General features: G+C 46.3%; 1 protein-coding gene and 1 long non-coding RNA gene across 5 annotated transcripts; one reads left to right on the forward strand and one right to left on the reverse strand.

Moving 5' to 3' along the window:
* Positions 1 to 2,235: 2,235 nt before the first annotated feature.
* LOC121827955 (uncharacterized) lies at positions 2,236 to 17,237 on the reverse strand. The gene is made up of 3 exons (XR_006070304.2): positions 17,155 to 17,237; positions 2,973 to 3,207; positions 2,236 to 2,480 (listed from the first exon to the last, which is right to left on the reverse strand). It is a non-coding gene; the product is annotated as an uncharacterized LOC121827955 (long non-coding RNA).
* Positions 17,238 to 17,313: 76 nt separating this feature from the next.
* Actr3b (actin related protein 3B) lies at positions 17,314 to 113,966 on the forward strand. Of its 4 annotated transcripts, XM_042273264.2 has the most exons (12): positions 17,327 to 17,472; positions 55,262 to 55,317; positions 66,700 to 66,824; positions 67,959 to 68,069; positions 79,034 to 79,129; positions 81,297 to 81,404; positions 86,190 to 86,333; positions 88,274 to 88,447; positions 89,663 to 89,755; positions 111,340 to 111,465; positions 112,080 to 112,163; positions 113,065 to 113,966. In XM_042273264.2, exons 1-12 carry the CDS (start codon positions 17,429 to 17,431, stop codon positions 113,158 to 113,160), a joined length of 1,257 nt encoding a protein of 418 aa, XP_042129198.1. In that variant the 5' UTR covers positions 17,327 to 17,428; the 3' UTR covers positions 113,161 to 113,966. The 4 variants fall into 4 exon arrangements, with proteins under 4 accessions (XP_042129201.1, XP_042129198.1, XP_042129200.1 ...); XM_042273267.2 differs by lacking the exon at positions 55,262 to 55,317 and having other exon boundaries at positions 17,314 to 17,472; XM_076566704.1 differs by lacking the exons at positions 66,700 to 66,824; positions 67,959 to 68,069 and having other exon boundaries at positions 17,379 to 17,472.
* Positions 113,967 to 143,422: the final 29,456 nt, after the last annotated feature.

Consider the following 143,422-nt stretch of genomic DNA (forward strand, 5'->3'; position numbering starts at 1 on the left):
TGTCTGTAATCCTAGCATTCGGGAAAAGGAGACAGGAGGATAAGTTAAGGCCAACCTGGGCTATCTAGTGATTTACAGACCAGTTTGGGCTATTGTATAGAATTTTTTCTTCTGAAAAAAAAAAAAAAAAACCCCAAACAGAGGTTGTAGATAGAGTTCAGTTGGCAGAAAGCCTGTCCGCATGCTGGGGTCAGTCCTAGCACTGCATTAACTTGGGGTGGCTGTACATGCTTACAGTTTCTTCTTGGAAGACGGAGGCAGGAGAATCAGAAGTCCAAGGCCATCCTCAGCTATATTGTGAATCTGCAGAAAGCCTGGGCTCCACGAAACCCTGTCTCAAACAAACAAATGAACAAGCAAACAAACAAATGGGCAAACAAAAAAACCCACAAAGACACAAAAACCCCCACAAGAAACCCCAGCAAAACAAACCAACCAACCCGAAGTATGACAAAAATACAAAAACAAAATAATTAAAGAAAAAAAAACAGCAATAAAAACAATCCGGCCTGGCTGTGTGTCTTGGTGGTGCTCCTGATGCAGCTGTGTTGGTGACAATGTAGTAATTAGTCACCTCAGCTGTTTACTGAGCGCTTGTTTTCATTGTTCCCTGTGCTCAGTGCCAGCTTTGGAAGCTTCTACCCGACAAGTGCGTCATTGATTTCCAAAGCCTGCTTGTAATCATTTCTCCACTTAACCTCATGACCTCCAAGATACATTGATGGCAAAGGTACTGTTCCCTCTTTCTGGCATGTGATGAGGGGCAATCAGGACGAAAGGCCTTGGCTAATGCCCTTTTTCCAGTTAATAACCGAGCTATGCCGAGATGCAATCATTTCTGTCATCTTACACACACTGCCCAGGAAGGCTTTGTTATTGTTAGTTATAGAATCTTTGTATTGAGTACTGGGCCCCAAGAGTGTCAGGACTGGGGACATAGCTCAGTTGGCAGAGTGCTTACCTAGGGTGCATGAAGCTCTAAGATCAGTCACCAGCCACTGCGTACACTGGGTATGGTGGCACATGCCTGGGAGCCTGGTACTCAGAGGTGGAGGCAGGAGGATAATCCTTGGCTTCATAGAGAGTTAGAGGCCAACCTGGGATACATGAGACAGAGGGAGAGACAGAGAGAGAGAGAGAGAGAGAGAGAGAGAGAGAGAGAGAGAGAGAGAAAGTCTGAAAGGTAGTTTAAAAGTTTTGGTTAGGAGCTGGCAAGGTGACCCAGCGGGTTACGCCACCTGCTGCCAAGCCTGATGATCTGAATTTGATTCTAGGGACACCATCAAAGGAGAGAAGCAGCTTCTGAAAAGCTGACCTCCTCTGTGTGCCTCACTTTTTTTTTTTTTTTTAAGACAGGCTCTCATGTGTCCCAGGCTGGCCTATATAGCTCCCTATGTGGCTGAGGCTGAGTTTGAACTCTTGATCCTCCTGTCGCCACTTCTCAAGCGCTGGCTCATGAAACCATGCCCAGCATGAGGCATTATAATGAATTGTTATTAAAATTGTATCCTATTTATGTGTATGTGTGTGTTAGCATGGATGGGGAGGTCAGGTGACACTTGGTGGGAGTCAGTTCTCGCCTTCCTCTATGAGGGTTCCGGGGATGGAACTCAGACTTTTAGGCTGGATGGTAAGTGCTCTACTAAAATCATCATTCTTCTGCAAACACTCTTGGGGATGGATGGTGCGGCTTCCAGGAGGAAGTAACGCAAGATTAGTTGAATGTTATTTCTCTCCTGAAAGAGTTTCATTAATTAATCAAATCTTTGAGTTTTCCATTCGTCCACCTAAGACTCTGACTAATCCCACTTTAGCACAACGATTGACAGCTGTCAATCAAGCATCTGTCAGCACAGCTGTGAGGACAATGCTGTGAGTGGCTATTTTTAGCTTTTTTTTTCCAGTGGACTGACTGGATTGCTAGAGAGGGTAAAGGAAAAAGACATGTAATATTTTGATCTTAGTTGAGTATTTAAATTTCATATTTTGAATTTCACAAATGTTGTAGGAATTTAGCAGGGTATCTGGGGTTCATTAGAATGAACAGCTGTTTTCTAGAAGTGCTCTGACCTTGAAGAATCTTTGTGGAAAGCAGTGACTGTTTTCTGTGATCTGTAGAATTGTTTTACTGAAGGGGCATTGCAGCCATCCCAGGACACTGGTCACAAGATGCCTCAGGCACACCTGAGTCTCTTGCATTATTGTGTATTACAAAGCATACATACATAATAAAGGACTAGAGTCATGGAAGCAGGTGATGGTCTTCTTTAGTAAGACATGTAAATTAGATTAGGGACCTTGGTCTGAGGAAATGCTGTGTGTGACAATCAATAAACCTGCCTTTGTATGGCTGTTCTGGGTTCAGTCCATCGGAGAGGCTGGACCTTCCTGCTGCCACGCAGTCCTTAAAATTTCACCTTGGAGTGCCTTCTTTCTTCAACCAACGTGCGCTACACCGTGCACCTCAACAGTTTGGATTGCTAGAGAGAGTAAAGGAAAAAGACGTAATATTTTGATTTTAGTCGAGTATTTAAGTTTCATATTTTGAATTTCACAGCCTTCCACAGCTATTAATTTAAAAATAGTTTTCAATGATTAAGTGCCTTCAGGATGCCTCTCAATGTTCTCATAAAACAAAGAGGATCCATGGTCCCGTGACAGGTACATGTCTTGGTTCTGAGGCTGATTAAGTGGAGTGATGTCTGAAATCATTAGGAATTTCCCTTTAAGGTGAAGCTGAGACTGTGTAATAAAAGAAATGGGAAATTAACCTGGGGCCACAGCTCAGTGCTCAGGGCTTGCTTAGTGTGAGCAAGGCTCTGAGAACAAAGGGGGAAAACAGAAAGAAAATCCAATTCACTGGTGCTTTGTAATATCTCTCAAAGCAGGTTATTATAATAACGGTCAGTTAAGATAATGATTCCCCCCATGCAGGATAACGATTGACAGGAACTGGCAGGTTGTATACCTACCTGCCAGTCTTCCTTGCAGAAGAGATTGCTTGAGACCCGGGATGTGGCTCCATTGGTCTTGTGTTCACAGGGCATGCACAAAGCCTCAAGTTTGATCCCCAGTACTACATAAACCAAATGTGGCAGTACACACCTGTCACCTCAGTTCCCAGGTGGTGGAGGCAGGAGGACCAGAAGTTCAAGGTCATCCTTGGCTTCATGGTGAGATTGAGGTCAGCTGGGGTTACATGAAACCCTGTTTTAAAACCAAAGAAGAGGAGTTGGAGATTTAGCTCAGTGGTAGAGCTCTTGCCTAGCAAGCACAAGGCCCTAGGTTTGATCCTCAGCTAGGGAAGAGGGAGAGAGGGGGGAGAGAGGGACTCTAAATGTAACTGAATTACAGCAAAGAGCTGGTAATTTGTCTAATATCTTGTAAAAAAGTTCCTGAAGTTCAAGAGAAGCAGAAGGCATTACCCAACTCTACTGTTTTGGTGAGAACATACCTATTTGTGTATAGTAGGGTCTCATTCTGTAGCCCAGGCTGGCCTGGCACTTGTAGTCAGTCTCCTGCCTCAGCGCTGGGATTTCGGATGAGCACCACCACACCGGGGCCCATCCTCGTTGAGTTGTTTTTTGTTGTCAGCTATTTTGTGTCCCCATGTGGTCACTCCAGGGCTGAACTTCGGCTACCGTCACAGGGACAGACATGGAATGGCTGTTACATCATGCTGTCAAATGTCACACACCTTATGTCTGTCTGCTCAGTATTCCTGTGTGTCTACAAGGTCAGCAACCCATGACCCATGGTTTTTTTTTTTTTCCGAGACAGGGTTTCTCTGTGTAGCTTTGCACCTTTCCTGGAGCTCACTTGGTAGCCCAGGCTGGCCTCAAACTCACAGAGATCCGCCTGGCTCTGCCTCCCGAGTGCTGGGATTAAAGGCGTGCGCCACCAACGCCCGGCATGACCCATGGTTTTACAGATGAATGCAGCAGATAGCCAATAGAATGAGAATCGTGGCCAAAGGGGCGCAGCAGATAGGTGCATGGCCCGAACATGAATGTTGTCGTCTATTTGTCACGAGGTCCCTACTCAGCAGTATACCATCTCTCTTGGGGACATCCAGCATCACCTCGATCAGTGACAGCCTTTGCTTCTTTCTGGACTGAAAACAGGAGACCAGCCCTGAGCACTGTCAATCCTTATGGTGTCTTGGAAGCATGCGGTGTGTGTGGGTGGGTGGGGGGCTTGCTGGTATTTTTAAATCCTGAATCTCCAATGGGTTTTCTAAACCTGCCTTCTCTGTAAAACCAACTAACAGTGCCAGTCTCAGGGGGACTGCGGGACTAGATGAGGTCACCCGTGCAAAGCTCTGAGCGGAGCCATGAGTAAGTTTCAAACTGGCAGTGGTATAGCTCTTCTGTAGCCCCTGTAACACCACGTACGTATGCAGACCTGTGCAAAGACAGACAAGTTACCCCAGTCATTCTAAATATGGACTGAGTTCCAAAAGTTCCCCTTACACCCCAGCCTTAGAAGGTATCTACGTATACAAAGAATGGCACGGGCTGAGGATGTGCTGGCCTAGCATGCAGGAAGCACTGGGCTGACTATCATCAGCTCTGCATAACCAGGTATTTTGGCATCAGCCTTTGACCGGAGCACTAGGGAGGTGGAGGCAGGAGGCTCAGAGGTTCATACAGGGAGTCCGAGGCTAGCCTGGGCTACAGATTCTGTCTTAGACATCTGTCCTGCAGCTGTTTCCTCCATGTTGGGTGTACCATGGCTGTCTCGGAGCAGTTGTGTTCACATCCCTCATGGGGAGAGAATGGGGCTCACAGAACTCAGGAGGCTGCATGGATCCTCCTAGACTTCCCCTCCTGAGGTGATGTGAAAGGAAGAGTCAACCTGGGTGGGGCTCTTCAGTGGGGTATTTGCCCGTGAGTCCTTTGTGCACCCATAAGTAACCCCAGTAAACTCCTGGGCTCACTAAACTGGACCTGGATGGAATCCTTCCTTTGGTCTGTTGGCACCCTCTCCTTCAAGGGTGGGTAGTCTCCCCAGGAGAAGGCACACGGCAACATTCTACTACGTCCTCATGACCGTACTATTTTTTTAGGTAGATGCCAGGGATTGAACCCAGGACCTGATGCAGACTCAGCACGTGTTCTACCCCTGTGCCATGCCCTGGCCTATCTCTGACGACTATGCCAACAAGCCACAAGCACTGCCTAGCCTGCATCACAAGCCTGGCAGCCACAAGCTGGGTGGAGATGGGGAGGTGCCAGCCACCGTACCATAGAGCTTTCTCCCCAGGAGCCCCTGAGCTGCCTTCAACTTCTGGGCCATAGGTTTCCTGCTTCCAAAATTTAATTACTCTTCTGCGGCAGTAATTAAATTTTCAGCACCACTGGCAGTTGCCCAAACTTTAAAAAAAAATAAACACCCCCTTTCCCGTCTCCCTGCATCCTTACTTACTGGCTCAGGAAATAGCAATTAATTTACAATGTGGTGTGTAAGCCCTGCAGCCCCTGCCCTTCTCAGAGATGTTTATGATTTTAATGGGTGGAATCTAGAATTTCAACAATGACCTGGAGAGCAATTCCAAAACCCGTCTCAGGGGGATATTAATAATGACTCTCTCTCTCTCTCTCTCTCTCTCTCTCTCTCTCTCTCTCTCTCTCTCTTTTCTTTTTGAGACATAGTCTCACTATGTAGTTCTGGCTGTCTTGGAACTCACTATGTAGACTAGGCTGGTCTCAAATTCAGAGATTCGACTACCTATGATTCCCAAGTGCTGGGATTAAAGGCATGTGCCACTATGCCCAACAATCTTACAGTCTTATGGGAATGACTCACCAACCCCTCCCACCCCCCACTCCCCATTTCAGGCTGATGGACTTCGGGACTGACTACCCATATCTACAAGTTCAACGAGGCCATTTTCTTCATAGATTCTTTCATTTTTTTGATTGATTCTCTCTCTCTCTCTCTCTCTCTCTCTCTCTCTCTCTCTCTCTCTCTCTCTCTCTCTCTCTCTCTCTCTCTCCAGCATCTACTCTATAGCTCAGGCTAGCCTGGAAGTCATGCAATCCTCCTGCTTCAGCCTCCCAAGTACAGGGATTATAAGCACGCAGTACCATGCCTCCTTTGTGCGGTGCTGGGGAGGAACCAAGGGCTTCTTGCCAGCTAGGCAAGTGAGGTGGCTCACTGGGTCAGGGATACTGGCTGCTAAGCTGATGACCTGAGGTAGATCCCTGGAACTCACATGGTGGAAGGAGAGAGCCAAGTTTCAAAAGCTGTTCTTTCACTCTTTGATGGACACACACACACACACACACACACACACACACACACACACACACACACACATACACGGGAAAAAAAGGAAAAAAAAAAGTCCTGGAATTGTAAGACAGAGGGATTCTTTAAAAACACCAGGAGCTTGTGGAGCCTCCCATAGGTCACATGGTTGGGAGAACACATCAGGGTTGTCCCTGCATCTGTGGGAGAGGAAAAGGATGCTCAAGCCAGAGGCAAGAGGCAAGGCTCAGGACAGCTGATGGCCAAGGGACACAGACCATCCAAGCCCTAAACTGGGACACCAGTTCTGAAACGTACAAACAAATCTGGGGACAACGGAATGAATAATTAAATTGGGAGGTCTGCCAAGGTCTTGGAAGCTGGCAGAGCTCTGAGGAAGACGGGGAGAGGAAACTCAGGAGCTGAGAAAAGACAGTTGGCATTTCTGTATCTCTCCTGCCAGGCACTGACAGGGATGAATAACCTGCTGCTCGCCTCTCCCAGCTCAGGGAGGGTCAGGTAGGCTCTGGGGAACCAGCACAGTGAATAGTGTCTGCCTTCTGCTCAGCTTCAGATCCACAACCCCTCCATTCTGAGCATCTCTCTGCGGATGTCACCTCCGAGGCAAAGCCTCACTGTACCTAAGGCCATGTAATTTGTATTTGCTTTTCTCTCCTTTTCAATCCAGCAGCTTCAGAGATCTTTGTTTATAGCTGGGAGATGCCTTTGTGAATCCTATTGACACCATAATCATCTATCTATAACCCCACCCTGTGGCTCTCTAGTTAATGTCTGTAGCTACCCTCCGTACTCCTGTCCAGTAATACATGAACTGGATACACAGACCCATACAGAGACACAGAGGCATATTCAGATGTACAGATACATATACATAGGCAGATAGATACAGATACACATATAGATATACAGCCAGAAATGAGCACACACAAATGCATGGATAAATACAGGCACATGCACAAATGCACACACATGCATAGATGGACAAATACACAGACATATGCAAATAGACACAAGCATATATATGCTTACACAGAAACACACACACAATTTTACTTTTCGGGGGGAAAACACCTTTTTTTTCAGGAAAAAGAAAAAAAATCTAATTGCTGAGGCACAGCAATTAGATACCACAAGTTCAAGGTCAGACTGGTCTATCAGAGTGAGTTCTAGGCCAGTGTAGACTATAGACATCCTGTCTTAAAAATAAAACACTGCCTTTGGATGCTTCCTGTATAGCATAAAGTAGCAATGTTGTAGGACAGAACTGAAACCTTTTGATTTCAAACCTTTCTATAGCTCAGGCTAGCCTGGAAGTCATGCAATCCTCCTGCTTCAGCCTCCCAAGTACAGGGATTATAAGCACGCAGTACCACGCCTCCTTTGTGCGGTGCTGGGGAGGAACCAAGGGCTTCTTGCCAGCTAGGCAAACACTCGCATGCCTATGTCTGTCCCCTCCTCCAGCTCCTTCCCGAGTCACCCCTGGCCTCTGGCAATGCTCCTCTCCCTCGGCCACTCGGATTATTTGACCCTCTTGAAGTTGGTCCCTCTGTGGAACAGTACATCTAATCAGAGCTGGTCACCTTGCCTTGGGGATCCCTAGATACCCCACTGTCCCGTCCCTGAAGCCCTCCAGCCATCTTTCACGCCCCAGTCACTTAGTCCCCTGGCAGAGTGGACTTAATGACGACAAATGATGAAACACATAGGATTTTTTTTTCTGAGTACAGTTGCATTTTGGAACACCATATCTTCACTTTCTGTTTCTGCAACACACACACACACACACACACACACACACGTACACGTACACGTACACGTACACATATACATACATACACACATACATATATATGTACCTTATAACATATTCACTCCTCCGCTAAATAAAAAGCACAGAAGGCTATGGTTTTAGACTAGACTCCTGCCTTGTGGCCTAACAAACCAAACTTAAACTCTAAATGGAAGGCCAACAAGATGGCTAATTAGGTACTGGCGCTTGTCTCCAAACCGAACAACCTGTTGGATCTCTTGGCATCACGTGGTAAAAGGAGAGAACTTACTCCAGTACGTTGTCCTCTGACCTCCATATGGGTGCTGTGGCATGATTACACCCCCAACTCACTAATAGCTAAATAAATGTGCAGAAAAAAAGTCAAAACGGAGTTACTCATGCTAAAGCCACCAAGCAGAAACGAAACCATCAAGGGAGAATTCACTGGGCCAGTGAAGAGATATGACAGCAAGCATGGTCTTTGGGGGTGCTAAGGTTTGGATTTGGTTTGCTATCAAGAATTTATGTGTCAGCAGGGACAAATAGCCAAACGAGTGGAAACACATGAACTATGAACCAAAGGCTGAGGGGCCCCCAACTGCATCAGGCCCTCTGAATAGGTGAGACAGTTGATTGGCTTGATCTGTTTGGGAGGCATCTAGGCAGTGGTACCGAGTCCTGTGCTCATTGCATGAGTTGGCTGTTTGAAACCTGGAGCTTATGCAGGGATGCTTGGCTCAGACTGGGAGGAGGGGACTGGACCTGTCTGGACTGAGTCTACCAGGTTGATCTCAGTCCTCGGGGGAGACTTTGCCCTGGAGGAGGTGGGAATAGGGAGTGGGCTGGGGGGAAGGGGAGGGGGGTAGGAGGGGGGAGAACAAGGGAATCTGTGGTTGATATGTAGAACTGAATGGTATTGTAAAATAAAATAAAAGGAAAAAAATAATAAATTAAAAAAAAGAATTTACGTGTCAGAATCTTAGTCTCATGTGGTGTTGTGGACACTGTGGAACCTTTAAGATGTGAGGCGGTGAGGTCAGGGACATTGCTCTCCTGAGCGGACTGAAGTCTCACAGGACTACACTCTATTGAGAAGAGTTGTGCCCCCAGGAATCCCTCTCCACATGTAACACTCACTGCTTTCTTGTGGGCTTTCAATGCAGTGACACCATCTGCCTGCTACAAGGCTCTCAGAGGAGCCCAGGAGATGCTGGGACTATGCCCTCAAACCGGTGAGCTAAATCTGCTTCTCTTCTTTATGAAGGACCTAGTTCCAGTCCTTTTATTTTAGTAACAGAGATCAGACTAAGACAGAGGAGAAGGCACAGTCCCTGTCCTCATTTCTTGCAACCAAGGGGATGTGGGGAAAGGCCCGTTGTTCTATTGTGGGGGAGGTTAATGGAATGGTGCTCAAGTCAATCTCAAAATCCCTACCACCATACCTTCACATTCCACGCTTCCCTAAACAAGTGTGTGCGTGTGTGCGTGTGTGCATGTGTGTGTGTGTGTGTGTGTGTGTGTGTGTGTGTGTGTGTGTGTGTGTGTTCATGAGAGTGTGACTGTACCATAATAAATTCTACTTAGCTTCTACACTGAAAAAAAACAACAACAACAGTGGGTGTGTTGTCATATGTCTGTAGTCCAAGCACTTTTGAGGAAGAGGCAGGAGGATAGCTTTAAGTTTGAGTACCCTCCTGCTACATTACAAGTTCCAGGTTAGTTAGAACTATATGGTGAGAACAAACAAAACAGAAAAAAGAAAGAAAGAAAGAAAGAAAGAAAGAAAGAAAGAAAGAAGAAAAGGAAGGAAGGAAGGAAGGAAGGAAGGAAGGAAGGAAGGAAGGAAGGAAGAGATTGAGTCCTGAGATGCCTACTCATCCAAACCTGTTGCTTGTGTGACTGAGCAATGGCAAGAAACCCAGGCCCTCGCCTTTGGCAGCACACACTGTCCGAGTTGCTTGGAGCCCAATTACGGCCACTCAGCAGTTTCATTCCGTATTGGCAAAATAATTTTTCGGTTGGATACTACTTAGTGAAGAGCACACAGGGATCGCCTCGTGGGAATTCATAGGATTCGTTACTGGAAATAGAAACCATTAAAGAGCTCAGGAGCAGGAAAGTGCATCTGAAATCACCAAGGTGCTGGGGCTATACTGCAGGCTGAGAGTGCAGCTGAACTCATAAAGGGCTGGGGCTACATACACTGCAGGCTGAGAGTCTTCCTGGCCCTATCGTCCTTTATACCTGTGTCTACCAGATGCTGATTTTTGTAAAGATTCACTGCTTTCCTGTTTTCTCTAGGGAGCAGTTTGAAGGTGCTCAGAAGGAAATAAGATTTTAATCTATGCTAATTTCAAAACTATGTGCCTGGTATTCTTATTTGATTAAAAGGCTATTTGTAATTCGCATCTATTTGTAATGTATCTTGTGGGGATGTTCTAATGAGTCAAGGTGAAATGTACTGTAAATGAAGATATTGTAATACGACTCTCCTTATGAACCGGGTAGGGAACAGAAGCGCTGTTTGGTACTGCAGAGCATCTTATTGAGATGCAGACCTCCAACTTCACCTCTGGATGCTGAACACAGGCACAGGCTTAGTGACTATCACTGAGGAGAGGTATGAGGAAGCACTCAGAGTGTATTGTGGAATGAATACAGAGAAGTGAATTAAAATTGGAAGGGTGAGTGAGCTTTGAACAGAGTCTTGAAGGACAAAGAGGATGAGGTAGGTGAAGAAGGTTCTAGATGGGGGATGGGGTTGCATGACAATTCAGAGGGTCTGGAAAGCAGTGTGGCTTGGTCTGTACAGACATGTCCAGGGACATAATATGGGGTGAAAGTGGGGTGCTAACTCAGGAGCAGATCACAGGACCATGGATGCCACACTTTCTCTCTCTCTCTCTCTCTCTCTCTCTCTCTCTCTCTCTCTCTCTCTCTCTCTCTCTTGCTGTCAGGAGTGGAATGCCACACTTCTGGTTTGGACCAAATTCTATAATAATAATAGTGTATTGAGGAAGGTTGGGGGGAAACACTGACATGTCATGTGAACTTTCTATGTTTGGTAATGATGTCTGTCACCACAGCCCAGTCTATAAGAAAACGTCTTAGGGAGGCAAAAGCCTGGAGACAGCGAGAACGACAGTAGGAATAAAAGCAGGGACTAGGGCTGGGCCACAGCTCGGCTGGAGTTCTAGAGAGTTCTTGCCTGGCATGCAGAAGACCCTGGCTTGATACCTGGTGCTGCGTAAACCCCAGCACTTGGGATGTGGAGGCAGGAGGATAAGGAGCCCAAGGTCATCTTTTGACACATACTGGGCTCAATGCTAGCTAGCCTGGGTTACACGAGACCCTTCTTCATTGAAAGAAAAGGAGGAAGAGGAGAAGGAAACAACAGAGGCAGATGAAAAGGAAGTGGTGGGGGGCCTGGATAAGCCAGACTTTGCAGCTGGGTAGCTTAGGAAGAGAGGGTCAGAGGGGATATAGGGGACCAGGCTTCAGCCTGAGTAATTGCCCAGAATGGAGACAGAAACAAAGCAGAGCTGTGAACATGCTCAGATCTCTAGATTATTTCCTGAAGTCTTGCGGCTTTGCTCTGTTATCAACTTTCTAACACACTCTGAACACTTAGCCAATCGATTCCTGCTTGGATCCTTTTCTCCGGCTGTTGCCAGGACACCACGGAGGTCCATTGAGAGCAGTGACAGGCCCTTCCTCTTAAAGGAGAATGCCAGATACTTTGAAAGGAACTGAGTTCTAGTTTTTTGGTTCTCTTTTCTCTGTTTGAATCCTCATGGCAACAGAGAACACCCAGCTCGACCCTGCCTACAGCTCCGAGATTTAAGGTTTATAGAGCTGCTGGGTGGGCAGTTTTTGAAGAGAGCCTTTAGTTTTTGTGTTCTTTTTCTTTCTTGGCCCTGTACTACTAGTTAAATACAGGAAGTAAGATTGCGTTCCTCAGTTACTCATGGGCTAAGTTCCATGAATTAGACAATCTCTAAGACCCGATTATTTTATTCTGGCCATCTTCATATGCATATAAATATGCATCATTGAAAGATGTTTATAACAGTTCATTTGAGAGACTAGTGCTGGGCTGCTTCAGAGGTCAGGACGGTAGCTATGACATCTACCACAAGGCCATGCATCATTCTATATAGGAGCTCTCCTTTCAGTGCGAAGCCATTGCCAGGGAGAAGCGAAAATAGAGATGCCTTCCCTGCAAATGAAAGCTCCTTCAAACATTGCTCTCATTACCAGTTGAATTCAGGCTACAAATGAGAGAGGCAGGCCAGGCACTCACAGGGAAATACACCCTGGGTTAATATGCACTCAGTAGCCAGTTTTGCCGGTATTGGAGAGCACATACTTCGTTGTTAATACAATGATCAAAAATTGTGTTTTACTTTTTACAGAATGTGAGATTTGTACTTCTGTGGGTGTTTTGCCCTAGGCATGGTCAAAGCAGAGGCAATTGGTACCTGATTCATATGAGCTTCCAATCTTTTTTTTTTTTTTTTTTTTTTTTTTTTTTCAATAATTGAGTAAAACTGAAATTTATTATATGCCACAGTCGTCCTACGGACCTCCATGCTATATATATATAGCCTCTATGGTTCTATGGGTTGTGGTCTGATTGTTCATTTTATATCTAGAATCCACCAATGAGTGAGTACATACCATAACTGTCTTTCTGGGTTTGGGTTACCTCACTCAGGATGATATTTTCTAGTTCCATCCATTTGCCTGCAAATTTCATGCTTTCATTGTTTTTCTCTGCTGAGTAGTACTCCATTGTGTATATGTACCACATTTTTTTCATCCATTCTTCCGTTGATGGGCATCTAGGTTGTTTCCAGGTTCTGGCTATTACAAATAGTGCTGCTATGAACATAGCTGAGCATGTATCTTTATGGTATGTATCAGCATTCTTTGGGTATATGCCCAAGAGTGGGATGGCTGGGTCTTGAGGTAGTTTGATTCCTAATTTTCTGAGAAACCGCCATACTGATTTCCATAGTGGTTGTACAAGTTTACATTCCCACCAACAGTGGAGGAGTGTTCCCTTTGCTCCACATCCTCTCCAACATTGGTTGTCATTGGTGTTTTTGATCTTAGCCATTCTAACAGGTGTAAGGTGGTATCTCAGAGTCGTTTTGATTTGCATTTCTCTGATGATTAAGGATGTTGAGCATTTCTTTAAATGTCTTTCAGCCATTTGTAGTTCTTGTTTTGTGAATTCTCTGTTTAGCTCTTTAGCCCATTTTTTAATTGGACTGTTCAGAGCTTTGATGTCTAGTTTCTTGAGTTCTTTATATATTGTGGAGATCAATCCTCTGTCAGATGTGGGGTTGGTGAAGATCTTTTCCCAATCTGTTGGCTGTCTTTTTGTCTTATTGACTGTGTCTTTTGCCCTGCAAAAGATGAGCTTCCAATCTAAGGAAGACAGAAGGTGCTCTGAACACCATTTTAGTTTGCTCAGACTGTCATGACACACTGGCTTTCCCGTTGAGCACCAGAACTTTCTTTTACAGTCCTAAAGGGTGGAACTCTGAGATTGTGATGCTAGTGTGGTTGGGTCCTGATGGGGCCTCTTCTTCACTTGCAGGCAGCTTCCTTTGCACCCTGACAGAGTGTGTTTTATGAAATAGCAATCCCCCCTTCTTGTAAATCAATGCACGTGCAAGGCAGGTGTTGGACACCAAAGGCTTCAAAGGTCATGAGGCTGATCTCCAGACAGAGGGGTTATCTGTAACAGTCAACACAGCATTGATGACTACTTCTGGCATAGCGGGTGTTATGGGTTGATCGGCATCTCCTAAAAGGACATGTTGAAATCTTAACCTTGCATATCTGTAAATGTGATCTTTTTCGGAATGTATTTGCATAGGTGAGTAAATTAATTCAACATAACTGGCTTCCTTAGAAGGAGGGACCATTAGGGGCTGGGGGGGACCATTGGGGCTGGAGAGATGGCTAAGAGGGTAAAGCACTTGCTGTGGAAGCCCAAGGACTTGAGTTTGATTCTGAGAACCCATGAGGAAGATTCAAGGATGGTGTGCACTCATAATATCAGTGCTGGGAGGTGATGATAGGTAGATTCTTCGGGTTCACTGGCCAGTCAGCCTAGCCTACTTGAGGAATTCCAGGCCAGTGAGAGACCCTGCCTCAACAACAACAACAACAACAACAACAACAACAACAACAACAAAAGATGGATAGTGCCTTAGAAATGATACCTAAGGTTGATCCAGATCTGGCCTCTACATGCATGCACACACATGTGCATGAACATCTACACACACATATGCAGAGAGAGAGAGGGGGGGGGAGAGGGAGGGAGAGAAAGAGAAGAATCCCACAGAAACACAGAAAACATAAACACACATGATGCAGGCAGAGATGAGTGATACACGCACAAGCCAAGGAACCCACGAGTTGCCAGCAGCTCCTGGAAGTGGATAAAAGGCACAGAACAGAAGCTCCCTACAGCCTTTAGAGAATGTAGCCCCATCTACATCTTGATATTGGCCTGTAGGCCTCTTGAATGGTGAAAGCATACATATTAGGCCACTCCATTTGTGGTGATTTCTTGTGACCCACTAGAATCCTAGATTTCCACCAGGAAAGAGGCATTGGTTAGGGGAACAAAAGAGGAGGCAGAGGGGACAGTGCCTCTTCAGTTTCCTCCTCTCTCTCAGAGGGAGTTTATCATTATGGGTCTGCACATGGAACTACTGTAGCCATGTTGAAAGCGAAGAGGATGAGCACACACAGGCCAGTGTGCAGGGCCTGCTGGGACAGGATGTAGAGACTCCTGATGACACCATTGAATTGAACCGCTGAGCTGTCTGAGTTACAAAACGAGATAGCACAATTTGCTCATTCTAGGGAATCTAGTTACGTTTGTGTTCTACTGGCTGCCCACAACAATATCTTTTTTTTTTTTTTTTTATTTGTTTGGGACATGGCCTAACGCTGTATCCTAGGATGGCCTTGAATGTCCCACCCTCTCTCTTTAGCCTCCCAAGTGAGGGAAAAACAGGCATAACCCTGGCACAAAAACATCTTTGATAATCTTTAGGGCTAGTGGTGTCTAGAGGAAATTGCTGAAGTCAGAAATAGCTTTCTCCTCCCAGTGACTGAGTGGACGACCTAGTGGCCGTCCTTCCCAGTAAGTCCTATGCAGTGGGGACGATTCCAGGAAAGGCACACTCTTTGCTGCTGGCCAGGTCAAGTTTCTGTAACAGTTTCTTCCTGGTGAAGTAGACAGGGCAACAGCTGGGCTCTGGGGTTGTCCTGGCTTTGACAAGCTTCCTCTCCCAGAAGTACACACACATTCCGTATCCCCTCTACCTAGCTGCTCTCTCTACCTATACTCCACAGCTTCGGGAGAAGCCTACTTGGTCCAAAAGTCAGGGTGTGTGTGTGGGGGGCTAATGGCTTTCTGGGAACCTCGTACTTCCTGTATCTAGCATTTATATTATAATCTTTTGATCACAGGTGCTATCTCTCACCAGACTCTGGAGCCAGATACTGTAAGCGTCTTGTTTACTGTTTGTATTAGTTACTTTCTCTTGCTGTGACAGAATGCCTGACAAAGGCAGCATTAAGGACATTTTATTATCTCACAGTTTGAGCATGAAATCCTTGCCATGGCTACAGAAGGGTGAGGCATCTGGTCATACCGTGTCTGCAGCCGGGAAGCAAAGAGAGATGAATGCTAGTGCTCGGCTGGCCTTCTCCTTTTCCCTCATCCTGGGATCCCAACCACATTCAGGATGGGTCTTCCCACCTCAATCAACACAGTATAAAATCTTCCTCACAGGCATGCCGGGGGGGGGGGGGGGGGGGTTGTTCCTAGGTGTTCTAGGTCCTGTCAAGTTGTCAATCAACATTAACCATCAATCACCCTGTTAAAGCATGACCAATATAACAAATTTACATCAAGTAAACGACACTAAAATACATGCCAGTGCAACAACCTGTAGTAGGATTTTGCTGCTCTGGCCCAGGTTTCAAAAACAAACAAACAAACAAACAAACAAACAAACAGAGTTGGGCAGGGCATTGGTAACATGTACAGAAGGAGACAGTCTTGTCTCTGGTTCTGGGTCCCATTTGGGGTGTTCCATACTCTTCTTCTACTTCTCTCTCTAGTTCCCCTGAATATTTTCTAGGTCTAGGACTATTTGTTTATTATTTGTTCCCTTGAATGCAGAAAAGAAAAAAAAAAGATAATGAGTTACCTAATCTAATTCTTCTCCTGTGGAAAAAACACAATGCTTTAAGTCCCAATGAAGACCAAGAGAATTGAGTTCCTCGGGCATCACAGTCCAGAACTTTAGAGGGTAAGGAGTTGGGTGCAAATGGGACTGCTGGTACCTTTAGAACCAGCAGTCGGTAGGTGTTTTTCTTCTTTAGTCTCTGGTTTCTACAGTGATGCTGGATAACCATCCTATCTTTGATATTTGATTGATTATATCATGTTGGTATGGTGTTGACTAAGGCCATTTATTTCTTAAGTCTAACTATGTATCTGTTGATTTTCTCCCAGGATAAACTGGGCAATGCTCTATCAGGTAGACAGTTGAAAGTGTTTTTTCCTGTAGTGGAAGTTATTCATTCAACATTCAGGGGACTTCTAGCTGAGCACCAAACGTGTGAAGCATGAGCCCCCGTCCCAGGAGAACCTATAGTCCAGTAGAGGTGAACAACTACAAATAAATTAGTACCCAAACCAGCTTGAAGTGTTAGGAATAAAATCAAGGGATTGTTGGGGTAGAAAATGAAGTGAACGTCTGAAGTGAGAATTCAGAGATGAGAGAGGGGCTGGAGAGATGGCTCAGCCATTAAGAGCATTTGCGGCTTTTCCAGGGGAACCAAGTCCGGTTCCCAGTACCCACATCAAGAAGCTCACAGCTGTCTCTAATTCTAGCTCCAGGCAAGCCTATGTCTCTGGCCTCCAAGAGTACCTGTACTCACATACACATACCAACGTACACATACATACATACAGACAGACAGACATGCACACAATCAATCTTTAAAACAATTAAAAAAAGAGAGAAGAGAAAGAATTCAGGCCTCGTAAATAGGGTCATATTCACCTTATGCCAGTTAAAAATAAACTCCAATCGCTTCAAATGGATGGGTGCGTGGGCTAAAACGCCTCGCTGCCAGCACTACGGATGGCTGACAAGAGGGAGGAGCGTGAGCGTTCCCGATTGGCTAACTATAGAGTGACGTCATGCGACGGCGGCGCCTCTGGGCTCCCGGCGGATCCTAGGGAGGAGCGGTGCCGGCGGCGAACCGGCTTCGGGGCACTGGGCTCCGGGGCGCAGACTGGGGCGCAGGCGGGGACCGAGCGCCTCGCGGCCGAGCATGGCGGGCTCGCTGCCTCCCTGCGTGGTTGACTGCGGCACCGGGTAAGAGCCGCGCCCCATCTCGCCCACTCACGCTTCGCTGGGCGTCCCGAAGCCATTTATTTCCCCCGCGGGGTCAGACGGCGGGAGGAGCGCGGAGGGGTGGTGCGCTGAGGGATGGAGCTCAGTCTGAGGGGATGGGGAGTTGGAAGGATAGGGCTCCACCTGGGGGATGGGGAGCTGAGAGGTCGGGGCTCCATCCGAGGGCATAGGGAGCTGAGGGATGGGGCTCTGAGATGATGGGGTGCTGAGGGGATGGGACGGCGGGGTTCCTGGGCGGGCTGCACCTCACAGGGATGCTGCTGCAGATGCTTTCGCTGCAGGCCTTACACCTGAGAGCTCACGGTGTGTCCGTGTCGTCCCCTCCCCTCCCTTGGTGCTTGTCAGCGGTCCTCATCCAGTGCTCTCACCAGCGTGTCACCTTGCCCTGCTGATGTACCAACCACCTACTCGTGGAGATGTTTACACGTGCCCTGCCAACTTGACACCCTGTCCCCCTTGCCACTTTGGTCTCTTTTCACTCTGAAATGGCACAGCCAAGCGCAGCTACTGCTTTGGTTTGCATACACTCAGTCTTTGCTCTTAAAGCACACATACACACACCCGCACACGCACACCAATGCATTTAAAAAGACTTCCATTTTGAAAAAAAAAAAAGTCTAAAATTAGGAATTCTCCTCTCCTTTTTTTGGGGGGGGGGAGGGGCGGGGATAGTTCCTTTCTTTTTTTTGATGATGTTAATTTTTCGGAAAAGACCTTAGGAAATGTTTTGCCCTGTCAGTGGCCCAGGCTTAGCTGCTTTTAGGAAGGCGGCAGCAGCAGATCCTCCAACCTGGGAGTTTGGGAATACCTGCTGGCTTTGCCGACAAAGTACTTCCTAAATAGCTTGCAAATCGATTTAGCGTCTTAAAACGTTTTCCAAGGGATGGTAGTCCTTTGTCATCAAATATGCTGTGGCATGTTCACCTTACCTGCGATTCTTTTCTTTTCTTTTCTTTTTCTTTCTTTTTTTTTTTTTTTTGTAGAAAAATATACGTGGTTTGGTTTCCTTGACAACCTTGTGGGGGTGTCTTCTAATTTGCTACAGTCCATCTCCTACTGATAGTCTTTCCTTTTGTTGCTCAGAAACCAGCAGTGATTACAAGCTGGAAAACACTTTTTATTTGTGCTCATTCTTCTTTTGGAAAGACATCTTATGGAGAAGTTTTGTGGCTGTGTATTTGAGAAGTTGCTTGCTTCCCCAAATACAAGCTCAAATCAGTATTGCTATTACAGCCCCGCTCCCCATTCGCTGGCTCCCCTGGGCACAGTCTCACCCTGCCTCTGACACTCCCTTCAGCCTGGTAGTGTCAGGAAGGAAGGCGATGTGTAAAAGGCCCTCGTTTTAATGTCTGCATGTGGGATTTTTGTTTTTGTGCTGCCCAAACTGCTGAAATATAAAGCACTGCATAGTGGTAGCAGCAAAACAATGCTCCCTGAGTTAATCAGGGCTTTATTTTATATTAGTAAGCTGAGATCTTACTCATTGTTCTTGCTATAAATATCTAAAATGTGCTCAGTTTTGACCTTTGGAAGTGAGTGATGGATGTTTCTCTCACCTTCAGTAGACCATCGTGGCCCAAGGCTGTGCTGCAGGCTGTCACGGGCTTTGGACACAGTGACGGGGAAACCTGCAGGTTTCCCACGGGTGTTTTCTGCTGTCGAAGCCCCTGTGGTTATTGTGAGTCCCTAGTGCCCAGTGTGTGAGCAGGAGGAAGGCTGCATAGCCTGAATTTACCAGCTTCTGCATATTAGCGATGCTTGTATTTCTTAGAGAGCTCAATCATTTTGGACTGAGTTTTGCCTCAGAATAGAACAAGATATAAAATGCAGCTAAAGATGGCAGGGATTGAGGGATAGAGCAGACTTGAGAGATCACGGTGGGTGCTGCGGATGAAATGAACAGTGTGTGTGTGTGTGTGTGTGTGTAGTGGTGGAATTTGAACCCAGAGACTTTGGTAAGTGATGCCTCTACCAGTAATTGCACCCTAGGTCCCGGTCTTGTCTGTCTGTGTGTTCCCTCTCTGTCTTTCTCTCTGTCTCTCTGTTTCTGTTTTTCTCTCTCTGCCTCCCCGCCCCCATCCCCCAGTCTTCTCACCGTACAACCTAGGCTTGCCTGGGACTCCCTAGACTATACTGGACTTGGAGAAATCCTCCTGCCTCAGCCTCCTAAGTGTTAGGATTACAAGTGTGAGGCACTGTGCTCGTCTGGCTTGTGTTTTATAGTAAATACGTGTCTTCTGGTGACTGATGAACCCTCAGACCAGCTGAGTGTACACAAGGATGCTGGGGCCAAGACAGTAACAGACAAAGGGATCTATGAGATCCAAAAATCAAGTTTCAGCTATTTAAGGGATGACTAGGTTGCTGAGCTCTCAGAGAAAACTCCATAAATCCAGTCTGGTATCTCAACCAAATGCTTAAAGTAGTTTTCCATAGTTAAACCGATTTTGAAATAATTCCAAGTCTACTGAAAACTGGGAGAGAACAAAATCCAGTATGCACTCTTCTAGTTTCGCTTTTTTTTTTTTTTTTAAGACAGGGTTTCTCTGTGTAGTTTTGTTCCCTGTCCTGGATCTTGCTCTGTAGACCAGGCTGGCCTCGAACTCACGGAGATCGGCCTGGCTCTGTCTCCCCAGTGCTGGGATTAAAGGCGTGGGCCACTGACATCTGGCTGTATTGTTATTTTTAACATTTGTTGTATCATTCTTTATTCCTGATGTATTGTTACTTTTCTGAGCTGTTTAGAAGAAGGTTGCAGGCACCATCCTCTTAACACGTTTTAATGTCTACTTTCTGAGGGCAAGGCCTTATATAGTCATAGACCAGTTACTAAAGTCAAAAAAGTTAACTTTTATGTGGCAGTATTGTTTGTTCTATCTGCAAGCTGTACTTGTGGACACTTTCATTTCTTGTCTTTCTTGGAGTCTAACCCTGTCCTTTTGCCATTGTGCCGTACACTGCATTTGGTGGTCATCCTTATTTTATTTTATTTAATGTGCATTGATGTTTTGCCCATGTGTATGTCTGTATGAGGGTGTTGAAACCCCTGGAACTGGAGTTACAGTCTTGAGTTGCCATGTGAGTTCTGGGAATCGAACCCAGGTCCTCTGGAAGAGCAGCCACTGCTCTTACCAGCTGAGCCGTCTCTCCAACGTCTTTCCCATTTTTAAGGAGAAGGGGTGAAAGTCCTGTTATATAGCCCAGGCTGGCCTCGAACTCACAGAGATCCGCCTGACTCTGCCTCCCAAGTGCTGGGATTAAAGGCGTGTGCCACCGTTGCCCGGCTCCCCTCCTCCCCTTTTTAAGGAGAAAGGGTAAAGGTCCTGTTATGTAGCCCAGGCTGGTCTTAACTGGTGATCCTTCTACTTCAGCCTCCTGAGTGCTGGGATTATAGACGCAGACTGCCACACATGGCCATTACGTCATTCATGTCTCATGTTTTCAGGAATAGTTCCTTAGCCATCTTTTTTCAAGGTATTGTCAGTTTGATAGTGAGTCTTGTATAATGTCCCTCAATTTTGGCTGTCTGGTGTTTCTGGTAGATACAGGTTGTGCAGTTTTTAAGGGCTGCTATAGAATGCTGTTGGCTTTTTGTACCTCATTTTTTATAAAGTGTATTAGTGTATATTAATTATACATAATGATTGGTTTTATCGGTAATATTATGTTTTATTATGACATTTTCATACATGTACAAAGTGTATTTCAGGGCTGAAAAGTTGGCTTAGCCATTAAAAGCTAGGCTCACAATCAGAAAGACAAGAGTTCAGCTTCCAGAATGTGTTTGAATCATATTCAACTGCCCCGCACCCTTCTCTTGTTCCTTTCAAACTCCTTCCTGCTAATCCCCTTCCTCTTCCTAACTAGCACCCCCCCACCCCGCGCGCCTTTCATACTTTTTGCTTGCGGGGGTGGGGGTGGGGGGTGGGGCATAGTGAGTTTCATAAGGGTTATTTACAGAAGCACAGGCACCTTACTCGTGGCTACACTGCTAAAGAAAACGCTTCTCCCTCCCTCCCCCCATTAATTCTGTAGAAATCTTGAGAGAGGAGTGGGGCTCATGAGCCCCTCCCTTCCATGACAAGGCAACTGGTCCAGTTTTGTGTAGCTCTTGCGCAGGTAATCATGGGTCTGTGAGTTCAGGAGTGCCGCTGGAACTCAGCATTACACCCACCACCTCCTCCGGTTCTTGATGTGATTTCCACCTCTTTTTCTGAAATGTTCCCTGAGCCTTGGAGGGGGTCATTAGGTTTCCCACTGGTTGCCATTCAACAGATGTTTTTTTTTTCTAAGTCTCTGTAGCTACTGCTGACTGCTGACCACTGACCGTGGCGGTGGGGGTGGAGCAGGAGACGCTTTTCTGAGCAAAACCGAGAGCAGCATTACTGTATGGGCATAGACAAGGCACATGATGCCTCCAGCGACAGGGTCTCAGCTCTGGCGTGCAACCACAGTGGGGGCAATTGCTTATATAGTTTAGGGCCTTCCTTACCAACTCAGAGGGAGGTAGCTCACGCCTGGCACTGAGATTTTTGTTCAGTAACTTAGGGCTTCTGGGAGCAGCTTTATCTACTCATGTGGGTTAACTGCTTAAACTCTTTTTAAATTGTTTTTTAATTTTTAAAAAGATTGAGTTTTTTTTTATGGATATGAGTGCTTTGTCTGCATGTATGTATGTACACCACGTGCATGCCTGGTTGCCTGTGGAGATCAGAGGAGGGTGTTAGATTCCCTGGAACCAGTTACAGATGGTTGTTAGCATGTGGGTGCTGGGAATGGAACCTTGGTCCTCTGCAAGAGCAGCAAGTGCTCTTAACCCACGACCCATCTCTCCAGTCCCAAATTTTGTAGATGTTTGGAGACAGGGTCTCACTGTATAGATCTGGCTGGCCTGGGATTCACTATGTAGCCCAGTTTGCCCTCGAACTCATGAAGTTTCCCCTGCCACTGACTCCCAAGTGCTGGGGTATAAGTCGGGTGCCACCATGCCCAGTTCATTTTTTTTTAATTATTATTTTTTAAAAATTTGTCAGGTATTAGATTTTCTTAAGGTATCTAAACACTTCATTAGCTTTGGCTGACTCTCTTCCTGCCCTGTATCCCTGCCCGTCTTTCCTGATTAAACATTTAAGCATCTGGCATTCTCCTTTTGCTTGTGTGGCACATGAGTTCTGCTGCCCACCTCATCAAACTCTCTTTTCTCCCTTCTCATGGGTTCATTTCTAGTTTCCTGGGCTCTATGCATCCTCCCACGTATATGCATGTATAAAGCTTAGAAGCCAGGACCTGCATTTTAGAAACCATGTTGTCTTTGGCATTCTGTACCTGGACTATCTCATTTAATATCCTGTTTTTCAGTCCCATACATTTTAACGCAAATTTCATTTTTCTTTATGGTTGAATAGAATCTGTTGTTACAGGTGCCACCTTTCCCTTGTCCATTCATTAGCTGCCGGTCATCTCGGCTGTTTGTCTTAGCTGTTGTGACTACAGCAGCGGTAAACATAGATGGGCAATCGTCCCTGTGATAAGATTCAGAGTTCTTGGGGGTATATACCCAGGGGTGGTATAGCTAGGCCATGGAATTTCTGTTTTCAGTTTTGTGAGAAACCTCCACACTGATTTTTATAGTGGCTGTATAAGTAATGACGAGGGTTCTTTCCCCCTCATATCCTTGCTAGCATTTGTTTGTTATCATCTTTTTTGTTAATAATCATTCTAACTCAAGTGAGATGAAATCTCAAGTTAAAATTCTTTAGCCCTTTAACTTTTATGTATACGCATGTTTTGCCTGCCTGTATGTATGTGGACCACGTGTGTGAAGTGCCTGTGGAGGTCAGAAGAGGGCATTGAGCCGGGCGGTGGTGGCGCACGCCTTTAGTCCCAGCACTCGGGAGGCAGAGGCAGGCGGATCTCTGTGAGTTCGAGGCCAGCCTGGTCTACCAAGTGAGTTCCAGGAAAGGCGCAAAACTGCACAGAGAAACCCTGTCTCGAAAAACCAAAAAACAAAAACAAAAACAAAAACAAAAACAAAAAACAAAAAACAAAAAACAAAAAAAAAAAAAACCAGAAGAGGGCATTGGATCCCATGCAACTGGAGTTATGGATGATTGTGGGCCACCATATGGTTGCTGGGAACCAAACCTGGGTCTTCTGCAAGAGCAGCAGGTGCTCTTAACTGCAGAGCCATCTTTCCCTGCTTGTTCTGTGTGAATTTTAATATGGTGTTGGGATTCTGTTAGAGACTGCATTGAATTCGTAGATTGCTTTTGCTGTTCTTCCAGTGAGCATAGGAGGTCTTTCCATTTTCTATTGTCTTCCTCGGTTTTCTTCCCCACTTCTTCCAAGTTTTCATTGTACAGGTCTATCTCTTCTTTGGCGAAGTGTATTCCCAGGTATTTTGTTATTATTATTATTATTATCATTTTTTTGTGGCCATGGTATATGGAATTGCTTTCCTGATTTCATTCTCGGTATGTCTGTCATTGGTATGTAGGAAAGCTGTTGACCTTTGTATGTTAATTTTGTATTCTACTGCTTGGTTGAAAGTGTTTGTCACCTCTATGATGAAGTCTAGGGTCTCATGTGTAGATCCATCTCATCTGCAGTAAGGATTCTTTGACTTCTTTTCCTATCTGTGTACATTACTACTCTGCTAAGACATCAAGCGCTCTGTGGAGTAGGAGTGGACAGCGTGGACACCTTGTCTTGTTCCTGATCTCAGTGGAAATGATTTCATAAAGTTTTTCTCCGTTTGTCACAAATTGGCTCTAAGTTGTTTATATATAGCTTTTATTATGTTGGTAGATGGTCTATCTTTTTTTTTTTGTTTGTTTGTTTTTGTTTTTGTTTTCCGAGACAGGATTTCTCTGCTTAGTTTTTGGAGCCTGTCCTGGAACTCACTATGTAGACGAGGCTGGCCTCGAACTCACAGAGATCCACCTGCCTCTGCCTCCCAAGTGCTGGGATTAAAGGCGTGTGCCACCACTGCCCGGCCTATTTTTAGTATCTTTATGGTTTTAATTATGAAGGGATATTGTATTTAGTCCAAAGCCTTTCTGCCTCTCTTGAGGTGATAATGTGATATCTGTCTTTGAGTCCATTTGTGTGATATATTTCTTGATTTGCATGTATTGAACCATCCATGCTGTCTCCAGAATGGAGCCAACTTCATTGTGGTGAATGATTTGTTTTTAAATGTGATCTTGAATTTCTGTTTGCAAGTATTTTATTGATAATTTTTTTTTGTCTAAGTTCATCAGGAGGTTAGTCTGTAGAGTGTGTGTGTGTGTGTGTGTGTGTGTGTGTGTGTGTGTGTGTGTGTGTATCTGCATTTGGTATCTGCCTTCATAAAATGAATTTGGAAGTATTCCTTTTCTGTTTTATGGGATAATTTGAGAAAGGTTGATGTTAGTTTTCCTTAAAGGACTGGTAGAGTTAGTGTATTCCTTTAGGCCTAGCCTATTTTTTTCAACTTGGAGATTAAAAAAAATTATTTATTCTTCCCTCATACAATACATTCTGACTGCAGCTCCCCCCCCCCCCCCCGATTCCTCCTGGTGTCCCTCCCCATCTCCCCTCCTCCCCAGATCCATGCCTTCATCTCTCCCTAGAAATGAGCAGGCCTCCCGGGGACATCAACTGAGCATGTCACAGCAAGATACAATAAGACAAGGCACAGACCCTCACATCAGGGCTGGGCGAGGCAACCCAGTAGAAGGAAAAGGGTCCCGAAAGCAGGCAAAAGAGTCAGAGACACCCCCACTCCCACTGTCAGGAGTCTTCCCAAAACACCAAGCCAACAACCATAACATATGCAGGGGACCCAGGATTGCCGCTTCAGCTCTGTGAGCTCCCTTGAGCCCTGCTTAGTGGATTCCACTGGCCACGCTCTCCAGGTGTCTTCGACTCCTCTGGCTCCCACAATTCCTCCTCCCCCTCTTACTGGGAGATTTTTAATTACTGCTTTTATGTTACTGCTTATCATAGGTCTGTTTAAATTGTCTCATCTTGGTTTAACTTTTGATAGGTCATATGCACCAGAAGTTCATCTTTCTTTTAGATTTTCCACTTTAGTGGAGTATAAATTTTTTTATTAAATTTTTTTCCATTTTACATACCAACCACAGTTTCTCATCCCTCCCCTCCTCCTGCATGGAATGTAAGTTTTTAAAGTGTGTCCTTATGATTTTCTGAGTTTCATTGGTATCTGTTATAATATTTTCCATTTCATCTCTATTTTGATTAATTTGGATCTTTTCTCTTTTCGGTTTTTCTGGCTAAGGAGTTATTGATCTTTTTTATATTTTTAAAGAGCACCATTCCATCAATTCTTTGTATTTTTTTGTTTCTAGTTCATTAATTTTTGCCTTGGTATTTTTTAATATCTTAAAAGATTAAAATACCACATTTATTTATTGGGAGCTGTGTGATGTGTGGTGCACACATAGTCATGCATGTATGCCATGGCAGGCACACCACAGCACACATGTGGAGGTCAGAGGATAGATAGTTTGTGTGGTTCCTGGGGATCGAGCTCAGGCTGTCAGTCTTGGTGGCGAACACCTTTACCTGCTGAGCGGTCCCTCTACCCCCCTCTGCTCTGAACTATCTCTTTACATCTGCTGCTTGTGAGTTTGATTTATTCTTGTTTTCCAAGGCTATAAAGTACATACTTAAGCTATTTACTTGAGATTGCTCTGATTTTTTTTTAAAAAAAGATTTATTTATTATGTATACAGCGTTCTACCTGCATGCCAGAAGAGGGCACCAGATCTCATTACAGATGGTTGTGAGCCACCATGTGGTTGCTGGGAATTGAACTTAGGACCTCTTGAAGAGCAGCCAGTTCTCTTAACCTCTGACCTATCTCTCCAGCCTGAGATTGCTCTGATTTTTTAAGTCTAGGTCCTTATAGGTTTGGATTTTTCATTGAGGACTGGTTTCATTGTATTGTAGAGGGTTTTGGTATGTTGTGTTTTCATTTTCAATCAGTTCCAGAAATTTTAAATTTTTCTTCTTGATTTCCTTAGCAAACTGTTTATTATTAAATAGTGTATTGTTTAGTTTCTGAATTGTCTTTGGTTTCTCCTGCTGCTGACTTCTAGCTTTATTCACCTGTGGCCAGATGGGATACAGAAAGTTACTTTACTTTTCTTGTGTGTGTTGAGACTTGTTTTATGTCCTAATATATGATCTGCTGTAGGACATCCCATGGGCTGCCGAAGAGGATGTGTACTCTGCAGTGTTTGGATGAGCTCTTCTGTAGACGTCTGTTAGGTCCCTTTGACTTACGATGTCATCTAGCTCTGATGTTTACTATTTTTTGTTAGGATGACCTGTCTATCGATGAGAATGGAATATTGAAGTCACTCTTACTGTGTGGGGGTTAACTTCTGGCTTTATATCTAAGAGTATTTGTTCTATGGAATTGGGTGCTCCCATGTTCAATGAGCATGTTTAGAATTGTAATGTGCTCTTGATGGATGATTCCATTAGTGAGGATGAGTGACCGTCTTGAAAAATCTCCACTGATGGTGCTGGAGAGATAGCTCAGCATTTAAGAAGATGTATGTACTACTGTTCTGCAGAGTTCCGTTCCCAGCACCTGTGTTGGGTGGTTTACAATCTAGCTTTTTTGAGAATATGTCCTGGTCATTTTGCCTCAGTTTAATCTAAAGACTCATGCAATTAATTACTTTGAATGTTGTTGGCCTTACAGTATAAAGGTAACATGTTGAGTGCTCTTTCTCTCACTAGGAGAATGCCAATCAGACCTAAACTCAATGCTTTTCAGTAGCACTTAGTTACCTATAACTCAAGCTCCAGGCAATCTGTTGCCCTCTTCTGGCTCTGTTAGGTACTTCATTCACAAGAGCACCTCCCACTCGCATATATGTGAAAATAAAAATAAAAATAATAAAACCCTGGGCTGGAAAGGTGGCTCAGCAGTTAATAGCATGTACGGCTATTGCAGAGGACTGGAGTTTACCACCCCAACACCCACATGGTAGTTCACAACAGCCTGTAGCTGGGGGACTCTGATACCTTGGGCACCTAAAGACAGACACAGATACAGGCACAGACACAGACAGACAGACAGACAGACAGACACACACACACACACACACACAATTAAATCTTAAAAAAATCCCCACTGAGTAGTTTTGGTTTGAAGACCATTTTGCCAGTTGCTAAAACAACACAACTCCTTTATTTCCTGGCTCCATTTGTGTGGAATACCTTTTCCATCCTTGCCCCCTTAAGATAGTGTCCGTCTTTGATGGTGAGGTGTGTTTTGTGGAGGCAGGAAACAAATGGATCTTGTTTTAAAATCCAGTCTCCTAAGCTGGGCAGTGGTGGTGCACATCTTTAATCCAGTACTTGGGAGGCAGAGCCAGGCAGATCTCTGTGAGTTCAAGGCCAGCCTGGTCTACAGAGTGAGATCCAGGACAGGCACCAAAACTACACAGAGAAACTCTGTCTCGGAAAAACAAACAAACAAACATCCAGTCTCTTAGTCTGTGTCGTCTTTTGACTGAGAACGGAGACATTAGTATTCAGGATTATTATTGAAAAGTATGGATTAATTCTTAGCATTTTGCTGATTTTATAGTAGTTGGTGTTATCTTAATTCTCATTTGTTAAACTACTGTTCCAATATATTTAATTTTTTTTTCTGCTGTAGACACTTGGATGTGTGTATCATTCTCTCGGCCCAAGTAATTTCTTTTAGAATTCTCCATAGAGCCTGCTTAGTGAACACAAATCCTTTTAGTCTGCCTTTATTATAGAATGCTTTTCGTCTCAATTATGACAGTCTTATAGTGGTTAGTCACAATTTTATAGTAGTTAGTTGGGTTGGCAGCTGTGGCCTTTCAGAACTTGAAATACATTGTTCCATGACCTTTTGACTTTTTTTTTTTTTTTTTTTTTTTTTGGTTTTTCGAGACAGGGTTTCTCTGTGTAGTTTTGCGCCTTTCCTGGAGCTCACTTGGTAGCCCAGGCTGGCCTCGAACTCACAGCGATCCACCTGGCTCTGCCTCCCGAGTGCTGGGATTAAAGGCGTGCGCCACCACTGCCCGGCAACCTTTTGACTTTTAAGGTTTCTATTGAGAAATCAGCTGTTATTCTCATGGGTTTGTCTTGGTATATGACTTGGTGTTTCTCTCTTACAGCTTCTAATACTTATATTTTGTTCTGTATATTTGGTATTTTAACTCTGCTATGACATAGAGAGTTTCTTTTCTGGTCCTTTCTGTTTGGGGATGGTGTATGTGCTTCTGGTATTGGGATGGGCCTCTCTTTCCCTAGACTTGGGAATTTTTCTGCTATGATTGTATTGAAAGTATTTTCTACAACTTTGTCATGGAGTTCTTCTTTGCTCATAATTCATAGATTTAATTTTGTATGGTGTCCAAAAGACCTTGCATATACCATTTGTATATTTTTAAATATTTTTTTGAGAGAGAATATGGAAACATGCTTGCAGGTACCCATCGAGTCAGGAAGAGGGCATTAGAGGGCATTAACCTGGAGCTGGAGCTATGGGTGGTTGTGAGCCACTGTGTGGGTGCTGGGATTCAAATCCAGATCCTTTGTAAGAGCAGCCAGTGTTCTTAACCACTGAGCCCTTTCTTCAGCTATGGCTTCCCTGTTTGTGCTTTCTTGACATTTATTCAGAAGTTCACTCATGTCTTCATTTCTTTCCTTTTGCTTTAATAATTAAAAAATTTTATGTGCATAGGTGCTTAACATGTATGTATGTATGTATGTATGTATGTATGTATGTATGTATGTATGTATATCTAGACCACTTATGTGTTCGGTGTCCACAGGGTAGAAGAGGGCATCGGATGCCCTGGTTGTGAGCTGCCATGTGCGTGCTGGGAGTCAAACCTTCGAGGTCCTCTGGGAGAGCAACTGGAGAGCAACTAGTACTGCTAACCACGGAGCCGTCTCTTGATAGCTTAATTTATGTCTTAATTTCTTTGAACACCTTTGTCGTCATTATTTTGACTTCTCTGTCTAGAATGTCATGTGACTCACTCTTATTGGGTGAACATTACTTTTGGATTAGTAGATTTTAGAGGAGAGATTTTCTTTTCTTTTCTTTTCCATGTTGCTTGCATTTATTATTTTTTTAATTTAAATTTGTTTAATTGCCCTTCTTGTTTCAGTGGATGTGTGTGCAATGTTTTGGAGAGACCAAGTTCTAAGTAGGGTTGAGCTGCTGGTTTTTTATTTATTTATTTATTTTTTATTTTCTGTTAGACTGGTGTTCAGGACACCAGGCTCTATCCTCTGTAACAACAGTCACTACCCAGGGGTCGAATGAATCCTCTGAAATAGAGTCATAGTTAACTGTGGAACATTTACTTCCTCTGTGACAGTCATTTTAGGCAGTGAAGAGACATTGATTGTTCTGTGTTTACTAACATATTGGTTATTGTGGGACTAAATGGAAAGAAAAAGAAGACTCCAGAACGGTGACTAGTGTAAAAATGATAGAAAGTAGAAGAGAGAGGTAAATAGAAGGTAGAACTTAAGGGACAAGAAGAAAAAGTGGGGTGGAGGGTGGGGAGGTGGCTGGGCGATAGAGTGAGTGACTGGAAAGCATCAGGACCAGTCTGGATCCCAGCATCCAGGCGACAGTCATGGCAGCTGCTTGTAACCTCAGCACTCAGGACGCATAGACAAGGGATCCCTGGGCAAGCCAGTCACCTGGACTAGCTAGACTTGGCAAGCTCTGGGTTCAGTAGGAGACCTAGCCTCATTAAATAATGTGGAGATTGATTGAAGAAGACACCCAGCGTTCACTTTGAACCTTCCTGTGCACATGTTCATACATGCACAGATGCCTGTGCACCCGAGTACACAAGTATCCCCCCACCATCCACGCAGGCAAAAGCAAGTAGGGTGGGGGATGAAGGAATTACGGCTGAAGGTGGAGTGCAGAGGTAAAGAAAGAGGCACTGTGGTAACAGAACAGTTCCTGTCTCAGGAAGCTGAGGCCCGGGGACTCTGCAGACTAGGCCAGACCCTGCTCCTTGGGAGTGCAAAGAGCAGACCGAAAGAATGAGGAAAGGGGAAAGGCAATCTAGAGCAAGAGGAGAGTGGGTGGAGCTGCCTGCCCACGTGACACTGGGTGTGTGAGGGGAAAATAGAAGGGAGGTGTGTGTGTGTGTGTGTGTGTGTGTGTGTGTGTGTGTGTGTGTGTGTGTGTGTACACGTACTTTGTGTCTATGTGTTTCTGGAACAAGTTCCTAGGAGTGGGATCTCTGGGTGGAGGGCAGCTGGGTGTTCTCTGCAGTAGTGTGCAAGCTCTTGCCTTTGGCGAGCAGACCCCACCGTCACAGCATGTTGCCACAGCGTTTGATTTTTTTTTTTAACCAACCTGGAAGATGAGCAGGGCTAGCTCCTCGGTCTTGTTAGGTGGGGGCTAGATATCTTTCACGTGCTTAAAAGCCTTTTGTGTTTCCTTTTATCTCCATTTCTGTAACTGTTTTTCTCTGGGTGTTGGTTCTCTCTTTTTATTTTTAGAAGCTCTTCATATATTAGGATCCGTATGGGGGTGGGGTTCCACAGACACTCTCGGGTTCAGTGATTTGCTGGGAAGACTCGTTACAGGGGAGCGTGGGAAGGAATCTGGAGGGAACCCGGTGCAAACTGCTGAGGCCCCTCCTTCTGTGCATCCAGCGACAGGGGGGACCAGGGACAGGGGGGACCAGGGACAGGGGGGACCAGGGACAGGGTGGACCAGGGATAGGGTGGACCAGGGACAGGGTGGACCAGGGACAGGGTGGACCAGGGACAGGGGGGACCAGGGACAGGGGGCACCAGCGACAGGGTGGACCAGGGACAGGGTGGACCCACTTCTTCGTGGTGAACTGTGTGTGGCAACACACGGCAGTGTTGTTCCCAGGAGAACCAGCGGGACACCAAGTGCCCACGGCTGTCACTGGAGCTGCTCCTGTAGTCCCTTTCCGGGGGACCTGTGTTGATTCCCAGCATCCCCACGGTGGGTGACTCACACCTGTCTAACTCCAGTTCCAGGGGATCCAGCGGCCTCCGGGGGCACCAGGCTCACAGGTGGTGTGCAGACATATAGGCAGGCAAAACACCTGTGCACATAAAATAAAGATAAATGAAAATTAACAACAACAAAATTCCAAGTCACCGAAGGGCTCCTTGTACATTGAGTTGTTTGGGCCATGTAGCCAGTGAGCCATCATTATCGTTTTAGGGAATGGTAGGAATCTTCCTGAGCTGTCTCGTCAGTTCTTAGATGCCAGCCAAAGGCCACACTGGCAAACAGGCCTATCCAAGGAGTGGGCTCAGGCCTGTTCACTCCCACTTTTTTATTTTATTATTTTCACACCCCCCCTTTTTTTGTACATTTATGGTGTATGTATTCATTTTCCTTGTTTATTTTCTTTTACCATGCAAGATTTTAAGCAGTTACATTGGTCCATCTTTTCCTTCTTGATTTTGAGCCAAATAAATTTTTATTTTTTAATTGCCAGATCATTCTTTCTTAATTAATTAATATTTAGAGACAGGGTTTCTCTGCATAGCCCTGACTGTCCTAAAACTTACTCTGTAGACTAGGCTGGCCTGGAAATCAGAGATCCATCTTCCTCTGCCTCCTGAGTGCTAGGATTAAAGACGTGTGCCACCACGCCTGGCTTCCAGATCTTATTTTTAAAAATGTTATTTGGACCAGGAAGTAGCTCAGTTAGTAGCGTGTTTGCCCGGCATATGCGAGGCCTTGGTTTTGATTCCCAGTACGGCATAATCAGGCATGGCAACCATCCCAGCACTCAGAATGTAGACACAGGAGGATCAGAAGTTTAAGGTCATCCGTGGCCGCGGAGAGAGTTCAAGGGTGGCCTGGACTACATCAGACCTTGTATAATTGTTTTTCCTTTCATTTAAACCTCTAGTTCACATGGAGTTTATTCTGTAGGTTGGTATGCGGAGTAGACCCATTTGGGTAAGCTTCTTTTTCTCCTTTGGCTGTCCTGTGTGTCTCAACATTACTCATGAAACCAAACAAAAACCCGTGCCTGGACATGTTGCCTTTTCCCTGTGTTTGCAGCTGTTTATTCTGTATTTCACCTTGGTTGTATTGATCTGTTGGTCTACTCATACAGTAGGACCATGAGCCTTTGCAGCTGTTGAAGGTTTGACATCTGCTGACACAGCTTCTCTGCCCTACCAAGTGTTTCAGGGGTTTCCATTTTATTCTTGTTTGTTACTCCAAATGAATCTTACATTCAACCTCTCCAGGTCCAGGATAAGATGCTTGATGGAATTTGTTGAGATATTAGCTTTCCTTTAACGGCCGACCATTGTCTGATAAAGTTGTCTTCTTATCAAGAACATAGTTTTTCTTTCTATGCCAACTCTGTTTTGTTTTTTAGGAACGTTTTTTTTTTTTTTTTTTTTTTTCTCAGATGGATTCCCACTCTTCTAAACTGTGTAATCCAGCCTGGCTTCTAACTCAAGACGTTCTTGCCTTATCCTACTAAATGCTGGGATTATCGCCTGGCGTGAACGTGAGTTTGAGGCTAGTCTGGTCTACACAGCGGGAACCTGTTTCAGAGAAAATAAAAAATAAAAAAATCAGGTACTGGGATTATAGGTGTATACTATCACATGCCTGTTATTCCTTAAATTTACACTTGGGTATTTGGTCCTTCCCGCCCTCTGCCATGCTGGGGATTAAACCCAGGGCTTCATACATGGTGGGCAAGCTCTGTGCCACTAGCCACTCCTCATCTCTTTGATTGTCTTTTTTGTCTGTCATAAACAGTATTTTCTGTTTCATTTTCATCTTTTCCCCAGGGCCTGCTCATGTTAATTTTAGTCTGTGTACTGAGTTGGCCTTCTGGTTCCTTCTTTTCTTGACTATGTAAAGGCCAGTCTTGAATTCCTGATTCTCCTGCCTCAGTCTTTGAAGTTTTGGGATGTATGGTACCATGCTTGACTAGCAGCTGGTGTTTCTTTTCTTTCTGAGACAGGTCTCCCCATGTAGTCAGGCTGTCTTATCACTCTGTAGATTGCCTTGAATCACAGAGATCCCCCACCTCTGCCTCCTGAGTACTGGGATTAAAGGCGTGTGCCACTATGCCCGGCAGTAACTGGTGTTTCTAAAATAAGGAGGGTGCTTTGGGCTACTCTGTTTGCTTGTGTGTACATACATATATATGCCTATAAATACCTGTATTATACACACACACACACACACACACACACACACACAGGTGCACGCGCATGTATGTATATGTCATGTTGGGAAAGTATCTGTCAGTTTATATTTTTTATAACCTGAATGAGCATTAGATGTTAGATAACTTTGTCCTAAATGGAGACAATTAATGTAATAGATTATGTGAATGTATTTTTTAAATCATTTAGTGTTAGATTTGAGGATAATTCCCACTTAATCATGATGCATTATATATACAGACATATGGGGCAGTCTTGGGTAATCCAGGTTGTCCTTGAACTCTCGAAGTTGCTGAAGATGACCCTGACCTTCTGATCCTGGTGCCTCTACCTGCCAAGTGCTAAGATTACAGATATGTGTCAGTTCAGCTATTGTGTCCGGTGCTGGGATCAAACACAGGCCTTCATATGTACTAGGCAATCGTTCTTTTGACTAAACTACATCCTTACCCTGTGATGCAGTATATTTTTGATGTGAAGCTATGTCCCATTAGCATTTTTTTAGATTATTACAGAAATCTAAATGTAGTTGATTTTGTACTTTTTTTTGAGACAGGGTTTCTCTGTGTAGCTTTGTGCCTTTCCTGGAACGCACTTTGGAGACCAGGCTGGCCTCGAACTCACAGAGATCCACTTGCCTCTGCCTCCCAAGTGCTGGGATTAAAGGCTTGCACCACCACCGCCTGGCGATTTTGTACATTTTTATCATGTATTTATTTATTTATTTATTTTGTGTGTGCAGTCTGTCAGGGTTGGTGATCAGTATTGCACTCTCTTCATAAAACACATTGGCTGTTGTTTCTGTGTGCCCTGATGTCATTTCAGTGGGGCTGGGACGGCCTGCATGAAGTCTTGGCAGGATTCTGCAGTGACTCCTTGGGCTTGGTGGCTTACGGAGGAGGTCTCCTTCTCCGTGTCTTGAAGTCTGTTTAATTATTTTTTTCTCTGATAGAATCAGTTTCTGTGTTTCATTTGTTTAAAATGTCCACCTCACCTAGATTTTCCATTGCATGTGCATGGTAGCTCCTTGAATCTTAAAGATCTGATGTCTTTCTGTTTGTGATTTATATTTAGGCATTCCAGTTTTATCTCTTTTTGTTGGTAATTAATTAGTCATAAGGATTATTATCAGCACTTCAAACTTCTCTCTCTCTCTCTTTCTCTTTTTAAAGACCAACTTTGGGGTTTATTTTGTTTTATTTCTGTCTTTTTTTGGTGAAACTCTTCTCTGCATTTATTGTTCTTAATTCCTTGCTGCTCCCTTTCTCATTTGGGACAGAGTTTATGTTAGAGTCAAGGCTGGCCTTGAACTTGCGATCCTCCTGCTTCAGCCTCCAAGTGCTGGAACCCCACAGGAGTGCACATATGCCTGGCCCGATTGCTTTTCTTTGTTTGGTTGTTTTCAGTGTGTTGTTTAGCCTCCCCTTTATATTGAAAAGCTATGTAATAGTACACAGTATTGACAGAGATGAATCTTAGATATGTCTTTAGCTATCTGAATTCTTAGATTTGGATATTTTGGTTATCACTTTGAAGAAATTTCTCTCTTTTTTTTTTGTTTGTTTGTTTTTTTGTTTTTTTTTTTGTTTTTTTGCTTTTGACTTCCCACTTGACACAATGTATATTATTATGTGCATAAAAACTTCCTGTAGGAAGCCTTTTAATTCTTTGATTTTATTTGTAATTATGTTTTTGTTTCATTTTGTCTAAAGAATGCTGTTCATGTTATTTCTGTTCTTGGGACTTCATGTTTCCTTCAGGATTGTTTTGTGAATGTTTTTGAAAAGCAAGTATTACCTCTATGTGTTCAGAGTTCAGCATGTGCCTGGATCAGCTGCCTTATTCATGATGCTATCTAGGTATTCCAGCTTTTGATGTTTTGGGCCCACTTAAATGGTTTTGGTGTGGCAAGTGTCCTGGTGATACTATGTTTCTTTTTTAACTTGTGGCTCCTGTAGTTTAGGGAGTTGTTGCTACCCCCCTGGGTGCTAGCCAATCACTTGTGTTTTCCAGAAGTGTCTTAGCATGGAAAAGCAGCCTCCTCCCTACTGTTTCCCAGCGGGAATTCTGCTTCACTGTATGTAAAGACACGTGACTCCAGCTTGCTTCTCGTTGTGCTTGCTTGCTACGCGTGTTTTTGCCCATTCTTTCAATATTGTTTCTGAATTGTTTTAGTTCTGCCCTTTATACCCAACAGTACTGTTAGATACTGCTGTTAGCCAGCATGAAAAGATTTTATTTAATGGGTTGCTTAAGCTCATTTACACTCATTGACAGCCAAACTAAACACATTTGTATTTATTGATATGATCAGTATATTTGACCTAAATTTCTCCATATATAATATAAAATATAAGCAAATATAAAAATTGTTGTGTCTATATCCACACATTTTTATTTTTAATAATTATATACACATGTAATTATAGACACATAATATTTTTTACTTATAGTCAGTTTATTTGATTTATGTATTTTTAGAGGAAATTTGGGATGCTTTTCTTTTCTTTTTCTGGTACTGGGGATTAATTTAAAGGACTCATGTGATTGATAAGCGCTCCACCATTCAGTTATATTCCCAATCATTTTAAAGTTTTGTTTTGAGACTGAGTCCTGCTCAATGGGATGTACACTCACTGTGTTGTAGTCCAGAAGGGCCTCAAATTTGTGATTTTTCTACCTTTGTCCCTGGTGCTGGGGTGACAGGCTCAGGCTGTGTTGTAATTTAATGGTTACTCTGTCTTTAGGGGATTCTCAGTAGTGAGCAGTGATAAAATGGTTTCTAATCTATTCTTCTCTCTCTTCCTGGCATTTGATTTGGAGGGAAAAATCCTTTTACTTCTAATTAATAGCCACACAACCATCAACAAGCTTAAAGAATATGTCTTGTGGGGGAGGCTTCAAGAGAAGTCTCAGTGATTAAAAGCACGTGTTTCTCGGGCTGGAGAGATGGCTCAGAAGTTAAGAGTACTCACTGACTGTTCTTCCAGAGGTCCTGAGTTCAATTCCCAGCACCCACATGGTGGCTCATAACCATCTACAAGGAGATCTGGTGCTCTCTTCCGGCCTGCAGACCAAACACTCATTGTATACATAATAAATAAATACAATAAAATAAAAAAAGCAGGTGTTTCTCATCTGGAAGACCAGAGTTCTGTTTCCAGCACCCACATGAGGTGTCTCACTCACCGCTGCCTCTAACTCTAGCTCCACAGCACCTGCTGCCCGCGTCTGGCCTCTGCCTGCAGTCACCTGCACTTAGGTGTACATTCTCTCTCTCTCTCTCTCTCTCTCTCTCTCTCTCTCTCTCTCTCTCTCTCTCACACACACACACACACACACTCACAGTTCAAAACAAAACCCAGACTGTGGTGGCGCACGCCTTTAATCCCAGCACTGGAGGAGGCAGAGTCAGGCAGATCTCTGTGAGTTGGAGCCCAGCCTGATCTACAATGCAAGTTCCAGGATGGCCAGGGCTATACAGAGAAAACCTGTCTCGGAAAACAAACAAATGAAACAAACAAACAAACAAAAAAGACCACGTCCTTTTGAGTAGTTTTGAATTCATTTCTACTCCCTGCCCCTTAAAAATCTTCATTATGAAAAGTTAGTAGTAGGTAACTTAGTAGTAGCTTTTGTGTGTGTGTGTGTGGGGGGGTTGTTGTTGTTGTTTTTTTTTTTTTTCCTGAGACAGGGTTTTTCTGTGTAGCCCTGGCTGTCCTGGAACTCACTCTGTAGACCAGGCTGGCCTTGAACTCACAGAGATCCACCTGCCTCTGCCTCCTGAGTGCTGGGATTAAAGGCGTGCACCAACACTGCCCGGCCATTGCATTGGTTTTTAAAAGCACATATCATAAATCTTTTCCAGACCAAAGGTTTTAAATAGTCTGTTGTCCATATGGTGTTACAGAGATACATTCATACAACAGTCCTTGAAACTTCCCAAAATGAAGAAACCAAATAAAAAATGGAGACAAAACATCTGAAATTCATATATATTTCATGACATTTACAGTAAATGTGCATGCACCCATTCGTGTGGGGATACTGAGATGTGACATTTCTGCCCACCTCTGGCTGGCTACAGGTGTCTTAGCATTAGTGGCAAGTCTCCACCCACAGTCCTTGCTGGAGAGCTGGGATGTGAATCATGAAGAGGCCATTGCATTGCCAAAGAAGGTGCATGCTGGCCCAAGGTCATTTCCACAGTGCCCAGTGCAAGGCATGCTGCACTGAAGGTAGGATCATGCCCTGGACTGACTTTATGCTCCTTGAGACTAAGCCTCCTGTGAGGAAGACCTGTGTCTTTCTTCACAGGAGTGGCTGATGTCTGGACAGTTGTTTCCTTAGACCTTTTATACCCTGTCATGAATCCTGGGATCTGATGTGTTCAGGATAAAGGCTATGGTAGAATTACAGAGGAAGTATAATGTATCTGTGGGTCCAGTGAATTCTTACCTTCTTTCTCTAAAGGATTGCTCAGAGGTTGTGGAGCATTGTATTTAGCATCTCTGTAAGTGGGGAGGTCAATTGTTTGTTAAACAAGTAGCAGGACCAGAGAAAACTGTTCCCATTCACAGCTGAGGACTAAGTGAAATGGATCCAACATGAGCAGGAGGCTTCACATAAACCTCTCTTTCTCTTTCTCTCTGACTCTGTCTCTCTCTGTCTCTCTGTCTCTCTCTGTCTCTCTGTCTCTGTCTCTCTGTCTCTGTCTCTCTCTCTCATACACACACACACACACATACACACACACACACACACACACACACACACACACACACACACACACACACACGGCAAGATGGCCCTACAATCAAAATGGCAAATATTCTTTGGGAGAAGAGTGCTTTGGGAATCAGAATAATTTTAGAGAGAACCATCTTTTTCTTAAAAAATTTTGACAACATAGGTGCAATAAATTGAAAGATCAAAGAAACAAGATTAAAATGAAGATAACAGGAAGACATAAAAGACATCCATAAAGAGGGAATAAAAGTGATTTCATGGGCCAGTGAAATAGCTCCATAGGTAAAGACTCTTATGGCCAAACCTGATGACTTGAGTTCAGTCCCTGGGACCAGCGTGGTGGAAGGGAAGATCTGACTCCCTCAAGCCATTTTCTGATGTCCTGTTGTGTGACACTGTTCTTGGGAAGATGTGAGCACTCATCCTAGAAAGGAACTGGTAACAGAACAAAGTGACAGATCCCACTGAAATCCAACTTTGGTGAACCAAGTTTGGTGAACCAGTGGGAATAGATGTGAAAAGTTACTTACTGTAGCAGAAGTGACTCAAAGACAGCTGCACCACCAAAGGCTACACCAGAATGGGTGACGATTCATAAAAGCTGGAAACCTGGGGCACACTGCGCAGTCTCCCAGCAGTGCAGTAGGTTGAATAATGTTTTTTCCAGGCAGCTTGGTGGCTGGTTCTTACGGCCTATATAACGTTGGGAAGGGAGAGGCTTAGTGAATCTGGTCAGTTTCAGGGACTTCCAGAAACCTTTGAGTTGTTTACTTCCTTAGTTTATCAAGTTTCCTTATAGGATACAAGGTTTCATCTCTCTTTAGAACATTCTGCATCTTAATGCTTCGCTCTAAGTTAGAAGGCTTTATATCTTAGAGGAAATTGCTACATGTGTGCTCCTCGGGAAGTATAGCCTGCTTGTACACCCCTATAATACCCCCCCCCCATCTCTATAATAAATAATTTTAAAAGTCATTTTATTTCTGGGGAGATTAGAGTTTTCTCTTGGGGTTTTTAATTAATAAAAGAATTTAAGAAGTAAGCGCAGTGGCACATGCCTTTAATCCTAGCACTCAGGAGGTAGAGGCAGGTGAATCTCTGTGAGTTCAAGGCCAGCCTGGTCTTACACAGTGAGCCTCAGTATAGCCATGACTATATAGAGAGAACCTGCCTTAAAGTGAGTGAAGGAGTGCATGAATTTAGGAATGAACTCTGAGTTTGAGGACAGTTTTATTTACATTTAAAAGAAAAACCCCAAGGGAGGCAAGCTCAGCATCTGCTTAGAGGAGGAGGATGGAAAATGGGAGGAGAGAAAGCCATGCCATGCCAGTTAAGCAGCTATGGAAGTCAGCCTGGTGGGGGGAAAGGCAGCCAGGCTGCTAGGAGGAGGACTTCCCAGCAAGAGTGAAAAAAGCCCCAAAGTACCAGAAAAAGCAGATTTTGATTTTTCTTTTCTGGGATAGAGTCTCACTATGTAGCTCTAACTAGCCTGGAACTTGCTGTGTAGACCAGGCTGGCCTAGAACTCACAGAGACCCACCTGCCTCTGCCTCCCAAGTGCTGGGACTGAAGGTGTGCACCACCACTCCCAGCACAGAGGAAGCCTGTTTAGATTCTGGCCAGCATCCAAAAGACACAAAAAGAAGAGAAATAGAAAGTTAAGCCTTTTCTGAGTAATTCAGAGAAGTGGGCAGGCTTACCCTGCTGAGAGCTGCTGGTAGCAATGGTTTTACCAGAGGCCATAAGAATATACAGCAGATGGCAATTGATAGTTCAGGTGTCAACCCACCAGATGAATGATTGTCTGATGGAGAAACCCCATTCAAGTAAAGCTTACAGAGCCACAGACTCTGAACACAGTTGTTTCTGTCTGTAATTTCACATGTGCAAAAACAGCTGTGGTATCTTCCCAATACCTGCCCTGCAATGTGTAATCTCATACATGTAATCTCATGATCACATCTCAAGTTTATGGGTACTTAAATCTGTAGACTGTATAAAGATGACTCATCATTAAGCTGTATAATTTTGATAAATAGAAAATATACTGAGATATGCTTCATAACTAGATCTATAGCTCCATGAGGACTGTAAGACACTTAAGCTTGTTTTATATCATTAACTCAGACTGACATAAAGAAAACAGCAGATTCTTCTCAGTTCTAAGACAAGCTACTTACAATGAGCTGATTTTAGGCCTCAAAGCAAATTAGAACTAGACTTCAATGCCTCATAAGTTAAACTTTCACAGGTAATACACAAGGACAAATTCCCAAGTATCCGATTATGGAACCAAGGTCAGGCACAAAGCAACTTTGGTGCCAGTTCCCTGCTTGCTCAGTCTGGCTGATAAAGACCTAACTCCCTACAAAAACTCCTCAGCAGCTTGTTGCCGTGGTTACTCACTCCCCTCAGGTGTGACTTGTTATTGTTTTCCTTGGGATGTATATAGGGGGAGGTAAAACAAGGAGGAGAGAGAGAAGCATGAGAGAAATAAAGAGAACAATCGCCAGTGCCTGTTTGAGTCTTATTCCCTCAGATAGATAAGAATTATTTCTAAGTCCAGCTACTCTGAATGCATTCTGTTTACAACCCTGCAGCAGTTCTGGGAGCTGGTCAGCCAGGCTAAGATAGTACCCCAGCTGCCAGGCTGCACCTCCATAAACGTCTGCACTAGAAACCAGCTAGCTAGAAAGGAAAAGAGCATGATCTCATTAAAGGGATAACTAATCCTCCTATTTCTTTATCATGGCTTAAGGTGAATCCACCTTCCTGAGGGCTGGGCCCAGCTGGAGTGTGAGGTCCTCATGTAGGCTAGAGACCCTTCTCTTGACCAGAAGGAAGGAGCTTCCCTTAATGGCCCTTTACTGCCCCTGTAAGAATTTCAGAAAGGGAGAAAGTGTTGGAAACATCAGGCAATAGCACCAGTGCCTGTGAAGTCTCAGTTCCTTGAGGACAAGCATCCGGAAAGAGGAAAGGGGGGGGGGGGGTTAAGCTCCTGTAGGGTCTGGAGAACGAGCTGCTGTAGCCATGCTTTCTATTTTGAATGAATGGGTTTAAGTGTATAACAGGCCAACGAAAAAGAATAAATAACAAGTGCTGATAGGTGATAGATAGGTAAGTGGCAGAACATAATCGAATCAGGTGCTTAAAACATTCACTGAAATGGATTTTGGAAGCCCCTTTAAGGCTGGAGTTTCTGACCCAGTCTGGGAAGAATAGTGTGTCCCCTCGTGCGATGATTCCAAGTAGAGGAACAAACTGCAACAGACAGAGATGGCATCATCAATTCAGGTGCCCACAACACCAGTAGAAACCAACTGGGGAAGCTGAGGCAGTCAGCTGAAGTTCCCCTCGCTCAATTTCCGGCTTCTCTTTCCTACCAACATCCTTTTACAAACAACAGTACCATCTGTTGGAAATGGTTACGATGTCTTTATTCTTGGGCAATTTTCCTGTTCTCTGCTTTCCTTGTGTGTAGTTAAGGAGGCCTGCCTGTCCCCAGACAAGAGGCCTGAGTGGACATTTTAGACAAATCTGCTTGGGTCTGAAATGGGAGGCAGTAACTGCTTCTGGGCCAGCTTCTCAGTGAGCTCAAGTAGCACACGGACATTTGCCCGTATAATGTACATTACAGAGCTGAAGAACTGCTGTGGGATAGTGCTTTTGTACACTGGTTTAATAAAACGCTGATTGGCCAGCAGCCAGGCAGGAAGTATAGGCTGGATAAGCAGACAAGGAGAATTCTGGGAAGAGGAAGGCTGAATGAAGAGATGCGCGGTCCAGGGAGCAGCATGTAATAGCACACAGGTAAAGCCACTGAACATGTGGGCACTTATTGATTAACAGAAATGGGCTGAGTTTAAGTGTAAGAGCTAGTCAGGAGTTAGCCTGAGCGAATGGCCAAGCAGTTATAATTAATATAAGCCTCCATGTGTGTGTTTACTTGGGATGAATGGGAGAGATTTGTCCAGACTGCCGGCAGGCTGGGACACAGGATATCTTCTGGCTACAAAGAACTATACCACAGACAGATCTGGTGTTCTCAAGAGATTGGAATATGAAGAAAAGATGAAACATTCATTTAATTACATATATAGAAGGGCTCACTATGAACTGGTACAAGTTCAGCGGACACTCATTAAAGTGGAGACATACCCTGCTGAATTATCCAGAAAGACGAAGAAGGAATCACATACATATTTAAATAGGAAGCGATGTTTAATATTGATGATTAACTTGTCAGGATCCAGAACGGTCGAAGAGAGGAGGTGGTCCTCGGGGTATGTCTGTAATGTAGTTTCTAGGTAGGGCTAATGGAGGTGGGAAGTCTCACCCTGACTGTGTGCAGCACTGTCCCATGGCCTGGGGTCACAGGCTACATAACAAGAAGGTGAGCTGAGCATCACCAGTGTTCCTGTCTGTGTCCTGACTGTGGGTGCACTGTGATCGGCTGCCTCGTGTTTCAGCCTCCACACTCTCGCTGCCGTGGTGGACCCTTGAACTGGGACCCTTCCTTAAGTGGTTTTTTGTTAGTCATTTTCTTGCAGCAACAAAAGGAGTAACTGATACAGGCTTGCTTACGTGCAGATGGCCACCTATCATGGAAACTATAGAATCAGTTCCGTGTGCACTTCTGAGCAGTGTAGCTTGCCTGAAGGTGGTGGGGGCAATGTGCTGGAGTGACAATGTGATCTGATTGAAATGCCATTAAAGTGCAGCATGATGACATTCTCAAATGTGCAAAAGCTCAGGAACTGTAGCATTCACAAACCTCTCGGAAAAGCCTACTTGTAGATCTCACCCAGCCCGTAGAAGGTGAACCATGGAGGAGTCTACAAATGGAGGTGCCGAAGTGTGAAAATACCACCTTTAAAAACCGAATAAACACTGACAGGATCAACATATGGGAAGAGGAAGAGGATTAGTGGGAGGGGGAGGGGATGAGAGTGTAATGGGGGTGATGAATATCTAAATACATTATGTACGAGTATGAAAATGTCATAATGAAGCTCATTATGTATAATGCATGCTAATGAAGAACATGAAAAAACATCAACATAAAGATAACAGGATTGCAAAAATCCCCGAAAGGCCAACATAATCAAGAACTAGGTTAAGCAGTGGGGCAGGGAGGTGTGGACAGGGGATACCCGTTACGTGCTCCATCCTTTATAATGTGTCAAGGAAGACTTGAGTTTTGACTTCAGTCGGTTGAGAAAGCTCTGATTACACTTACCACTGACTTTGTGGATATACCTTTGAAATCGGCAAATCGGGAGGAAGAAAAATAACCAAATAAGAAGAGATTATTTCAGAGACTCAGTGGTATGGAGCCTGCTTAGGTATGTGTGAGTGCCTGGTTTTGAACCCAAGCACTCTCACACACCTACACACACACAGTATTGAGAAAAATGGAAAACAAAGGCAATGACAATGAATAATGTAACGGTTAAAAGAAGGGTAAGACTTAAGTCTGTTGCCCAGGGTGAACTCATCTGACATCGGCTGAACAATTTAACAGTCTTTTATTAAAATTTAAATATAACTGGGCTTAGAAATGTCTTCTAGGTTAAGAGAGCTTACTCTTTTGGAGGACCAGGTTTGGATCCCAATACCCAAGTCAGGTGGCTCATGACTGTCAGTACCTTCAGCTCCAGGGGATCTGGCACCCCCTTCTGGCTTCTGAGGACACCTGCATACACATGGTGCACATAAGTTCACAAGGCACATACATCCACATACATAGAAATTAATTACATTTAGCTTATTGTGTGTATGTATGTAGGGTGTGTGTGGGGACTGCCATGGCACCCGGGAGGTCAGATGACAATCTGTGGTAAGTTGTTTTTTCCCTCTGCTGTGTGGGTCCTGGGGACCAAATTCAGGTCATCAGACTGGGCAGCAAGCATGTTTATAGTGAGCCACCTCACTATCCCTAAATTAATATTATTTTCTAAACTAAAACTGTGCTGGTTACTTGTAAGTAAAAACCATTCAGAAAAGCGAAAGAGTGGTAAAAAATACCCAAACAGGCTGAGAGCGATGGGTCAGAGGTTAAGGGTACTGGCTACTCTTCTACAGGACCTGGGCTTCAGTCCCAGCGCCCACATGGTGGCTAACAACTGTCTGTAATTCCAGTTCCAGGGTCTCCGACACCCTCTTCTGGCCTCCATAAGCACTAGGCACATGTGTAATGAACAAACATGTATGCAGACACAACACCCACACACATACAATACAATAATTAAAAACTAGAAAAACAAATCAGACTAGAAGAGAGCAGGGCTATTATTTGAATGCGAAGCTAATGCTTTGAAAGAATGCTGCACTGCAGAGAATCACCTTAGACAGAGCTGCATCCAGAGAGTAGCAGGCAGTGGCATGGGGAAGTGTTCTCACCAAGGCCCACATGCAAAAATGGCCTAGTGCATTGTTCCCTGGAGCTGCTGAGGATCTGAGGTGTATGTTGTTGTTTGCAACTTTTGCTGCCGCTAGCTTTCTGTCTTAGTCAGTGTTCTATTGCTGTGAAGAGACACCGTGTTCAAGGTGACTTTTATAAAAGAAAGCATTTAGTGGGGACTGGCTTACAGTTTGAGGTTTAGTCCATTATCATCATCGTGGGGAGTGTGGCAGCATGCAGGAAGACATGATGCCCGAGAGGTAGCTGAGTGCTCTACATCCTGATACACAGGCAGCAGGAAGAGAGAGAGCCACTGGGCCTGGCTTGAGCTTTTAAAACCTCAGAGCCCCAGTGACACACTTCTTCCAACAAGGCCACACCTCCTAATCCTTCTCAAGTAGTGCCACTCCCTAATGACTAAACATTCAAATCTATGAGCCTATGGGAGCCATTCTTATCTAAATCACCACACTTTGTTTTTGTTTTTTTTGAACAGGGTTTCTCTGTGTAGCTTTGGAGCCTTTCCTAGAACTCACTCCATAGCCCAGGCTGGCCTCGAACTCACAGAGATCCACACTTTCTTAATGACCAAAGTTGATCACTAGCTCTCCAGGGCAAGATTTTGCTATTATTTCTTCTCTCTTTGTGGCTTCATACAGATTAAAACAAAATTTAAAATTAGACTTATTCATTTAATTTTACATGTAAGTATTTTGCCTGCATATATATCTGTGCACTACATGCATGCTTGGTGTCCAGGGAGATCAGATGAAGGCATAGGATCTCCTCTAACTAGAGTTACAGATAGTTGTTGTCTTAGGGTTTTATTGCTGTGAAGAGACACTATGACCACAGCAACTCTTTTTTTCTCTCTTTATTTTATTTTATTTTATTTTATTTTACAATACCATTCAGTTCTACATATCAGCCATGGGTTCCCCTATTCTCCCCCCTCCCACACCCTCCCCTTACCCCGAGTCTACCCCCCATTCCCACCTCCTCCAGGGCAAATCCTCCCCCGAGGACTGCAATCAACCTGGTAGACTCAGTCCAGGCAGGTTCAGTCCCTTCCTCCCAGACTGAGCCAAGTGTCCCTGCATAAGCTCCAGGTTTCAAACAGCCAACTCATGCAATGAGCACAGGACTTGGTCCCACTGCCTAGTTGCCTCCCAAACTGATCAAGCCAATCAACTGTCTCACCTATTTAGAGGGCCTGATCCAGCTGGGGGCCCCTAAGCTTTTGGTTCATAGTTCATGTGTTTCCATTCATTTGGCTATTTTTTTCAACAATTGAGTAAAACCGAAATTTATTATAAGCCACAGTCGTCCTAAGGACCTCCATAATATATATATAGCCTCTATGGTTCTATGGGCTGTGGTCTGATTGTTCTTTATTTTATATCTAGAATCCACTTATGGGTGACCACAGCAAATCTTAATAAAGAAAGCATTTAACTGGAGTGGCTTACAGGTTCAGAGGTTTAGTCCATTATCATCATGGTGGGAAGCATGGCAGCATGCAGGCAGACATGGTGCTGGAGAAGGAGCTGAGAGTTCTACATCCTGAACCACAGGCAGTAGGAAGAGAGAATCACATGGGGCCTGACTTGAGCATTTGAGACCTCCAAGCCCATCCCCAATGACATACTTCCTCCAACACCACCACACCTACTCCAGCAAGGCCACACCTCCTCCAACAAGACCACACCTCCTCCAACAAGACCACACCTCCTCCAACAAGACCACACCTACTCCAGCAAGGCCACACCTCCTAGTAGTGCCATTCCCTTTGGGAGCCATTTTTATTCAAACCACCACAGTTGTGGAGCCCTATCTCCAGCTCCTTCTTACAGACTTAAAAAGTCATTTTTCTTTGCTTCTAGGGAACTTTGGGAAAGAGTGAAGTTAGCTCATGCTTACTTCACCATTTAAAGAGTTAAAATAATGTTTTAAAGATTAAAATATTGTCTTGTAATACTGAGAGTCCACAAGTGAGAAGTCCTTCATTATGTTGCATTTACCAAAATACTATAAAAGGGGGAAAATAAGCATCTGGGAGGAGAAATATACAAGATACAAATATACTAGGTAATTTAAAATGTAAAGGCAGATTAAGTAGATTAAAAGATTAAGCCAGGTGTGGTGGGGCCTATCTTTAAGCTCAGCATTTGAGAGGCAGAGGCACACAAATCTTTATGAGTTCAAGGCCAGCTTTGTCTAGATAGTGAGTTCCAGGATAGTCAGGACTACATAATGAGAAACCAAAACAAAACAAATAAATTGAGGTAAAATTAATAACTTTGAACATATAGCAACTCTTTTTTCTGTAAACAGACACTGTAGTTTTCTATAAAGTAACCTGAGGAACATTTAAAAAATTTGTTGTGTTTCCAGTGCACAGTGTGAGAATTGGGTGTCATTTAAAAACCATACCATTAAGATCAGCTAACAATTCAGTGTGAAATTGTAGCGGGGATTGGGCCAGTTCTGGTTGAAATCTAGGGACTGAGACAGGACTTTACAAGGGTCTCACTCAAAAGAACCTTTTCCAGGGTACAGTTTCAGAGCACCATATAAAGACGGAAAACAGTTTGAGATGTAACTTTTCCACTTTGGAACATAAAATAATGAGCTTACATTGTCACCTTCTGCTCAGAACACATGGCTGTAGGAGGAATTTTGATTATATAGAAGTATGTTCAGTCAGCTAATTCTCCTGACTTAGCAGAATTAAGTCTCCATGTGCTGCTGAAAGAGAGTGGCATTTCAGAGGGAGAGGGAGAGTCTGTTCTAGGACTGTTTCAAATGTGGGGGGCAGATAAGGATACAGTGCAGTGAGGGAAGGGATGTGGAAGGGACTAGACTAGAAAAGCAGGGTTGGGTGTGGGAAAGGGAGTGAGTGGATCTCTCTCTCTCTCTCTCTCTCTCTCTCTCTCTCTCTCTCTCTCTCTCTCTCTCTCTCTCTCTCATAATGGTCTCATTATTGTAGACCTTACTGTCTGGCCTAGAATTCCCCAAAACTATCTGCCTCTGCCATCTGAGTGCTGGGACTAAAGGCATGTGCCACCACCCTCAGCCCCTCAGTGAATACCTTTAATTTTGATTTGGAACCTGGGGGCCACATTCTTTCAGAAAGCAAAGGGTAACATTGGCATTGCTTTACACCACTGTTGAAGTGTGCCATCCTTAGCTTCTCCTTCTGTCTTTCCGGATTTCCATGTGGGTGGTCTCAGGTCAGGGTGTGGAAGGTCATATGAAGTGAGTATAGATAAGCTGGTTTATGGGATTCTGAGAATGGTGCCTTCTCTGCCGTTCTGGGTGGCTTTTGAAAGAAGTATTAAAACACAGAACCAAGGGCTTTTAATACAAAAATTAAGCACTCTTCCTTCCTTCCTTCCTTCCTTCCTTCCTTCCTTCCTTCCTTCCTTCCTTCCTTCCTTCCTTCCTTCCTTCCTCCCTCCCTTGTTTCCTTCCTTCCTTCCTTCCTTCCTTCCTTCCTTCCTTCCTTCCTTCCTTCCTTCCTCCCTCCCTTCCTTCCTTCCTCCCTTCCTCCTTCCCTTCCTTCTTTTTCCTTTCCTTCCTTTATTCTTTCCTTCCTTCCTTTTCTTCTTCTTCTTCTTCTTCTTCTTCTTCTTCTTCTTCTTCTTCTTCTTCTTCTTCTTCTTCTTCTTCTTCTTCTTCTTCTTCTTCTAATTCTTCTTCTTCTCTTCCTCCTCCTCCTCCTCCTCCTCCTCCTCCTCCTCCTCCTCCTCCTCCTCCTCCTCCTCCTCCTCCTCCTCCTTCTTCTTGGCTGGAACTTATGTAGCTCAGGCTGGCCTCACACCCAAGTCAATCTTCCTATCTTGGTCACCTAAGTGCTGATTAAGGCTTGGCCCATTTTTTCCATTGAAAGTTGATGGTCTTACATGCTTATAACTTGTTTGGGAACACCTGGTTAGCATAGTTCTTCCTATGGGATTCAAAACACATGTGACACCAGAGGAAAAATACAGAATTCAGTGTGTATGTGTGTGTGTGTGTGTGTGTGTGTGTGTGTGTGTGTGTGTGGCTTTCAAAGTAGAAACACAGTGCAGGCGGCCCTAAGGAAAAGATGTGGTAGACGTGATTGCCTAGCCTGTTTAACTAATTACAGTATGGGAAATGTACATTTCCAGTGCACTGCATGCATGGTGGTGGTGGTTATAGGCTTGTATCAGTGTGTGAGGTGATAGCTACCTTAGTGATGAGTGTGTAAGTATGGTCCATGATATTCACGCAATCGTGACAAAGTCACCTGATAGTGCATTCTTAGTATGTATCCCTGCTGAGTGACTCCTAACTGTGTAACTCAAGATAAGCAACAGTGAGGAAATCGTCAGTTTATATAAGCAGATGTTAATATCAGTGTGGAAAGAGTTTACAAAAAATTGGTTGATAGACGCTGAATTCTATTGGAGACTGCAGCTAAGTTATGGAAGAAAGTATATATGAAATACTGTTCAGTAGCAAAACAACATTGATGGTGACATCATGGTTGCCCTTTGACTTAGGAAATATTTCCAAAAAAATGGTAAATCTAAACATTGGGAGGTCAGTATAGAAATTCAGATGAAGGGAATGGATATAGAGGGATTAAATTATTTACCTGAAATCACGTGACTGCTTTTGGGACTTGAACTCAGTTTTGTGGTGCCATGAAACTGTCTCACGTCACAACCATGTACTGTGTGCAGTTATATCAATTGTGTTATGTATCTGTTTATGATAGCAACAACAAATACTCCTTTTGGATTGTGGTTTACCATTTTATTGAATGGATGTATTTTATTTAGCATACCCTCTGTTTTGCCAGTTTTTTTTTCTTCTGGCTGTTATAGTACTGCATACTACAGTGCACTTTTTTGTGCATGTCTTTGCATACATGTAAAATGCTCTTCTGGTGGTGAATTACTAGACAGTTAATGGTTGTATAATAGGCTCTACACATTGAACATTTTGATAGATAAGCTGAAGCTGCCCTTTACAATTGTTCTTCAACTCCCCATGCCACCAGTGCGGAACCTACCCTCGACTTCAATATTAGCCACATTTGAATGGTTTGTAATCCATTTTTTACAGATGGATTTAGTGACATTTGATCTTTCTTTAAAAATACTGAGTCTTCCTATGTCAGGATGCCTCAGTGTGTCTGCTTGTGTGTATGGAGAGGTCTTCACACATGTAGTTCAGGATTAAGGCTGGTGCTCTGTGGTTAAAGAATTCTGAATGAGATCTTTTCATTCAGCAAGTGCCCCTGTTAGTTTTTGTCTGTTTAGTAGCTACCATCTTACCGGATTCCTTATTGCTTTTTGTTGCTTAACTTTCCTCAGGCATTCTATAATTATAGTACATAATATGATAACATTCTGAAATATAATTATAGGATATATTATATAATAATCACTCACAAATTATCTTTGTAGGGCTTGGAGGGATACCTCAGAGCTTCAGAGCACTCTCCTAGAGGACTTAGGTTTGGTTTCCAGCACCTACATGGCTGCTCACAACCCTCTGTAACTCCAGTTCCATGGGATTCGATGCCCTCCTCTGATGTCTGCAAGCATGTCTATACATGCGGGCAAAACACTTGTATACATTTAAAGCCGGGCGTGGTGGCGCACGCCTTTAATCCCAGCACTCGGGAGGCAGAGGCAGGCGGATCTTTGTGAGTTCGAGGCCAGCCTGGGCTACCAAGTGAGCTCCAGGAAAGGCGCAAAGCTACACAGAGAAACCCTGTCTCGAAAAAACCAAAAAAAAAAAAAAAAAAAAAAAAAAAAAAAAAAAAAAAAAACACTTGTATACATTTAATAAACACATAAACATAAAAATAAATCTAAAAAATTATTTTTGTTTCCTCTTCCCCAACATTTATTTGCTAGAATTTTTTTTGGTTTTTCATGTGATTTGTAGTATCTAATTTTCCCCAGACAAGGTTAAACCAGAGAAGCAGCTATAGTTTCCTTAGCTGATTCTTGATTTCAATAGAGAAGTATTTAGACTTCATGGTCATAGTTTGAGAGGTCCCTAGCCCTTGTTACCTTGCAAGGAGTCAATGTTTCTGTCATGAGTGTATATGTTCTTTTCATTGCTAGTTGGGTTTGGTTTGTTTTTCTACTTGTAAATTGTGTAATATTTTAAATAGAAATGCATTTTCTTCCTGGAATGCATAAGCAGAGTGCTCTTATTGTTGTACCTGGGTCCTTTCATCTGGACCTTTCATCTGGTCATTATTAAACCTGAACATATAGATGTGTTTTGTTTCATGATTGTGGTGAGTAGTGAGTTACTTCATTAGAATGTGACCGTGAGGTCGGGAGCTTGCATTGTATAATGGAAAGGTGATTGTATGTGATGTAGGTTATAGGTCTGGGAATTAGTTCTAGGCTGGCTGACAGTTAGAACCCATGGGAGCAAAGGAAATAAGATGTTAAAGTGCAGGTGCCAGGTTCTTTCTGGAGGTCTTGCTCTGGGCCTGGGAACGTGTATGGTAGGTTTTTGTCATGGGTGGCTGATGCTTTCCAGGTGCCTGCTCAGATGATCTTAAACTTGCTTATGAGATTCAATCTGAAGTCATGGTTTTAATAGACATTTTAAGGACCATTCTGAAGATCTTTGGGTTGTTTCCCCTCTCCCCCTCAGTGTTCTAGGTGACTCAACAGTGTGGGCTACATGGATTCTAGTCAGTAAACTGATACCCATGGGAAACTTGGTTTGTGAATGGGAACTTGAACACTTTACAGATTTAAGGATTGGGTTTTTCTTGTTGACTGGAGGGGACAGGTTCTGGGAAGTATTTGGAAATAGGCACCTTATGGGTTACTTTTACAGTTATAATTCATTGATTCTCAGAGAAGTTTGGTGGGAGTCCATATTGATAGAGAATTTACTAAAATTTTGAATTTGAAAATTTGTGTTAGATATTCCTTACATCATGATTATTTGAAGTAACAAAAGTCAAAGGTATTTGATACTTTATAGAGAACAGTACAGGGAATCTGACAGACGTTTAATTACCGTGATGTGATTATAGTCTTTGTCTTTGCCAGTGAGTGCCTCCCCTCCCCCTCATGGCTCTAGTACCCCATGGAGGGTAGGACAGAGTCCCCCAATTCAGTGTGTAAAAATGTAATGTATCTTTATGGTGGTTCGCCTCAGGTGTGAAAATCACTGCATAGTGCTTACGGTGCCCTCACCACACTGTGGGGACAGGTGCTAAGGGTGTGTGTGGGCTCCGGTTGTTACTCCGGATGTTCTGAGTGCGCTGACAGTTTTGGCTGGAGTCTGGAGCAGTAGGTCCTCAGAGTTCCCGTCCATTTCTCTTGTCCGATGTCTTGCTGCAGTGGGCATTGGTTAGGGTGCAGGGAAGAGCGCTGTGGCCTGAAGATGGGATGGAGCTGATGAAGGCCATCTGGTATCTACCAGAGTCACCATTAAGGGCAGTGTCATCCTCAAGTCGGACTGACTCTGCTACTAAGAGTGGTCATTGTGGTTTAGGGCAAAGTACATTTAAAAAAATGAAACATGAAAAAAGAATATTTTTGCTGAAGCATCTCAAATCAAGTAGACAAAGTACATTAAAAACATAAAATAATTAGTACTTTTTCTTTTTTATAAAACATAGTTTTTTTTTTTTGTTTTTTGTTTTTTTGTTTTGTTTTGTTTTGTTTTGTGCTGAGGGTCTCACATAGCCCAGGCTGGTCCTATACTTGCTGTGATGCAGAAGCTGAGGATGACCTTGAGCTCTCAGTCTTTCTGCCTCTGCCTTCCAAGTGGTAGGATTGTAAGTGTGTGCTACCATACCTGACTACCTTTCAAATTTTCAACTAAAGATATATTTCAAACATCTAGGAAAAAATGATAGTAAAAGAATAAGTAAAACTTAAAAGCACAACATTGTATCATTTTTATGTATGTTATCTCCATTGTATAATTGCTTCAACAATACTGAAGGGGTAGTGATATCAACATACAAAGAGGTAACATTGTATCACTTTTATATATGTTATCTCCATTGTATTATTGTACCAATTATACTGAAGGGGTAGGGAAATCAACATACAAAGAGGTGAAGTAGTTTCCTCAGATTTGGCAAATAGCAAGGTAGGATTTGAATCCAGGACATCCAGTGCCAAAGGATATGGTCTTATTTTGTTGTTGTTGTTTGTTTGTTTGTTTTTAAGATGGGGTCTCACTATGTAGCTCTGGTTGTCCTAGAACTAACTCTGTAGGTAGACCAGGCTGGCCTAGAACTCACAGAGATGCACCTGCCTCTGCCTCCCAAGTGCTGAGATTAAAGGCCTGTGCCATTATGAAAGAGCATAATAAATCACAACAACAAAAACACTTGATTAAAAAAATGGCAAACACGAATGATACTTAGCATCTAATATTAATAAATGCTTGCGTATTGCCATAGTTTGAACACATTACATGTGGTAGATCTTTTCTCATCTGCACAGTACTTTGTATCAGAGTCTGATATTTTTTTTTCTTCTGGTTTCATCACTTTTTGTTCTCATGGCCTTAATCATCTCCTTGTTAAACATCAGTCTTGCTCCCAGTAGCTCAGCATCTGGCAAGAGTATAATCAGCAGGTACTTAGGAAATTCTGCTACGCGCCCAGATACTGTTCCAGGGAGCAGAGATCCGTAAATGCCAGGAACTCACAAGCTAGCAGTGGGAAAGAATGGATTTATTTAAATGACTTAAGTGCAAGGGTAGAGTTTTGGGGGGTAGGTGGCTAATGAATGGCATGGCTTGTTAAAAAACATGTAATTCAGCTTCATGATTTAGTGATTTCCGGCCTGCTTATTGGTTCTGGAAACTTTTTAGCCTTGGGCCAGTAACTCAGTTCTTTGGAGCATCTCCAGAATGATGGTCATGTTAGGATGAGCTGGCTGTTTTTGTTTGTCTGTGAGTCTGTCACTATGTAGCTGGCCTTGAATTGGCTGTTTTCCTGCCTCAGCCTCCCTAGTGCTGGGATTATAAGCTGTGATACTGTGCTGTGCTGGTCTTGGATTCTCAAATTCAATATGTGTTGGCTTCATTCTCCGAAGCCTTCAGGCTCTCGGTTGGTCTAGAAACGTCCTCTCCTGTGGGTCTGTGATCCCTGACATGGGAGACTGTGGATCCACTTGATTATTAATTTCTGTTCCCAGCTCTAAATTGTGTGGAATGGTAGGGGCTTCAGATGGGTCTTATTTTGTAAGGCCTAGGAGTCTCAGAGTCTGGCCTTGTCCTCTGCGGTGGTATGAAGAACTCACATCCCATGGAAGGTGGACAATAGGTGTGATGTGAGGGCAGCAAGCTTGCTGGTGTCGCTCACTGTGCTTTCAAAAAATACCAAAGCCAGCAGATGGTAGAGTATATTTTAAAAAATAATTAAATTATAAGAATTGAGAAATATCAAATGGAAGCATTTAATATCAAACATCTTGAAATAATTTGTAAATGAGAACAAATCCACTGTTCCTTTCTAGTCCTGGGAAGTGCTTTAGCCCTGTAAGCAAAGGCTGGCTGCGCTGACTGCTGTGATCAGCCCCGCAGAGGGAGCGGGACGCTGGTCCTCAGCTCCCCAGACTGCATTTCCCTGTACCCTTCCAGCAGATGGTCTGAGTGATGTGTCACCCTCCCCCCTTTTATATTTAGGAGATTATCGAATGCTTTTGGAACAGAAAGTAGTATTTTGGCATTTGTTTTCGTAAAGACTTTTGGAATCTACCAGAGTATCTTGACAGAAAGTGGGCTTCTTTTGAAGCGTGACGGTAGAGAGATGCTCCCGTCGATGATCCCCAGGAGATGGCAGGAGCTGCGTCTAGACATATGCTGCGGCATTTCAAGAAAATTATATAATCAATCTCTAACGCTCCAAAACTTGAGGAAGTTAGGAAGTAAGTCCTTTCTACAGAGCCTGCACTGGAGTTAGCCGCATGCATGGTTAGACTTGCGTTCCTCTTCTGCCTTTCGCTAGCTCTGTAGTCGGGGCAGCTTAGCTTTTCAGTGTCCCGGTTTTCCTATCTGCAAAACCGGGATAATCGTGTTTTCTTTGTGTTCTGTGAAGGCGAGAAGAGTATGAGAGCACGGTGAGAGCCGGGAGGGCCAGAGAGACAGACACGAGCATCAGTCCCGTTTCTGTCCCGACACAAACACGCTGATACGTCAGCTTCGACCCTACTTTGAAATGATCCCCAGTGAGCACAGTTTGTTTTTCTCTGTATATTTTTTTATTTCAAGGGAGTATTCTAGGCTCGGTGTTTCAGGGCTTGGTGTGCTGATAATGAAAGACATGAGTGGGATGCGGTTGGGAGCCTTGCCATCTAAACCTGTGTTGATGACTTTGTGCTTTTAGGTATACCAAGCTTGGCTACGCAGGGAACACTGAGCCACAGTTCATTATTCCGTCATGTAAGTAACGCTCTTCCTTGGGTTCTAAAGCCTTGTGTTTCTCGGCATCTTAAAGCATTCCAGTTCTGTGCATCAAGGTGTTCGGATGTTTTCAGACCATCACTCCAATTCCTGGGGAGGGCTGCCTATTTTGAAATTCGCTCCAGGAGGTGGCCCCAAACCAGAATCTCCTCAGCAGCACTCTTGTCCTGGATTCCGTTCTTTGTCATGGGCTTTCTAGCTTTACCTTGGGAAGCTGCCAGGGGCCTTTTGGTGTGTCGTAAGTGTCCCTGCTCCCTGGACCAGTCGCTCTGATTCTTCAGGACTGTTCTGTAATTGTAAGGATGCACAGTTTCGCTGGCTTAGCTGAGTGTCTGGTGCATGGCACCAGGCACTCTTGAAAGAATTTTTTTTTTTTTTTTTAGTGGAAATGAGAGGTCTACTGAAGTGTTCTGTTTTGTTTAACTTTTTATCAGCAAAGGGTGATGCACTTAGGTGTCAAACGTTGGGCTCATGCTGCCTGTTCCTTATTGCCCACAGAGTCTCTCCCAGGGCTGGTCTGGCTGTAGAGGCAGAATTCTCTGGTTTGAATCCCAGAGACAGTTTTGTCCAAGGGAAAGGCGAATGAACCCAGCACCAAGGGGAAACTTGACTTCCCATAATATGCCCACGCTGAGCTCCTAGGACCCAGCTTGGACATTAATGGAGGAGAGCTTGGTTAGAATGTATTCAGGTCAAGCAAGGCCAAATCCGTTCTGTGGTTAGTATGAGCCTCAGATCACTAGACAATGCACTCCAGATTCCTTTAGGGGGTTTCTAAGCCACAAACTCCAGTTCTGTACTTGCGGGATAGCGAACACAGCTCTGGCCTTCTTGGGGTGTGTAGATAACTCACATTGGCTCTTCCGTGTTACTGGTCTGCCGTGTCCTCATTTAAAATTCACAAAGTGGAGTGTTTGTCAGGAAAGGCTGCCCAGTAAACAGCAGACAAGGGGACTTACTCAACAGAACCGTAACTCAGTTCTGCAAGTCCAGAGTGCAAGTTCAAGGTGCTGCCATGCTTGGTGTCTGGTGAAGCGTCTTTTTCTGGGCTTACAGAGGGGCTGTCTTCTGTCCCAGTGTGTCTCATGTCGCCTTTCCTCTATGTGAGAATGCGTGTGTGAGAGAGCTGGTGTCCCTTTCTGTAAGGCCACCGCTCTGATTGCCTCATGACCTTTAAAATTCACTGATATTCATAGAAGTCCTGTCTCCAAACTCAGTTGTGCTGGAAGTTGGGGCTTCATTTTGTGGAGGCATGGTGAGGTCCATGACATCCGACAGCTGTGCGGGGATCCATCACTGTGCGTTTTACTAGGACGAATGATCAGTCCATGCTGAGTTGACAGATTGGACTTCCTGGTTTTTGAAAGCAGAGATTAGATTTTTTTTTTTTAACCTTGTTAAGTGCGTCAGCTAAAGAGAACTGACCACGTCCCCTTTGCTTTGCTCTGCTGCCATCTAAAACTCAGCACCAGCTGGCGGCACCACTTAGCCTGTCATCGTTCATACAGGGGATGGAAGGCTGTTCTTAGCAGGCTTCACTGTCCAGAGACAGGGGAGCTCTCAGACGGGGGCTGTCAGAACCTCAGCAGTGGCAGAAGCTGGAAGACAATGAATGCCAAAGGGGTAGCACCACTAAAAAAAGATTTGTCTCGTCTGTTTGAAATTTTACTCATTTATCTTTACGTGTACCGGTGTTGTGCCAGCATGTATCTGTGCATTGTGTGTGTGCAGTGCCTGCAGAGGCCAGAAGAGGGCATCGGATCCTCTGGGACTGGAGTTAAAGATTTGTTTGTTTGTTTGTTTGTTTTTCGAGACAGGGTTTCCCTGTGTAGCTTTGTGCCTTTCCTGGAACTCACTTGGTAGTCCAGGCTGGCCTTGAACTCACAAAGATCCACCTGAGATCCACCTGGCTCTGCCTCCCAAGTGCTGGGATTAAAGGCATGCGCCACCACCACCCAGCTCAGAGTTAAAGATTTTTAAGCCACAATGTGGGTGCTGGGAATTGAACTCAGGTTCTCTGGAAGAGGGGGCATGCTCTTAACTGCTGAGTCATCTCTATCCTCATTTTAGTTTGTAATTTATGTTGGTGTGTGTGTGTGTGTGTGTGTGTGTGTGTGTGTGTGTGTGTGTTCGTGAGTTGAGATGCCTGTAGAGTCCAGAAGAGGACATCAGGTCCCTTGGAGCTGGAGTTTCAGGCAGCCTGAGCCACCTGAGATGGGTGCTAGGAGACAAATTCATGTCCTCTGCAACAGTAGGATGCGCTCTTAACCACTGAGCCTTCTCTCCGGCCCCAAGAATGGTGATACCGTTGGCTGACCTTCTCAGGGAGAAGGGCAGGAAGCACAGTTGAAGATGTTGGGGCGGACGTGAGGGCGTTTACATAGGTACAGGGCTTCAGTTACCCAAGGAGGCCTGACCTCAGTGCTGAGAGTGGAACTGTTTTTCTGTATGTGGAGGTCTCATTTACAGGTTGAGTTCAAGGATGTGCATGCTGAACGGGCTTCAGGAGAGCTGGATGCAGAGCTAAGTCCTAGAGCTTGCCTGACATGCAACAGACCTGTGTCCCATAGTGCAGGAGAGAAAGAAGGAGGGGGGAAGGGAAGATGGACAGGAAGAGGGGCAGAGAGAGGGAGGGAGGGTGTGTGTTGAGGACTGGAGCAAGACTGTGATCCCCAGGGGCTCAAGGTCAGATTTGGGTGTGGAGAGGTGGAAGCTAGTGGAAGCGCCATGCAGCCTGGCAGGAGATGGGATTGAAGTCTGGAGAAAGCCTGCTTTGTCCTGGAGAACTGCATTTTGCACATCCCCTGGGTCCCGTGGGTTTCCCTCAGGGCCTGGGCACTGGGGCTGGACTGGCAGTCCCTCTGTCCAGGCTCCGCTTGTGTCTGGCTTGTTGAGGCCTCGCTGTTCAGAGGAGGTTTATTCTTTCTCATGTATGTTTGTTTTGAGGTTGGTGGAGACTATTGGAGGCCACTGAAAGGTTCAGTCTGAGGAGAGCGTGGTGACCACAGCAATAGAAAGAGGACAGAGGGACAGGGACTGGGGGGAGAAAGGGAGTTCCATTGCATGCGGGGAAAGTTGCCAGAAGGTGACTAGGGGAGAGGCTGAAAGCTCTGGATGAGAGCTTGACTGCAGAGCGAGTCCTGAAGTGCTGGTTGTTTTTTTTTTTTTTTAATTTTTTAAAAATTTTTATTTTATTTTATTTTACAATACTATTCAGTTCTACATAATAGCCACAGATTCCCTTGTTCTCCCCCTTCCTGCCCCCCTCCCCTTCCCCCCTGCCCACCCCTCATTCCCACCTCCTCCAGAGCAAGGCCTCCCCCGAGGACTGAGATCGACCTGTGAGGTGCTGGGTTTTTGTTGTTCTTTTTTGAGACAGGTCTTACTATGTAGCCCTGGCTGGCATTGAACTCTCTATGTAGACCTGGCTGGCCTCACACAGATCTACTTGTCTCTGCCTCCCTGAGTGCTGAGATTAAATGTGTGCCACCACTCCTGGCCTTTAATTAAATATAGCTTTTTAAAAAATTTGGTTTGGGTAATACAATGCAAAAGAGAATGTGGTAAAGACCCTTGAACCCACTACTCACAGTAAGCACACTGACATTCCACTTTCATGTCAGAGTAAACACACACAGGCATGTGCTATGTAAGGAAGTGCCGGCCAGGACTGGCCTGCATGTGACAGAGGCCTTGGGAGATGTTTTACTTAGAGTAAATACACCTGCTATGAGGTCACCCGAAGTGAGGTTCTCCGATGACAGATGTCTGTAATTGACAGCTTTCAGGGCGAGTCTCAGCCCCTCCCTTTCTTTCTAGCCCTTTCCTTGCTCCCCTTCTTCTGGTGGACATTTTCTGTCTAGGTTTCTAGTCTTGTGTTTCAGCTCTACATCCTATGTGCTCACTGCTCTGTGAATGCTTAAAATGGTTTCCTGCAAAGTTTCAGCATTATTTAAAAAAAAAAAAACAACAACAACCTCTTCAGTGTTGTTTTTAGTATCTATCGCTGCTAATGTATGCAAGTCTAAAGCTAGAGTCTAATGCGCATGTACGCGACTCAGTCTCCTTTTGTAGATCTTAAACTCACAACCCTCTCGCTTTGGCCTCCCTGTGTTGGGATTGCAGACATGGGCCATATGTCCAGCTAAAAATGTAAAAACCTGAGTATTTTCCAGTTTTATTACTTTGCAAAAGAGTGTAGTGAGCACCTCCTTATGCATGTACACTGTTCCCCAAAGGGATGGGAGATGCTCTGGTTTCATGGCAGCCATGCCGTTGGCATCTTGTGAGTTCTGTGTTGACCTCAGCCCACTGGCAACCTGAGTAAGGTTCTGCTTTCTCACTGTTATCCTCAAGTTCAGTGAATGTAAAACTATGCTGATTAACAGTAAAGCTGAGCATCATTCAGCGCCTCTCCATGTTTTTGTCCATTTTTATAACTGCATTTTTTGATAATTTTTGGTGTCCTAGGGATACTAAGGTATCATGCACTGACTTGTTACAGATACTGCCTCCTATTTTGTGATAATTTGTTTATTTTTGTGGCACTGGGACAAAACCTTGTGTGTTTGTTCTAAACACTGAGCTACATTTCCAGCACACTGTGACATGTTTAAATTGTTTTTTTGTCATCTAGAAATTTTAAATTTTGATAAGAGTCAAAAATTTCAATGTTTTTCGGCTTGTAATGTTTCTATTTTAAAAAGTGCATTCCCATTCCAAAGAACTCAAAAGGAATTTTACATTTTTAAAGTTTTGAATATGTATGAAGGATAGCTAGCTGATCTTGTTTTCAAGTACAAGCCAGTTGCCCCAACAGCAGTGATTGAAAAGTACATTCTAATTTGATATTCTTTTTTTGTCACATTGAAGTAGTGTTTATGCTTGGGAAGATTTTTCTTGACAGAATTTCACCATATAGCTCAGAACTTTAATCCTCCTGCCTCAGTCCCCAGAGTTCTAGGGTTACAGATGTGTGTCTCCAGGCCTGCCCTATGCTTCGAAACATTTTGGCCTTTATTTGGCTTTGTTGTTGCATTTTTCTGTCTCTGCTCCAAGTGTGTGCTTTGAGTCCCATTTGCAGCATACATTTTTCTTTAGTGGGTTTGATTTTTTTTTTTATTTTTTGAATGGTTTGGTTTTTCTTTTATACTATAAATTTTAGAATCAGTTTAAGTTAATTATAACAAACCATAATAAGGTCTTGATTAGAGATACTCTTTTGTAGGCTAATTAAAAATTTTTGCATGTAATTTGATATTCATGGATAAGAGTTGAATATTCAGTTCCTGTCCATGAATGCAGTAGAGGTGTTTCATTGTTCATTCATATCTTGTGGGGTTTTCAGTAATGTTTTATAAAGTTATTTAAATTCTTCTACATGCTTTTTTGCTAGATTTATTTTTAGAGATGTTTATGTTTTATTGTGTGTGAATTTATTTTTTAAATTAAGTTTTCTAATTAGTTGTTGCTAGCACATAAGAACACTCTTGTGTTGGAGCAGCTGAGAGTGTTGTGTGCTGCTCTTTCAGAGGATCTGGGTTCAGTTCCCAGCACTCATATTAGGCAGCTCACAACCACCTGTACCTCCAACTCTTAGGTAATCCTATGCCCTCTTCTGGACCATGTGATCATCTGCCATACACATTCACATTCCCACATATGAATGCAGACATATATGCATAATTTAAGATAAAATAAATCATAAACAATAATGTTCTTGAGGTCTGTCATTTGTTTTTGCATCCAGCAACATTTGTTTGATAGTCTGCAGATAGACCCTTTCTCCCCGCCACCTCTCTCTGTGTTTGTGGTATATATGTACATGTTCACGTGGGTGTGTGCACACGTGCATGCTGTGTGTGGAGGCCAGAGGTTGATAATGACTGTCTTTGTTCATTGCTCTCCATGTAAATTTTGAGACAGGATCTCTCTATTAACCTAGAGCTCATGAGCTCTGCTAGGCTAACTGGCCAGCCAATGAACTCCTGTTTCTGTCTTCCCAGCACCAAGATTCTGGATACATAAGTCTCTGTGCTTGGCCTTTACTTGGATGCTGGGGATCCAAACTCAGGTTCTTCTGCTTGCATAGCAAGCACTTCACTGATTGAGCCCCATCTGCAGGCCATTGTATTGCCTGCAAGCAATGGTTATGCTTGGCTTCTGATTCTCGTCTTACCGTGTTTCCTTATTGTGGCTGTTTTTATTAGTTTTTTTTTTGCACATTTATTATTTATTGTATGTGGGTGCACATGTCACAGTATACACGTGGAGGACAACTTTCAAGAGTCAATTCTTTTCTCCCATGTGGGTCCCAGGGATCAAACTCAGGTCATCAGGTTTGGTGGCAAGCACCTTTTCTCGGTAAGCCATCCTGCTGGTCTTTGGAGGCTGGATGTTGGGCTAGAACCTCTATTAAAATAGTGACTAGAACTGGGTAGCCGACACTTTTGTCTTACTGACTTTAAAGAGAGCATGGTTTTAGTGTCTCATTAGCGGTTCTATATAGGTTTTTATGGCCATGCTATTTCCAGTTTTATCAATGTTCTTAGAGCTGTGCCTGCTGATGCATAAGGTGAGAGAGAAGGGAAGGGGAGAGAGAGAGAGAGAAGAAGAAGAAGAGAGAGAAGGATAATGCAGTTTGGCCCAGAGAAATGCAAGTGTGGTGTGTATTTATAGTATATACACATTTACAGATATTTTGCAGTTTAGAGCGTGTATATAGTCATTAGACAAATGGACTGGTTCAGTAGGATGAAAAGTGTTCTCTATAAATAGGAAATTGTTGAGCTGAAGATTATTTTTAGTTATGTAGTGAGTTCAAAGCCAGACATCAGACTGGCTGTCTTAAATGTCTTAAAAACTAAAAAGTGAAACAACAATAACTAGAAAAAAGAAACAATCTGGGAGCTGGACAGGATGCTCCAGGATTGTAATGCTAGCATTCAGGAGGCTAAGACAGAAGGATGGAGAGCTTGGGGCTGGAGAGGTGGCTCAGTGGTTAAGAGCACTGACTGCTCTTCCAGAGGTCCTGGGTTCAATTCCCAGCAACCACATGGTGGCTCACAACCATCTGTAACAAGATCTGGTGTCCTCTTCAGAATAAAAAAAAAAAAAAAAAAAGCCTGTCTCAAAAGCCAAAGCCCAACCAACCAAACAATAAAATCCTATTCTATTCCAGGGAACTGACTTTGGTATGACATGGGTGCATATTCTGTGTTTGAGGCTGCACCTGGAGAATGTTGTCATTCTTGTTCTAGGGCCCTTGTTTAATAATTTAATATCTGTGCCATCACCATCTTATCTAGCAGTTGTCTTATTTACGTTGATATCTCTGATGCTTGCTAGGGTGAGAATTTCATTTTCAAAAACTAAATCCAGGAATTTGGTTTATTATGCTATGAGATTCCTGATCTTATTTTAAGGGGGAATGACTCTTTGTTTCTGCCATTTGGGGGTAAAAGAGCAAGTCTTCCACTTCTCCTTTTTTGGGCACCTGGTTGGAAAGGGTCTCCGTGTTACTGCTGGGTGGGAAAGACATCAGGGCTCTGTCGCTTGCTGTGGGCGCTGGGGTAGCGGGGTGACCTAGATCACTAGTTAGACAAGAGCTCTAACCACTGAGCCTCTCCTCTAGCCCAAGCTCTGTGTATCTTTATTGCTTTGCTTGGATTCTGTTGCGTGCTAATTGTTAAAAGAAATACCATCTGCCTCTCCCGACTTCCTTCTCCCCTCCCACCTCTCTGTCCCCAACCAAAACTTAGCTCTGTTATGACCCAGGTTCACACTATTTAGAGTCAGTTTTCTGGGAGGGGTGAGATTTACTTTATTGTCATTTAAACTTTTGTTGTCCTCCTTTATTTCCTGTTAAAGTGTGTGTGTGTGTGTGTGTGTGTGTGTGTGTGTGTGTGTGTGTGTGTGTCTTGGGGGTGGGATATGGCTCTTCTTTTTCTTTTGGTTCATGTTTTGCCCTCAGATTCTTGGCAAACTTGAGTGGATGTCATGAATTGTCGGGTCTTTTTTCCTTTACCACCCCACATTCTGTTATTGTGGCTTGACAGTTTAATCTGAAATTTATACATAATTAAGCTTGATCTTGCCAGAGAACAAAACGACTCTGTATCCTTTCTCTCTTAGAAAGAATATTGCATGTGTGTGGGTATCTTGCTTGCACATGTCTGTGCACATTTGTTCCTTGCCCACAGAGGTCAGAAGAGGGTGTCAGATTCTTCTGGAACTGTAGTTGCAGGTGGTTTCGAGCCACTATATAAAACCCAGGTCGTTTGCAGGAGCAGCAAGTGCTCTTAACCACTGAGCCATCTCTCCAAGTCCTTCTTGTAGCCTTTTCTTTTCACCATTACTTTATAATCTCTTCTGAGGGGAAAAAAAAGACAGCCAATTCACTCTTAAAATACTGTTTTAATTCTATATTTGCAATAATTTGAGGGTGTCAGAAAAATATATTTTTAGTAATAATTGTATGTATATATTTACTTGTTTAGAATGTTTTACATTTCCTTATTTAGTATTATTAATTGTTATTATTATTGGGGTGTGTGTTTGTGTACGTGCACTTGTGTGTGCATGGTGTGCACAGAGATCAGAGGACAACCTGCTGGAGTCAGTTTCCTCCTACCACATTGGTCCTGAGATTGAACTCATGCCATCAGGTTTGGTGGCAAGTGCCTTTATCCCTGAGGCATCTTGTTGGTCCTGGAATAATTTTGAAGAGAAATCTACAGCAGAGCTAATATCTTATCGTTTGAGACAGGTCTGTGGTTGGGCTTGTTTTAAGTTTCCAACTGTGGCGCACGCCTTTAATCCCAGCACTCGGGAGGCAGAGCCAGGCGGATCTTTGTAAGTTCAAGGTCAGCCTGAGCTACCAAGTGAGTTCCAGGAAAGGCACAAAGCTACACAAAGAAACCCTGTCTAGAAAAACCAAAAAAAAAAAAAAAAAAAAAAAAGTTTCCAACCGTGGAAGTAATGGGTGTCCAGTCTGTAGCCTATGGGCTGCGTGGGGCTGCCTGCAGTTTAGGATGAAGGGTCTGTGGACACAAAGTTACAAACTCACTTTACTCATTAGTGCTGTTCTTAACTGTGAACTTTGTGTAGGAATGTCAAAAGCCAGCCACAACCTGTTAGGGCCAATGAATTAGAGTAACAGGCTAGAATGTGTTAGCTTGCACAAACGTTTGAATTCTGTGCTGCTATCTTCCCTCCCACCCCCATAATTGAAAAGCTGATATGCTCGGTAGCTAGAAACAGCAGCCACTATGGTCCTGCTGCCCAGGGTTGGCCACCGTGGTCCTGCTGCCCAGGGTTAGCCACCGTGGTCCTGCTGCCCAGGGTTAGCCACCGTGGTCCTGCTGCCCAGGGTTAGCCACCGTGGTCCTGCTGCCTAGTGGCAGCTGTGTCCTGCTTTGGCTGAAGATCTCAGACCCACACATGGGGTAGCCTGTAAGTTACTGAAATGGAGCTGCTACATGGGGTTCTGAAAGGCTACTTAGTAGCCCTAAGGTTTTGATCCATCTTGACCAGCTCTAACTTCAGATGGGTTAGGACCCCTACCTGCACCTTGCTATTATGAGTAGTTCTACAGAACATCCTTCAATTTGTACCTTTACTCACTCCGACACTCCTCTAGAGTGACTTTTAAAAGCTGGATTATTGGATAAATCCATTGTCACAGTGTTTCCTGATTTCTCCCGAGAGTGGTTCCATCTTGCTGTCTCTGAAGTGTTCAGGCGCATTGCAGTGTGGTTAATGTTATCACTGGGTAGTGCTGTGTCCCCGTTGAGTGTCTGTGTACACTAAGCGGTGCTGCCGGTCTGAAGAGGAGGTGACAGGACATGTCCCCTCCTCTCATGGTAAGAACACTTCCTCCAGGGCAGCTAGCTGCACAGTGCTGAGCTCCATGGTCAGCGGGGACTTCACCTTGTGAAACTGCCACACCGCTGGAATGGTTAGGTCATGTCAGAATGATCAGGTACCTCCCTCGCTTCTGAGGTAGACCACAGGGTTTTCATTTTCTTCATTTTCAACTGAGGAGCTTCACTTGGCACCCCTGCTTATTTGCGCTGGTGACTGTGGCTTCACCAAACGTACATTAAACCCCTTTGGAGGCTCTGTTGGCATAGTTACAGAATCAGGCTTATGTTAGAATAATTTGACATAGTTGGAACATTTTCCAAATTCACAATCAGCCTGCAAAGCCTAGCGCTGTCTCTCGGAAGCGGCACGGCCTTGATTGCTGAAATAGTAGTACCTTCCCCATAGGCTCCTAGGAAGACTCAGTAACACCGTGTACAAAAAGAAATTGCTGAATGCTTGGTAAACCAAAGGGCTTCTTCCTTTGGCGTTTTTCACGTGCCTGCCCTTAGAGCAGCTGCGGAAGACTTACATTTTCTGACTTGGAGGTGTCTGTAGTCTTGTGTGGACTGGTTAACATTCTTTGTGAAAAAATGCATTCATGGAAGTGTGAAGGGCCAGTGGCCATTGAGAACATGCCTCAGGTTACCAGGTAACCAGGGCAAGTTTGCAGGGAGGGAGGGCATTCCACAGAGACCTGAGGAGGAGGAGGAGGAGGAGGAGGAGGAGGAGGAGGAGGAGGAGGAGGAGGAGGAGGAGTTGAAGGGAGCTCCGATTGTGACCAGGGCTTAGGAGTGTCAATGCAAATTCAATCTTTGTGAAGCATTTCACAGTTTTATTAGATGTTAAATTCTGGAGCAAGGTTTATATGGCTATTTATTACTAAATATAGTTGCAAATATGTACTGTTAAGATCTTCTGTGATATGCTTGTTTGAATATTGTTATTTCTCTTTTTGCAACACATGCTGGGCCACAGCCTTGTTTTTTTTTTTTTATTTTAATTGGAAGTCACAACTCCCCCTCCCTATAATTAGACTATATATTCAAAAACTATTTGATGTCCTTTTATTAAATGACTTAAGAGCATATAAGCATTATTTTTCAGTTTCCCTTCCTCGTCTATGTTATATAGAATTTTGTCCCCTCCAAGCTGTATTTTACAGTCAACATGTGTTGGGCGTACAGCCTGTAACCTCACCTGCTTTCCCAAGGGGTTTCTGCAGATGAGGCCGATTACTAATATTGCTTCTGTGCCAATGTTAAAAACAATTCCCTTGCATTACACTGAGATGCTACTGGGAAAGAGCTGTTTGTTTCTCTGTTATTTCATGTGTTCATCACATCTCCTGTGAGCACCCCAACCCCAGATAAAACTTTAGTGGTCACCATTTACTGTCCAAACCTACAGATTATGTTCACTGTTCCAGATAATTCAGATAACACGTGGATAGTGATGGCATCTTTGTGAAAGAAAAAAACATTTTTTTCCCTTCAGGTATCGCCATCAGAGAATCTGCAAAGGTAGTTGATCAAGCCCAAAGGAGGGTGTTGAGAGGAGTTGATGACCTTGACTTTTTCATAGGGGATGAAGCCATTGATAAACCTACCTACGCCACCAAGGTAAAGTTGTGCCAGCGGTCTGCGTGTGTGAGCGAGGAGCCCAGAACAGAGCGTAGAATGACTGAGCGAATGATAGGTTGTCTGGAAAAATGGTACCTGTGAGTTGTGGAATGCGGCTTCATTCTTATGCTTGGGTGGAGGTGGTTAGTTGAACAGAGGGGGTTGTTTCTGAAGAGGTGGATTTCCGGGTGGAGGACCCAGTGAGTTAACAAAGGTCCTAGTCACACAGTTGTCAGCAGTGTGAGCAAGGTCTGCCCTTCTGGGGAGTTGCAGGTTGACTAACACACCTGTCAGATTTGGAAACTTGCAGACTGAGCAATTAAGAAGAAAACACTAATATTAAAGCAGGCATATCTTCTAAAAATAATTTAAATTACTTTTTAAGCTTAGCGTACGAAGTGATGGATTGCATTATGACATTTTCATACACACATAGATGTCGTTTTACTTCATTCACCCCCACTTCCTCTGGTGACCTCCTGACTTCTCTCATCTACCTGCCCACCCTTGCTGGTCCCCTCTCTTCCTCCAGATTTGCCTCCTTTCTGCCCTCACGACACGTGTGTTCCATTATTCTCCTTTTCTCCCTCCTCCCTTAAGGCCACTCCCCCCCCCACTCATGTTCCCCCTTTGCTTTCAGTCACCACAGATGTGCACATGCCTCTGATTTACTGATGTGGAGTCCTTCAGGTAGACAACCACGCGTGGTCTCCCTGGGCTGTACAGTAGCTGTGTTTTCAGTTCTTTTTAGGAACCTCCACATGACGTCGATAGCAGTTGCCTCAGTTTACAGTCCCACCAGCACTGTGCAGTAGTTCCTGCTTCTCCACTTGTTCACCAGCAAAGCAGGTCTTTCTGCAGTAAAAAGAGAAGGACCAGAGGGAGTTGGACGGTAGAGGAGCTCTGCCCGCTGCCATCCAGGCAGTTCTGTGTACTTAGAGGTGACGCAGTAAAATACAGTCTAGAACGTGGTCTCTTGTTAAAGTGTGTTGTTTATGTGAGAATCACCCTGAGCGTCCCACCGGGAGGCCTTCATTCTGTTGGGCCACACAGCCTCCTCCGCTCTTGTGCTGTGAAGGTGTTGCTCATATCCAGTTCTTACTATGTGGACACATCTTGCTTCCTCTGCTCCAGTGGCCTATACGACATGGCATCATTGAAGACTGGGATCTTATGGAAAGGTTCATGGAGCAAGTGGTCTTTAAGTATCTTCGTGCTGAACCCGAGGACCATTATTTTTTAATGGTGAGTAGTTGGAGCCAAGAAGAATATGCTCCTGTGAATTCCAAATTACTTAGATTGTTAAACACTAAAGTCCTTCTAAAGACTTACTTCGCTTTTTAAACACGAAGTCCTTCTAAAGACTTTTGCATGAACCAGTATGCTTTAGGAGCAAATACCAGAAAGCTGTGTGTGTGTGTGTGTGTGTGTGTGTGTGTGTGTGTGTGTGTGTGTGTGTGTGTGTGTGTATCCAGAACCTAAAAGGCTTACCACCCTGCAGAGCAGGACGGCCAGAGTCTGGCTGCCCTGGGGTGCTCAGTTCAGCAGCTTGGAGATGGCCCTGTCTTTTAGTGTGACCTCTCCTGTTGGCTCTCTGGTGCCCCAGGATGGCTGTCCAACCTTCTGCACTGCCTCCTCAGAGTCTTCACGTGTTTCTGCTCAGCAGTAGAGAGAAGGCTTTTCCTGCAATCTAGAAGCCATTCCTAGGAGCCTTCCCATGGTTTTGCCCCATGTGCCTGAGCTGCCTGTGGCTTTCTTAGACTAGGAGGCAGGTAAGTACTGTAGCAGACTTTCAGCGCAGGGTCTAGAGAAGGAGGCACGGCTTGTGTGGGGAGCTGTTATGTCCTCCAGTGTCTATGTGAATATTACTTCTGTTGGAGCAGAGAAACATCCCTCAAGATGTTCTTTTTCCACTGTTTAGATCTTATTGTCAAAGGGAACTGAGCTGAGTTCTGGATCTTGATTATGGTACTTAAATATTGTGTTAAACCAAATAGCATAGAGAAATGGGAAGAAATACTTCTTGGGATCTATGGGATCTAATTGTTCTAGTCAACGTACCGTTTCCTTCCATGGAATATCCCTTTTACATTAAAAATAGTCTCATGGATAAAATACTTGCTTCATAAATAGCAACTCGATACAACATAAGCTGTGAATTAAAACTTACATGAGTTAGCTTTGGATTTTTTCTATCCAAGTACATTGTCAAATGGTTCAATATCCAGTTATAATTCTTTAATGTTTTACTGCACATGCTCTTTAGCATTGTCTGGTTTAGAAAGTGATATTTAAGCCAGACAGTGGTGGCTTGGCTGGGCTGCGGTGGCGCACGCCTTTAATCCCAGCACTTGAGAGGCAGAGGCAGGAGGATCTCTCTGTGCGTTTGAGGCCAGCCTGGTCTACAGAGCTAGTTCCAGGACATCCAGGGCTGTTACACAGAGAAACTCTGCCTTGGAAAACTAAAAGAAGTAACTACAAGGCTAGTAGTTACAGAGTCTATATATATTTAATGTATATTAATTATTATTATATTATAATAATATATAATATGTAATATAATATTTTATTAGAAAGTGATGAAGTGGAGAGATGGTTCAGAGGTTAAGAGCACTGACTGTTCTTCCAGAGGACCTGGGTTCAATTCCCAGCACCCACATGGCAGCTAACAACTGTCTATAACTCTAAGATCTGACACCCTTACACAGACATACATGCAGGCAAAACACCAATGCAAATAAAATAAAAATAAACAGGTTATTAAAAGAAAAGAAAATGGTAACTATAAGGCTAATAGTTATAGTAGTCTATATATGTGTAACATATATAGAATATATTATATTAACTATATAACAATATATGTGTGATAATTATTATATTATAAAACATAATATATACAATTATTATTAATTATAATGATATTATTATTTTAATTATATTAATCAGGGCAGATCTTAAAACGTGCTCTGACCTCTCCTTCAGATGTATCCTGAAACTCAGAATGTCAAGTGTGCCTACTGTGTTTTACAGGCCTCTCTATGTCCTCTCCTGAGCACACACAGTGGTTATATTAAATTAACGGAGCCAGGTAACTGACAGCGTATGAGTTACTTTGTCTGCGGCCAAAACACATCTCAGATTCCACCCGCTTGGGTTGGCACTTTTCCTGTTCTAGCTTATCACCAACTACCTGTGGATGGGTTAGGCCAGGCACCATGCCCAGCTGCGTCCTTCTGCCTGCTTCAGCCAGGTGTGCTGGGATATCTCCTCTGCCTCCACTTACAGGACTTCTAATCTGAGGCCTGTAGAGTAAGTGCAGATACATGTCACAGGACATTGTGACTGGGAAATTAAACAAAAAGAAAACAGAAAGCCACACAAATTTTCTGTCTCTGTTTTCTTCTCCTCCTTTTTCTTCTTTCTCCTCTTCCTTCTCTCTCTGTCTCTGTCTGTCTGTCTGTCTGTCTGTCTCTCTCTCTCTCTCTCTCACACACACACACACACACACTCTCACACCCTTCCCTGGTGCAGCTGGGATATCTATAAACTGGTAAAATCTAATCACTTGCCGGGAAGAAGTAGGAGGTAATGTTTTATGTGAACCTAGAAACATCTGTTTGCAGACCTCCAGCAATGAGAGCATGGCGACCTTGAAGAGCTGACTAAAGCAGTGTAACTAGAGAGCCAGTGAATGAGGGGTGAAGAAGGGTGATGGGGGTCTGTGGTGTGATAGGAAGAGGTGGAGCTGTGTGACCAGGCTGAGTGATTTTGAGAGTGGAGAGGCCAGGCATTGACTGTGTGTGTGTGTGTGTGTGTGTGTGTGTGTGTGTGTGTGTGTGTGTGTGTGTGTGTGTGTGACAGACATATATTCTCTTACTGTTCTGAAACTTACCAAGTAGCCCAGGCTTGGCCGTCAAGCTCAAGCTTTAGGGATCCACCTGTTTCCTTGTTGCCAGTTCTGGGATTATAGGCACGTGCCACCATACTCAGCTTCTTCTTTTCTTTTCTTAAATTAGGTTTTTGGTTAGCAAATGTGAAATGCATTTCTCTGTAACAGTTTCATACATCAATGTCACGCTCTGGAATTCCCTGGATTCTTAATAGTCTCGGTTAGGGTTTCTATTACTGTGATGAAACACCATGCAAAAAGCAAGTTGGGGAGGAAAGGGTTTATTTTGTTTACACTTATGTCTCACTCTTCATCACTGAAGGAAGTCAGGATGGGAATTCAAACATGGCAGGAACCTGGAGTCAGGAGCTGATGCAGAGGCCATGGAGGGTTGTTGCTTACTGGCTTACTCAGCCTGCTTTCTTACAGAACTCAGAACCACAATGGTCTGGTCCCTCTTCCATCACTCACTAATTAAGAAAATATAGCTGGATCTTATGGAGACAATTTTTCAATTGAGTTTTCCTCCTTTCAGATACCCTAGCTTGTGTCAAGTTGACATAAAACCAGCCAGCATATGAATGGTGCTTCAGACATGCTCTCCCCAGTTCAGTGGCCACTGGCCCGCACAGAGACGGGCTACATGGGCTTGCTCAGTCTGTGCTGGTCCACCTGCCGCCGAGCTTCAGGTGTGCTGTGGTCTCTTCTCCTGCGCTTTTTTCATTGAGTGTTTATATTTTAAAAATAGTTTCTTGAGTGGTTCAGATGGCTCGGTAGGTAAAAGTGCATTCTGTGCAAGCTTGATGGCCCGAATTTGATCGCCAGAACCCACAGTGAAAGGAGAAAGCTGATGCCCGAAAGTTACCCTCTGACCTCCTCTGGTGCGTGCGACACTTGTGTACCTGTGCTCATGTGCACACACAGACCAATAATAAAACATTTCTCTGCTGCATTTATGGAAGGGGTTTAAAGGTGGAACTAATTCTAGGAATGTGCATTCAGTTTTTTATCTCATAGGGAGATACAGGTTATTTTTGATAATACTCATTAATTATCCATTTTGAATAAGTACCAGGTGATAATCTTACTATTGCTATGAATTATAATGCTCATGTACTTTGCTTTTATGTGATATTCTAATCATATGCTTCAATATTAAGACAATAAGAAAACTTTGATCTTGTGTAATTGGGGATGTTTTATTTAAGTGTGTTTTCCAAAGTAATATTTCGTGTGCCTTTGGTGATGGACACAAAAGAAGTGGAAAACCAAGGAGGAAATAGGTTATGGACTTTGGGCGGTGGTGGCGCACGCCTTTAATCCCAGCACTCGCGGGGCAGAGGCAGGCAGATCTCTGTGAGTTCGAGGCCAACCTGGTCTACAGAGTAAGTTCCAGGACAGACTCCTAAGTTATGCAGAGAAACTCTGTCTCAAAAAACAAAAGCAAAAGCAAAAACAAAAACAAACAAAAAGACATAGGCACTTAAGAATACGGACTCTGAGCTGGGTGGTGGTGGTGGTGGTGGTGGTGGTGGTGGTGGTGGTGGTGGTGGTGGTGCACACCTTTAATCCCAGCACTCGGGAGGCAGAGGCAGGTGATCTCTGAGTTCGAGGTCAGCCTGGTCTACAGAGTGAGTTCCAGGACAGCCAGAGCTACACAGAGAGACCCTGTCTCAAAAAGCAAACAACCAAACCAAACACACAAAAAGAATACTTTGATGCCAGAACCAGAGAACGGGACTACATAACAAATATTTCCAGATGTTGAAGTAGAGAGTTTAATTCTTCAAAGATGGTGAATTGTGATTGGTAGCCAGTGATAGGAGTCTAAAAATAGTAGTTCAAACAAGTTAGGGGTTTTAATTTTCTTCATGAAATCAGCTTATGGCAGGCAGTTGGTGCTGGGCATGGCAGCCGTCTAGTGCCATGAGGAATTTCTCTTCCCTAGTGTATTTGGCATTTGGCTTCCCTGGCAAGGATGCTGACTATTCCTAGGTAGGTTACTGTAGCTTCAGTCATCCCCTTATTCTAAAGGAAGAGGGAGGGGGAGGGGCAAAGAGGCTCTACTATTTTTTTGGGGGGGGGGTTTCAAGATAGGGTTTCTCTGTGTAGCTTTGAGCCTTTCCTGGAACTCACTTGGTAGCCCAGGCTGGCCTCGAACTCACAGAGATCCTCCTGCCTCTGCCTCCCGAGTGCTGGGATTAAAGGCGTGCGCCACCAATGCCCGGCAAGGCTCTACTATTTGGTAGCAGCTTTTTCATCTCATTGGCCAGAGCTCACCTACTCAGCTTACCCACTCTTTGTCTGCAAAGAAGTCTGGGATATGCTTTTTTGTCTGGACCTGTTGCCATTAACGGTAGCGGTCAATAACTAATCAGTAATGACCACTCCGTGCTAATAAAGTACAGCGTGTAGTACCTGCCAGAGTGAGGTAATTCACAGGTCTGAGATGGGTGCTCCAACAGAACTCAGCTGCTTTCACGCCTTCTGCTGCATTCTGTCCATCTTGAGTGCCAGACACCAGGGACCCGGTGGGCCAGGAGTGCTCTGGTCGTGCTGTGTCTGCTCCAGCTCTGATGGGGTTTATTTCTGCTCAGTGCTTGCTCTGTGGCCGAGGGGGTTGCATTGCTATGTGAGGGGGTATGCAGGTCCTGGTCTAGAGTCTCACTCAGGTGTGTGAGCTTCTTCCCTGTAACAGTAGAGACAAAGGGAGGAATCAGAATGTTTGGAAATGATATCTGTGCCTTTCTCAGTCCCACCACATTAACACAGAGATTGTTAACATTTAGTCATTTTTTCACTTTGAACCCATGTTTTTATATTTTATATAGAGTATTAAATTCCATCTTCTTGTTTGTGTATTTATGTTTGTGTTTGTGTGTGAGCACTGTATGTGTGCTCATGTGGAGGTCAGAAGACAACTTGAAGGAGTCAGTTCTCTCTTCCATGTCTGCCCTGGGGATTGAACTCAGGTCGTCAGGCTTGGTGGCAAGTACCTTCATGCACTGGGTCATCATGGTGGCCCTTGCTCCATTTTTATTTGCAGTTTCTATATTAGTTACTTTTCTATTGCTGTGATAAAACACTGTGACCAAAGGCAACTTAAGGAAGAGTTTCCTTTCGGCTTTTGGTTCCAGAGAGAGAAGAGTCTATCAGGACCGGGAGGCATGGCAGCAAGCGCCAGGCATGGTGACAGGTCCAGGAAGCTGAGAGGTCACATCTTCAACTGCAGACATGAGGCAGAGAGAGTGGACAGGAAGTGGGTGAGGCTGTCAAATCTCAAGGCCCACTCTCAGTGACATACTTCCTTCAGTAAGGCTGCATCTCCCGAACCCTCCAGAAGCTTCACCTACAGGGCCTATGTTCAAATTCAGGAGCCCGTGGGAGACATCTCTCATTCAAGCCACCAGTTTCCACAGTCATCTTCGTAGCAGTTGTGTGGTTATACAGCCAGCCGCTGGCTCCTGTTTGTACTTGTTCTGTTTTCAGACCTTGCCTCGTGCTTCTGGTTTCGAAGGAACAGTGTGATCTTTGTGGGTAAAGGTATACATGTTGTTGTTGTTGTTGTCTCACTTTGTAGCACTGGCTGCCCTTGAGCTCCCTATGTAGACCAGCCTGGCTTTGAACTCATAGATCTTTCTACCACTGCCTCCTGAGTGCTGGGATAAAAGGTGTGTGCCACCATGTATAGCTCTATGTACTGTGTTATTCTAGAGCACCCCCCACCTCCCCAACAGGGTTTCTCTGTGTAACTTTGGAGCCTGTCCTGGATCTCACTCTGTAGACCAGGCTGGCCTCGAAGGCACAGAGATCTGCCTGCCTCTGCCTCCTGAGTGCTGGGATAAAAGGTGTGTGCCACTATGCACAGCTCTATGTACCATGTTATTCTAGACCATTCTTGTTTTCTTTTGTTGTTGTTGTTGTTGAGACAGGGCTTCTCTGTGTAGCTTTGGAACCTGTCCTGGAACTTGCTCTGTAGAGCAGGCTGGTCTCGAACTCTTAGAGATCTGCCTGGCTCTGCCTCCGGAGTGCTGGGATTAAAGACATGCAACCTCCCCCCCCCCCCCCCCCCCCCCGCCCCAGCCTTCCTTTCCTCCTTCCAATCATCCCCCCTCCCCTGTGTTCTGTTTGGGATGTTCAGTCACACTGTGAACTCTGAGTTTGCATTTGCGTTCATTAAATAAAATTAACCTTGGGTCAGGAGGCTGAGTTAGCAACTAGTTGACAGAAAGTAATCATAGAGCCTCAGAGGACATCCTGGAGAGACGGTCACAGGAAGTAGTAGGATGGGGTTTGGAGCATCTCAGCCTTTTCTGGTTTGTTGAGCAGTAGCATGGGTCTTCCGTGGATGCCAGCAAGGAGAAAGGGTTAGGTTGTTGCTACTCAGCCTCTCTGAGCTCTCAGGTTTTCACCTGAGAGTGAATCTTGAATCTTGAGTTTTATTCATAATTAGAATGCTAGAGATTTAGCTAGAGCTACCTTTAGTGGCAGCCACAGGGCCGCGGTCCCTGTGGGAGCAGAATTCTCACAGGCTCAGGCCTGAGCGGCTAGGTTCCTGCCAGAGAAGCAGGCTGGTAACTGCGGAGCGGCGATGGCTGGCGGAGACAGCAGTGGACTAAGGCGCAGCCACTGTGCAGAGGTTAAAACAACAGTGTCCTCTTGCTCCAGCTCCTCCAGTGTGGCCCCCTCACTCTCTCTTTCACATTCATTACTTCTTTGTCTACTGTTAGTATTATTACATGTATAAGCGCATAAATATATAAATATGACTTGTTGAGTCCATTCGGTGTTGCTTGTATGTCCATGATTTCAGGGCTGACCACTTGGTGTCGTATAGCCAGGTGGGGGGCTCACCCCTGGGAAAATCTAATTCTTTCTCTCTCAGCAGTGCTTAGGTGCTTGTCTGGGGTGGAGCCTCAGAGCGTTCCCTCTTGCACCTCAGCATGTGTATTAGTGTTGTTGTTTGGATCTTGGTTAGGCAGCCATATTGTTGCGGTATCGAAGCTTCCCTGTCATTTCTAAGAGACGCGAGCTCAAAGCAGACTCCCTGGTCCCCTGGCTCTTACACTCTTTCTGTTCTCTCTTCTTTGATGTTCCCTGAGCCTTAGGTGCAGGAGTTGTGTTGTAGGTGCATTTGTTGTGGCTGGGCTCTCCCGATCTGTTCGTCTTTGTATTTTGACCAGTTGTGGTCTTCTGTGGTGGTCTCCATCTCCTGCAAAGACAAGCTTCTGATGAGGGAGGAGTGACACTTACCTGTGGGTGTAAGGATCCGTATTTAGAGTGCAGTGGACACTTACCTGTGGGTGTAAGGATCCGTATTTAGAGTGCAGTGGACACTTACCTGTGGGTGTAAGGATCCGTATTTAGAGTGCAGTGGACACTTACCTGTGGGTGTAAGGATCAGTATTTAGAGTGCAGTGGACACTTACCTGTGGGTGTAAGGATCCGTATTTAGAGTGCAGTGGACACTTACCTGTGGGTATAAGGATCCGTATTTAGAGTGCAGTGGGAGTTATGTTGTTCTAGTAGAGTGGTGTTAGTAGGTTTTCCTCTAAGATCCGTGGCCTTGGTAGCCCCAGGGAGTTGGCTAGGTTTTCGGTACCATGCTGTTGAGAAGGCCTTAGGTCCAATTAGAGAGCTGTTGGTTACCAAGAAGTCTGAGTGCCGCTCTTTAGAACCGTCTTGCAGGGCTGGTCGTTGTTGTGGTTCATAGGCATCACAGTTGGGTAGGGCTATTAATTGCCAACCTCCTTTGGCAGCTTGCATAGCGTCTTCTGATACTATGAAAGCTAATCCTTGGGGAGGAGCTTTGTCTGAGCATTCTTTATTTAAAGATAATTAGGATTTAATTTTGGGGTCTAGAGCAGTAATAGTGCTGTGATTGTGTACAGTGTAACACCTTACCTCACCCTGAGCAGTATATAAAAGGCCTTCTCAGCATTAATACAGATTTTCTGAGTTTATACACAGTTAAAGATATTTTGGTTTTGCAAAATCCTGGATTGGCATCGTGTCCAGATACCAAATTATTGGGTTGCCCTTCCTGCCATGGAGAGACTCTTAAGTATGGCCCTGTGTGCCATAGAGTTAAAGTAGCCATTCTGAAGCCAGAGGCTTTATTCCCTGCTTGAAGTGTTAGTGGCATGCTCTGCTGTCTTGACAGAATGCCACAGACAAAGTGGCTTAAACAAGAGAAGCTTATTTTTTCATAGTTCTGGAGGCTGCAAGTTCAAGATTAGGGAGGTACAGCTGGGATGGTTCCTGGCCAGAGCCCTCTTCCTGGCCTTTGGATGGCTACGTTCTTAGTGTTTTCTTTGTGCTAATGAGTGTAAGGAAGAAGGGAGGTGTAACTGGACCTTTTCATTGGTACCACTGACTCCCCAATAATGATGCAGAGACTTCTTATTAATTATAAAAGCTCAGCTGATAGCTCAGGCTTGTTTCTAACTAGTTCTTATAACTTAAATTAGCTCATACCTTTAATTTACATCCTACCATGTGGCTTTTACCTCTAGCCCATCTTGTGTGTCCAACTTGTTCTGCGTCTGGCTGGTGACTCCTGGCATCTCTGCCCTTCTTCCCAGGGTTCTCTCTGCCCCCAAATCCTGCTTAACTATTGGCTGTTTAGCTTTTTATTAAACCAGTCACTGTGATATATATTCACACAATGTAAAGGAATATTCTACAAGAGGGAAGGAGCGAGGCAGACAGCCAGAGAGAGAGGGAGAGAGGAATAGGGAAGGGAGAGGAAGAGGGAGGGGAAATTTGTGGGTTAGTTAGGATTTTAATACATGAATTTTGGGGGAATCACAATTCAGTCCATAATAAAAGGTAATGTGGACTTTTTGCCAAAAGGCTCAGAACATTTTTCATTTACTTTTGTAGTTCATGTAAATATAAGATGTAGATCTTTGTTGTTTGGGGAAAATATAGCACCTTGTTTTTTTTTTTTTTTTTGGTTTTTTTTTTTTTGGTTTTTTTTTTTTTGGTTTTTTTGAGACAGGGTTTCTCTGTGTAGCTTTGCGCCTCTCCTGGAACTCACTTGGTAGCCCAGGCTGGCCTCGAACACAGAGATCTGCCTGGCTCTGCCTCCCAAGTGCTGGGATTAAAGGCGTGAGCCGCCGCCGCCGCCACCGCCGCCGCCGCCGCCGCCACCGCCGCCACCGCTGCCACCGCTGCCGCCACCCCCCCCCCCTCCCCACAGCACCTTGTTTTAATTTGTCTGTTGTCTGATGATTTTTACCCTATTTGATAATACTTACTGTTTTAAAAAGGGTTTGACTTGTTGAAAATCTTTTAAGATTTTCATCTGCTTTGCTTTTATATTATTCTAGGTGTACACTCAGTATTACTCAAAATGCATACAACCAGAAGCTTTCAGAATTTGGAGTTTGGAGTACTTAAACATATATAATGAGATATCATGGGGTTAGGACTGAGGTCTAAGTGCTAACTGTATTTATGTTTCATAAAGATCTGTACATATAGCCAGAGGGTAATTTTATGCAGTGTTTTTAGTGTACCTGTGTGTTGACTTGTTGACTGACACCTGTCAGATAAGATGTGATTTCAGGTTGGTGTTGAGTTTCAGGTTTGGGGCATCTTAGGATGCTTCCCCTGTGTGTGTGTGTGTGTGTGTGTGTGTGTGTGTGTGTGTGTGTGTGTGTGTGTGTATACACATTTGTGTTTTGATCACTTTTCTCTTTCTCTTTATTTTAGCATTTTTACGAAATATTGGCTGGTATCATTTGCTTTTATTGCATGTGTGATTGTGGGCTTGGTAGGCCCAGGAGGTTGGTGCTTGGGGGTATGGTGGCCATCCTGGAGTGTGGTGGGCTGAGCCTGCCTCTGCCACTGTGAGTGCCAGGTGGGAGAAAGCTTCTGTTGCTTGAAGCATGCCCTTTGCCTGTTCTTTGGAGAACTCATCTGTCTCTGGTCTAGGTGCTGGGAATAGCATCATGAGTCTTCACTCCTGGCTGTATTCCACGGCCTTTGTCATCCTGCATCACAGTTCCCAGTTTCAGGGATGTTAGGTGTAATGTAGGTAGTGAACAAGCTCCTCTTTTTCTGTGACTTGTTGAACTTTGAACTTTAGGTGAGTCCTGAGAGCAGAAGCCCCACACAGTCTTCACTCTGCCTTGTCAAAGCTTTTAAAACCTGCAGTAAGAGACCTTTAACTAGTCACCTTTAGTGAACCCCATCTTTACAACTAGCGAGTTCTCTAATATGCTGGCCAGCATGCCTTTAGGATAGCCCTTTTATAATTCTGATGTAGTTACATAAAATTGGAGAGAACATTAAATCTAGTGTTTTCTTACAGACAGAACCTCCACTGAACACACCAGAAAACAGAGAGTACCTTGCAGAAATCATGTTTGAATCATTTAACGTACCAGGACTCTACATTGCTGTACAGGTAAAAACAGCATTATCCTGTGATTCTGACAGTACAAGAAGCAGGAATCCCAAGGCCCTTTGTGCGCAGACTGGGCTAGACATTCCTCTTTTCTCTCTCATGGTGTGCACCCCGTCACCAAGCTATTCAGGTTTGAATCAAATCACCATAAAGAAACTTGTCTGTAATTAACTTTTGTATGACTGCCACTGATATAAAGTTGGTTTGGCTCTACAGTTTTCCTATGCAGAGTCCCATGTGTTTTTATTTGGGTGTCAAGTTAGAGGTAGAGATGTGTTTCTTTTTTTTCTCTCTCTCTTTTTTTTTACACTTACTTTGGGTCACTGTAAGTGTAAGAAACAAACAAACAAACAAACATACAAAAACAACAACCAAAATGGAAATGAACAGACAGCATAACATCTTTGGAAAACAAACTAAGCTCAAGCCATGATCCCACCCCTTGGGAGGATGAGGCAGGAGGATCTAGGTCACCCTGGGCTATAACATGCGTTCTGAGGGCAAGTTTGGGTTACAAAGTGAGAGCCTATCTCAAAGACAGAGCAAACAAAAGCCAGAACAAAGTAAATGCCTTGGGGGAGCCCCGTGATTAGGCTCCATTAGTTCCATGAACTTTGCTCTGAGAGGCCTTGAGCTCCTAGGAGCTTCCAGAACTCATCTTGAAGCTTTTTTTTTTTTTTTTTTTTTTTTGGCTTAACATTTTATTGTTGCTTTGATTGTTATAAAAAGGAAGTTGGGCCGGGCGTTGGTGGCGCACGCCTTTAGTCCCAGCACTCGGGAGGCAGAGGCAGGCGGATCTCTGTGAGTTCGAGGCCAGCCTGGGCTACCAAGTGAGCTCCAGGAAAGGCGCAAAGCTACACAGAGAAACCCTGTCTCGAAAAACCAAAAAAAAAAAAAAAAAAGGAAGTTGGTTGGAGTTTTGAGGAGTAACTGAGATGAGTCTTTCTTCAAAATTTCCTATGTGGTATTACTTCCTTCTAAGAAAGAAGAGTTCCATGGAGAAATGCATTTTGGAGATGCTGTTGTGTCCCCATGATGAATCATAGTGCCTGTTAACAGAGTGTCCTTTCCCAAGACAAATACAGTTTATAGAACAGGGAGGTACTCAGAAACACTGAATTTATTGTTATTATTATTGTTATTGTTACTGTTATTGTTATTATTATTATTATTATTATTAATATAAGACCTTACTCTATAGACTACTCTGGCCTTTAAACTCAGGGTGATCCTCCTGTCCCAACCTCTTGAACGCTGTGATGAAAGGCATGTGCCACCATGTCCCACAAGGACAATGGTTCTTAAGATGGTCTGTTTGCCAACTTCACCCAGAACATGCTTTTTACAAGTGTAAATTCCTGTGTTCCACCTTGGCCTGGCTTTGGGCTGGACGGTTCCTCGCTGTCCTGTGTCAGAGTGTCCTGTGCATTGCAGAGTACAGAGCAGCAGCCAGTTCCGGCCTCCTCTCCGATGATAATTGTTGACAGGGAGCAATGACAGACAGGGCCAAACGTTCTGTGAAGAGCAGAGCTGCCTCTGGCTGAGAGCCACTGTCTTGTACCTAGCATATCAAAGTTTCTGGATGGATGGCCTCAGCATCTGTTAGAGAAGAGCTTCTTGTAGGCTGGGGTTGTAACTCATTTGGTAGCGTGCTTGCCCAGCACAAAACACTGGGTTTGATCCCAAGTATGGTAGAAACCGTGAATGGTGCTGCCCATCGGAATTCCTAGTACTCCGGGGCTAGAGGTAGGAGGATCATGAGTTCAGGGCCATCCTTGGCTGCATGAGGAGTTTGAAGCCAGCCTGGGTTACATGAGACCCCACCTCAAGTCACAAGCAAGCTCCCAGACAAACAAACCCTCCATGTTTGTGGCTGTGCTTGGAACACCTGCAGATTAGAAGTTCAATCTTGTGATTTCACAGTGGCATTCCATTTCACTGGTTTTTGTTCGTAAAACTTTATGTTTTTGTTGAAAACCCGAGTCCTTCATTTGAAAGGAAAACTGGCATGCCAGTCGGGTAAGTGAGAATTGAGAGATGTGGGGTAGGGAGAGGGAAGTTTCTAGACTTATTAAGAAAGAGTTCACTACAGCACCTGAGGCCAGCCGAGCCATGGCTGGCGCTCTGCATGCTGTCTCTTCAGAAGATGTTCTGTGTCTCTCTCCAGGCGGTGCTGGCTCTGGCAGCCTCGTGGACATCCCGGCAAGTTGGTGAACGCACACTGACAGGGATAGTCATAGACAGTGGAGATGGCGTCACCCACGTTATCCCAGTGGTAAGCAGAGGCTTCCTATTTTACTCTGAGACTTAACACCTGTCCTGAGGTAAGAGAAGAATTAAAGAAGGCAGAATAAAACTCAACCCCCCTAACTAAAATACCACCTTTCATGTGATGTTCTTAGAAACGGCAATGGATCCTCCCTCTCTCCCTCCCTTCCTCTCTTCCCCCTTCCTCCCTTCCTCCCTTTCTTTCTTTCTCTCTTTCTTTCTTTCTTTCTTTCTTTCTTTCTTTCTTTCTTTCTTTCTTTCTTTCTTTCTTTCTCTTTCTTTCTCTCTTTCTCTCTTTCTCTCTTTCTCTCTTTCTCTCTTTCTCTCTTTCTCTCTTTCTCTCTTCTTTCTCTCTTTCTCTCTCTCTCTCTCTCTCTCTTTCTTTCTTTCTTTCTTTCTTTCTTTCTTTCTTTCTTTCTTTCTTTCTTTCTTTCTTTCTTTCTTTCTTTCTTTCTTTCTTTCTTTCTTTCTTTCTGAGACAGGGTCTCCCTGGCTGGCCTGGAACTCCCTGTGTGCATCAGGCTGGCTTTGAACTCACAGAGATTCATTTGCCTTTGCTCTCAAGTGCTGGGATTAAAAAAGTGTGTGCCACCATACCTGGTCTTGGCAATGGGAATTTAAGAAGCCTAGGAAGGTGAAACAGAGTTCAAAAGGATGCCATGTTTGTGCCTTTGGCAGTTTGGAAACCATGGAACAAATTCTATAGTCTTTTTTGTTTTTTGGCAAGGCTTCTGTTGTATTCCCACAGGTGTCAGTCAGTGTCCTGACTCATCATTCGAACTACTACAGCTAGACGTGACTGTGGACGCCAGAGAGTCAGGGCATGCCCAGGAGAGGCTTTGCTCAGCTGGGGCCCTGGAGAACTTGCTCTTTCCTCTGCATGTATTTAGGAGCTAGGAAGGAGAGCTCACGGTTCAACTTGCAGAAGTCCTTACGATATACTAAAGAAATGACTCCTAACTCCAACTTCAGGAGGCTTTGGCCTCTTTCTTCTGGTCCAAGGAGTTATTTGAAAATGATTCTTCTGAAAATCAACTAGTGTCAGTGGAAAGTCAGTCATGTCTGCCCCCCCCACTTCAGGCTTCCTCGGTAACCACAGTTACAGTGTTAACCGCAGTTGCAAACACACGCATATACATATATGGAGCTCTGTTTAAGTTTGAAGATTTTTGCTTTTGAAAAATAGTGCGCCCGTGTGCTTGCATGGGAGTGCATGCCATGGTCATATGGAGTGGTCGGAGGGTGACCTGTGGGAGTCAGTTTGTTCATTCTACCACGTGGGTTTCAGGGATCAACTCAGATCAAGCCCCTTTATCTGCTAAGCCATTTTACCAGCCCTCAAGTTCAAGGTTTGAACTTTTTTAAAAAAGGTTTATTTAATTATATTATATGTTTCTGTATGGGTTTGTGCATGTATGTGAATGCAGGTACCCCCAGAGGCCAGAGGCATCGGAACCCCTGGAGCTGGAGTTATGGGTGGTTTTAAGCTGTTGGATGTCAGTGCTGGGAACAGAACGTCAGTACACTGCAAGAGCAGTACACGATCTTAACCACTGAGTCATTTCTCCAGCCCCTAAATCTATTTTTTAAAATACAAATTAGTATATTAAAAAATCCAGCCGGGTGTGGTGGCGCATGCCTTTAATCCCAGCACTTGGGAGGCAGAGGCAGGCGGATCTCTGTGAGTTCGAGGCCAGCCTGGGCTACCAAGTAAGCTCCAGGAAAGGCGCAAAGCTACACAGAGAAACCCTGTCTCGAAAAAAACCAAAAAAAAAAAAAAATCCAAAGCTGAGTGGGGTGGCACATGCCTGTAGGCAGATTTTTCTTTTTGGGCCACCAGCTCACAAAAAAATGACATGGAGACTTATTATTAATTATGAAGGCTCAGCTGATAGCTTAGGCTTGTTCCTAACTAACTCTTATAACTTAAATTAACCCATAGTTTTATTCATCTATGTTTTATCATGTAGCTTTAGCCTCTGTCCCATTATGTGTGTCTGACTTGTTCCATGTCTGTCTTCTCCACCCTTCTTCTTCCCAGCATTCTCTTTTCCCCTGAAAATCCTGTCTAGCTATTGGCCATTCAGCTTTTTATTAAACCAATCACAGTGACATATCTTCATACAGTGTAAAGGAATATTCCACAACACACGCCTTATAATTCCAGCATTTGGGAGGTGAGCACAGGAGGCTCAGAAGCTAAAGGTTATTCTTGGCTGTATACCGAGTTTAGGTCCAGCCTGGGATACATGAGACCTTGTTTCAACCAACTCCATAGAATTTGACACCTGCCTCCATAGGCACCTGCATGTACATGTGCATCCAGGCTCACTTACACACAAAACAAACAAGCTAAAAACAAAAGCACATCTAAGCCAAAGCCAGGCAAAACAAGTGCATTTCCTTTAATTGAAAGATGATAATTACAATTTCATCTCAGTTACTGAAGGAACGACAGACATTCTGCTGTGTTTGTGTTTGCCAGAAGGCTAAAGTTGTAAGAGTCTTAATGGTCAGGAAGGACCATCCAAGTCTCTTTCACCCTTGTGCTCCTGCTCATGTGTCCTCTCCATGGAGGAGCGGCCCCCTCTCCCTTCCAAGTGTGAGCCAGACGAGTTCCTTTAGAGCAGTCTCAGGCTCTGGCTCTCGTGGGGATTGTTGGAAGAGCTGATGCCACTCTGGCTCCTGGTTCTCTTTCTGATGCGGTACCTTGAGGAGCAGCAGGACTCACCCCAGGTGTGTGGTCCCAGATCTGCTTGCACTGGGTTCTCCATCATCTGCATACCGTGGAAGAGGGTGAGGCAGAAGCCTGTTCTTGAATCGCTTGTTCATTTGTCCAGAGTCACTCAGCTCCCAGTGTGGTAGGAAAAGAAAGCATCACACATAGAACCCAGATCCAGAGAGAGGCGGTTTGTAACTCTTCACCGTGGATTAGTTTAGTTTTTTCCCTCGTTCACAAAAATTAATTTGTTACTGAAAATTTGGGTAAAATAATAAACAGTAAGAAAATGAAATTACCCATCAGCCCATTCAGACAACTGTATTCTAAACTGCACAGCCTTCCAAGCTTTGATTAAGACGCAGACATTTGTATACACATGTTCACGTTTTAAATTGGGATATCCTACGTTTAGTTTGTGTTCTAACTATATAAGTAATACTAAAGTTATATCTTGCATATTAATTTAATGATACTTTTTTCTGTTATGGCCAAATATTCTATGAAAAATAATTACCTAAAGCCATGGCGTGCGGTCCTAAAGTGGCATCATGCTGACCTTTCTGCTGCTGGGTGTGTGACATGCTGCAGTTCTTACTTAATGCTCATTTTAGGAAGTGGTGCCTGTGGCTCAGAATGTGACTGTGAGGAGTCCATGTGTTAGGAAGTACTAATCACTTGTACATACCTTTTATCTCTATCTTAAAATATATTACAGGGGCTGGAGAGATGGCTCAGAGGTTAAGAGCACTGACTGCTCTTCCAAAGGACCAGGGTTCAATTCCCAGCACCCACATGGCAGCTCACAACTGTCTGTAACTCCAGTTCCAGGAGACCCGAAACCCTCACACAGACATACAAGCAGGCAAAACACCAATGCACATAAAATAAAAATAAAAAATAAATAAATAAATAAAAGAAACCAGAACAAGTTTTAAAAAAAAAATATGTTACAAATACTTGTTCTTTACAGAAAGGCCCAATCTTTTGTCTAGAAGTTAGGAACATGGGCAAAAAGCCCAGGAAGACCTGGGCAGGTGGTCCTGGCGGCTTATCGGCGGCTCCACCCGCGCCTGTGCTGAGAGCGCACACCTGCAGCGTGGGGCAGTCATTCACCTCCACGCCCTCTCTTTCCCTTGGGCCTTGTGCCACAGCAGCCGTGAAGTGCTAGGATGAGAAACTCGACCACCAGTGTCCCCACATCTGTGTCTTTGCAGACAAATTGTGGCCCGGCGTGTGGCTTCTATGGCCAGTCGGTGCCCACAAAAGGTCAGTGAGGGGGCTTTTGGGCCCATCACTGCTGTGGGCACGTGGACTCTTGGCATCAGCCCTGCTTGTGAAAGCAGAGTCATTGTGGACTCCGCATGGGTCCCTCCCGGGCATGCCTTCAGTAGCTGAGGAAGGCATGGGGAGAATCCAGCTCCCGAGCCACACTGGTCTGCACACGGCGCTGGTTGGTTAGGTTTTTTTTGAGTCATTTTTCGCTGTGCTGGATGGAACCATTTCTTGAATATGTAGTGTCCGCCATAAAGCACATATCCGGCAGGCAAGGTTTGATCTCATCTACACCATAAATGCCCTCAGGGTATTTGCTCTACACTAGGGATAAAGGTTGGAAGTGTGTGGATCCAGGTTGTTTTGGGATCACAGGCCTCGTTGCTAACTTTGAATTAGGAGGAGATTTATAGTCGGTTTAACAGTGAGTAGACAAAGTCGTTCCTGTTTAGTTAGAAGAAAACGTCACTGTTGAGTTTACTGTTCTCCCAGACGGCACCATCTTCCAGAAATGAACTAACCTAAGCAGTTTCTCCCGTGTTCCTAATGAAAACAGCATTGTGGTTGCTTATGGAGACTCAGGTTATTGGCGTTGTGTAGAGTTTTAAATATTAATGGAACTGCAGATGCAGTCATTTAAAAGGACCTTAGGTGCGAAACCTCGTGAGTGGGAGCCACTACCTGCTAGTTCAGTGCTCAGAGTAGGGGCGGAGAAGGCGGGGCTGGGGACCTCCTGGGTCCAGCAGGCTCTGGACTGCGGTTACTGACATGGCTGCCCTGTCTCCTCTTCCTCTCCAGGCAGAAGGTTATGTAATTGGAAGCTGCATCAAACACATCCCAATTGCAGGTAGAGATATTACGTATTTCATTCAACAGCTGCTAAGGGAGAGGGAGGTGGGAATCCCTCCTGAGCAGTCACTGGAGACCGCAAAAGCCATTAAGGTAAAAACAGAAGGGAACCTGGCTGGTTTTGGGGGGGGGGGAGAGAGAAATGGTGCTTGGACGTTCCCCTCGATGATGCCATCCTCCCCCTCCTGCTCCCTCCCTATCCCCCTGAGAGTGTGGGCCTTGATTGTTTTACCGTTGTCGAGTTCCGAGTGCTGGGGACTTGAGGCTCCGCACGCTCTTCCACACAGACAGCAGCTTGGTAGCTGGTGCCGAGCCACCGGCGTGCGCAGTAGAGCATCGTTTAATTGGAGCCTAATTAAACAAAACCTTCAATTAGCTGCACGCTGCTTCCACATCTCTCGCCGTGCTTCCTTTTTAGAATCAGGGCGCAAGTCACAGCAGCAGCAGCAGTAGCTGTCATGATCCCAGTGGTGTCTGCCTGCCGTGGTGCCCTGAGCATACACCTCAGAACCTGGCCAGTCTAAGTCTCAGACTCCTTCAACGCAATCCACCCGTGTGTCTCCAGACCTCAGTTCCACCCTAGCACAGTGGCAGGACATTTTAGAATTTAGTAGCGAAGGAACCAAAGTGGCTCGTCGGTCATTATTTAGAGTGTCTACTTGACCCGACCCATCTCTGTATTGTTCTGGGTACAGCAGTTACAGACCCTTTTAAAGGAATTTTTCTCTTCAGCCATCAAAACCATAACACATTAAAAAAATCATAATGCAAGAGATTCTTAAGAGTCCAAGGCTGATCATTTTATATATAGAGAAGGAGGAAGGATTCTCTTTGGATCCGGAGGAGAATCTTAGGTGGGGTATGACATGTGGCCTTGGGTTATCTCCTTTCTCACATAGCTCTGGTTTTGAGGTGCAGGGTGGTTGAGGGGTTAGGGGTGGTGGTGAGGGCTAACCCCCTGCTGTTTCCCTCTCAGCTGAGCGTCTCCTCAGGCTGGCTGAGTGCAAGGAAGCATGAGACAGGATTTCCAAATTTGGCTGATACTCCTTGAAAACAATCCTTTTGGGATGGGCCAGATACCTGGCAGGCTCCTACAAAAAGTTGCCACCAATCCCTGCTCCTGGGCCTGGACTTTCCAGGATTGGGGAGGCTCTCATTGCTAAAGCAAAGTGGGAGGAACTGGTCCCTTCTCCACTGGGGAGAGGTTTGCAAGGTGTCCCAAGACTTTCTCTGTAGGCTGCAATATTCCCAAGGTTTCCCCTTTGTTCACTGACAGCCATCCACTAGCAACCCCAGTGTTCCTGCCTGATTTCTGCTTTTATTCTATAATGTCTGCCGTATGATAGCATGCCGTGTACTTATTTATTTCAGCTGCCTAGTGCTTGACTCTCAGCTAGACTGTTTCTGACAGGATCTAAGTATTTCATTGACTGTATCTCCAGTGTTGATCAAGTGACTGACCAGCAAGGTACATCCTCAGGCACAGTGTGGGCCAGGGAATCCCTCTGTAAGCAGACATCTGGCAGGAGGCTAGAGAGCACTCCCTCAGTATCTCACACACACACACACACACACACACACACACACACACACACACACACACACACACGTTAGAATGTGGTTGGTTGCTGTACTCTAGAGCGGAGCAAACTTAGTTTGCTGATCCAGACCTGGGCAGTAGTGAGACAGGCACCTGAGAGGGAGCCTGAGGGAGCATGCAGAGCCTGGATGGAGGCAAGGTCCTGATGTTTACAGATAGATAGTATTTCAGAAAATATGGCAGCAAAATTAGGGAGGATGTGGTAGTGATGAATAACCAACTTGCAGAGAAAGCAGACTTGGCTGCTCAAGCATAGTCCTCTCTGAGCCGAAAGACAACTGGAGAGGAGTTTGATCGTCCCTCCACGGGAGTTACAGTGTAGCCAGAGATGGATTTGGAGGTGTCTGTAATGTGTGAGTTCCTGTGTATTTGTCAGAGGGCAGAGACACTGGCGGTTATTAATGCTTGGCGGTATCTTTTTGTGTATACACAGGAGAAGTACTGTTACATTTGCCCTGATATTGTCAAGGAATTTGCTAAGTATGACATGGATCCCCGGAAGTGGATCAAACAGTACACAGGGATCAATGCGATCAACCAGAAAAAGTTCATTATAGACGTTGGTTACGAAAGGTTCCTGGGACCGGAAATATTCTTTCACCCCGAGGTAAGATCTGTCTCTGAGTGTACGGAGTGCAGTGCATGTGGAGCAATGCTGCCCCCCAGTGTGCACAAGGAGTAATTCTCAGTAAAGTTCTCAGTGAGCAAGTTGGCTGTTTCCCGTGGTGGTTCCCGCTGCTGCTGCAGGGCTGCCTGGTCTGCCTTGCTGCAGACTTACCCACTTTAACAGTTAAGGTTGGGTTATCCTTCTAGAGGTGAGGAGGAACTCTGAAGATCAGTAGAAGAAAATGGATTTGTCACTGACCTCAAGGGGCTGGTGGTAATATAGATCACTAATCCCCAGGACTGTCATGCACTGGCCCCTGCTTAGAAGTGGGATTAAGACAGTCCGTCCAGCCTTGTGACTGCCCATCTAAAAGCAGTGCATGCTCAGCGGGTGAATGGCTGGACGTTGCCTCCTTCCTCCGAGACGAATGTTGAACGTGAACTGGGTTTTGAAGTGTGTTTAGAGTCGACATTTTCATACGTTAGTTCATTTAACCTGTGCCGTCGGATCCAAAGGTGTTGGTTTATTCGCCGTGACTGTTGCATGGACTGTTTTGTTCCGAAGCCGCCGCCGTCACCGCCGCACGTTTCCCCCTCACAGCCCGGCTACCTTCTCCATGGTGTTAATACTCACAAGTGTAGTTCGGACTGCATGCCGTGCGGCTGGTGTACGTGCCCTGCCCTTTCTCACCGGCATGAGGTGCTGTGTCCTCCTCAGCAGGGCTGCCTGCCCTTCTGCCTGGTGGATGTTTTCCCTTCTCTAAACTCACCCAGTTCACGTTCACATCACTCCATGGACATGTGGTCAGTCATGTGGCATCCCTCTGACACCCTTTTATTTTCATGTAATGGGTTTTCAGTTCTAGTGAGTTGAATATTTGTTAGTTACTTTTAAAGAAATGGTTTTTTTTGGGGGGGGGGGGGCTAGAGACATGCCCCAGGGCTAATAGCATGGACTGCTCTTGCAGAGGATCCCAGTTCAGCTCTGGTACCCAGTCTGGTGGTTCACAGCCATCTGCAACTCCAGCTCCAGAGGATCTGATGTCCTCTTCCGGTCTCTGCGTGCGCCACACTCACGTACACAAACCCACACTCAGACACACACTTACACGCATTATTAAACTTAAAAATAAAGTCTTAAAATGTTGTTTGAAAATAGTTTTGTGTTATTGGAGGAAAATGCATAATGTTTCTTTTATATTTATATGAAATTCAGTTTGCCAACCCAGACTTTATGGAGTCCATCTCGGATGTGGTTGATGAAGTCATACAGAACTGTCCCATAGATGTGCGTCGGCCGCTGTATAAGGTAAGGTGCCTTGACTTCCTTCCTGCAGTAAAGGCTGTAGTTGTGAGCTACCCATGAAACACACCTTCATCCCTGTTCCTCCTGCTCCTGGGACTCGTTCCAATAGTTTAACAAGCTTTTACTCAGAGAGGAGAGGAGTGGAATGTTTGGAAATATGACACCACCAACCGAGGGATTTTTAAAACTCTCTTCCTCTTTCCTCACCCTTCTTCTTGAGCCCAGGCTGGCCTGGGCTTAGAACTTGTGACTCTCCTGCCTCCACCTCCCTAGCACTGAGGTTTCAGGCCTATGTCTCCACGCCTAGCTTGAGCTATCTTTTCTTCTTACCTGGCAAACTGGATTTGAAGTTCGACAGTCTGAGCCATATGTACCGATTGAAAGAGGGACGTGCGCCCCCTTCAGGCGGTCTGGGAACTGCTCTTACTGGTCCATGGGCATTTAGGGTCAGTGCGGAGGTAGCATGACAGAGCTTCAAGTTGGACAATCAGATCAAATATGCACGTGGATTTTTTTTTTTCAGAATTCTTTGATTGTCTGGAATTGTAAAGCTTGAAATGAGAGAACTCTAGTAATTATTTCATAAAAGGAAATATTGCTGACAGCCAGTTAGCAAGAGCAGAAATCACCCCATCTTCAGCTAACATTTGCACGTGTGCATCAAGCCTTTGACACTCAGCTTCATGATCCTGTATTACGCTCTGCACGCTCCGACATCTGCATTTTCAACAGAAAGATTCTGAGTCACAATGTCGTAGCTGTTGCTCCATTCCACGGTAGATAGCATGTACCTTTCGAAAGAATGAGGTAAATCAGCTGCATTCCCATGGACATGCAGCTCATATGAGTGTACTTGACAGTTCGGAGTGATAGATACCAAACAGTTAAAGGATCTCTGTGGTAGGCTTATGGTTAACTTCTGCTTTTTCCTCTTTGTGTTTCAAAATTGTTTGAGATTTTAGAGTTAACATTATTTTTACTTGGAAAAATTTTTTCTATAGGTAACTTTATGTGGGTAAAACCAAATTATGATTCTATATTTATTTGTTTCATGCCCCAAATTAACCCCCCCCTCAAATAAGAGTACCAGGAAAGATACACTAACTAGCCTGGGTAGTTAAGTAAGGTGGTGTCTGTTCCCTATGCCACTCTTCAGTCTTGCTTGCTTGCTGTGGGGTCTTGCTGGTGAAGGCTAGGAACACACACTGCATAGTTAAATAGCTCCGCTGAATGAGAACTGTACTAACGCAGCCCGCTTATCTCATAGGAGTTGACAGGCAGAGGGGGCCCTGGAGGTCATTCGGACCAGCCCTTAAAGCATGGCGATCCTGTACTTTATAGACAGGTGAAAGGCAGGTTAGGTCATGTTGTGTTTATTTCATTAAGGAAGTTTTCATTTTTTTTTTTTTTCGGAGCTGAGGACCGAACCCAGGGCCTTGACACTGAGCTAAATCTTCAACTCAAGTATTCAGTTTTTTAACTCCATTGATTCAAACTAAAGGTAGTTTGAATAAGGCAGCACTCTCCTGCATGATCCTCCTTTTAGTCTGGTGATATAGCCTGATGCCCTTTCCATTTTGGCATTACTCATTTATTAGGTAACCCTGCAGAAGGTGCTAACCCTGAACTCCAGGAAGCTTTATAAACTAGCACAATAACCTCCGTGGGTGTGCTAGGTCACATGCGTACAGTTCATTGTGTAAGAGGTGGGGTTGGCCCAGCAGATGAGGTCCTGGGTCTGATGTAGGAATGAGAGAGTGATGGGTTACAGGTGGGAAGGAGAGTGGCTAAGAAGAAGAGGAGGTGAGTGTTGGGCTAGGAATGGGGGTGTCTTCTGCAGGGGATGTCACAGTAGCCCTGATTTGGCCTGAAACCCCCTCCTTCCCACCACTGCTCCATGGAGAGTCCACTTTAAATTTCCATCTGCTTTTTTTTTTTGGTAGGGTCTCATACCTTAGGTCAGGTTTACCTGGAGCTCACTGTGTAGCCCAGTTAGGCTTCAAGTTCGTGAGGAGCGTCCTGTCTCAGCCTCTCAAGAGTTGGGATTACAGGTGTGAGCCACCAAACCCGGCTTCCATCTCTTTCTAGACATGGCTGGTTAACTATTCTTGAGCCCCCAAAAGCTGTGAAGGGATAATCCCTGTTTACCATTTTGTCCTCAATTCTGGTACTCTTTTCCAGGTCACTGTAACTGTGAGTGCTGAGGCACATCAGGGATGTCCAAGTCTGACACTAATGGTGGTACCCTGATATCAGGAGATAGGATGAGATGCTGATCAGCCATACATGTCTCTTGAGAGCTTCTGTCTCTCTCTTGCTCTCTGGATCAAATGTATAGTGAACTACATCCCCCAGCCTCTGGCTTTTCAATATGCTGGCCTTGGGCTTGTTCTCCTCCCTCAGCCTCCTGAGTACTGGGATTACAGAAGTGCACCACCATGCCCCAGAGCTGATCCTACAGTGGTTGTATATAAAGAGTAGAAATGGGGTATTGGCCATCTACTGCTGCGGGATAATGCTCTTGTACACTGCTCTTGTACACTTGAGTTGGTTTAATAAAACGCTGATTGGCCAGTAGTCAGGCAGGAAGTGTAGGCCGGGTGACCAAACTAAGAATGCTGGGAAGAGGAAGGGTGGAGTCAGGAGTCATCAGCCAGAGGCAGAAGAAGCAAGATGAGAACGTTGTACTGAGAAAAGGTACCAAGCCATGTGGCTAAACCTGGATAAGAATTATGGGTTAATTTAAGGCTAAGAGTTAGTAACAAGCCTGAGCTACTGGCCAAATATTTATAAGTAATATTAAGCCTCCCAGTCAATTATTTGAGAAGTGGCTGCTGGGTATTTGGGAGTTTCTGATGGGACAGAAACTTCCTACTACAATCTACTGTAATTATTTTAGGTAGGGGTAGATGTACAAGCCAACAGTTTTCTATGGGTCATTTATTTAAAAGAGGTGAGACCAGAGTTCATTGTGGTTAGGGTCAGGATTGATGGAGGACTACAATGGAAGCATGGTCTCAGAAGAGACTCTGTTTGAATAAGGACTGAGACAAGTAGCCCAGTAAATAACTATGTGGGGGTTTTAACATAGTTACTTGCATTCCATTATTTTTTTATTTATAGGATGTTGCTGTATAGCCTAGGTTGGCCCCGAACTTGCAGTCCTTTGCCTTAGCCCCTGGTTGCTGGATTATAGCACTTACTAATTTTAAAAGTATCAGTTTTCATTAGTCCTGTGCTAAGACTAACCACATGATTTTTTTTTCCCCCCGAGACAGGGTTTCTCTGTGTAGCTTTGCGCCTTTCCTGGAACTCACTTGGTAGCCCAGGCTGGCCTCGAACTCACAGAGATCCGCCTGGCTCTGCCTCCCGAGTGCTGGGATTAAAGGCGTGCGCCACCGCCGCCGCCGCCGCCGCCGCCGCCGCCGCCGCCGCCGCCGCCGCCGCCACCACCACCACCGCCCGGCTTAACCACATGATTTTAAGTGTGTATAATTCCAGATCGAGTTTTTGTGTCTTGTTGCTTTCTAGGTCCTGTTGCTGTCCAGAAGCAACCTTGAACTTCTTCCATCTGAACAGACTGTTCTTGGAATTACTTGATTAATCCCAGGCCTTAAATCATTTAGGAAATAGCTGTGGTGCATTGAGTGTGTGTACGTTTAAAAAATGGATTAAGCAGTTGCCTACGGCCACTCCTTGTGGGGGCTGCTGTTTCTATCCCCATATTGCAGACAGACTGCAGGAAACCTTGTCTGTTTCTCCCTAGGATAACCACTCCTTGGCTGACAATCCAGTTTGTTCCAGTAACTAGTGTACTGTCAGCTGCATGTGTGTGTGTAAGAAGGGAGTAGATATGCAGGTGGCCTGCTGTCTTAGTGGGGGTTTCTAGGAGCAGAAACAACCCAAAGAGTGCAGAGTCGAACTGGTTTGCGTGTCCCAACCACGGTCTGTCATGAAGGGGAGTCAGGGCAGGTGCTCAAGGCAGGGAGCCTGGAGGCAGGAGCTGACCTAGGCCACACAGCAACATCCTATAAATAAAAAAACAAGCCATGAAGGGGTGCTGCGTACATGCTTGCCCCACATGGTCTGCTCAGCCTGCTTTCTTATAGCACCCAGGACCAACAGTCTAGGGGTGGCACCACCTCCAGTGAACTGGGCCCCGCATATCCATCAGTGGGAGACATTTTCTCAATTGGGTTCTCTCCCTTCCCACACAACTTTAGCTTGTGTCAAGTTGACATAAAAGTTAGTTATCCGAGTAGTAGTGAGCAGGCAGGCTGGCTGGCAGGCAGGTAGGTAGATATGGGGCTGCTAGTTGTTATTGTAGCCTTGGGATTGATTTAGAATTCAAGTCCCACAGAGAGTGGGGGAGGCTGAGTACAGTAGAGTTGGCCACACTTCTTGTCATTTATGGTGGAGCTGAATACTGCAGGAGAAGAGAGTCAGATGAGGCTGTCCTCTGCTCTGTCTCCCGAGACGTTCATCGGGGTAGACTAGATCCTGACATGGGCAATGAACCTCAGGCTCACGTGTGGCGGTTTTTGTCTTTCTCATGGCATTGCTCATTGTGGAACCTCAGTGGGTGTGGCATCATCTTGTGACTGCTTCAGGAGGCTGTCACACCTTGGTTGTTGCTGCAGGATAGGCAGCCCTGGGGTCACATTTCTGTCTCTGGCAGTGTTTGGTGGGCACCACAGCTTCTACTACAACCACTAAGTAAGGGACCAAAGCCTGGGGTGTGATGAGTGAATTAAAGTTTCATGTTGAGGCGTACAGATACCCACTCGAGGTGCGTTAACCCACCAGGTGCAGCCATTAGAGAGGATTCTTTCTCTATGGCAATCTCAAACCAGGAGTTGGCCAACTTTTTCTGTAAAGGGCCAGATGGTAAATCTTTTTGGCTTTGCAGAAGCCATATGGGCTCTGTTGCATTTACTCCATTCTGCCAGTGCTGTGGCAGACAATATGGGCATCACTAGAAGAGGCTGGATTCCATAAAACGTTATTTACAAAAACAGGCAGGCAGCTTGCTATAGACAGTTGAGTCACTGGTTCCTAGTTGTAGTGCTTTCTACACCTTTGAGAGTTAGGTAGGGCTTCATTCCAGCTGGCTGTGCGGACAGGTGTGTGGTTCTTCATCAGCCCATCAGGGCCGGGTCTAGAGAAGATTGGATGGAATTATGGTTGCTGGGCTTCTGGCACTCTCGAGTTTGTGGCTTTGACTGGCACTGCCCAGGGCAAGCTGCAGGTTGCTGAGGCAGCACTTCCGCTGGGCATTTGGAAGCAGTCAGTCCTTTGCCCAGATGGACCGACACTGTGCGGGATGGAGGAAGCATTCTTTGGAACCAGCATCTTGGAGCAAACGATGTTTCACTATCATGATTTATGCCTGTGCAGGGCATGCTCTGTTCTGGGGACCCCTTTCTAGCTCCTTCTCCTGGGTGTGGACAGATGTTTGTCATGAAAAATATCCTTCTATCTCTGTTTCACAGTGGCTGAGTGTACAGATATTAGGCGTGTGAGCATCTAAACAAAATAGGTAAGAAAATACACTGAGTAATCTGGACCACACATGGATGTCTTTCTGTGCATAGCCAAACACCTGCAGGTGTCTAGAGGGGATGCCTCTTTTTTATTCTTGTTACCGGGTGCTTCTCTTCTCCATGACCAATGTTGGACCCATTCTTGCCAGTGGCCCAGGCCCCTTTCACACCAAGGCAGCAATCAGTGGATCAGAATGATAGGAAAACATGGTCTAGGTCCAGGGAAACTCAGATTAGAAAAGAGGAAATAACACAGCTGTTGGATTCTGGATGGTAAGATGCTCTCTCCCAGGACTGAGGATGTTGGCTTCCTGACCTCATCTTCCCGTGTGTCTTCCCTCCAGTCTTACAGCTCTGTCTGGACCAAATGTTCCCAACCTGTGGGATGAGACCCCTTTGGGGGTTGAATGACCCTTTCACGGGGTTACCTAAGACCATTGGAAAACATATATTTACATTAAGATTCATAATAGTAGCCAAATCACAGTTATGAAGTAGCAACAAATAATTTTATGATTGGGGGTCACCACACCATGAGGAACTGTTTGTTAAAGGGTCGAAGCATTAGGAAGGTTGAGAACCACTGACCTAGACAGTGGTGGTGGACAGAATAGCAAGAAGGGGAACCAGAGAGAGTCCTTTCTCTCTGTGTGGTTATCTTTCTTCTTGTGTGGAACCTTCTCCTTCATTGAGTAATCCAGACCTGTAGGGCCAAGGCTATTATATTTTCCTCCTTCACAATCTTGGTGACCTGCAGGGGGTTTATTATGATCTAGTGAGTAAGAGGTGGCTCACTTAGACTGCTGGAAGATCTGAGACTTTCCTGGCCTTTGAGCCAACATCTTGCCCAGGCTCTCAGGCAAGAAGAAAAAAAAAATGATAAGAATAAAAGATGGCTCTGAAAATTTGGACTGTTCACTCATCTCTGTTGAGGTGTGATTGACATCAAAACTGTGTATGTTTAAGGTGCACCCAGGTTGATTTGATGTCTGTGTCCATTGCAGAAACCTGCCAAGTTAGGCTGACTAATTTACTCCCCACCTCATGTAGCTTCCTGTGTGTGCATGTACTAGGACGCTTCAGATCTACTCTCAGCAAATTCCCATGGACGGTCTGCCTCGTTATTAGACAGTAGCCTGCGTCCTGTCCCACAGATCATCATGTAGCTGGGTCTGGGCTAGCGTGGAGGTGGATACCTGCATATTAAAAGCATTTCTAGAGTTTGGCTAAGCTGACAGCCGCTGTCAGCAGCTGGTTCTTTCTTGGATTTTTCTGGTGTTGAGTGATTTGTCTGCTCTGCACGAAGGTGGAGCAGATACAATTGCCCTGTCATGGAACTGGGTATCTTTTCCTCCAGTTTGTGAGATGTCTTGGGTACCTGCTGGTACTAGGCTTATTGTTAAATTTAAGGAGATTTAATATGTATGTGTGGTGTTCTTGCCTTTGGGAATTGATCAAAATGCCAAAAATACTGAAATAACGAATGGGAACTACTACAAGCTAAATGTCATTAAAGTGAATCATGCAATTATGGTAATTGAGGGATGAGCAGATTGCATTTCATCAGAGGGATCGAGAGAGGCTTTGAGAAGGTGCCTTCTGAGCCAGTCAGACCTGGCCTGCGGAGCTGGTGTGGGAGAGGCTGGCCTGGTGGAGGACTCTAAGCATAAAGTGGGGACTTAGGGGCACATAAAGAATTCACCCTTCCTGAAGCCTGGGGCGCAGCAGGGCTGGGGGAGGTGACCTTAGGAGGATGTCTGTCATCCTGCTTTGGCCCTGGGTTGGAGGTTGGGAAAAGTCCCTATTTGTTCTATTGTCAAGAAGATGTGACTGTATCTTGATATGCTCATAGTTAGTTTTCCTGTAATTAGTGGCTTGAGTCAGGTCTATTGTAGTAATTATCTCAATGCTTTTTAAATCAGAACAGCATGGTGCAAAGTAAGTGAGATGTGTACATTTTTTGTTAATGGTGAATAGTTCCAATACCTGCAGTAGTTGAAGCAGAAAATTAGAAAACCTATCTACCAGTGGCGTTTTGATCCTTTTTCTTCCCCACCCTTCAATACTGGCGATCAAGCGCAGGTCATTCTGGGCAGGCACTCCAACCAGTGAGCTACAGCTCCACCCACCGCCCTTTCCAAATAATCCTTTACCAGCTGAAATCCAGGGTGAAGTCTAAGATGTGAGCAGATAAGATGGCAGCTGCTTAGATTTGAGTAGGCTCATGGGCTTGAACAGTTCCAGAACCTTCAAACCCATTCTACACTATTTACCCATAACTTTTAACTATGCTTCCTGCTAATGCACTCTAGAACAGTAAGATTTCTTTCTGTCTTAGTGGGAAGGGAAGCCTGATATAAACAGCTGGTCATGGCTTACTGAGTTGCCATGATATTGCCATAATATTTATTGCAGGGACAAGATGAAGATGTCCCATAATGCCCCACTGAGGGGCATCTGTTGGCCACTTGCCAGGTCCAGCACAGGCACCCAGGATGCAGGCATGCAGCTGCACATAGTGGCTTGAGCGTGATGATTTGTGGGAGCCCAGGTTGGACGTGGTACACCAGGGGCTCCCTGGAGCTGGTGTTCCCCGACTGTTGCACCACAGTAGATGGCATCTAGGGCAATGCCACCAGCCACATGTGGCTGCTGCATCCTTCAAACGTGTTGTTGCCACAAGAAAGCATTCAAATTTTGTTTAATTTTAACTGATACAGCTATGAATAGCAGTACTGGACTAAGGGCTCCGCAGTGGGACAGCCCAGGCGGAAGTCCTGCAGGCTGGTGTGACCTGCTCAGAACAGGGAAAGCAGCACAGAGAGGAAATAAAAACAAACCATTTGGCTGGGCAGTGGTGGCACACACCTTTGATCCCAGCACTTGGGAGGCAGAGGCAGGTGGATCTTTGAGGTCAAGGCCAGTCTGGTCTACAGAATGAGTTCCAGGACAGTCAGGGGTACACAGAGAACCTGTTGAAAAAAACAAAAGCAAAACTAAAATGAAACGAAAGCAATCCATTTGGGGCTAGAGAGATGGCTCACTAGTTAAGAGCACGTACTGCTCTTGCACAGAACCCAGCACACTGGGTGGCTCACAACAGCTTGCACCCCAGCTCCAGGGGTTCCAGTGCCCTCTGCTGGCTGGCCTCTGCAGGTACCTGCACATATGTATGAACATACACATACAGAGATGTACACATACATATACATAAGTAAAAAAATAAAATAAATCTTTAAAAGGGAGAATCTGTTTGCAGGGCCAGGAGTAGAGTATGTTGTAAGTGGAAAGGGATTCAGCATTCCTGGACCTGATGTTTAAACATGGAACTGAGCAGGGAGCCTGAGATGTGCAAAGGGCCAGATCACGTGGGGCCTGGAGGTGAGGGGTGAGCCACCTTGTGCTTGCTCTGACTCTCGGGTGAGACCTGACTTGGCATGGATGTAGAGACTGAGTTTGTCCTGAGGGCCACTGAAGATTTTGGAAAGGATGTGCAGTGGCCGAAGCTGAGGAGCAGAAGCAGCAATGCTTTTCCCCTCCCTCCCTCCCTCCCTCCCATTTCTCCCTCCTTCTCCCCCATAGCGGTGGTGGCGCACGCCTTTAATCCCAGCACTCGGGAGGCAGAGCCAGGCGGATCTCTGTGAGTTCGAGGCCAGCCTGGGCTACCAAGTGAGTTCCAGGAAAGGCGCAAAACTACACAGAGAAACCCTGTCTCTAAAAACCAAAAAAAAAAAAGGACTGGCATATGTGAACGGTGGAACTGCTGAGCCTGGGGTTTGTAGAGCAGGCTGGAAACTCAGGCAGGCACTGCCACTGCATGTTGGGATAGAATCCCATCCTGGGGACAGTGAAGACTGCTCTTCTGGCCTTCAGCTGACCGGGTCGTCACCTTCCACAGTGTGTCACTTACCGTTAGCGACGTCTGGGTTCATGTTTGCTTCAGTCACCAGGTGTGATAGTGTAGCAAGTCACCACACACAGTTAATCACCCTAGAGGCTAAGAGAGTCTCAGAGAGAACACTGGAAGATCACTGTCCCTGGGCCTGCCTGGTGACACTGTCCCCACTGTCCCCCAGAACAGCTTTGGGAGGGGAGTTGTACGGAGGGAGTAGTGGATTGAAGGAAACGAAGAGATGTGGGTGGTCCCCGCACTGGTTGTGACTGGGCGGTAACAGCGCCCAGGGCCAGCCCCGGACATCTGCTTGGATTTCACCAGGGACACGCTTGGGTGTCACACAGCTGTGTGTTACTCCGATTTTTGCTCAACCTTGGTGCGCTTTAGAGTTGTGAACCTGTAGCTACTGTGGCATCTTTACTGCAGGAAAGGAGAGGCAGCCTCTCTCTGTGTTTCCTTTCCTCCCTACAGGACCCCACATGCTGTACAAGTGTTCCCCTTTTCTCCTGTGCTGGGGTCTGAACCTAGGGCCGTGTGTATGCTAGGCAAGTGCTGTACCCCGGAGCCACATTCTCAGCCCCTTAAAATTCCTTTTTGAGACAAGGTCCCATTAAGCTGCTAAGGGTGGCCTTGGACTTGCTCTTAGCCCAGGCAGATCTTGCTTTCAATCCTCTTTCCTCAGCCTCTAGAGAAGCTGGGATTGCAGTAGTGGACCACCAGATCCGGCGGTAACATTATACCTGCAGTTACACATGACGGCTCATAGGTGGCGCCATGTACCCATCAAAACTGAATTGGGAGTGCCTTATGCATGAGATGCGTTGATGTTAACAAGAGCAGGAGGTTTAGTTATTTTTGATGTTGTGTTACTATTTTTGAACAGGTACTGGAGGAGGGACTTAGTGCCTTGCACTTGGCCAGCTCCCTACCGGAGAGCTACACCTCCAGCCCATATTAGAGATTAGCAAATGAACTTGCTGGTGGTACAGATCTTATTTTAAACCTTTCTGACTTAAACTTCAGGAGACTGACAGGTTATATGTGTGTGTCTGATGTGGTGTCCTGGCTTTCTCTACCAGCAGAGAGAAAGGACCTTTCCATGTGCAAAGATAACTTAAAATGGAGACTTCTTGGCAGGGAGGTAATTGCAGAACCACACTAGGTAAGACATTGGGTTTCACAAACCCTTGATACCCTCACACTGAGCAGAGGGACACTGTAGACAGAGACAGAGCCACTTGGGCAGAGGACAAAGCATTAGGGTGTAACAACCTACTTCATCATAGGAGGTTTAGACACTGTAGAGGGGCAAAGGGCATTATTTCTCATTTAAAAAGTTTGTTCCAGGTAGGAAACTTGAGATGCCCCAAAAGCTCCCGTGAAAGCAGAAGTCACTCTGCAGTCCCTGAAACATAAGTAGGTAGATGGATGTGCCCTGCCATATTTATATTCTGTATCCTGTGTGTTCACTTAGCACAGTGTGGTAAACACTTACCAAGTCAAAACTTCTCAAAAAACATCCTTTTTAATGAAGTCTGTTTCAATACCGACTCTTTCCTGTGTTTGGGTATTTGGTGCTTTTCTATACTTAGGTCACATTTTTCTTCACTGTTATGTTTTAGGGCATACTCTAACCTAGAAGGGAGTCCCTGTTTCTGGTGCTTTTGACTCGAATGGCTCTAATTTGAGAACTTTTTGATTGGAGCAGAACTGGCTCTTACTGACTAAGATGCCTTCCCACCTCACCAGGCCTTTGGGTACATTTGGATCTTCAAAGACGATGTGGGTCTGTGGGAGTGGCTGGGTATAGGAAAATGTCTTTTATATATTGCTATAGCCAGGACTGGCACCCACGAACTGTGTTGATTGTCTAACGAAGAACATTGTTCTCTGTCGGGTTCCCTTCAGAGGGATACACACCGAGTTCTGGCTCCTGCTGAAAGCTTCTTGAGAAGCACCCCCCCCCACACACACACACCATCTCCCTGTCTTCATGGTCAGGAGTGGGTGCTCCGGAGCGGACAGCCTGGACTGTGTATTGGCTGAGTCATGCATGAGCATCATCATGCCTGATCCCCCAGTTTCCTAGCCTTGCTTGCTTACAGCAAGGCCCACACAGGGATGCCGTGGTGCCAGAGGTTTGTGGTGTCAGAGGTCTATTGGCTGATATAACTAGATAACGCTTGTAAAGGCATCCAGCAGAATTTGGCACTCAGGAAATATGTGCAGGGTTGAGTAATTTCGTTTCCAAGTAAATGATTGTGTTGCCTTTCTCCCAAGTCCTTGAGCGCTCAGTGAGGCATGTCTGCAGCTTCCTAGCCGTGTGCCTCTGGGCCAGCTCTTTAACCTCCATCTGCTGGTCCTTTAAGAGAAGAAGGGGGAAGGAGGCCTTAAGGATGATGTGAGGCTTCTGGGGGACAAAGAGCATGCAGCACAGAAGCTGACACATGTTGAGTGTGAGTCACTTTTCTCATCTCTGTGATCAACGCCTAAAAGTCATTTACCTTGGCTTACAGTTCAAGGTAATATAGTCCATAGTGTCCGGGAGGGATGATGGTGGGTGGGCATGTGACAGGGGGCCTGTGTGGTGGTGGGGGTGCCTGGAGGTGGGCGTGTGACCGTGGGCCTGTGTGGTGGTGGTGGGGGTGCCTGGCGGTGGGCATGTGACAGGGGGCCTGTGTGGTGGTGGGCGTGTGACATTGGGCCTGTGTGGTGGTGGGGGTGCCTGGCGGTGGGCATGTGACAGGGGGCCTGTGTGGTGGTAGCTGTTTTCTCATAAACCAGTAACCAGATGGCAAAGATAGAAAAGGAAGCAGAATCAGGCTATAAACCCCAAGGCCATCTCCCCAGAGACCCGCTTTGTCCAATTTCCCAAAGTTCTACAACCTTCCAAAAACAGCGCCACCGGCTGGGGACAAGTATTCAAACGGAGCCTGTGGGAGACAATTCACATGCCAGCCGTAACTCTGAGCTGCTGTTTCTGGTGCCACTGCCGATCCGCCGGGAAGGAGCCTCACTAATTAGAGTGGACAAGTGGAGATAAAGCAGAGGGATGCGGGGTCACGGAGCAGACTCTGATCAAGTGGGGCAGCTGGGGACTGGAGACGATTCCAGATCAGCTTAGCTTTAGTCCAGAGAAAATGCTACAGTTATCTTATCTGATAGGACACTTGTATAAATTGAATTAGCTGAATTAAGTCCGTGGAGGAGAGGGGAGGTTCTGTGCTGTGACTGTAATAAGTCAGATTGGTTTTGATTTCCAGCAGCCGAGTGTATGTTGAGTTTTACTTCTGATGGTAAGACTCTCATGAAGATTACGTATTATGACAATGAAGGGGAGAGGAGACCCCTTCCCCTGAGGCTGGTTTGCTGAGGGTCCAGGGCAGGAGCAGAGCTCTGGCCAGGGGAGGTAGGAGGTAAGGAAGGCACTGAAGTGTGTGTGTGTGTGTGTGTGTGTGTGTGTGTGTGTGTGTGTGTGTGTTGGGGGGTGGGGGTGGGGCTGGCGGCACAGGGGCTGACCCAGCCCTGTGAGGTCCGCTCCCTCATTGGTGCTTAGAGGACCTGCTATCTGCTGTAGGCTTAGCTGCCACTTGAGTGGGGACAGAATCCTGGCCACTGTGTGGATGATGCTGTTGTGGGCAGCAGGCCGGTGGGTGAGGGAGTGAACCACTGTAAGAGCGAAGGAGGAAAGGGAAACAGGAAAGGGGGAAGTGGTAGTCGGGCTTATGATGTAGGGCTTGTTTTCGTTAGGTTTCTGTTGCTGTGGTGAAACACCAGGACCCAAAACAAGTGGAGGAAGAAGGGGATTGTGTTCCTTCCACAACTGTCGGGTCACACTCCATCACCAGGAACTGAAGCCGAGGCCGGAGAGGAATGCCACTTACTGGCTTGCTCCCCTTAGCTTGCTCGGTCTGCTGTCTTACAGCACCCAGAACCAGCAGCCCGGGGTGGCGCCAGCCACGGTGAGCTGGGCTCTCCCACACCAATCATCAATCAAGAAAATGCACCACAGGTTTGCCCAGTCTGGGCGTGAGGTTGCCATTCCCAGATGACTCTAGCCTGTGTCCAGTGGACACAGAAGGAACCGGCACAGGGTCCTGTGTCCTCAGGTGGTGTGGGAAGGAAGGGCTTAGGGAGCAGACTCCAGGGTACGCCTGGGAAGGTGAATGCTTGATTTCAACTATGTTTTACTGATTAGTTTATTATTATTGAGCTACAAACGTTCTTTATATCTTTAGTCAGGTGTGTGTGTGTGTGTGTGTTGCAGATATTTTTTCCCTAGTCTGTGGATCGCCTTCATTTTCTTAGTTACATATTTTGAACAAGAACAGAAATGTTGAGTTCATGAAGTTCAATTTATTTAATTTTTGTCTATTTTGTTTTTTGCTTTTTATGTACTATCTAAATATTTAATTTACCCTCAGGTCTTAAAGCTTTAGAAATATATACATTTATATATCATTGGTTAGTTTTAGAAATTCTGTCTTTAGCTCTTGTGTCTAGGTCCGAGGTCTGATTTCAGTTAACTTGTGCGTCTGACGTAAGGTGAGAGTGATGTGTGGATGTCTCTGATTCCCACACCATTCGTCTGGAGAGGTGGTTCTTTCCCAGTGAGGCACCTGGGGATGTTTCAGCGCGGTGCTGTGTGTCGTCTCTGTGCAGTGCTTCCTCTCTGAAGCCACAGAGAAGCCAGATGAATCGACGTGTTCCACCTCTAGAGGCAACCGAAGATCTTACAGCACTTCAGAAGGATTCTGGCGAACATTTATTTTATACCCTAGTGAATTATTATTTTTTTAATTAAGAAATCCATTGCAGAGACATGACAGGTAATTGTAAAATCAGACTGGATCTTGGACTGCAAGGGAAAATGCTGTAAAAGTTGTTAAAAGGCGAAGTCTCGGGGCAGGAAAGGAACAGTATTTATGATGCAGCTCTGGAAACGGCAGCTGGACAGTAGTAGCATTTTTAATAAGAGCACATCTAAATGTTGAGGAGGGAGCCTGACGGTCCCGGGTTAAAAAGAAGGTAGTGATGGTTGGAGGGGACATGACTGGCCCCATGTTCACGAAAGGCCCACCTACACCACAGGGCACATCACTTGTGCTAACTTGATGTTATTTCTAAATAGAAGATTGTTCAGATACAAAATGATGTCACAAATTCACGTAACATATGCCTGAAGTCTCTGAAACAGGAGCTACGTAACAAGACACTGGAGGGGCAGGAGAGGACATTACATTAACTTGCTGCTTAGTATTTGCCCCTGTCTATGAATGGAGTATTTAAATGTGAAAAATAGTTGTTAACAGTGACTTTTTTTTTTAAGCGAATAGGAATTTTGTTGTTGTCGTTGGGGTTGAGCTCCTGGGCTAAGGTAGGCTAAGGTAGGCTCTCTGCTCCGAGTAACATCCCCAGCCCATGAAAAGACATTTCCTTGACAAAATGTGGACGGCCATTCTAGGTGTGAGGTATCACTGATGATGTCCTGTATTGCGGTCTGTTTCTGAAGCCAGAGCTGTGTTGGGCAAACTGCTAATTAGAAGTTTCCTGATGATCAGTCTTATCTCCTTCAGTGTCTTTTGGATAACTAGCTTGATGGAGATGAACTATTGAGATGATTACCAGGCCATATGCACGAAACCGACCAGTAAGCCTTTGTGGAGAAGATAGACTTGCCATTAAGTTCGGCTGCTGCGCCACGATCTTTAATGTGAACTGACCTGTGTTTCAAGTCCCGTTCCGTGCTTGATCAATTTTCTGCCTTAACAAAGTCCACAAACAAGCCTGCAGGATGCCGGATCCAGATGGCCTGCTCACGGGGCGGGGAACGGAGAGGACTTAGCGGGAGCCAGGACAACCTCTCAAAAAGAGGCACTTCTCAGGCGACTCATTGCTCTTGGCCCCCTCTTTGCTTCCTTCAGGGGCTTCGTCCTCCTCCGCCTCCTCCTCCGCTGCTGTATGTCTACAGACACGTTTGCACATGACATAGTTGTGTAATTAGATGTCCTTCCGTGCCCACTCCCTTTTTACTGTCCCATCCACCTCTTCGCTGTCTCCTCTGTTCATGTTCCTAACATTGCCAAGGACTTTCTGAGATCAGGATAGGGCTTGGTGAACTTCCTAACTCCTGAGAGCCATTCTCAGAGGCCGAGGCTGCCCGCGCCTTGCCTGTATTCATGCTGCTGTGTTTTCAGTTTTGGTCACACAGTGTGGTTAGTGTTGTTCCCTTCGAGCCGCTGCCGGTGCTGACCTCCGTGGTGTGAGCATGCGCACTGTGCTGACCCCCGTGGTGTGAGCATGCGCACTGTGCTGACCCCCGTGGTGTGAGCATGCGCACTGTGCTGACCTCCGTGGTGTGAGCATGCCCACTGTGCTGACCTCCGTGGTGTGAGCACGGTCACTGTGCTGACCCCCGTGGTGTGAGCACGGTCACTGTGCTGACCCCCGTGGTGTGAGCACGCCCACTGTGCTGACCCCCGTGGTGTGAGCACGCCCACTGTGCTGACCCCCGTGGTGTGAGCACGCCCACTGTGCTGACCCCTGTGGTGTGAGCACGCCCACTGTGCTGACCCCCGTGGTGTGAGCATGCCCACTGTGCTGACCCCTGTGGTGTGAGCATGCCCACTGTGCTGACCCCCGTGGTGTGAGCATGGCCACTGTGCTGACCCCCGCGGTGTGAGCACGGCCACTGTGCTGACCCCCGCGGTGTGAGCACGGTCACTGTGCTGACCCCCGTGGTGTGAGCACAGTCACTGTGCTGACCTCCGTGGTGTGAGCACGGTCACTGTGCTGACCCCCGTGGTGTGAGCACGGTCACTGTGCTGACCCCTGTGGTGTGAGCACGACCACTGTGCTGACCTCCGTGGTGTGAGCACGCCCACTGTGCTGACCCCCGTGGTGTGAGCATGCCCACTGTGCTGACCCCTGTGGTGTGAGCATGCCCACTGTGCTGACCCCCGTGGTGTGAGCACGGTCACTGTGCTGACCCCCGTGGTGTGAGCACGGTCACTGTGCTGACCCCCGTGGTGTGAGCACGGTCACTGTGCTGACCCCCGTGGTGTGAGCACGGTCACTGTGCTGACCTCCGTGGTGTGAGCACGGTCACTGTGCTGACCCCCGTGGTGTGAGCATGGCCACTGTGCTGACCCCCGTGGTGTGAGCACGGCCACTGTGCTGACCCCCGTGGTGTGAGCACGGTCACTGTGCTGACCTCCATGGTGTGAGCACAGTCACTGTGCTGACCCCTGTGGTGTGAGCATGCCCACTGTGCTGACCCCCGTGGTGTGAGCACGGTCACTGTGCTGACCCCCGTGGTGTGAGCACGACCACTGTGCAGAACCTCCATGATGCCGAGCCCTGAACACTCATGGAATGTTTCTCAGCGAGGAAGTATGGATTTCAGATAGTAGACAGGCATTGTGACAGTGAGCTGTCGTCTCTTGTTCAGGGCTGTTGGCAGGGTCCCTGTGTGTGCTGCCACAGCATTCTCTGGGATACCTGAGGGATGGTGTGACGTCATACAGGGTCCCTTTCTGCCCTGCAAGCCCAGGCTTCACAGCTCTCAGACCTGTCTCCTGGGCACTTGGAAGTTGCCACATGTGCTTCCTGGGGAAAACTAAATTTCTGTTTAAAAACAAAAAAACCCAAACCCCTTTCTTCCGTGTGTGTGTGTGTGTGTGTGTGTGTGTGTGTGTGTGTGTGTGTGTGATGTGTGTGGGGGCATTTGTGGGTGTGAGACAGAGGACAGCCTCCGGTGGTGGTCCTCACCCTCCGCTTTGCCTCTTGTTCACGGCTGCCCTGTGATCTTCAGAGTCCCCTGTCCCCACCCCCACCTCACCTTAGGAGGCCGGGCTCACAGACACACTCCCATCTTAACGTGGGCTCTAAGGACTCGGACTCAGGTCCTCGTACGGACGTGACAAGCGCTTTTACCCACCGAGCATCTCCCCCTCCCAGTCCTTCACTTTCTACATCTAAGAAACAAGCACAGTTCTTTTTCTTGGAGTGTCTGAAATGAATGCTATTATCAGATCCCAAATAGTCTTTCCAAAATGTTTTTCTCTAGAATGACAGGAAGCTTCTGTCTTGAAATGTGATTTTTACATTTTAAGGTCATGGCCCCTTTAGGAATGTCTGGATTGAGAGGTCTGAAGCCCTTCTTCAGGCCAGGTCATGCTCCCACTGGTCCAGGGTCTGCTCAGTGTCCCTTCAGTGTTTGTCAGGGATAGTGCTGCGGGAGGGACTGTGCCCTGTCTGTCACAGTGCTCAGGCTCTGAGACTCCAGAGAGAAGGGAGAAAGGGAATTCTGTTGGAGGACCAGACATTCTTTTGAATTTCTTAAAATTTATTTTTTAGTTTTAAAATTAAAATATAATTGTACCATTTCCCCCTTCCCCTCCTCCAACTCACCCTATGTTCATTCCTTCCCCATCCCCTTTCAGACTTATGGCCTCTTTATCTTTAATTGTTATTGCTACACACACACACACACACACACACACACACACACACACACACGCTCACACGCATAACTGTATACATACAACTTGCTCAGTCCATTGAGTGCTGCGTGTATGTATGTGATGATTTTAGGACTGACCGCTGGTTCCGGGTAACCAGCGCGGGCTTCATTCATTCCTGGCGAAGACCGATTCTCTCATCTCAGCGGTCCTTCCTTGCCTGTGCACCACCACGCACTCTCTAGTGGATGCTAGTCTGGTCACCTGTCCCTATTTTACATGGAGATAATCCTCTTCCCGTGTTCGGTTTGCCTCGCTCTGATACGCTCACCTTCCTTGCCAGCTGGCTGCCTATCTGAGTACTACTGCCAGTCGCATCTGCTCAGGGGCCACAGTTTCCTGACCCTGGGACTGGGGCATTCCTCTCTAGACCCTCCTCAGCCACATCCTCACCTGTCTTGGCAGTGGTCTGCTTAGCCTGAAAAGAGTCCTCTGGTTGACTACTACAGGAGAGTACTGAGCCCGTGCGAGCTCTCCTGCAGTGTCTGCTGCGGTAGGAAGAGGAATAGGCATAGTCCATACCTGTCTGTCTCCTTATCTCTTAGGTTAGGGTGGGGAAGTCCATACCCACCTCCTTATCTCTCAGAGGGACAAGGCCACAGTTTTGAGGTTAGGGTAGGGAAGTCTTTGTGAGATGCACTTGTGTGTCTGGTGTTGGATTCTAATGTGGGCACTCTGCTTTGGCTGTCACGTGCAAGGATAATGACCTTCTGTGACAACCACAGAAGCACCTGTACCCTTAGAAACACACAGTTAAGTCACATTCCACCCTTGTCCATCCTCAGCCCTCAGTTAATTCTTCATTGGACAGAACCCAGCATCTGTTGCTCCAGGAATAATCGGCTTGTGTCTATTAGAGAGAGGTGCCAGTGGCCACTTGAGGCTTTTCCTAAGAACACGAGTGCCAGGAACACTTTTAAAGTCTTCCTAACAGTAAACAGCAATGTGGGGATGAGGTCCGTGCCTGAGAGGAGCTGGGTCAGAACACACTCATTCTTTAACATTGCTACTTGTCTCACCTTTTGGGGACACTTGACGTGAATGCTGGAGACAGGCCACTCCAAGCATGGCATAACTGTACTGATGAGTCTGGTCTCTGACAGTCACACTTTGTCCTGAGGGGTTCTCCACATGCAACAGGAGTCAGCATGGGTCAGGACACTGACCTGGGAAGTCTAGACGTAACCAATCACCAGGAAGGAGGCAGATGCTTAGTAGATCTTAGTCTGGGTGGTGAGGAGTATGGGAGATGCCCTGTCTAAGAAAGGGGTCAGCAGCAGCCTGCTTCCCCTACTCACCAGGCTTTCAGAACTTCCGGTACCAGGTGCTTTTACCACGGGAGCCCAAGCGAGGACAGAAGGCACACTTCCGGTTTGCTTTGCCCAACACACCTGTGACGAGGTGGGCTCCATGAGAAAGGGACCTCTTGCTTAATGTAGTTCTCCTGTTGAAAGGAGAACTGGGAAACGCTTCAGGGCTGGTCAGGGTGTGGCCTTGGAGGATCTCTCCCTACTGGGGAACTCTGGAAGGTTCGCCTCAGAAGTGCTTCACATGTGACCTGCAAGTACCTCCTCCAGGACCCTCCCAAAGACATCTGGTTGGAGACCACAGTGGCCACTCACCTGTGGTTTCTCGTGGCCTCGTGGCTCAGCCCTGTCATGGCCTGTCATGTGTTGTCCCTGAAAGGTCTTCAGCTTAGCTCTTGGAACAGTGAGGGCTTCTTGTAGGCTTTCCCAAGTCTACGGGTATGTTATTAGAGGGGAATTTCTACAGATGCTCGGGTTGGAACCGGAATAGGTCCCAAGGCAGAGGACCAGATCTGAGGTGGCTCTACGTGGCTCTTCTTTTCTGCCTCTGTCTCTACTACTGCCTGCCCTGCAAATCCTGCCTCTGCCACAGTGGCCCTCAGCTTGGCAGACCCTCCCTGGTGGGGAGCAGCAGTGAGCAGAACAGACCCACCGTAACCTGGGTTCTCTGGCCTGGGCCTCTATGACATCCCTTCCCCATACACTTGTGAGGGGTTTGCTGGCTGAGGGGTGCCTGGCTGCCGAGGCCCCGCAGCTACACCAGGTATCCCAGAAGGCAAGGTTGGGGACTTGGGGCTCCTTGAAGGATGATTTTTATTTTCTTTATAGTTTTCTCAAATGATATTTTCTGTCAGAAAGTTAAATGAGGGTAATTTCACTTTCATTGTCCTAAGTAATATTCTGTAGCCTGAGAGAACAGAGCTGTTATCTTTCATTGTAACAGCCGGACGGCTTAATGATTCTCGTCCTTCTTCACCCACCAAAACGTCGGATGCAGTCACGTGACCGAGGCTGGCGTGCTCATGGGCTGTGGGCGGAGGGAGGACTCATTTGAAAATGTTTCCCCAGGTGGTTTGAGTACGCTTTCTTCCCACATCGCCCCTCTGGAGGGGTTCCAGTATGAACGAAAGGCCTGGTTCGTTATTACGGCAAAACAGTTGAGGATCAATGTTAGTGATTTGTCGGGAGCCTCTGTGTCGGTTAGCATGGCTTTTCCGGTTTCTTGGCTCTCCTGAGGGGTCTACCTGGGAGGCGGGGGCGCGAGCGCAGGCAGGCAGACATAGCTTTGTGCTTTCAGCTGCTTACAGTGGAGGAGAGGACCGAGGGGAGTGAGGAAAACATATGACCTGTGATTCTGAGCTAGTGGAAGGTCTCAGGTGAGGAGTTCAAGGGGGACATAGTTATTAATACAGGGTAGACCGTCAGACATGTTGGGGACTCTGAGGAGTTCAGGCCCCAGCTCCACAGACAGACAGCATGGTAGAGCTCAGAGGAGAATCAACCCCTGAGTGGAGCAGGAGTGGAGGCCCCTTTTTATAGGTCTCTGAGGAAGGAGGAAGGTGTCTCAGAAGGAGTCTGCAGCCAGGCTGTCATCCCCTTGGAGATGAAAAATACAGCTCTCACCTTAAAGGAAATAAGATTTTATTCTGGAGCTCAATTTGAGTGACCATGTCCCAGAAATACGGATGTAGGTTACTCCAAATTCCGTGTTCCAACACGAAAGCCGTTTCATGAAGTTTTATAGTTTTATAGAAAAAAGAAACCAGGGCAAGTTTAAAATGCATTGGTGGGCGTATTAGAGAGGTAGACACGGCAAGATGGGGAAGCTTTTCTGCAGGCTGCAGACGCTATTTGGTGACTGTCTTTTGGTTTGGTGGAAGCTAGGGGTCTTCTAGGTTAGTAGATTATAAGAGGTTTTTAGCCCTTAGTCACAGGATGTTAGTTTGGGCACAGAGGTGGGCAAAGAATGGCTATTCAGAGGGCTCAAGCTGGCCTGGGATGGGTAACTTGCCTCGGGAGCGGCAACATTCCAACCTCCCCACATCACTACAGTTCTGCTGAGTCTTCGAAGTCACTGTTCCTTTCCGGGAATTCTTGTTGACACTTGGCAGACTTCAGGAAAGTGGGGAGCAGTGTGGGAGGCTGCCACCCGTAGCCCCGTGAGACTGGGCGAAGGGAGGCTGATGCTTCGGTTCGCGTCTTTGCATCTGCGTCAGCGTTAGTCACACAGGCAGGCCTGCTGTGGAGCAATTCCTGGACCATCACAGGCTGCTTGGTCTCACCCAAGGCCGCTCGCTCACTGTCCGCTCTTGTCTTTCAGAATGTCGTTCTCTCTGGAGGCTCCACGATGTTCAGAGATTTTGGACGTCGATTGCAGAGAGATTTGAAAAGAGTGGTGGATGCCCGGTTAAAGCTGAGTGAAGAGCTCAGTGGGGGCCGGATAAAGGTAGGGGGCTGTGTGCAGGCTCGAAGTCCTCCAACACGGCGAGCAGGGGACAGCCGGGGTTGGACGTCTGTACCGGAGGACACCTTTCAGACCACTCATACCCTCTATTGCAAGATCAGGCATGTGTGTATGTAACCAGGGTGCTATAGAGACGAGATGAGTTTACGGTGAGGAAATGTTTTTCTCGTTAAAGTGAGGCAACTAATGCATGCAGGGAGCAAGGCTGTGTCCATCACAGCTCTTAGCCGCTGGGATGCCTCCTGGACCAGGGAGCGAGGCTGTGTCCATCACAGCTCTTAGCCGCTGGGATGCCTCCTGGACCAGGGAGCGAGGCTGTGTCCATCACAGCTCTTAGCCGCTGGGATGCCTCCTGGACCAGGGAGCGAGGCTGTATCCATCACAGCTCTTAACTGCTTGGATGCCTCCTGGACCAGGGATCAAGTACTGGAAGAGCGGGTCTCAGCTAGGCATGAGCACTTCCCTTCCTGAATCTCCTGGGGCTGGCACTGCAGTGTGGCTGAGGCTGTCGCTGGAGGAGGCAGTCATCTGTCATCTGACACCTGGGTTGATAAGGATGTACGGTGCAGACTAAACACAGTGGCTTTCTTTTGCAGCCTAAGCCTGTGGAGGTGCAGGTCATCACACACCACATGCAGCGCTATGCCGTGTGGTTTGGGGGCTCTATGCTGGCCTCAACTGTAAGTCCCTTTCTAGACTGTTCTGTAGTCATTTGTGCATCTCTGTGGAGTTTGGATACATACTGCCTGTGAAAGTTAAATCGCATGTGCTCTGTTTGCATGGCTTTAAACAGACAAAATAAATTCTGTTCGATGTGAAAATATTTAGTTATCATTTAAATTGTATATCTCATTCACAAGCACCCTGCTAATGGTGGGTTACAGATAAACAGGGTTATGTGAGATCTAAAAGTAATCTAGAGCATCCTGGCTTTCTTGTGTGTGTGTGTGTGTGTGTGTGTGTGTGTGTGTTCATGCACGAATGTGCAAATTGTGTGAAGGGGCCAGAGGTCAATGTTGGATATCTTCTTCAATTACCTTTTTTTTTTTTTTAGTCAGGTTCTCACTAGGACCTGACTCACTAATTAGCCTAGACCGGCTGACCAGGGGTCTCCAGGACCAGGGGTCTTCAGGGCTCCACCTGTCTCTGTTCCCCCAGCACTAGCTTTGAAGGTGTACACTGCCACCCCTGGCTTTTCCTAGGGTGTGTGCATGAGCTCAGGTTCTCATGTTTGTGTGACAAGCATGAACCAACTGAGCCATCTCCTCAGCACCTCCTTGGGGCCTTTCCAAGTGATTTATTTATTTATTTATTTATTTATTTATTTATTTATTTATTTATTTATTTATTAATATTACCCCCCTTGAGTTTGTTAGCAGCTACTTTTAGTTCAGGTTAACAAGTATTTGATCCTACTAAGTGGAAACTGAGTACACTTGTTGTCTTCCGGTGCCGGGAATTGCTGCGTGAAATTGTAAAAGTGCAGCGGACTTCTGCCCGGGATGCCACCCAGGTCAGGTTTGCTGGATGGTGTCCTCCTCCCTCCTGCTCATCCTCCCCCTCCTGCTGCTCCTCCTGCAGCCCGAGTTCTTTCAGGTCTGCCACACCAAGAAGGACTATGAGGAGTACGGCCCCAGCATCTGCCGCCACAACCCTGTCTTCGGAGTCATGTCCTAGTGTCTGCCGTGGAGCGCCGTCGGACAGTGTCGTCGTGTGGGGAATAAGTGTCCTTCAGAACCCAGAGCAGCCACGGCTCCTGTAAATAGCGGTGTGGTACTGGTGTGTGAGCAGCGTGCTGTCATCACCAGCGCGTGGGGCCGGGTGCCCATCTTTCCAGTAAAGCCATTTATCCAGTGACTGTTCGTTCGTGGCCCTCCTCCTCCCCTTCCCCTCCCCCCTCCCCGTGACCCTCCTCTCCTTCCCCTCCCACGTTCTCTCCTTTCCACCTGAGCTTCTAGTTGACAAGTACAGCTCTTGAAGGAGTTCATTGCAACCTTAGAAACTTCTCAAGGAACACGTGATGCAAAGTGGTTTCTCCAGGAAAGAATGTGGGGCGGACCCCTGGCCTTCCCAGCCTATTTTTGTAAATAAAATGTTATAAACTTGAAATACAAATTGATGTTTATATTTCCTATCATTTTGTATTTTATGGTATTTGGTATAACCGGCTGATACTAAGCATGAGTAAGTCTGGATGTCACAGAGTTCTGTAATAAAGTGTTTCATTGTGAGGCATGATCTGATGTGTGTATAGGCAAACAAAAGAGCAGGCTATATGCCACATGTCTGCTGGGAAATGATCACATGTTATTGGGGTGATGTGAAGTCTGAACACTCACCAGTGTTCAGTGTGTGAGAGTTGCTACAGATGTATCTGAGCTTCCTGGGCCGTTTTATAGAAGATGATGGGTTAATGTTGCTGAGCATTGGATGAAATACTATCCGCACTGTTGTAATAATAAAAGCTGCTAGAATCTTTATAACTGCTCCTTGTGATGTCTTCTGGCTCCCCCATCCATTCAGAGAACCTTGGGCTCTGTTACAGGTCGGCAGAGGATTTGATGATCAATCGATACAGTGTGTGTGTGTGTGTGTGTGTGTGTGTGTGTGTGTGTAGAGAGAGAGAGAGAGAGAAAGACACACACACACACACACACACACACACACACACACAGAGAGAGAGAGAGAGAGAGAGAGAGAGAGAGAGAGAGAGAGAGAGAGACAGAGAGAGATTGTCTTAAAAGTGATGGCACTCCCTCCCCAGGAGTGGGTGGATAACCTGCTTGATGGGTGTTGGGTAGGGTGAGGACATCCCCAGGCTGTCCAGGCTCCCTTCCTAGGAAAGATTCCAGTGTGTCTCTGATACCTGCTGAGTCACCCCCTCACTCAAATGGAGGTTAGAGGATCCTGTGTGCTCACCCTTTCCCCCATAATCCTTCTTGTGAGTATGTTTTGCCCTCAGAAAACTTCCCCCTGTAACCATTTGGTTTTACTATTTACATGTGGAAACAAGTTTGAGCTCTGTGGCCTCCTCTATCTTCAGTTGCTCACAGCCATCTCAAGTCTGAGAATATTCAGTGGAAAATTCTGATAAGCAGAGAGTCTACATTCAGTTAACTGTAAATGATTTAGAAATGTATTATTGTTGTATGTGTGCATGGTGTGCATATGTGTGGGTATAAGTGCCAGGGTGCACATGTGGCGGTCAGAGGACAACTTTATGGAGTCAGTCCTCTACTTCCACCTTTGTGTGGATCCGGGGATTGAACTCGGGTCTCCAGGTTTCTAAAGCCACCTCACTTGCCCCTCATGCAACTCTTATTACAGTGTAATTGTATTTGCTCTAATTGAACTTTATTATTTTTAAATACTTAATGAATATTTATTAAGTAAACATACATGTCATCTACTCTGCTTGCCAGTCTGCATGTGTGTGTGCGCATGCACACACACACACACACACACACACACACACACACACACACACCAGCATGGTAGTACTTGTATGCTTATAATCTCAGCATTTACAAGGCAGAGGGAGAAGGGCCACTACAAGTCTGAGGTCTGTCTGGTCTACACAGTGGGTTTCAGGTCAGCCAGGACACATACAGAGCAGAGACCCTCACTTGGCCTGTGAGAGGGCTCCCTGAGTAAAAGCTCTGTTGTGTAAGCCTGGGTTTGACACCCTGAGTATGGTTTCCCCGCACCCATAGTGGAGGGAGAGAACTGACCCCAAGGTTGTCTTCTGACGTCTACCTGTATGCTGTGGTAAATATGCTCATGCACATACACACATGCTACTTATAAAATATTTTCAGTGGTTAAAAACAATAGGAAAACCCAGTCTATACATAAATATATGTGCTCATACACAAACAGCGATGTGTTGTGGCTTATGATATGGCTGTGCACCAATAAGCCCACTGAGACCTATACATCCAGGGTGTTTAGTGCACCTGCTGAACATTGTAGCCGAGCGGAGACTCTTTAGGCATACTCATCACAGTCATGTGAGCCTACGCGTGGGCACGGTTACCTAACCCAAAGCCAGCTTTGTAACAGACTGTTGACTGCACACACGGGCACTGTGCAGACATGAGAGAATGTAAAACACCACTGTGCCATGCTGGCAGCCTGGCATGCCGTAGAGGGGTGTCTCCCCTCATGATGGCACGTGTGACTGAGCTACAGCTTATGGTGGCTGCCACACTTCACAAGCGAGCGTGACGGGCCATGCTGCTAGTCTGAAACAACAGAGAACAAAATTGGGAGTGTGAAAAATTCCAAGAACGATTTCAGCCAGGGTGTTGTCTGCATGTATGAATTAAATGCTCCAGGTTTATCAGTGCACTATCAGGTGAGATAGTGCTCGGGAAGGAAAGGGCTTTGCTCAGCTGCTGATCTCAGAGGCGCACGGGCACTGGTTCGGCTGTTGAGGACCCTCCGTTTGCTCACATCGTGGGGATGGTCACAGTGGGGAGCACTGTAGGAGTCAGGGCTGCATCTGGGTTCAGGAAGCCACAGAACACTGGGTGGGGCAGGACTCAGGCTTTCCTAATGACCCTCTCCTGGGAATTACCTTAATCTCTGCTGAGGACAGAGCTCCCAGTGGGACCCAAAGGCTCTCTACATAGTGGGCTCCAGGCCAGCCAGGGGGACACATAGCAAGACTCTGACAGTGAGATGGTCACTGAGTAGAAGCTCTGTTGTGCCAGCCTGACAACCCGAGTTTGATCTCCAGCACCCATTACGAAAGGAGGGAACTGAGACCCTCGCAAGGTACACCCAGGCCATAGCTGTAAGTATTTATGGGTAGGATAGGACAGAGTGTGTGTGGGGGGCACTACTTGTTTCAGATATATGCTGAGTGGGGGGCGGGGTGCATGGACCATATCACCCCATCATTGAAGAAGCCTACAGTATCCTGTGCTGTTTCCCGTGTTTCAGGGATGCTCAACCACAATTTCCCTCTCGAGGGCTTGGGGCCTTTAGTTGTAGTTCATCCAGACACATTTCTCTGCACTTTCCAGCTGTTTTATTGCAACAAATCCCTGGCTGGTCTGTCTGCCTCAGTCACCCCCTCTGCAGCCTGCGCATGGACCGAGAGTTCTTCCTACCACTTCCGTCCTGATTGTTATACTGGGTGGTTTTTTTTTGTTTTTTTTTTTTTTTTTTTTTTTTTTTTTCAACTTGACACAAGCTGGAATCATCTGGGAAGAGGGAGCCTCAGTCATGGAATTGTCTCCATCGGATTGGCCTGTGGATGAATCTCTGCCTCGTTTTCTTGGTTGATGATTGATATTGGTGGATGTAGCCCATGGTGGGCGGGTGGCACCATCCCTGGGCAGATGGACCTGGGCTGCATAAGAAAGCTGGCAGAGAGCAAGCTGGGGAGCAAGCGGGTTAGCAGTCTCTCCACGGTTCCTGCTTCTGAGACTGCTTGAGTTCCTGCCCTCCATGATGGTCTGTGATGAGGACATGTAAGCCAAGTAAGCCCTTCCCTCCCCTAGCTACTTTTGGTCCTTGCTTTATCACAGCATCCAGGGAAGCAAACGAAGACATTTGCATACTGTTTTGCAGCCATGGTGCCTCCCTGGAAGCTTCCTTCCAACCTGACAGTCTGGGTGCGTGCCTTCCTGTCCGGGTCCTCAGCCTTCTGCACACAGTGCGCTTTGTGGTTTTCCCAGTGACTGCCTTTGCTCTGCTGGCCGCTGCTGCTTTGATCCGCCTTCTCCAGGCTTCCAGCATCAGGCTTCTTCTGTAGGTCGGTGTTGGCGCCCACGCTGGCCAAACTAGAGCCACAGTAACCTGGTCTTGGACCCAGACCATCTAAAGCTTCCCTGCTCCTATGGGCCACAAGATTGTTGTTGAATGTGGGGACCTGCCCCACTGGGAACTTAGGTCACCTGTGAAGAGGTGGCCTGGAACTGAGGAAAGGTTAAGTGTGCTCACCGTTCCCCAGCCTCCCTCTTACCCAGAGACAATAAGAAGCAGTGGGGAGTCAGGTCAAGCAAGAACTCCTTTATTGATAGGCAGTAAGCCTCTTATACCAGAAAACCTTAGAACCCTAGGAGGGGGTGAAGGAACCAACCAATTATTTTAAAGGTCACCCTATTTACAAGTTGTTTTTGCCCTGACATCATCTCCTGTTTTTAGTATCTTATCTTAGCATAAACAACTTGAGCTAACTTCCTTTCTCACTATTCCTCTTTAATATCCAAACAAACAACCCAAGCTAACGTCCTCTTAGCCATCCTTTGTATCTATTTTTTTGCACAAAGAGCTTAAACTAACTTCCTCTGGCACCATTTGTATCCACTCTCTGCGTAAACAGCTTAAAGCTTAAGCTCTGTTTATCTAAATTTCTTTTGGCACCCTCTTTGCGGACCATGTATGCCCCACAGTTGAAAGCCTTTTGTTTATTCATTTTCGTTTTATTAAACTTGGGTGTGTATATATGATGTAAGTATGTGTTCATGTGTGTGCACACGTTTATACTCGTGGAGGTCAGTGTGAGGAGGTGTCTTCCTCAATCACTCTCTAGTTTTTGGGACAGAGTTTCTCTGAGAACCTGTAGCTCACCAATTTGGCTAGACTGGCTGGCCAGCGGCCTCCTTTCTTTGCCCTTCCCCATCTCCGTGCCGGGGTTGTAGGCATGTGCCACGATGGCTGACTTTTTAATCGATACTGAGGATCCAAACTCAGATCCTCAGGCTGGGATGGCAGGCACTTTACCAACCGAGCAGTTTATTTTAGATATAAAATAGAGAGAGAGCAGCATGTTCCATTGCAACAGGACTGGATGGTGCTGTACCCTGCAACCCTGTTGCATCTTAGACGAAGAGTCAGAAGTGGGGGGTGGGGCGAAGAAGGAGGGTGCCCATGGTTTGTTTCCATTTTCAGACTCCTAGGTGGTGCCGGCCTACAAACCCTGACAAAGAGACCTTTTGACTCAGACATGTAAGTATGCATTTTGGCTGTTCCTTAAGTGAATGATACCCAGTCCCCTCTTTCCTCAGTTTCCCAAACACTGTCAGTAGGTTTGAGTTTAAGGTTTTTTGTATATTTATTGCATCTACCAGATACTGTACAGAAAACTAAAATATGATTTGGTAATGTGCGTTGGTCACTTTATAAGGAAAGAATTAGATTACTAATTTAAAGAAAATCCCCACACACCTTTGGTTCAGGTTGGCTTAGCCTAGATCATAATGTAGTAGAACTGATGGTAAAGTCATGCTTCCGTGAGGAAAAGGCCCACGTCTCCGAGTGAAGTGTCCTGTAGATTACTCGTGTCTTAGCTGGCTTCCTATTGCTGTGATCAGGACCGTGACCAAAAGCAACTCAGGAGGAAAGGGTTCTTCAGGCTTATATGTCCTGATTACAACCTACCATGAAAGGAAGTCAAGACAGGAACCTGGAGGCAGGAACTGAAGCAGAGCCCATGGAGGAATGCTGCTTACTGGCTTGCTCCCCGGAGCTTGCTCATCCTGCTTTCTTATACCACCTGCCAAGGGGTGGCACCATTCCCAGGCCCTCCCACATCATCATGAATCAAGAAAATGCCCTTGTCTGTAGGCAATCTGAGGCTCTCAAGTGAGGTTCCTCTAGCTTGTGTCAAGTTGACAAAAGTCTAACCAGGACATGTAACCTAATATGCCAATCAGTATAGTTTTTAACAAACATACCCTAAAATGATAAGCCAGCCATCCTTAGACCTGTTAAAGTTTTTTGATAGTGTATAAGGTGCATTGCTCTGTTTAACATGCATGATGAGATACAAACTCACCTCTGTGTTGAAAAAACTATTATAAATTATATGGCTAAAAATTTAAAAAAACCTCATATGATTTAGCTGTCCCACAAGGAATATGGACTTTAAAGCCTCGTGTTGTACAAGAAAGAGGCAAACAGCTTTATCTGTCAATTAAAAAACAATACACTGGAAACTGGTATGTGAATCTCTCAATCTCTCCCTCTCTCTCCCTCCCGCCCCCTTCCCCTAACTCCCCACCTCCCATGACCTGGAATTCCTCCTGCTCCTCCCTCCTCTACTTCCTTCCTCCTGGATTATGAACACATCTTCCCCACAAGCTGCAGAGGCTAGCTCAGAGTTGTTCTTTGCCGTGCACTCGCAGGAAAAGCCTCCCATTTAAAAAAAATGCAGACATCCACAAGCTGCTCCTTCTGGCTTAAGTTTCCAAATGAGGATAGAGAACTTGAGGTTTCAATGACTTGTTACGACCCAGGCTGAGTTTAAGGGAAAAATAAACACAGGAGGAAAATAGACATTGCCAGAGTTGGGGACTCCATTACTGTTGTCCAGGTGGTGTGTGCCCTACTACTGAGGCGCATCACCCAGCAGCTGCCCTTAGCGGGGGCTGGGTTTTGACTGTTGGGATATGAATGACCCCGATCTCAAGGATTTTAATGGTATCATAAAAATCAAAATTGAATTTCAAACCCAGCAGGTGGTTCATGCACTTGGAGAGTAGATGACTGAGCTTGTGTGCCGATATAGCAAGTCTCAGGTGATCCCTCCAGACCGGTAATAACTGGAGGGTGGCCGTGAGAAATCTTCTCTCAGCAAGAGAGGGAAGAGAAATCATCCACAGAAGGCTTGAAGGCGTGAGTGTGTTTCAGGTTGGTGATAGTTCATGCTACTACTTCCTAATGCGAAGAGCAGGCTCTCGTGTGACTGAAGAGCAGACCTGTGACTCGCTCGTTCTTTATGCGCCTCCCCTTTTATCTCAAACGCTGATTGATATGGTTTGTGTCAACCTCTCAGCTTAATCAAGTGCCAGCCCATTTCGAATCCTAAGAGTGCCCTGTTAAGAATATTTATTTGTTCAATGATTCTTTACTTAACTAAAGACTATTTCATAATGTTTCTTTTTAAAGTAACTGTTGGGCTTGCTAAATAGAAATATAAATTGATTGGCAAGGTAAATTGCAGGCAATTGCATGGGACGCCGATTGGCAGTTTCTCCAAATTTTCTTGGCCACGTGGAAAGAAATCTTTTTAAAAAGAGAAGAGGGGCTGCAGAGATGGCTTTGTAGTTAAGGGTGCTTGGTGTTTTTCTAGAGGACTTGAGTTTGGTTACCATCACCCGCTAACCCCACCCCCACCCCCCACACACACTCATGCAGGGTTGCTTACAACTGCCTATAACTCCAGCTCCAGGGGATCTGATGCCCTCTTCTGGCCGCCACAGGCACTGCATGCACACTGGATGCGTGTACATATAAATAAAAATTGAAAGTAAATATTAAAACAGAAGTTGTAGCTTCATCTCAGTATTGTATAAGGTTAAGTTTTAAAAAATACAAGCTTTTTACAAACCCTGTATTGTTCTCAGTTAAGGAAGCAGCTATTTATCCTCTACTTTCTTTTTTTTTTTTTTAGTTTGGGATGCTATCCATTGCTCTTGCTGGGTATGTGTGTGCATTTCTGCATAGTCACATATATATTCCTCAGTTAATTATGACCACTAGGAATTAAAAAAATTTAATTGATGAAATATAGTTTTAAATTATTAAAAGTGAATAATTGTAAACCTAGGGGTTTATGGTGTCAAATAAAAATTTAATGACATGGCTTTCTCTGCAATTCCAATATTTGGGGGTCAGATCGATGAAGCCAATGAACTCCACTTAGAGCGCTCCTGGCTACATTAGCACCTACTGAGTGAGTCTGGAGGCTTCCCAGCACTGGCTAGGTAAATACTCAGGAGCGGGAGAGCGGACACCCCGAGTTTTAACCAAGGGCTTTTCTCTAGTTGCTGAGCAGACCTGGGGAAGAGAGGAGACCCTGGCTGTATATGACAGACGACCTCTGCTGGCCAGTGGTAGGTGAAGGAACACTGTGAATGCAGCCGGACTAGGCGGAGTGACAGAGTGGGGGAGGGGTGGTGACATATTCGTGCCCCGCTATGAAGCTGTGGGTGAAGCTAACAAGGGCTGCGGGAAGGAAAGGAGAGGTCAAAATGGCCGGACACCGTCCCCTGCAGATGTGTGGCACAGCCACAGTTTATTACCACAAAACGCACAGCTGGTGGGGAAAGGTAGTTTTGATTTTAGTGTGTGTGTGTGTGTGTGTGTGTGTGTGTGTGCGCGCGCGCATGGGTGTTCTGCCTGCATGCATGTCTGTGAGCCATCTGCATGCCTGGTGCCCATGAAGGCAAGAAGAGAGCATCAGATCCCTTGGAAATGAAATTACAGACAGCGTGAGCTGCCGTCTTCTGGTTCTTAACCACTGGGCCATTGCTCTAGTTCCTGCTTTTTAGTTTTAAAACTGGGGCTACCAATAAGATCATTTAATGGCCAAATTTAGAAGTATTTGCTTATTCTCTCCCTACTCCCCCCCCCACTCTCACTCTCTCTCACTCTCACTCTTGCTCCCTCTCTCTCTTTCCACTGTGCTTGTTTATTTTGTAGAGAAAAAGAAAAACTCCAGTGTGACCTGTCCCTGTAGTGGTACCGGAGAGCTACTGAAGAAGAACTTAAGGTACAACAGCCTACAGGAGTCTGACGCGAAGGATAATTAGAAATAAACTAGCTAGCAGAGTAACTGTGCGATGTGAAGGCCTAGATGCCGAGCTCAAGCCTTCCTGTGACATCTTTTATCTTAATTAGGGTAGTAGACTCATCCTGCCATTCTGATTATGCAGTCGTTTCCTTGAGCTGAATTAGCATGTTTTAACATATTTATTCATTAGGTCTTATGCCCACAATAAATTAAACTTTATAGGTAATCAAAACATGGTTGCGTGATGTAATTACAGCTCTCTGAATTAGAGTTTAAGGAAGTTACTGCCGTACTCTATGTGACCTCAGTGTCCCCTAACAGCAAGTATTAATAGCATTATAAAATTTCTAGTAATGTGCACTTTAGGTCTAGGTTGATTTACAGATGGGTGACTTCTGCAGAGCTGGTAACTCTGAGCAGAGACTCTGGGCCCAGCAGTAGCAACCGCAGCAGGGAGTGTCCTCTGATTTAGAGCTAGTCACTAAGAACAGGGTGCCTCATTTCCTGTGCTGGTACCCTGGGAAGGGGTTCTGTTTAGTGATATAGTGAAGTGGTACTTGATTCCACACAGAAGTGGGGTGGCGTACATAATCACAGGGTACAGTAAGCCATGCCCCAGGACAGCTTTGCGGGGATTCATTTCTTATTACCTACCTGCCGGGTAATTTACACTTACTTGTTGATTTTTGTGTTTGTATAAAGGCATGCACACATGCCACAGCACTCAGGTGAGGGGCAGAGGACAGCTTGGGGGAGCTGGTTCTACCCTCTCAGTATGTGGGACGCAGGGATAGAACTCAGGTCATCAGGCTGGGCAGCAAATACTGAGCCATCTCACAGGGCCTTCCTCCTCCTCCTCCCCCCTCCCTCTCCCCCTACTCCTCCCCCTCCTCCCCCTCCCTCTCTTCCTCCCCCTCCCGCTCCCCCTCCCTTTCCCCCTCCTCCCACTCCCTCTCTTCCTCCCCCTCCCACTCCCCCTCTCCCTCTTCTTTTTGAACAAAGAAACCCCCCCTGAAGCAGCGTTTCTAAGTGCCCATGTGCCCTTACAGTCATCCCCTCCTCCCCAAGCACTGTCATCCCAGTGGACTATCAGAGAGCGGTCAGCTACGAACACTGCGATCACTCCCTCCAAGTCCCCACCTCTAGATGATCAGGGAGTAGATGTGATGTCTCCTCCCCACTGTAGGAGATGGGCATCTCACCTCTTCCACCCTCCCTATATACCAAGGAGGCAATGGGTGATGTGAGGAGCTTACCATCCTCTGCTGTGTCCCACGGGCCAGTGTCGCTTCCCAGGACCACACAGGAGTCACTAGTGAGCCTTACATAAGGATCCAATAAAGGTGACTCAGTTGACTTCTGTGGTGGTTTGAAAGAAAATGGCCCCCATAGGGAGTGGCGCTGTTAGGAGATATGGCCTTGTTAGAGTAGGTGTGGTCTTGTTGGAGGAACTGTGTCACTGTGGAGGAGGGCTTTGAGGTCTCATATATGTTCAAGCCACGCCCAGTGTCTCAGACTACTTCCTGTTGCTTGTAGATCAAGATGTAAGAATCTCAGCTCCCTCTCCAGCACCACGTCTGCCTGCACGCTGCCGTGCCCCACCATGAGGACAATGGACTAAGCCTCTGAAAATGCAAGCCACCCCAATTCAATGTTTCTCCTTTATAAGAGCTGCTGTGGTCATGGTGTCTCTTCGCAGCAGTAGAGACCCTAAGACAGCTCCCAAGTGAACTGGGCTTCATTCTTAGCAGTTGCTCCTGAGCATGTGTAGGAGAGCGGAGGAGTGTGGGCAGGTTCTAAGGTTTAGGGTGCTGGGACCAGCGTTTGAGATATACTTCTGATCCTGTGCCAACATCTCACATCTAGCTGCAAACCAGTGGGAGCAGGGTACGGGAGTCAGTCTTGGCCAGACACCCTGGGACAGTCACCCTCAGATGGGTCTGTCTGTCCTCGGGTGAGTTGGCTGATGGAAGATGCCTTCATCACTGTTCCTGGAGGACTGCATTGAGTATGGAAAAGAACCCAAGGGTTCTAGAAAGGGAAAAGATTTAAACTTTAGGATATTACTTTTATTGTGAGCCAATGAGAAAAGATAATGTGCTTTTGATGGCCACTGTTAATAAATAATTAAGGGGAATTCCAGTTACTGGGCACTCTGCAGAAAGATTGTAAGTAGCGAAGTGGGGCTCTTGGCTCTTGCAGTATCTTTCATCTCATTCTTGTGCTCATCCTCATCTGGGCTGAGCTCTCCTCAGGCTGCATTTGAAAAAGCAGCCTTTGAAAAAGAAGCCGAGTTCTTTAGGGATTGTACTTGAAATGTAAACACAATAGCCCAAGGGGACGGAACCGGACACTTGGGGATCTCAGCAGTGCCGACAGGTGGAGATTGAGGAGGGTGGCCATGGGGTCACAGTGACATCAGATTTCTGTCTCTTAGCCTCTGGTCATGAGTGAGAGGGAGTGAGAAGGATGTGGTGTTCCATGGAGCTTGCTCCAGGAGGGACTAAGGAGCTCTGTGCTCCATTTTCATGCTGTGTGTTTAAAGGGTGTGTGCTTGAGGGAGGATTTCGAAGAGGAAAATAATTTCTTTCATTTGGGGAATTTTAGTGACATTGTATTGGGGGTTCAGATAAAGTTTCCAGTGTCACTTATAAACTGGATGATGCTCCGTTCCCAGCTGTGTGGGCCCTGCCATTTCTACCTTTCGTCCTGCCCTTGGCTGTGGGACTTCAGGGTGGCCCCACGCCTCCTCTCTGGAGAATGTGAAGAAGAGAACATATTACACCTGCTTTCTGGGCTGAGCACATGGCTCAGTGGGCAAAAACAGTTGCTGCTCGCACATGAAGACCCGAGTTTGGATCCTAGTACTCACATATCAAACCAGGTGTGGCTGCATGTGTCTGTAACACCAGCAGGAGCAGGACAGAGACAGGAGAATTGCTGGGACTTGCTGGCTGCCAGCCTAAAGCTCACTGGGCTAATGTCCCCATAAGAAAGTCCTGCCTATTTTGTTCATACATGGCTTAGTCTCGGGTCTACCGTTTGCGTGCTAAGGACATTGCCACACAGCTGGTGGCAGGTGTTTGTGTCTGTCTTTTTTTCTCATTACTCAATTTTCAAAATGTGAAAGTTGGTTGTTCCCATCCTGAACCCATGCTGTGGAGTCATGTGAGTCATCTGTGGTTTTTTGTTTGTTTGTTTGTTTGTTTGTTTTCGAGACAGGATTTCTCTGTGTCACAGCCCTGGCTGTCCTGGAGCTTGCTCTGTAGACCAGGCTGGCCACAAACTCACAGAGATCCACCTGCCTCTGCCTCTGTCTCTGCCTCTGCCTACTAGGAAGCAAGCTCTGAGCCCATGGGGGAAACCAGCATGGCCAGGGCCTGGGTGCTGAGGCTCATGGGAGGACAGCCTTTCCTAAGAGTCTCTAGGGAGGCCCAGCCCATTGTAGCCTTTCCAAAGCAGGTTGTGAGAGGCCCAATGCAGGTGTCATGTTTCTCCCAGGTCTTTCTTCCTCTGAGCCTTTTGGCATGCCGACTCACCATGAGATAACTCTGTGTCTCCATCTGGGGCAGGGCCTTGAAGCCACTGTGTTGACTGGTGACTGACAGGCACTTCCTTTGCAGATCCTGTGAGAAATGAAACAAAGCCCTTGATGAAACAAACAGCAGAGGTTCAGGATGCAGAGAGCAGGTAGCTTCATCTGGGGCAGAATCTTGTGTTAGATGCCCACGAAGCTGGACTCAGCTGATGTCGCCAAAGTCAGGGTCTCCCAGAAACACACTGTCCCAAAGATCCTTGGTGTCCTTGGATGCAGGTGAGTGGGCATGGAGGAAGGGAGATGCTGTGGGCTGAGCTGCATAGACCTCACCCATAGCTGCCCTCCAGTCACAGCGCCTTCCTCCTGCAGGGAGGAGATTTGCCTGTGAAGTTCCCAGTTCCCTTTCAGCCCTAATCACACCTATTCTTAACAATGCTGTGTTTCTTTGGTGGATTAGGCTATAATAAATAAGCCATGGGGCATCTGGCCATCATATTTATTGACTCACGAGTCTTCTTGTAAACCGGGGAAGAGAAGAAGCAGTTATGGGCCAAAGCTACATTTTAATTTTAAGTGGATCTTGTTAAACGTTTACACTTGGATGATGAATCAGGGTGATGGACAAGGCACCTAGAAGGTTCCAGCTTCCTGCCTGCACTGCTCCAGTGACCTCAAGTTCAGGAAGGGTTTGTCCTGCTCTCTGCTGATAAACACTTGGCACCCTGTACCCCAGTTATTGTTTTTCACTGTGCAATCCAAAGCTTTCTTTACCGTGAAGTCTCTGGCCTGTGTTCTGGTATCCTAGGGTGTCCTCCCTGAACTGAATGATCTTGCTGGACTTGCTCCCCATAGTCCAGGCTGAGGTGGGACTTACCATAGGGCCTGGGACCCGGGGCCTCTGGGGCTGGAGGTAGAAGGTCTGCCATGTGGAGCCTGACCCCTTCCTTTGTGCCTGAGCCCAGTGGACACGGGACACAGCCTGTGTGGCCTCCTCAGTTGCCGCTACTGAGATTATCACTCAGCACACCACAGGACTGTACTTCCTCCACTGTGAGGGACAGTTGGAGGCTACATTCCTAGAGGCCTGGGTGCTGCCTCTGGATTCTTCCCCTGGATTCACCCTGTCCTTTGTCATAATGGATCATAACTCAGAGCAGAATGACCCTCTTAACCATGGTGTGATGGCTAGTCTTGGTTGTCAAAGTGACTGCATTGGAATCAGGTAAAACCCAAGCGTGGCACACCTGTGAGGGGTTTTCTTGATTGGATTATTTGAGGTGAGCAGACCCACCCTAAATCTGGGCCACACCTTTTAGTGGCAGTTTGCATAAAAGGACATGAAAGAAGGAAGCTTTTGCCTTTTGCCCTTACTCTCTGGCAAGTTTACATATGCTGCTGCTAAGATGTTCCTTTCCTAGTACTAGAACCTGCTTACTACGCTGCAATTCCAACAGAGACGTAAGACCAGCTGAGACATCCAGCCTCATGGGCTGAACAACCACCAGATTCTTGGCCTTTCCATCAGGAGACAGCCATTGTTGACTAGCTGGACCACAGCCACTTTAATAAATACCATACACACACACACACACACACACACACACACACACACACACACACACACACGGTGATATTGTGTCCCCCTAATAAATATATTGTGCACTCTAATAAACTTATCAGGGGTCAGAGGACAGAACAGCCACTAGACAGACATAGAGGCCAGAAAATGGTGACACATACACCTTTAATCCTAGCATTCTGAAGGCAGAGATCCATCTGGATCTCTGTGAGTTCAAAGCCGTACTGGAAACAGCCAGGCATGGAGACACATGCCTTTAATCCCAGGAAATGATGGCAGGAAGCAGAAAAGTATATAAGGCGTGAGGACCAGGAACTAGAGACTTTTTATTTAAGCTTTTAGCTTTTAGCAGCAGTTTAGCTGAGATCCATTTGGATGAGGACTCAGAGGCTTCCAGTCTGAGGAAACAAGATCAGCTGAGGAGTTGGCGAGGTGAGGTTGGTTGTAGCTTGTTCTGTTTCTCTGATCTTTCAGTGTTCACCCCAATATCTGGCTCTGGGTTTGTTCTTATTAATAAGACCTTTTAAGATTCATGCTACACACACACACACACACACACACACACACACATACACACACACACACTCATGCACACACCCACAAATGCGCACACATCCCTTAGTGATGAGCTGACTTACTCTGACTTGCTATTGTCACTGGCCAAGGGAGGAACCAGCCATGAGCTGTGTCAGGATCCTGGATTGTTTTTTTGCTCCTTTTTTGGGGCGGGTGTGTGTGTCACAGTACCCTGCGGGGTTCCTTTTCCCTTCTTCATTGATTAGAAATCATTAGCATTTTCTCGTGATGTGCACATCCTGTGAGCTATAGAGAGGTGTGTAATATATGGTCCCTGTACTCTAGAATGGTCCTTCTGACCCAGGATGGAGAAGAGAGTGAGTGATGCCCTGTGGCCTCCTAATCAGGCCTCAGCCCCCAGACTCCTTGGGACGTCTGTCTGCCAAGGCCTCAGTTGCCCACCGCAGGCCCAAAGCAGCTCACGGAGCCTCATTTCCCTGCTGGTTTAGTGCAAATCCGCGGCCCAGCTTACGTCTGCAGGTTGGCGCAGAGAAGTAAGGAAGTGAAAACTTTCTAAATCTGTGACGTGTAGGCGTGGGCTTTGGGGGTGATGCACTGATGGTTGTCTAGGGTGGGTGTCTTTCACTCAAGGAGCCATCTGCCTCCACACCTGGGGGCCGTCCTGGGTTTCCCTCCCGTAGGAGCATGTGGGAGGCTGAGGAAGGAAGATCAGAGTTCAAAGGTAGTCTGGACTACGTGGGGGCGGGGCTTTGTCTCAACCAACAGAACAAGGCAAGCCTGTGCCCACAGATTTTAGGCTAGAATTAAAAGAGAAGAATGGTTGAGAAATCAGGCCGCATTTACTCCCCCTTGATCAGGTCTTGTCTTCATTTTCCCTTCCGAGCTTACGGATGACAAGGCATGGTTTTCTGATGCCGCTTCGGCAGGGCCCAAGGTGGCCCTTCATCACCCGTTTGCAAAGCTCCTTGGCGGTAGATACACTTTGAGAACACAATTGGATTAACATTGGTTAATCCAATGGTTACTCTGGATTTTGACAAACTCTTGCACGGAACTAGCTTGTATTTGTTATCTTTTGACTCTGACTCCTGACATCATGACTGTAGAGGTCTAGTGTAGAGTTCCTGAGAAATGGTGTGTGTTTGTGTTTAGCTACAGCATGCTAAATGTTGTGCCTTGCTGTGAGATAAGGTTTGACTCAGATTCCATGATGAACCCAAGAGTGTGAGCCAGCTTCACACTACCAGGAGGAGCTTGGGCAGTGCCACTCAGACAGGAGCATGGCAGCCTGGGGTGAGGTGGGGGCGCACGTTCTGTCCCAGGGCCTGTGGGCTGTCCCAGCGCCTTCCTCAGCCGCTGGCTCTGGACAGCTGCTTTGGCACACCCTGGTCACCTGGGAGGTGGGCCTCAAGCTTCTGCTGACCTTTCATTCGGGGCCTGGAATAGAAGGTTCCACAGATGGAGGTTCCATGTACAGAGCTGCAGTCTCTCGTCACCTTACTCCCATCTGCCGCCTTAACCTGCCCTTCCCACATCAGGCTCGTCCCACTCCCCTTCCCTTCCTCTTCAGACAGGAAGCTCCCCATCCATGGCCTCCCACGGTCACGGGCAGTACAGCTTCATGCCCACGTGGTTTTGCTCTTGTTGGGAGAAGCTCCCAGGAGTGCTGGTGAATACAGTTCACATCTTGTCAGTCTGTCAGCGTAAAGCATTTGATTACGGCTGGACGTGGTGGCACACGCCTGTAATTCCTGTGCTCGAGAAGATGGGACAGGAGAAGGCCTGCCTGGCCTATAGAGATAGACCCTGCCCCCAAATAAACAAATAGACAAGCATTTGACTGTGACCCGGAACCAGTGCTTCAGCCGAGGTCAGGAAGGTCTCAGGGAGACACTCACCCTCCTGGAAAGATGGTGGCTTCCTGTGCAGGTGGCTGTCCTGGGTGGGACGGTGAGGGGCAGCCCTCCTGGGTAAGGCTCTCTTCTAGGTTTGTGGCCTAAGCTGGTGCCCTTGGAGGAAGCAACTAAATACTTAGTTCCTGTTAGGTGCCTCAGCCCTCGCCGCTGCTTTCCTATGGGTCACCACTGTGTCACCACTGACCCTGGATGTGCCACCTCATCTGTGTCCACACACCTGGACAGTGTTTAAAGAGGTTAGGTGCCAAATGAGTCACTCCTGGGACGCAGAGCAAAACAAGCACTGGGACTGCTAGATAATGCATCGGGGGGGGGGGGGGGGGAAAGAGAGAGAGAGAGAGAGAGAGAGAGAGAGAGAGAGGGCGGGCAGATGCTGCTGTGGGGCGTGCCTGCAATCCCCGTACTAGGGAGACCTGGGCAGGAAGATCAGGAGTTCAAGGTTACCCTGGGCTATATGTTAGGCTAGCCTGGGTTACATGAGACTCTGTCTCACAAAACCACAAATGCACATGTGTGTGAGAATACACACACACACACACACACACACACACACACACACACACACACACACACGGGGGTAGCGGGGGAAGAACTGAAGAGAGACAAAGGAGAATGGCCTGTGGAGGGCAGCAGCTGCCCACCCTCCTTGTTGGGAGATACTTGAAGACACAGATTCCTGCTTCAGATGTCCTTCAGCTGTACTTGTATGTGGTCAAACGCAGTCCTTTTGTAAGCCAAAGTGCCGTCCAGTGACTGAGCCCCAGGAGCCGAGCACAGGCCTGCCAGACATGGGCTCCAAATTTCTGTTGTGAAAGCAACGGAAAATGTTTCAACGATCAGAGCCGGACACCTAGGGCGACAGCAGGCCCTTCCTGCCACAGCCGCTCCTTGGGGCCTCTCTCTGGTGAGTGCTGACTTCTGTCCAGCTGGTGAGTAAAGCCCCCTCCCATTTCCAGGTCTAGTCATGGTCAGCACTCCAGGGCAGAGGAGGCGGTGGGACACCCCGTCAAGGGCCATCTCTCTAGCCCTCCTTTTTATTTTTATTAATGGAAAATGTCCATACCTCCCTGGCAAGTTATAGAAAGGTCTCCTATTTTATTTTTATTTGTGAATGTCTGTGTATGCCATGTATATGTGTGTGTGCCCATGGAAGAGGGCCAAAAGAGGGTGTCAGATGCCCTGGAGCTGGAGTTACAGGTGTTAGATAATCTACAGATGTCACATGGTGCCGTGGATGGGGACTCTCAGGCAAGAGCCAGGGGAAGCCATGTGACCTCTATTGGCTGGCAAGAGTTTGTGGAGGATAAGGGTTGGAAGACAACTTTTGTAACCTGGGACAAAGCTAAGGAAATGGACATGCTTGGTCACTAGCAGGCTCCCAGCAACAGGTGACCACTTGTGGCTGTCTTCAGGGGGACTAGTGTGTGCGTCAGGACTGACAGAGGCTTGAGACGGGCCTTCACTCGGGCAAGGAAGATAGAAAAGGACGGTGGAAGGGGTCATTGGTGTTTGAAACGGAACTTTCAGAAACTCTAACTAGTGGTGCACTTATAACAGAACCAGCTAACGCTTTGCATCACCGTGGACAGAGGCCATGAGCAGGAGGAAGCTGACTTACTGTAGCAGCTGCCTCTTGCTTTTTAGTGGAAAATCCACTTATTTTAGTGCCCATTGGGTATTAACTTTTTTTTCTTTAAATCCTCTCCCACATCAGCTTGGGGAGGAGACTCCTGACTCAGGAATTTAGAGGCCTCCCAGAGAGTGGCAATAACCTGATGCTCAATGGATGTTTCTTCGGTTCTCAGTCATGGAGCACACCAAGTCCTCTGCATTCTGTGATCGAGCACAGCTTTGTGCATGCCATATTCTGTGGAGACTCTCAGAGTCCCATGAGCCCCTGTCTGCTGAGGGGCTGGCGGGGTGGGTGTTGACCCAGAGCATGGCTCAGGAGATGAGGTGATACTTCCAAACAGAAGGCTTTCACGGTGCCTGTGGTGGCTGGTTCATGTGCCACCTGGGCTGAGCTGCAGGGAAAGATTTCTTGGTCAGACATTATGGTAGTTGGATGAAAATGTCCCCCAGAGCCTCATGTATTTCATCTCCTGTTGACCTAACTGTTTGTGGAGATTTCAGAAGTGTGGCCTTGATGGGGAGAGTATGTTTCCAGTCTTCTCCTTCCCCTTCCCGTTTGCGCTTCGAGATGCGAGCTCTCGGGCTTCCGTTCCTGCCGCCACGTCAGCCCCTTGTCACACCTCGGCTTCTCCACCGTGACTCTTGTCCTGCTGGAACCCTCGGCCCAAATCAACCTTCTCTCCCTTAGGTTGCCTTGGTCAAGGTGTTCCATCACAGCAACAGAAGACTAATCCGGGTGTTTTGCACATGGTTGCTGGGAAGGTGGTTTGTGGATGTGTTCAGGAGGCCTTCGGCACAGGAGACCATCCTCCACGGCATGGGTGGGCCTTGTCTGGTTAGCACTAAGGCGTGTTACCTAGGAGGGAGGGAGGGAGGGCTTCTGCCTAACCTGTCCGAGTTCCCAGCCTGTGACTCTGCCTGCAAGCACCAGGCTTGCCCAGCCTTTCCTCCACCTCGTGAATCAGTTCCTTAAAAGTCCCCTGGCTTTGTTTCTCCACAGACAGACCCTTTGGCTCGGTCCTGTGGAGGACTCTGACCGGCGGAACCTGAACCTATCCACAGCACACCCCCAAGGCCAGGCTGATTCTGGGGTGCCGCCATGACTCCATTTCCTTCGGAGAACAGACTCGGCTGCAGGATGACCTGGAAGAGGCGGTGGCTGTGATTCTCTAGAGCGCGCTCTTGAGAGGAAACCTGTTTGCTCTGCGGCTTCCGGGGAGGCTCTTTGTGGATGCTGGTTAATGAAGCAGATTGTTTTTCGCCTCTTAAGTATCCTCTAATTAATTTCGCAATGAACACTTGCGGCCTCCTGATGCCGTCGAGCTGTGTGGAGGGCTTTGGAGCTAATGAGAGTTGGACACAAAGTAGGGAAAGGTCTGTGCTGGGCCACTGAGGTCGGGGCTCCCTTTCCTGTGCATTTCACCCGCTGCTGAGCGGAGGCCCTAGCTACCGGCCTTCTTTGGCTCCTCGGCACCCAGCCCTTCCGCTCTCCATAACAGCTTCCTTGGACCGTCTCTGTCACTGGAGCAGGCAGGTTACATTCACGCTCCCTGCCTTGTGGTTGGCCGCTTCCTATTCTCAGCTCCTCGGCATAGCTCTGCATCGAGCAATAGATTCCTCCTGAGGATAGCGCCCGACCACAGCCCCAGCCCCCGGAGTCGTAGGGGGTGACGGAAGGGAACTCCTCTTCACTGCTGACCCACTCGCCAAAGGCACCTGCAGCTGGATCTGAGGTTTGTGAACGCTGTGGGTTTGTCCGGAGCGAGGGACTGACAGTCACTTCACCAGGACCACGTGGATTCCTTTTTGAGGAGTCCACCCGCTCCTCCCACATGCTGGAATCACGTGACTAGAGCTGGGCTTGTCTGTCGTTCTCTCTGCGTTTCCCAGCTGTCCGGTCACCACCTTTGTGAATTCCTGAAGCTCTCTTTGGAATAGAGTCTGTCTTTTATTACACTGACTCTCTTTTTATTTTTAAGAGTTATTTTTATTTTCTGTGTATGGTTGTTTTGCCTGCCTGTATATATGTGCACCACATGCATGCAGTACCCATGGAAACCAGCAGAGGGCACTGGATCTCCTGGAGCTGGAGTTTACAAGTTGTGAAAGGTCATATGAGTGCTGGGAATCAAACCTGGGTCCCCTGCAAGAGCAGTGAGTGCTCTTAGCCATCCCTCCCGCCCAGTGCTGAGTCTCCTGACTCCTAAGGCGGTACCTTTTCATTTGCAGTCCTTCCTGGAAACTTACCTCCCTTTGTGAGAGTCAAGTGCGTGCTATAGTGACGGTGGCACCGGAATAAATGAAAGAATCAAGTTTTAACCAGGAAGAGGGAGAAAAGAAAGGACTCGGTGGTCCTTCAATCAGTTGCACATGCCGTGTATGCATGTGTGTGCATGTGTTTGCCTAACAGCATGTGGGTGTCTGTGCACATGCCATGTGCATGACAGCCTGTGGACATGTGTGCTCATGATACTGCATGTTCCTGACAGCATGTGCACATGTGTGTACATGGCAGTGTGTGCATGACACGCCACTTGAACACACTTGACTCTCTGCTTTGAAAGGAAATGCTTACCTGATGGGTGTGCACATGTGTGTACAGCAGGAAGGGTGTTTATGTGTGTGTGTGTGTGTGTGTGACAGCACGTGCGAATGTGTGCATGGCAGTGCATGCAGGACAGCGCAGGCATGTTTGTATGACAGTGTATGCATGTCAGCACCTGCACATGCGTCCATGGCAGGGTAGTGTGTGCGTCTCTAGGTGGTGGTGGAGTATCACTGAAATAAAAATGCCGTTAATCAATGAGGAGGGACTTTTAAATTAGCAGAAGCCCAAGATTGGAGATTAATTTTTTAAATGTTTCCTAACAAGAAAAATGAAGCGAATAAATTGTGACAATTGGGAAGTAATGAAGACCTTGCCGGGATGGCGCCTTGCCAGAGGCAGATAAGGGAATTCTCAACAGCTCTGCACAAATGTAAATCAGTGGGCTGGGAAACATGCATCTTCAAGCATTAAGGGAATTGGCGTGCTCTCTTTTTGAACCCAAGTAGTCATCTCTGAAATGTCTTCAAGGACGTGCCAAGGAAGGCAATGGAGCTGAGGCCATTATTGTGCCGGGTTCCCATCCAGACCTTGCACCCCATCTAGGTCTGGCCTCATCACCTGTCCCCATGGGTGTCGAGGTCTGTGTCTAGCTGGTGCCCCTGGGACACACCGACCTGTGGATAGTACTGGTCACCACTGGGACGCTTGAGTGGGCTGCCGGCAACGTGGAAAGGAGGGAAGGACACTGCAGGGGCCTGGAACATGGAGGTATTCACCTGTAGTTAGAAAGAGAGGTCTAAGGTGAGTTGAACTCCACACAGCAGGACTGCTGGGACTGCGCTGTTGGCTCTGTGAGTGTTTGCATCTGAGGCAAAGGCCCACGGGCATGCTCCCCTTCTACAGTTCGTTCCAGCAAACCACATGCAAATGGCCTCCAGTTTCCCAAGTGTCCGGCTCCCATAGGAGCAAGCTCAGGTTCTTGTTCAGGATCAGGCCCTGGATGCTGGCAGCAGCTATTCAACCTCCAGTGCCTTTGCCCATCTGCTTTCAGTCCTGGCTCCTCACCTCACATTTTATTGCCTGTCTCTCCGGATACAATAAATATCTGATGGTTGCTTTTGTCTTGTATTTTAGTTTGGAAAAGCTAATGACATTCGTAAATCATCCCCGGTAACACATTTACAGTATGTACAAGAAGCCAGGTGCAATGGGGAACCTTTCAATACTCACTTCACAGACGAGGAAATTGAAACAGAAAATTCAGCGACGTCGACAGGGGAACTGTGCAGTTTGTCGGGACAAAGGCTGGCTCTGAGGGCAAGGCCACGCTGCGTGCTCGGCGTGCTGAAGCACGGGGTGAGGAGTCACATGTCCGAGGGGTGAGGAGTCACATGTCCGAGGGCTCCGTGAATGCATACAGAGTACAGAGATTTGACAGGTCAGAAAAACAAATTTCATTGCGTGACCTGATTCCTCACACAAACTCTGAGTAGGTAAGAGCAAGGTGCTCCAGGCTGAGTGTCCAGTGTGCCTGTCTTGTTAATTATATCCCAGCTGGAGGCCGGCGCATGCTCCTTTGCACCTGCTCCCCCATGCCTGTTTATTGTGTGTTCCGCTGGTGGAGACCAACCAGGACTCAGGAACCACTGCTGTTGTTGCTGCTCAGGTTTGGACTTCTGGTTGTCCTGGACATGTATTTTTATTAAAATTAAAGTCACGTGGCCTGTCTGAGGTACTCTGTGGATAGGGTAACAGAACTTACATTTTTCCTCCAGGTGGTTCCCAGTCTTGTTGTGCAGGGGACTCTGGGGACTTGAGCTATCAGGAAGTGGGGTCCCAACCTCCAGGCAATTCAACAGGCATGTCAAGGGTGTGGAGAGAGCAGAGCTGTAAGGATAAGACCTGGGCACCAGACTAAAAACGACTACTTAATTTGTTGTGGAATAATCTTTTTGTACTTTGTGAAGATGTGTCTTTGCCAAGGCGCCTTCTGATTGGTTTAATAAAGAGCTGAATGGTTAACAGCTAGGCAGGAAGAGGTTAGGCAGGACTTCTGGGTAGAGAGAGATGAGGAGATTAAGCTAGGCTCGGGAGAGGACACAGAGAAGAAACAGGAGGTGCAAGAGGTAAAAAAACCATGAGGCAAAATGTAGATTAATATAAATGGGTTAATTTAAGTATAAGAGCTATAGGACATGTGGTGATATATTGTGCACCCCAATAAGAGGATCAGAGGACAGAGCCAGCCACTAGATTAGACACAGAGGTCAGGCCGTGGTGGCACACACCCTTAATCCTATCACTTGGAGGCAGAGATTGTCTGGATCTCTGTGAGTTCAAGGCCACACTGGAAACAAAGTCAGGCAGTGGTGGCACATACCTTTAATCCCAGTACTGGGAAGCACACATGCCTTTGTTGTGCCCAGGTCACAAGACCCCCAAGCAAGACCACCACAGAGCTGATGTCCAATGCAAGCACACAGAGGTTTTTTAATAACAAAACAAGCAAGCCTGGGACTTGGTCCAACATCTAACACAGCAGGTGGAGGAGGACTCCCCGAGACTCACTTTAAGGGGTTTATATAGGAAAGGTTTACGTGCAGGTTGGGATTGGACGAGGGGGATAGGGGTGAGGTAGTTCTTTGAAGTTACTGGCTGAACTATAAGCATGAGGTTACTGATGGCTAACAGGATTCAGGGTATCTACAGAGACATAAATTTTTTACTCCCTGTTTTTGTTGAATCCAGGATATATACATTCAGATTCATTGTTCCAGTCCTACTCTCCTCTGAGGTCAACTTCTGGTCAGTTGAGCCCATTACTCCCTGTATCTTGTTTTACCAAGTCCAGGATACATAGATTTATTGTCCCAGCCTTTTAAGTTCAACTTCTGGTCACTTCTAAAACTGGTCAGCAAATACCTTTGGAAGAGGGGAAGGGGGAGTGTCTCAAGATGGCTACTGATTTTTCTCTTTCACCTTTAATCCCAGGAAGTGACGACAGGGCAGAGAAAGGTATATAAGGCATGAGGAAACAGGAACTAAAGTAGTTCAGATGAGACCCATTCGGGTGAGGACTCAGAGCTTTTCAGTCAGAGGATTTGTGAGGTAAGAAGTGGTGGCTGTGGCTTGCTCTGCTTCTCTGATCTTTCAGCTTTTACCCCAATATCTGGTACTGGGTTTTTTTTTACTAAAGACCATCTAAGATTTGTGTTACAGGACAAGCCTAAGCTATAAACCAAGCTTTCATAATGAATAGTAAGTCTCTATGTCATTTTTTTTGTGAGCTGGCAGCCTAAAGAAAATCATTTACATTTATTATTATTATTATTATTATTATTATTATTATTATTATTTATTTATTTATGGGACATGCTCTCATATAACTCAGGCTGGTCTAAAGTTCATGAGGCAGCCAAGGATGGACTTGAACTCTTGGTCGTCTTGTCTGCCCCTCCCACCTGCTGGGATGGCAGGTGGGCACCGCCGCACTCAGCTACGTAGTTATAGTTTTCCGGTGACAACCTCTGAGATCTCCTCTCAGTAATTTTCAAATGCACAGTGCTTAATGCTTACAGTCACCACCATGTCCTAGAGTCACCTAGGAGACAAACCTCCAGGCAGGTACATGGAGGTGTTTCTAGATTGGATTAACCGAGGTGGGGAAGAACTGTGGGAGCCTCCACCGTGGGATGGGGTCCTGGGCTGAATAAAAAAGAGAAGGAAGTGAACATTACCATCCCTCTCTTCTCTCTCCGCGGCTTCCTGATTGCAGACTCAATATAACCAGCCTCCTTGCTCCTGCTGCCACGCCCTCCCCGACGCCTCGCCCTCCCCGACGCCACGCCCTCCCCGACGCCACGCCCTCCCCAGTGCCACGCCTTCCCTCTTGAGTTGCTCTGTAACCTCAGTCTGGGAGCCCCAACAAGCCCTTTCTCCCTTAAGTTGATTTTGACAGACATTTGGGTCACAGCAATGAGAAAAGTAAGTAACTGAAACCCAGTATAAGAATGAGGCCATTGCTACTGACCAACCTGACCGTGGGGTGTGTAGACCTTTGGAACTGTGCGGTGGGAGGAAAGCATTTCTCACTGGGCTCTGTTCTGTCCGACTGGTCTAGGCATCTGTTTTCGGGCCACTGGTCTTGAAAAAACGACCCCAACATGCTTCCTGTGTACCAGCTGCCACATCTCACAAAACTGTCAGTCAGGGTCCTCATTGCTTCTTACTCATAGGGAAACTAAGGCTCGGGGAGGTATTTGCTCTGTGTGCTTAATAAACAGTGTTGACCTATTTGTGCCTGAAAGCCCTAAGGATTAGTGTTTTGATTTTTTTCATTATCATAACAAAATAATTGTAGCTTCTGAATCTATTGTGTGAGGGCAGGCAGATCACTAATATTTTATGGTTTTGTGGGTTGGAGAGATGGCTCAGTGGTTAAGAACACTGGCTACTTTTTCAGAGAACCTGGATTTGATTCTCAGCACCCACATGGCAGCTCACAACTGTCTGTACTTTAGTCCCAGGGGATCTGATGCTCTCTTCTGGCTCCTGATGGCGCCAGCACACACATGGTGTACAAATATACATGCACACACACACACAAAATCAATCAATCTTCTGTACCTGCAAATGGAAAAACCAAAGGGGAGGGAGAGGGAGGGAGTGAAGGAGAGAGAGAGGAATAGAAGAGAGAGACGTTGTTTTGGGATAGAGTTTTGCTATATAGCTCAGGCTGGTCTAGAACTCACAATCCCTCTGCCTCAGGCATACCCCAGCATACGTGGTTTTACTTATTTCTAGAGGAGCAAGGAAGGCAGAAGGGTGTAGATGGGGACCATCAGTTGAGAGTCTGGTTGAGCCCACTCAAGGATCTGCTTTGTTCATGTTCTTCGCCTTGTCCTCCAGAAGGCTCAGCGACTCTCCCCACATTGTTAGGATAGTTCGTGGGTAACCCAGAGACACAGCCATTGCTCTCTTTCCCTCATGCTCACTCACAAGGAAATCATTCATGCTGGGCTCGATTCCTGTGGAAATTAGTCACCCACAGTTCCAAACAGGGCTCAGGGCACTTAATGTGCACATTCTTTGACTATAAAGAAACCACAGCTGCCCATGAATAATAAAGTCATTTCTTCCTCACCTGTTAAATGCACACCAAAGACCCGCTCTAGCGCACCTGTTGCTACCTCCTTGGTGGACATGCCCTCATGTCTTTCTGGGTACCTTCCACCTTCTAGAACCCACATCATCTCTGTCCCTCATGTGTCCAGAACCTCAAGTACTAGAAGATTGCCTTAGATAGCTCGTAACTTTGTTTGTCAGATCAAATACAGGACACCCAGTTCAACAAGTAGACAACGGCCTGTGTTTTAGTATAATTGTGTCCCACATGATATTTATGGCATAGTCTAAGTTTTCACAGGACATGCTGATGGTAAAAGAGTATTCAGGATTTATCTGAAATTCAAATTTACCTGGCTGTCTCTTATTTCTCTTGCTAAATTCCCAACTATTTATATGTAACTGTATTTGAAAAGATGAACCCCATTAGTAGTTCAGAGGGAATTCTTAGAAGTGTGTGTGTGTGTGTGTGTGTCCCAATACACCAGCATCGTTTACCAAGTGAACTACTGATCAGGAATGGTAATCTGTGTTTATGGTTTAACAGGGAAGCCAAAAGGAGTCTGTGAATTGAGCTATGAGGACTGGTGGGTGGGGAAGGTAGTCAGGAGTGAAGGTGCCCAGCTGGTGCCCGCTCCCTGGGCTGTCTGGCTTCTCAGCTTTGCAGGGTAGGAAAGTCTCAGGGACCCATGTGTCTCCCTCAGGCCTTTTCTGACCTCCGATGAAAGTTCCCAGACTGACTATCCCAGATGTGGACACCAGAGGGCGCCTGGCACCGTGGCCTGCCCAGGCTGGCAGGGTTTTTCCCGGGCAGAATGTTTTGTGATTTGAAAGTGCTGAGTCCAGCCCCCAGAGGTCAATTTTGAGCTGAAATAAAGGAAGAGGGGAGTAGAGAGAGGGAGGAAGAGGGGGAGAGAGGGAGAGAGGGAGAGAGGGAGAGAGGGAGAGAGGGAGAGAGGAGAGAGAGAGAGAGAGAGAGAGAGAGAGAGAGAGAGAGAGAGAGAGAGAGAAAGGGAGAAGGGGAGAGAGAGGAAGGGAGAGGGGGAGAGAGAGGGAGGGAGAGGGGGAGGGAGGGAGGGAGGGAGGGAAAGAGGGAGGGGGGAGAGAGAGAGAGAAGGGAGAGAGAGAGAGAGAGAGAGAGAGAGAGAGAGAGAGAGAGAGAGAGAGAGAGACCCACAGAGATTCCTAAGGTTATTTTAGAATCTCATGTATGGAACAGTGACTGATGAACGGAACTTGGGCGACAGGAATTATTCTGTGACTAACTTTGTAAACTAGCATTCCCCCAAAAAAGGCCTCCCTCACACCCTACCCCCACCCTGGTAGAAGACTCTGCTTGACTGTGGAGAGTTGGGATTTGCACGTGCAGAGCTAGGTTATCTTGAGCTCTCTTCAGTTTCTTCAATAGCATCGACTGCCCATCTCTCTGTCTGATTTATGTCCCTTTAAATATCAGATGCATTTTGGGGAATGTAGTCTTCGCAGACCACTAGCTTCTACCGAAAAACAAAGATACCATCTGATGTCAGAAACCCACAGCAGAATGTCCTCTCTTTTGGTGTAACCGGTCACCTATGTCTCTACCAAATATATGTGGCAAGTGCCTTGACTTAGGACTCTCTTTTGTGCTGTAACTCTCAAGAACCATGAATCTGCTTCCATGTTGGAACACGGTTTCATGTGACCTGAATCTATGTCACTCATATTTGGCTCGGAATAAAGCATCTCCTCGTTGCCTCCCAGGTGAGGTCTGTGTTCATCAGTGTCAGGGTGATTGTGCTCATGGAATCCCCTTAGTTCTTTAGCATCCAGGATTCAGGGCTGAGGGCACCATACCTGTCTGAGGGTGACCCTTGATAGCTAAGGGGATTCTCCAGGGCTGCCTTTTCAACAGTAAATCACCCCTTCAGCCTCTTGCCTCTGCTGTGGGGATCAGTGGCCCAATACACCAGCATTGTCCATGAAGCATCCAACCCACCGGGCAGTGCTTCCCAGTGCGCTGTACAGACCACTCTTGACCTTGTCTTTCTGACACTGTGGCTCTGGCCACCGTGGAGCCTCAGTGTGGTCAGCATTTGGGAAAACCCAAATTGCCACATGTCCAGAGCCACTGCTCTATCTCCACCCTGCCTCAAGGCACAGTTACACCACTTTCAGGTCCCCCCCCCAACCCCCAGCACATGAGTGCTCAGCAGCCACCGATCAGAGGACTGTGCTGTTGTGTAGCAGTTTCCTGGGGGATGAAAACGTTCCATCCTGCTGGATCTTCCTAGTTTTCAGTTCTCTGGGCTACCTCAACCTGGGTGGTCTCCCCAGGACATGTCTGGTGTACCCAGTGTAGAAGTGGAGGAAGTGAGCCTGGGGAAGCCAGGGCAGGGCCACTTGTCTTGCTCTGTGTCTCTGAGCACTTGGCTCAGCTGGCCCATGCTGTGGCTTGGTGTCTCCACTCCGGGAGACTCCCCTTGGCCAGTAGGCCTCCAGTTCTGTTGCCTGGAGGCAGGAAACCTAGGTATAGCTTAGAACCCAGGATCCTACTTGGCATATGTACCTCTTTCCTACCAATGTACTTAGCACTCAGAGGCCCAGCAACATAGTCTCAGCAAGCAAAGGTAACTGGGTCACTCTGACATATAGCTCCCTAGCAACCCTTAGCAACTCTGCGTGCATGCTGGCACGTGTGCGTGTGTGTGTGTGTGTGCGTGTGTGTGTGTGTCTAAAGACATCTGAAACATCCTAAACTTAGGAATCGCAAGTCAATCAAACCTAGACTGGTTTGGGGTACATCAGCAGTAAGGTGAACTGTGTCCTCAGAAATCAAGGTTTAGGGAAAAACTCCCATTTACTATTTTATGCTTATGATTGGGCATGCGTATGATTAAAGTCAGGTGCATCATGGGGAAGGATGTGTGCAGTGAACAAAGCTTCTGCGACCTAAGCTTGTCCAAGCAGAGAGTCACTGGAAATCTGCCCTCAGCATCAACGCCTCCTCCTCCCAGGCAGTGACTAAGGCCTCCGGAGCACTCCGGCTCAGGCTGTGAGTAGGGCCCCTAGCTCAGGCAGCCCACTGCTCTCTCGCAGTGTGTCTGGCCCGTGCTTTGATTTTGCTTCTGAACTCCTCTGCTATGTATGCATGCACTTCTGTGGTTCTTTGAACAAGACAAGGCCTCCTCCGCAGAGACACTAGAGTGACAGCCCCAGCTTGGCTTGTCCTGCATTTCTGACGTGACCCTCACATTGCGGTGTTCGCTCCTGGCTTCTAGATGCGCCACACTTACCAGACAGCACCCACAGTGCTGTCCACCACCGGCTGTGGTCTGTGTCGTCTCCTCTTTTGCTGTCTGCCCATTTCATTCCTGGAGAGGGCAAGATGAGAACCTGGTGGCCGACGAAAGGATCCACTGTACGGTAGGTTCCTTTCTGCGATATGGAGTGCAAACATGTCGTCTTTCTAGTCTAGAACACGAGCGCCCCTCCCGTCCCCCGTCCCTCATCAGGACTGCTGAGAACTAGACCTCTTAGGTATTTGTGTCTCTCTCAGTGCACAGAGACGTAGGCCACAAACTCACAGGCATGGGGATGTCACTTAGTCAAGAGCAGACACCAGGGCCATCGAGGCCTTGGCCGACTCTCAGGACTGTATGGCCCGTACAGACTAATCCCTGCAGTTGTTAAAGATGGACATAGCGCATCAAGAAGGAGTAATGGATGCACTGGCTATGGTGGCCTGCCCTGGCTGGCTTTTCCCAGTCCAGGTCCCAGATGGAGCTCATTTCTCCAGAAGGCAATAATTCTCTGTAACTCCATGGTCAACACGTTTCCTCTGAAGTTTACTGATGGCTAAATGTCAGCCTGTGACACCACTTACCTGTGTTACTTCGGAGGCTACAGTCGACCAGTAGGTTTGATGGAATTCCATCTCAAAAGAGCAAAAGGTCTGGATGTGTGTGTGTGTGTGTATGTATGTATGTATGTATGTGTGTGGTATGTGTGTATATGTTTGTGTATATGTTTGTATGTGTGGTGTGTATGTGTGTATGTATATATTTATGTGTGTGTATGAGTGTATGTGTGCACACACTCAGGACTTGGATGTCTTAGACTCCCATGGGGCAGAAGCAGTGACTTCTGAGATGTGTGTGTCACTCACCTATCATCACTGTCGGCTCTGTAGCCGGGTCCCCAGAGACTGGAGAGACCCTGGGTCCTCTCCTTCCAGCAGGTCCCCAGTGAGAGAAGGCTTTCTCTCTTTGAGTGCTTAGAGAGAAGAGGTCTGAGCGGATCTGGTGGTCACAATGGACACCGAAGGAGCAGCGGGAAGCTCCACTGCCCTGAAGACAGTGGGGAGAAGAAAGCCCTGATCGTAGTGTGTTTAATTCAAGAGAAGACAATTTGTTATGTTTCCCCCTTAAAGACATGTGCTCCGGTCATGGGAATTCAAAAGTCAGAGTCTCCCCTCACGGGGGAGTAGGCATGCTCTGATGTGCTATTTGGACCCCAGCAGTGAAGAATTTGTCACCCAGCAGAGGGGTCAGAGCTG

Source organism: Peromyscus maniculatus, chromosome 3, assembly GCF_049852395.1.
Source record: "Peromyscus maniculatus bairdii isolate BWxNUB_F1_BW_parent chromosome 3, HU_Pman_BW_mat_3.1, whole genome shotgun sequence".
NCBI classification, from domain to species: Eukaryota; Metazoa; Chordata; class Mammalia; order Rodentia; family Cricetidae; genus Peromyscus; species Peromyscus maniculatus.

Coding starts and splice junctions, on each gene's coding strand:
- Actr3b (XM_042273264.2), top strand. CDS start 17,429: ATGGCGGGCTCGCTGCCTCCCTGCGTGGTTGACTGCGGCACCGG. Junction 89,756..111,339: donor TGCGTCGGCCGCTGTATAAG/GTAAGGTGCCTT, acceptor CTTGTCTTTCAG/AATGTCGTTCTCTCTGGAGG. Junction 112,164..113,064: donor GCTCTATGCTGGCCTCAACT/GTAAGTCCCTTT, acceptor CTCCTCCTGCAG/CCCGAGTTCTTTCAGGTCTG.